Below are 105,782 nucleotides of genomic sequence, written 5' to 3'. Positions count from 1 at the left end.
TTGGACTCCCTCTGCTTTTATTTTACATGTGTGTTTCCAGGTACAATTTCCTTTCAAAAAAAAGATTTGCTACTAATCACACACATGCACACACAGTCTATAAAACACTGGGGTAGCTGAAAGTGTTGGAAACTCTGATTCTAGATCTGGCATGAAGCTGACCAGGTTTGGCCACAGTCTCCCCATCTAGAAATAGGAACATATGGAAATATCTTTCCAACCACAGATGATAAGCTGTCAAATTCTTCAAATCAGTGTTCTCCAACTCTCATGATTGCAACCCAGGGAGCAGACACTCTGGTAATTCTGACCCAGGTGGTCTATAGAGCATATCTTGACAAACACGGCTTTAAAAAAAATTCCTAAAAGAGCGGGGAGGGATAAATTAGAAGTTTGGGATCAACATATACACACTACTATATATAAAATAGATAACCAACAAGGACCTACTGTATAGCACAGGGAACTCTACCTAATATTTTGTAATAACCTATAAGGGAAAATAATCTGGGAAAAAAACCCATATATATGTATGTATAACTGAATCACTTTGCTGTACACCTGAAACTAACACAACATTGTAAATCAACTATACTTCAATAAAAATAAATGTTTAAAAAAAGATCAAGAAAAAGACAAAGAAAAATCAATTCATTTTTCCCCTTAAAGTTCCTTTAAATTTCCTTTCAAAGTGAATGTTTTCACTTTAATAATTAAAATCATCTATTTAAAATGTACCAGAGGACTTCCTGTCAGTCCAGTTAAGGCTATGTGCTTCCACGGCGGGTGGCATGGGTTCCATCCCTGGGTGGGGCAGAGGCTGCATGCTGAGAGGTGGGGCCAAAAAGAAAAAAAAAGTACCATAAAATAAAACAAACAATCCATCTCCCCCCCCTCAAAAAAAAATTCCTAAAAGAGAATATTTGATTTCTAGAAGGATACATAAGAAACTTATAAGAGTAGTTATCTCTGGGGAGGGGAACTCAAAGCTTGAGAGCAGTGGAGTGAGGAAGACTTACTTTTTACTATATTTTCTTTTGTACCTTTTGAATTCTTTACCACATACATGTGTATTTGAACCATATACATGTATGAATAAATGTAGATTTATTTGAAAAATAAATGTAAGTTATTTAGAGCATCGTTCAAGTACAAGGTAGAAAACCAAACATCCCAAATATGACCACTTGCTGTGTTTCCACTGCAGATTGAAGCTGAACCACAAGGAAAGACAGCAAACTTGTTCCCAAGGCTTTTTCTCCAAGTCACACAGGGTGACCTGGATGCCTCAAGAAAGGGGACAGGGAGTCACCCAACTGACCTCTCCCTTAGGTGTGGCACAGAAGGTGGGTGACGGGTAGCAGGTCCTGAACTGCTCATGTGTCCCTTAAGGGAGCTGCTCATGATGGCAGAGGTGTTAAAACAAAACAAACAAACAAAAACAAAACAACAAACCCAACACCCTGGTAGGGGAGGTGCTGCTTGCGTGCCCTGTGGGGCTGTGTACTTGGTGAAAACTGCCTTGAGGTGTTGTGCTCATCTGTGTTCTTGGCTGTCTTCTATCTCCAGCATCAGTTCTTCCAAGGCAAGGACTTGTCTTGCTCATCCTCTGGGTCGAGTGCCTATGCCCAGACCTGTTTATGGACCAGATGCAAATGCCTAAGAAAGCTTCTCATAGCCCCACGCCAGGCCACAGTGTTACTGCTACCACTGCAGGGTCCAGCAGCTAGCAGTTTACGGCTTAGAGACAGCCTTCCCTTCCAGTCCAGCTGAGCTTCCTTCAATCCTATAAAACAGGCACTATTATTATCTTCACTGAACAAATGAGGAGATGATCTTTTTTTATCTGCCATCTTGTATTTTGTGGTCTTGTGTTATGGTCTTGTATTATGCATCTTGTATTATGCTCTTGGCCAAGTCAATTCACTTCCTTGGTTTTGTCACCTGTAAAACGGAAGCCTTTGTTTCTGATATACCCACAGGCCAGGGAACACCTAAGACTCCAAGGGTTCAAAGAGGCTATGTGCCAGAGGCAGTAACGGAGGGGCAGAGATCAAATTCAAACCCAGCTTCTGAACTGAAATATTTCTGCTGCCCCACCAGCCTCAGGAGGTGGCTGTCAGCGCCTCCTCATGCGAGGTGATACAGGGATATTTGGAAAGAGTTGATAAACCCACTTATTTTTTTCTTTGGTCATCATTAGGAATTTGTTAGAAGAGGGGACAGGCAAAGATATACCTTTATGCTTATTTAATAGCCTTTTATTGAGAGCTACTATGTGCACAGGTGGTGGGGAGATAAGTATAATTATGATATGGAGAAAAGGAAGAAGAGTTAACTCCTTACAGCAGGTTATTGCCTGCAGAGAAAGTATCTGAATTAGAATCCTGGAATATTAGTGCTGGCAAATTTCTTCGGGGTTGAGTCCCTCCTATATAGATGGGAAAACTGAGGCCCACAATGGGGAAGGAGATTGCCCAAGTCCCACAAATGAGAACACTCAAGTAGTCTTTAATCAGATTTATTAATGAGAAAATAGGAGTGGTCCTTAGCCTCCGACCCTGATGGAGTGAAGCCAGGAAAAGTGGAGACAAGAGGGGGAAAGTGGAGCCATATGGTAAAAGGAAGCCAGGGAGCCCAAAACAGGGTCTAGGACCTAGGTCCTCCCTCCCTCCCGGCTTAGATCCTTGAAACCTGCCATTCCCTCACCAGGGGATGCAGGCAAAAAAAGAGGGAGACTGTCTTGCCCAATTCTGAGCCCTGCAACGGAGGGTTTTCCAGAGCATCACTCCGGGGACTGACGACGGAGGGATAGGAATTCCCTCGTTTCTGTTAGTTGTATCTCGTGATGCGCTTTTGGCCAAGTGGCTTCGCCCCTCAGTTTTGCCATCTGTAAAAGGGGGTTATTGTCCTTGCCAAGTCGCAAGGCCGGATGGCATGAGGATCGAAAGAGAGGAGGGCAGAGGCAAGATTATTTGTGCCCAGCTTTTCCTGAAAACAGATTCCACCCCCCTCCCCCAAGACCTGTCCCAAAGAGGCGTCTGGAAATTCAACAGAGCCAGCCAGTCTGGGAGTTAAACAATCAGCCGCCGACGAGGGGATCCGCCGAGACAGAACAGCTATTCAGACGGCGGGGGCGGTGAGCGGAGGCTGCGCAGCGACACGTGGAGCGAGCAGAGTTGCACACGCGTCCCCTTCCCGGCCCCCACCCGTTGCCATGGCCGCCCCGCTCCGCTCCCGGCTCTCCCCCGTCCCCCGCCCTGCCCTGCGCCCGCCGGGCGTCCCCGGCGCTTCCTGGTTCGCGGTCGCGGGAGCGCGGAGCGTGTCACGTCCAGGAAGGACTAGCTGGCCCGCGAAGGGGCCGGCGTCGACCTCGGGCGGGCAGCGGTCCCCTGGCCCCCGCCACGCCTCCGGCGGCGCCACGTTCCGGGACGGGTGCGGCCGCCGGGAGCATCGCTTCTCCGGCTGGGGAAGCCCGCGCCCTTCCCGGGCACACGTGGCGCTCCCCGGGCGAGGGGCGGCCGCTCGCGGTTGCAGGGCGCACGGCCCCTCGCTGGCCCCCTGGTCAGCTCAGGACACTTGCGCAACTTGAGTTGGCAACTTGGGGGCCGAAACCAGCGGGGAAGGGGCTCAAACAACTTCCACTGGGCCCCCGCCTGGGTTGCCTCGGGTCGAGTCCTAGAGCGGGAGCCGTTCCTCAGCGCTGGGGTAACACTCTCCCTTGCTCGGACAAGCCAATCGTAGAAATAACTGCAGGATGGCATCCCATGGTGGAGCGGGGTGGAGCGAGCCCAAGTCAGCCCTGTGCGTTTTACTCCCGGGGAAACAGAGGCCCAGAGAAGGGGGTTGATTTGTTCAAGGTCAAGTTTCCAAGGTAAGTTACTGCCCAGCCCAGGGCCCTTTCTCCAGCACTCTCCTACCTACATTAAATTAAATCAAATCCACCCTGAGCCTAAGGATAGTCAGACATTTTGCCAAGAGTGGTTTGGCTAAATTAGTGAAATGCCAGAAAAATGGAAGGTTTCTAATAAAAGCTGTCTCCAGGGGCCCAGAGTGTTATGAGGTCTCCCCCACTGACTCCACAAATCACCTGCACAACCTTGCTGGCCATTTGCAGTCTGGCAGCAGCAGGCCTTCCAACAACATCCCCGCCCCCCCCCCCCCCCGCTCCCCCCCCCTCCCCTCCCCCCCCCCCCGCAAACACACACACAATAGCATTTTCTTCTCTTACCTGGAAAGGACAGAGATGCCCAGAGACCTGATCTGACCTCTTACTGCCTGCTTTTTCTCTACCTTTAAAAAAATGCCCAGAACTGGGAAAGTGGGGATGGGAGGCGGATTTGATTTTTCTACTATCTTGCGCCTCTTGCTGGGGTTCTTCCATTCTACCCACAGGCAGTTGTCAAACTGTGTCCCAGAGTTATATTTAGACATCCCTTCATTCCCAGCCTTTATGGAGGGCGAATTTAGCCATCATCCAAACACACCATGGCAATGTTTCAAACCACGTCAAGGAGGACCCTCTGCATATACGTCCCACATCAAAAGCAGATCTTCCTAGATCGCTCCCCTGCCCCCAAACAGTTCAGAGAGGAAATAGCCAGCTGTGTCCACTGCGGTGCATTGCAAACTTTAGCCTGGTCAAGACTTTCTGGAAAACCCAGAGGGGAAACTGAGAATGTCAGCTGAGAATCTGGATCACCCCTCAACAAGTGTGTGGTTCAGCAAATCACTCAGCCCCTCTAGATATTTCTCTTTCCATTCCCATTCCCTTGGGGAGCCACTGCATCTTCTCACCCATTAAAGAAGCACCATCGCATCTCACACTGTGATGACAGACCGCAAAATGCTTTCAGATGACTGATCTATGCCCACAGAAAGGAGAGAGGCAGATCTAACCTTCAGCTCTTTGTCATGCCTGTGTAGATATGTATACATGTAACTTCTCAGACTAACTAGGTTGGACCACTTGGATGGAGCACACTTGGTCTGAGGGTTTCGGAATCCTACGTCTTTCATCTCTCTGTACCTCTCAGGCATTAGGGCCCTATCCTGGAAGTGAGATTGGGGTCATCACAGACTCTTAAATAAGGAAGCCATCTTTAAGATCACCCTCTCATTTTGGAGAAATTCCATAATTATTTATTTGTATACCGAGTACCTTGAAAGATGAGATGATGAAGACAGTTCTCTTCCCTCAGGAGCTCACAGTAGGACCATACACAGAGCAAGTGGTGCTTGAGCTGGGTTTTGAAGGGTGAACAGTTGGCCCAGAAAGGTGGATTTTTATAGAGGCTGGAGTTAGGGCTCGACCCCCGTTTTCTAGGCTGGTGCTCTTTACATACGTGGTCACTGTTTCTGTCATCTTGAGATGACTTGCTGAGGAAGCTGGAGACTTGAATTCCCAGCTGCCCGGAATGGGGCACTGATGCAGCAGTTTGGGAAGGGCCATTATTATGTTCAGCCTTGATCCAGCATCCATCGGCAAGACCAGCACTGCCTGGGCAGCTGAGGGATGAAATGAGAGACAGCCTCGCAGACAGACAGACCAAGTGAGGCAACAGCAGTGGAAATTTGAAGCTTTCAAAATCTTAGCATCTCCAGGATGGGCTGGGGGCGGGGTACGGACCAGGGTCTAGTTGTTCCATTTACCCTAGTCAAGGAGAGGAGAGGTAGTTTCCATTTCTCTCTCCGCACATAGGTACCGCAAGGATAGCCTGATGAATCTGAGCATTTGATTCTTATTATCTGAGTGTGGCTTATCCACTAGTGAAGAAACTGTTTCCTAGACTCTTTGGTCTCTGCCATATGGCATGGGGTGCTCAGAGGATGCAGATGTCTTAGCACAAGACAAACCCAACTCAGAGGCAATGTGCTGCAATAAACACGCTATTATAGAATGAATATCCAGGAAAAATGAAGTTGGAACCTACTGCTGTTTTTTGGATTGATCTCTATATTGCTTCCTCTCCTTTAAAATATAAATGAATTAGAATTTTTATATTATTTTGAAAGACTGAAATAAGAGAAATACCAATGTGCAAGTGGAAGGATGAGAAAGGAGTGCTACAGGGAGGTCCCGGGACTGACTTCCTGAGGGATGCAGCCTCGGCTCTGCCGTGAACTTGCAGTGTGAACTTGATTGGTCACTTCTCTCCAGGAGTCAGTTTCCTCATCTATAAAATGAGGGCTGAGACCCCAAGCACTGTGAAACGTGGAGTTTAGACCTAGAGAGCTCAGACTCTTGAACCTGAAGCCCACCTGCCTGACTTTATCCCCTGTCACGTGGAGAAGAGTGTCTCCTGGTGACTGTCCTGCAGATCAGTTCCACAGGAGCGAGGGTGGAGGAGGAGAGCCTGCGCCTGGGGCCCAGGCCTGGGTGAGCAGGTGGAGTGTAGGTTCAGGGCCAGGCAGAGGGGCCCTGTGGCGGTGAGAGGCTGGTCTGGAGGAAGGCAGAGGAGGCAGAGGGGCTGCAGACAGTCTGCTGGTTGCGGTCAGGCGGCCTTGCTGGGGCCTTGCTCTTCTGTCAGCCCCACAGCCTGTGATTCAACTGATGGGGCAGCTCTCGGGACTCACTAGAATGGGTCCCCGAGGACATTGGAGGTCTCAGATGCTCCACCATTGGTCTCCTGAGCTGAAGTCCCCAGCTCTCTCCTTGACCCTCCCGTAGAGCCTGGGAACTTGGATCACAAAGAGGTGGAAAAAACCAAATCCTTTGAAAAGGGCCCTGTTCTTTCACTCCAGACAGCGAGAGTGGGTCTTCATAGACACAACCCGAACGTGTCATCTCATCCCCAAATACATCCTTCTATTCATTCTCTTTGTGGTGCCGACCTGGGCAGAAAGATGTGGCTCCCTGAGGGTGAGGAAGGTAAATAAAAGAGTCTTAATTTGGTAACTAGCTAATGTTTGAAGTTCTAATTTTGTAGCTTTCCAGGGTGAGCACTATTTTGTGGTCTGAGATTGTGTGGGGTATTATTTGCTAACCCAAACCACCATCATTCACCTTGGCCTGCCTGCATTCTTGTTCTTTAAAAGTTCTGCGGCTCCAGGCCCGCACTGGGTTGGCATTTGCCTATGAGTTCCCTGATTTTACTCCTCCGCTGGGTTGGCCCACAGTCATGAATGTCCTCTTACCTGGGCCCAGCATGAGATGCAGCCAAACCCAGCTGCGAGATCAGTGCATCAGGCAAGGCAGCGCAGTGGCTTCCTAAATTGGTTATTACAAAGTCACAACCAGAAAGCAAGAAAAGTGATTTCCAACCACTGAATGCCAACTGTTCTCATTTTTCAGCTCAATATTTCTGACTCCAGGGGAGCCTCTCGCATTACTCTGACTGATCAACCTCTCATTCCTCCGCTTCTGGGCCCATTCAGGGCCTGATCTGGTCACTTCATGCATGAGGGACGGCAGGGGGCCGTGCTGCACTCATTCTGCAGGGACCCCTGACTTCACCCCAACATTAGCACCTGCCCATTTCCTCAAGGGGGGAGACTTTTCAATGAAAGTCTTCTTTGGATGAATCTGTGCCCACCCACTCAGGCTGGCCACGCTCTCTGGTTATCATTCCTATCATCCATGGATAACATTACAAGATGCGATGTGCTGCCATCTGTGATTATTAGCTTGGAGAGTTGGAAAGAAAAAAAGCCCTCGGATAGTACTGCTGGCACAGGCCCTATATCAGACAGGGCTCTACCAGGGGTGCAGAACCAGCAGGAGATGTATCTGTGTCTATCTATAGCTATCGAGACATTGCAAGGAACTGGCCTATACAATTGTGGGGTCTAGCTAGACATGTCCGAAATTTATGAGGCAGGCCAGCAGGCTGGAACTCTCAGGCAGGGGCCGAAGCTGCACCTCACAATGGAATTTCTTCCTCCTCAGGGAAACCCCACTGTTGATCTTAAGGCCTTTCAACTGATTAGATGAGACCCACCCAAATTATCAAGGGTAATCTTTACAGTCAACAGACTGTAGTTGTTAACTACCATCACAGCAAAACCTAGATTGAATTGGTGATTGATTGAATAGCCTAGTCAAGTTGACACAGAGAACTCTCACCGTCCCTGTGGCAGGAAAGGCAAACCCATACCAGTGTTGATTCCAGTCAAGATTTTTTTTTTAAATGTTTATTTATTTGGTTGTGCTGGGTCTCAGTTGCGGCAGGCAGGTTCCTTAATTGAGACATGCAGACCCCTTAGGTGTGGCGTGTGAACTCACACCTGCTGCATGCATGTGGGATCTAGTTCCCTGACCAGGGATTGAACCCCGGCCCCCTGCATTAGGAGTGTGGAGTTTTACCCACTGCACCACCAGGGAAGTCCTTCCAGTCAAGATTAATTTTTGCTTCATCCTGAGTGGAAGGGATCCAGTGTGGTCAACTTGTTATCAAGTGGCTACTTGATTTCCTTCTTTTCTTTTCTTTCTTTTTCTTTCTTTCTTTCTTTCTTTCTTTCTTTCTTTCTTTCTTTCTTTCTTTCTTTCTTTCTTTCTTTCTTTCTTCTTTCTTTCTTTTTTTTTTGTGGCTAATTGATTTCTTCAAGGAATGGTGGTGTCATATCCGGGCCATGGCATTGGACTGTTAGTGGCAGGTTGGTTGGCAGATGAATCTTCGTGAGTGGGAGTCCATGCTAGTTGGACCAGTTATAACTTTCATTCCCTACTCTCATGGGTCTCCATTCATGCACCCATTTGAGTGAGCACTGGGTTGACCAATGACAGAGACTGGCTAATGTCAACTGGCCCAGTGTCTTGGTCTACTTGGCGTGTGTAGGTGGATGTCTCAGATGGTCCTTAATGTGTATTGCAAAGATCTTCTCATTTCATGCCCATTCCCATAGGTCAATCCACGTATCTCTTTACCATGCTTCCTTGTCCCTGATCTTCCAAACTTTATTTCTCAAGCCCCTGGACAGCTAGTCAGACCATTTGCCCCTGTGCATGTCTCTGGTATGTTCTTACCTCAGGCTGCTTCTCTTGCTACATGCAGTGGATGTCTGGGTGTGCTGCCAAAGCTCTGTCCCTGGGAGGACTCTCCCTCCCTGCTATTCCTCAGGACCACCCAGGGAGGGCTGCAGTGCAGCACTCCTCTATTCCCAGTGTGTGTCCAGCACACCAACCCCTCTGTGGACCAAGCTCTCCTTTTCTTCCCTCTTCCTTCAGATGATCCTAAAGGATCTCCCCATCCCCCACTCCCATGTATCCACCATACATGGATAACTAGAGGAGAGGTACCTGTGTGGTGGGAGACACAGGGTCTGGGCCATGTACTTGTGTAGCTTACTTGTACACCTTACTTGTGCCCTCTGTCTTTGCTCAAGTTCAATCCTGGGTATATTCCATACATCTTAGAGTGCTCCTAGGCCCACCTGACCTTGTGAACTGATGAGTCTGACAGAATTGAACTCATGAAGGGAAGTTCTGGCTGCATGAACACTGATGGTCATGGTCAGGTGTTCTGTTTATACCAGGGTTCAGTGGCATTTCAGAAGCTGTTTTGCAAAAAGTTTATAATGAACTTATGCAAATAGAAAGGACCTGCTCCAGACCCCATGTGTCATAATTCTCCTATTTGGCCTTGCTATAAACTCCACATAATTTCTTCATGAATGCCTCTAATGCCACAGTTGTATGGCCCTTATCTAAGAAGTGGCAGGCCTGCTGGCAGGACCTGCTAAAGAACCCTTTTCAACTCTGGACCCCTTTCACAGTTTGCATCCCTTTGTGCCATCATTTACATGAGTTGAAGCAGCATTGCCAAGCATGGAAAGATGCCTCCAGGACCCACAGAGGCCCAGCAGGCACTGCACTTCTTTCTTTAAGTTGGAAGGTGCAGGATGAAATCATTTGTCCTTTATCATGGATGCTCTAGATCACTGGACCCCTAAACATTTCGCTGATGTGGAAGGCCCTGGAATCTTCTTAAGGATGATTTTCCATCCTCTAGAGTACATGTGTCTTAGCAAAGCCTCCAAAATACTTGCCACTTCTTGCCCCTCTGGTCTGATTAATAATGTCATCAATGTAGTGTATCAATGTGATACTCTTCAGGATGTTCAGTCAGTCAGGTCCCTTTGGACTATATTATATCAGAAAGCAGGAGAGATAACACAGGTGGAGGGTAGGGGGAATAAGGCCATAATATACACTTTTATCCAACTAAAGTGAATGTAAATTTTTTCTGCTTCTTGACTGGGATGGCCATTCACTAGATCAATGGCCATAAACCATGTACTTCAGGCTGTGTTAATAACTTTTAGCAAAGCTACCAAATCTGGCACAGCAGTTGCAATGGGGCTACCATTTGTTGAGTTTGCCGTGGTCCATTTTAATCCCCTAGGCCCTGTCTATTTTTTGCAAAGGCCAGACTGGTGCATTTAGCAAGGATATAATGGAGACTGTCACTCCTGCCATGTTCTGTTAATCAACTCCATAGTTCTCTGCAGATCTGCTACCCTCCCCCCCTGCCCAATCTGACACAGCCACTCACTATAATTGAATCCACCTTGCCTCTGAGGTTTAAGTGCTACCATCTGCCTCCATTATGTAAGGATCCTAGCATCCCCATTGCTATTAGGGAGTCTAGTTCTGTACCATCAGTGCTGGTCTGCAGAGGACAGAAACATGGAGCTTCTTAGTGATGATGGTCTCCCTCTCACCAGAGATTTCTAATCCCTCTGGTAAAATGGGTGTCCTCCAGGCCTTACCTGCGGAATATAGTTAGCTGGTCAATTTTCTAGCTCTTCATAGTATACCCACTCCAGCATGTCCGCTTCTCTGAGCCTTCCATAGCAATTTTAGCTTTTCTACTTCTCTTAGTGTGGGCCATTTTTTTCCCTCCCTATTTCCAACAGCCACCCTAGCAGCAGCATATTCGCACCATCTCCTGGGATCTTCACTAGGGTCCATTATCAGAATGCTCCCATATCAATAAACTATCACCTGTCCAACCTTACACCATCCTATATCCCTTGATCTAGTCCCATAATCCTGTCCTGGCTTCTGTTAGTACATGCTGGCTAGGTTCTACAACTTCAGAATATGGAGCCTGAATCAGTCAGAGTCCAATCAGGAGTCAGAAACCACACTGTAATTTGGACAGGAAAAATTTAATACGTAGAAGAGTAAAGTATGATAGGAAATTGGAGTAATAAAGATTGGCTATTAAAAAACAAAGAGAAGTTGAAACAGGAGGGAAGGGACAGGGCACAACTTTTAAAAGAATGACATAGCCTTAGGACATGACATAAACTGATTAGAACCAAACGGGTCCAAGATGGCAGACTTCCACTAGTCCTCAGTACACGCTCACTGTAACATACCAGCAAGCTAAATGACACACCCGCAGGCACCATGGCAGTCCCATAGGATCAAAAAGTGGGCAGTGGCCCAATTCCTGGAAACCCCTGCCCCTTCCTGAAATAGCTGGAATACTCCTCCCACTCATCAGCCTATGAAATTACCCACCCCTATAAAAACTGACAACTCCCATACCCTGGTGCCTCTCTCACCTTCTCAGATGGCCCAGTCTGTCTGTGGAGTGTGTTTCTCTCTGAATAAATCCACTTCTTACCTATCACTTTGTCTCTCACTGAATTCTTTCTGCGATGAGACATCAAGAGCCTGAGCTTCATTAAGTCCTGAAACCAGGTATGTGATCTCAGTTGGAAGACCCTGGATTTTGGCTGGGTACAGAGTCCCGGCCACATGGGTTCAAAGTCCCAATCTGAGGTGCACAGTTTCAAAATCAAAAGAGTACAGAAGTAGCAGATATAAGGAACAGCCACTGCCCCTAATGCTGGGATGGAGCAGCCAAGGAAGAGGCTGAGATCCTGATCTTGAGAGGATATAGTCATGGCTTGCAGGATGATAGAAAAGTCACTGTGGTGCTGAGCAGGTGGACTTGCTGGAAATTTGCTCTGCAAGCTCACCAAAACCTGCCCTCCAGGATGCCCGGGGAAGCCATGCATGAGGAGGTGTGTCATTGGAGACAGTCCACTATGAAACTTCCTGAGAGGAGTGCTGAGAAAGGCTGCTGGGTGCTGCTGACTGTCACGCACCAGAACTGCCTATGCTTGCAGAAGCCAGGAGCTGGGGAGCTGCAGGAGTCTGCTGAGAGCGACACACTAGGACTAGGAAGGAAACCCCCATTCTCCTGCAAACGTTCTCCATGGCCCTTCTAGTGATGAAGCCTAGCATCATGCAAACTGGCAAAGGAGAAATATTTATTTTTTTAATAAATCTATTTATTTATTTATTTATTTTTGGTTGTGTTGGGTCTTTGTTGCTGCACACAGGCTTTCTCTAGTTGCGGCGAGCGGGGGCTACTCTTCATTGTGGTGTGTGGGCTCATTGTGGTGGCTTCTCGTTGCACAGCACCGGGCTCTAGGTGCATGGGCTTCAGTAGTTGCAGCACATGGGCTCAATAGTTGTGGCTCATGGGCTCTAGAGCGCAGGCTCAATAATTGTGGCACACGGGCTTAGTTGCTCTGTGGCGTGATCTTCCTAAGGCAGGCATCGAACCTGTGTCCCCTGCATTGGTAGGCAGATTCTTAACCATTGCGCCACCTAGGAAGTCCAAAGAAGAAATATTTAAAGGGCTCAGATCTATTCTTACAGAACAGGCAACGAAGGGTATATCTGGAGCTTAGAGGCAAAAATTGACACCTGGCACAGCCCTTTCCTTCCTTTGGCAAGGCCAGCACTTCCCAGGTTAGGTTATGTTGTGACTTGACCCTAGTTTTTGGTCTAGTAGCCAGGAGGAGAGATGGGATAGACTCAGAGAGGTGTGTATTATTGCAAGGCAGAGGCCTCTGCATCCTCTTTAAGCAAGAGGGGGACATTAGTCTTTTCCAGGAAGAAGTGAACCACTTCTGCAGTACCAGAGGGTTCAGGGAGACCTGGGACTCCTTGGACCCAGAAGTCCGCATTACAAATCTCAGGTTCCCACCCCTTCCCAACCAGACCCCTGAACTTATCCTAGTAGACTTGCAGATGACGAGAATTCAACTTTATCCGGAGCTCTGCTACTCTTACATTTAAGGACTGGACCTGATCTTCAGCTTTTCTGCTTTCTGACTGCAGGAGATGAGAGTTTCTCCTTACATGTTGCCAAGGCAGTTAGTTTTCTATTGCTGCATAACAAATGACCACAAACAGCTGTTTTAAACAACATCCACTTAACATCATGCAATTCTGTAAGTTAGGAGTCTGGACAGGCTGGACTGGATTCTGCTCAGGGTGTCAGGTCAGCTGTGCCGTATCATATAACATAATCATAGGAGTAGAATCTCATCTAATAAACAGGTTCCAGGGATTAGGGCAGAGAATCTGGGGGGCCATTTTTAGAATTCTGCCTTCTACAGTCTACTCTGTGGCCCCCAAAGATTCACATCCCTCCTAAATGCAAAATACACTCACTCCCCTCTGATGTTCCCAAGAGTGTCATCCTATTACAACATAAACTCAAAATCCAAAATCTCATCTAAATATCATCAGCTCAAAAGTATAAAGTTTCATCATGTAAATCAGGTACAGATGAATGTGCTGAGTGTAACCTACTACGTACAGCTCCTGGGCACAATTCCTCTCCATCTATGGACCTGTGAAACTAAAGAAATAAGTTATATGCCCCCAATACACAATGGTGGGACAGGCTTAGGACAATGGTTGTAATCTGGTTCAAAAAGTGGGAAATATCACCAGTGCAAAGCAGTTGTTAAATCTAGTCCGGCAAACTCTATTGGGTTTCAAGGCCTGGGAACAACTCTTCATGGCTCTTAACTCTGCCCTCTGGGCTCTTGGATCCCCCTCTTCATTTTTCATGAAAGACAGCACATATTTGCAGCTGAGATCTTTTATCAACCTGCTTCCTGCCCATGAAATCTGGGGGGCCCAAAGCTTTCTTTCATTTTCTACTCTCTCTTTTCCGGTGGGTATAAATTTCTCAAGAACTTTGTGGGCTTTGCACTGATTGCACAGGGAATGATTCCATTAGACAAAAGTCTCTCCCACATGTCTTTCTGGAATAAGCCCTTTTCTATATTTGGCTTCTGCTGAGAAGGCTAAGGGGCCAAAACCCCTAAGCTTCCTAGAGGACCCCTGGTTTGATTGAGATCTCTGTCCAATACCTTGATATAGATTGAATTGTGTCCTCCCAAAATTCACACCTTGAAACCTAACCTCCAGTACCTCAGAATGTGATCTTATTTGGAAATAGGGTTGTTGTAGAGGCAACTAAGATGAGGTCAACCTGGAATAGGGTGGACCCTTAATCCAATATGACTGGTGTCCTTATAGCAAAGGGAAATACACACACACACACGCACACACAGACACACACACACGGAGATGCCTTGAGAAGATGGAGGTAGAGATTGGGGTGATGCTTCTACAAGCCACACAACTCCACAGATCACCAGCAACCCCCCAGAAGCTAGGAGAGAGGCATGGAACAGTGGGTCAGTCTTCAGAAGGAACCAAACCTGCTGACACCTTGATCTTGGTTCTGTAGCTGTAGGCAATGTCAGACAACACATTTTTGTTGTTTAAGCCACCAAGTTTGTAGTACTTCGTTGCGGCAGCCCTAGCAAACGAATACAATCCTTGCTGTCTTGTGACTGGCTTTTGGATCTTTCTGAAGTCTCAGAAAAAGGCTGTACAGCCACATACCAGGGCTTTTCTCTATGCCAGTTTTTGGCAGCCATTTCTGAATTTTAGTATCTTTGGCAATCTGGATAGACTGAGAATTTCTCAAATCAACAAGTCCCCGTTCCTTTTTAAAATTTATTTATTTATTTATTTATGGCTGCATTGGGTCTTCCTTGCTGGGTCTTCCTTGCTGCAGGCGGGCTTTCTCTAGTTGTGGTGAGCAGGGGCTATTCTTCGCTGTGGTGTGCGGGCTTCTTTTGTTTCGGAGCACAAGCTCTAGTCGCACAGGCTTCCGTAGTTGCAGCATGTGGGCTCAGCAGTTGTGGTTCGCAGCCGCTCAGTAGGTGTGGCACAGGGAATTCGTTGCTGCAAGTCACGTGGGATCTTCCCAGCCCAGGGATCGAACCTGCGTCCTCTGCATTGTCAGGCGGATTCTTAACCACTGCGCCACCGGGGAAGCCCAGTCCCTGTTGCTTTTAATAGTTCTTCCCTTAATTTCTTTCTCTCCTCTTGTATTTTACTATCAGCAGCAAAAAGAAACCAGGCTTTGCCTAGAAAATCTTGGCTTACAAGTTTTGTCTTCCACATAACTGCCAGACACAATTCTGCTAAGCTTTCTGCCACTACATAACAAGAATTACTCTCCCTTCCGTTCCAATAACATATTCCTCACTTCCGTCTGAGCCCTTATTGTCAGTGTCTTAAGTTCATGTTTCTATTAACGATCTGTTTATGGAGACTGAGGCTTTCCCTAAGGCAATTTAGTATCTCTAAATTTTCCTTACGTTCTTTTGAACTGCAGCGTCTTTAACGTACATATTTCTACTAGAAGTCAGTTCAAGGCAATCTAGCCTTTTCCTTTTTTTCCTTTTTGGACGAGCTGCATGGCTTGCAGGATCTTAGTTCCCAAACCAGGGATTGAACTCAGGCCCTCAGCAGCGAAAGCACGGAGTCCTAACCACTGGACCACCAGAATTCCCCTAGGCTTTTCCTATCATGGTCCTCAAATTCTTCCAGTCTCTACCCACTGCCCAATTCCAAAACCATTTCCACCTTTTTAGGTATTTGTGATGGCACCCTGCTTCCAGGTACCGACACAGGTCTTAGTTTTCTGTTGCTGCATAACAGATATTACCAATGAGGGGGACGTTAGACAACACCAGGCCCTCTGGCTTTCACACTTGTCTTCAGGTGGTGATTAAACGCCCTTGGCCATTCCTTATCCTTCCCTAATGTGTCAATGGCATTCCGCTGTCTTTAGAATTAGTACCTCCCCTGCCTCTCAAAAGCCTGTGACATCGCACCCCCACCTCCCACCCCCAGGGGCCTTCTCTTTTACAGGGTCACCCCTGGTGACCGTGTGAACGGTTGTCCCACCTATCACTAGTGATGGTGTCTTCATCACCCGCTGCCTACCATTTTTGCCTCCCATTTTTGACTCTGCTTCCCCTAGCCAATCCTGGTACCAACTGTATGAGGTCAGGTTCCCGAGAATTAAAACTTGGGAAGTCTTCAAAGAAGGACTGGACAGAGGTCAAGGTGGGAAGAGCTGAACTGAGATGAATGGACAATAAAGGCCTCGGCTGATCTCACGGGGGCTCAGGAGACGGCAGCTCTTTAAAACCTCCCCCCTTGAGGCAGCAGGTCCAGTCATTATACCTCTGCACCAACCAGTCACTGGATGTGGGCTGCCCTTGGGGAGGGGAGGGGCTGTGACTTTGGGGGAGGTGGCTGTCTTCAGCTGAGAGCAGTTCCCGGAGAGGGACTCAGCTGAGAGCTGCGGGCGCTAACGCTCTGGAGCAGCTGGGAGAATGAGTGCCTGAAGCGGGGAGAATCCGGGAAGCACGCCCCAGCACCCACTGCAGTTCTTGTTTTCTGTATCTGCTAATAGGCAACATCTGTACTTTGTATTAATTTTCTATCGCTGCACAAATTACCCCCAACTTAGCAGCTTAAAACAACAAACGTATTATTCCATAGTTTGTTGGTCAGGAATCTGAGCTCAGCTTAGACAGGTGTCTCTGGCTCAGGGTCACCAAGCTGGGGCTACAGTCACTTCTAGACGCTACTGTGCTGCAGAGCCCACTTCTGAGCTCACTCATGTAGCTGGTAGCAGGCCTCAGAAGATCACTGCCAAGTTCACTTACGTGGTTGCTGGCAGGCTTCTGTTCCTGGACACGTCTGCCATAGGTGTCTTCATGCCATGAAGCCTGGTGACTGGAGAGGGAGAGACCACGACCAAGCATCTTTTTGTAACTAATCTTGGAAGTGACACTGCATCACTTCTGTCACATTCAATTTCTTAGAAGCAAGTTGCTGAATCCAGCCCAACAAAAGGGGAGACGATTGCACAGGGTGTGAATACCAGGAGGTGGGGGCCACCCTAGACCTGCCTGTCACAAATACTACCTGGCAAATACCAAGCTGAGCATTTTACCTGCATGGCTTTATTTAATCCTCACAGTGACCTTAAGGGAGTTGCTACTAATATCCTCCTTTGCAGATGTGGGAACAGGAGCAGAGTGGTTAGATAACTTGCGCGCAGCCACACAAGTGACTGTTAGGAGAGAAAAGATTGAGCCCAGGTTTGTTGTGAACAAGCCTATGTGTTTTTAACTCTTATACTGTCTCCCTTAATAACATCTTGGGAAGGTCAAAGTTGTTGCAAAGATCGAAGCTACATAGGGGGCTACCATGCAGGGACTGGGGGTGAGGTGTACCGGTCAGAGGGCTCTAAACCCAGGCGATTCCTAACCCAGGAAGTTCAGGAATAAGGCTGGGAACCCAGAAGGGCACGCTGGAAGTCTGGATGGAGGGGAGTTCTGAAATGGTTGTGTTCTTGATGAAATCAGCTCTGGACCTGAGAAAACCCTCCTTCCTCTCCAAGTTCATAGTTGCTGAATAGGGATTGGAAATAGAAGTAGCAGGGTTACAAATGAGCTAAAACTATTACTCAGTTATGCCCCCCAAAGTTCTTGCATAATGGACTATGCGAAGTTATAAGCTCTTAGTAACTGTCAGACCTAAATCTGAGGGCTTTTCCAAGTTATCTTATTGCTGTGTAAGAAACCACCCAAATCTGAGTGGTTTCTAACAAAAATAATTTATTTCTAGTGATTCTTTGGGTTGGCTGGGCAGTTATTCTGCTGGTATCACCTGGGCTCTTAAGCGTGCATTTAGTTGGAGTGTCAGCTGAGCTGAAAGGTCTGCAATGTCCTCAACCACATGCCTGGAACCTTGACTGGGACAGCTGGGACCTCTCTCTCCATGCAGTTTCTCATCAGTCGGAGGTCTCACCTGAGCGTCCTCAGTCATGTTCCAAGAGAATTAACAGCAGAACTGCACTAGGCTCCAGAACCTGCAACATTACTTCCCCACATTCTATTGGTTAAAGAAATCATAAGACCTGCCCAGATTCAAGGGAGTTGAGAATGGCCACACCTCTTACTGGAAGTTTAATGGAAGGAGGGGCAAGGACAGACTACAAAAGGGTGTGGACACAAGGAGGCATGACTCACCGAGGATCATTAATATTACCATTTGCAATGGAGACCTTGAAATTGCAATAAAGTAGTTCTAGCTACCTTGGTACCGGCAGTGGGTTAGAGGCCCCATGAGATAGGACTGCAGTGTGTCCAAGATTTGATCTGTCTCCACTGCAGGGCACTGGAATGAGTGATGGCTAATCTGTGCAGGGACCTTCAGAGTTTGGACCCAGTCAGAAATAGAAACACATATGACTTAAGATGTTGGAAGATCCAGTTAAAACAACTTGATTCTATATGAAATTGAATTCAGGCTGCCGTTGGAATAAAATAATACACATATACACTGCTTTAGAAAAAGAGTCTTCAGGCAGGTAGGACTTAGTGGGTCTTAAAATTAATTTAGTAGTTCACGATCAGCATTTAAAAAATAGAATAGAAAATATCAAAGTGCAGCACCAATACATTCTTCTTGGATTTCTAATTCACTTGTGTTAAATAATCTCATAGATATGTATACTGGATAACCAAGTAATGAGAAAATACATTTCTTACTATGTGTCACAGCGAAAGCTTGAAAGCCACTGATTTAGTACTGGGGTAGGGAGAGTATCTACTTCTCCTTTATATTCATGGGAAAAGTGTGTTAACATCAGTATCTAGTTAAGAGTTACATGATGATAGAGAATAAGAATGGTTAACTCTATGACTTGGGCAGTTTTGTTCCACTCTAAGAGGTTTTAAACAAATGGAAACTTGAACAAGATTTCCTTTCTATATGCTTAACTCCCTCACTGGAATCCTGAGGCCGAATGAAACAGTGGCTCCTGAGCTGGAAAGGCTCAACATAAAATAGTTGATCCTCCAGTGGCGACAGTAACAGCTCTGACGGCAAGCCTCACGTGTGGAAGATCACATGTGGGAGATCATGTGTCACAGATCACGTGTCGGATAATTATATATTTGCTGTCAGGTTTCCTCCACTGGAACACGGGCTCCATGAGAGCTGGGACTGTGTCTTGTTCATGTGTGAACCCCCAGTGGCCAGATCAGTGCCCAATACACGTTAGACACTCCATAAACATTTGTGGAGTAAACAAATGAGTGCATGAATGAATGGGAATAGGGGTAGGAAGAGGAGCCTCATCCAAGTACCACATTTATTTATATATAATCACTGCTTTTCACTGAATGTACTTTGTAAGCACTTTCCTGGCTTCTTTTTCTTCAAACTGATTCAGAGCCCAATCATGATCCTTTTCTCCTAATACTGTTTCCTAGGATATGTTGAGATTATTGCTCAGCTAGACAGAGTAGTGTTACTGAAACCAATCAGCACTGAGCCAGCAGCACAGAAAAAAGAGAACTAATCACTCTAACTTTGGCCAGCAGCCTTGAAAACATGTTACCCTTCATAAAAAGGTCAGCAGGGTTTGTGGGCTGCGCAGCCTATTACAAGGACAGTCACCTGAGGATAAGGAAGAAGTGAAGTGAAGAAAGACACAATGGATATGGCTACTTTTTTTTTTTTTTTTTTTACTGTGAATATTAGCATTAGGTTGGTTACCGTACACATCCAAAGGCCCAGCATCTCAGAAATATCATGAAGTGGCACACCTTGTACCAGAGTCTCATAAGAATAAAATAGACAATGCTACATCAAGTGGTTAAAAATACACAAAAAAGTAGTTTTAACAGTCTATAAATTTCTTATACTTAAAATCATGATTGAGTTGAAATAAAAAAAGTGCATTTCAATTGCTAAAAAAATAATATTGGTATAGTTAACACAAGGGGGGAAAATCAGTACACTGAGGGATCTGACAGGATGCTGGAATACAGAGGACTCAGGGAAGCTGGGCAAGTTTGGAGATTCAGGAGGGAAGCTTGGTTCCCCCTCACTACGGTTCCCTGGGGCCAAGCAGCTCTCCTCTCCCCAGTATCTTTCCCATCTTACGAGATCCTGTCCTATTACCTGTCACCTCCCCAACTGAAATACTCCTCTAAACTTCTTTGCAGCATGAGAGGTACCTGCCTTACATGAGTCCAACTTGACCTTCAATTGTGTCCTCACAGAGGTAGGAGAGGGACACTGCCCTCTTCTGGACGTGACACAAGTACCCCAGCCACATGGCCTTAATCCTTATGACCTAGCAGGCAGAACAGGGACCGAGCAGCTTCTGTTTTGTCAAACTCCTTTGGACAAATAAATGTTCAACATTCAACAAGCTTTGTAAACCTAACGCTGAACAATTCCTGGCAAGCAAACTGGGTTTTTTCTTTAAGAAATGAGGAAAAGTGCAAGTGATCTCAGTACTGTTGGGGAAAACAAAAATAAAGACAAACAAGTTACACCTGGCCCCGTTACCTAACCCGATCACAGCTTCAGTTTTGTTTTTCGTCAAGTGTTGGAGTTACAAGTGGACGCCTATATCTACCTGTACTGCTCAGGGTCAAACTTGGCTGGGGAAAAAGGGCCAGGCAGATACCTGTTCGGAAGGCCATTCCAGGTGCAAATGGCTCCCAGCTCCACAGGCTAAATAGTTAGGGTCTCGTGTTTCCTCTTAGTTGATTACTGACCTGCTTCTTGTAAGGAAGATGCTGCTATGAGCACAGACAAAACTTGCGGTCAGAGATGAGGGTTAGGAGCCCTAAGACAAGTAACTGACACAGAGGGCACACAAACTGAATTCTAACTGGGAGGAGTGGCTGCTGCAGGGGACCTCCCCCGAGTCACGACGCAGGGCTGACCCCCGAGGACGTGGTCCCTGCTGTAACAGACATCCGCTTGGAGCAGAGAAGGTAAAAAGCATTTCCTCATTCATACTCCGGAGTTACCCCTGCCGCTCTTGTCCTTCTAACAGATGTAATAGCCCTGTGCTGGGGGTGGGATTTGGGAGAAGTGAGGAGGGTGGCCTTCCTGCTCTGCATTTAGCACACAACAGATCTCCCATGGGAAGGTTCTGGCTTTCAATCTTGGGCACCATTATGTAAAAAGGCCTGACCCACAAGGACCTCTGACCCACACATCGACCTTTGTTTCCATCATGAAGGCTGAGCACTTAGCAATAAGGGAAAATGTCTTAAAAACCAAGATCTATAAATAAATATTGAGCCACGAGAGAATATTCTATAAGAGACTTAAAAGCGGGATCTTTCTTTAGAGGGTGAGAATAAAGAAGCTAAAGTATTTTGTTGCTCCCTTGTGGACAAAGCCAGTACTGCTGGTGGGGCAGAACCATACTGTCCAGGTCAAGAAAAGAGGAAAGTGCATATTCAAACTCATGGAAGATTGAGAAGAATTCATCTGATTTTTAGAAGCTGCATATATATGGTTGGGAATACAACTTTAGCAGTAAACACCAAAACTATGCCACACAGTTTTTTGTTTTTTTGTTTTTTTTTACTTTTGGAAAAAGTCTAATGAGTTGAATAATCAAGCATAGAAAAGATATTTCTAGGACAGGTTAGAGAGTCTAAAAGAATAAAGTATTTCCCACCAAATTCTGAATGCAATTAAACGCAACCTCAAGTCCTATGCAGAATGTGAGTTGGGGTCTCTGGCCTTGTGATCACACGGTCCCTTTTCACCTGTAAGACAGGTAAGAAGGAAGCTGTGCTTGTTCAGAGGAGCTGGATATTTAGAAACAGCTTGCTTCTTTGGCACATCCGCTATAGAGACAGGCTCTTTGGTTGATCAAAACCAACAATATAAGTACCAGATTTCCTTCCAAAGGTAAGCAAAATTTAGCTCCTACCCCTTCTTGCCCCATCCCCCAAACCATTTTCAAGTAATTTGTAACGTCCCTGGCCTCACCAGGGAAGCTCAAATAGTGTGAAACTAGAAAGCGGAGGAGATACTTCTCAGGGGCAAAGGCCCTTTGATACTTGTGCCAAAGTCTCCATACGGAGACATGAAACAAGCCAACAGTCTGTCTCAGGGATGTGGCTCCTCAGGTCTGAGCCCTGCCCGTTGCTCCCACTGCCGTACTGCCTGAGAGTCCCAGGAGAAAAGCCACAGATTCAAAGTGGTTACTTTAGGTAGCCAGGTACTACCTAAAAGAGGCAACCTTCTAAGTCAATAATGGGGACTATCAAGGCATATTAAAGCAAAAAGATTTAAAACAAGAAGTTCTTGTTACTTATCTCTGTAGAAACCTACTTTCTGCATTTTGTGAGCGAGGGTTCCCATCCCGAACAGCCCGAGGAGCCTGCGGGAGTCTGAATTTCCTCACTGTCAAACACGCGCCTCACACTTACATGGCCCCGCCAGTAACCTGCTGTCGCCAGAGAAAGGAGCAAGAATCTATTAACAGCTGCCGTCCTAGACTCCCACTTCACGTGGTTATTAGCTAGTCTTGAAAACCTGAGTATCAGTATTATTAACTTTAAGGAAAGAGGCATGACATTTTAAGTCAGAAAGCAAAGATGTTGACTCAGGCCAAAATACTCAACTCAATAGCTTCCATTCACTTAAAAAAAAAAAAAAGCAATCTAACGTCCTCATTTTAAAGAGTTCTATTTGTTTTCAGTTTTGGAGAAGAACTGAAAGGGAGCAAGCGATCTGCACGCAGCACAAGCTGCAGTTTGACCGTGGAAGATGAGCCAATTGCTAAAATGTTTTATCAGTAAGGTGCTCATATCACATGGAGAACACACTGACACCTCCTTTTTATTACATCCTTCATATATTACGTATCAACAATATTTTAAAAATTAATTAGATGAGAACAAGCAGAAGAGAAAGTAACTGGAAGTTTTTGAGGGACATAAGGATGAGACAGGCAGATCAAAAATCAGTAAAGGACTTTTGATAAACCCAGAGAGCAATTTTAAGTTAATTTGACTAAAATAAAATTATGGGTACAACCTTGCAAAATGTTTCTGGAAGAGAGCATATAGGAATAAGGCCCAGCAAGAGCAGCATTCAAGATGCCTTAATCAGAAAGGGGAGGCATTCGGGAAGACTAAGATGAGAAATAGATGTTCAGAAGAGATACTCGGTGACCTTTAATTTGAAAGGACATCTAGTTTCTGGTGAAAGAAAAGAACATGAGGAGTAAGATAAGGATAAAAACTTTCATCATTAGAGATGTAATATGTGAAGAAATAAGATAAATAAAAGTTTAAAATGTAATCTAAAAGTGACATGGGGGAACAAAACAGAAATATAAAAGATTCACATCCAAGGTTTTAGCTAGTTTGTGGAGACAAATCAATTGGAATTAGGGTGAGTTCCAATACTCATGGAGGATAAAATACTCAGAGGTAGGATTTAGATCAGGAAAAGAATGTTCCAGGATGCTGGCTTTTTGAAGGCACTCAAGAACAGAGTGAGAGGGACTGAAGCTGCAGTGAGATACTAGACGATTAGAGAGATTACGACAGATTATGCTCACTAATCTGTCATAAGGAAATAAAAACAACTCCAGGAGCAATATGACAATACATATATTATCAAGTTAATACACAGAATCTAACAAGGTAGAAATCCACTTTGTAAGTAGTTTCTTACAACAATATAGCTTCCACTTCGGGAATAAGAAAGAGAAGTTTGTTTTCTGGATATGCAATTCTGCAAAATAGTTTAATGAAGAATTTGATAAATGGTAAATTACCCAGTTCTTTAAACAAATTTACTGAAGCTAAAGCTTCAAAGTTGGGACAACCAAGGAATTTGATTTTCCTTTGAATCTTGCAAAACCTATCCTCTAAGACAAAAAGATCTGATCACAAAGTCTATAAAAAGTCTAGAGAGTATAAAAGTACAGAACTATTAAAGTAGATATATTGATGGCAACTTTATGGCTTCCATAGAAAGTGTAGAGAGGATCTCTGGTTTGCTTTATCGAGGTAGTGTCCAGGGTTGGAAGGTCATTGTCATTTGTTATAAACGCTACAGATGACAGAAGCAGGTTAGCTAGGGTGTTTAAAAATGCCAGTATCCCTAATGGCTAATGACCTTTCATTCCTGAAAAAAGTGATCTTTTGGGAAATTTCCTATCTTGGTTTAGGCAAAGGAAAATTAAAACCCGATATTTACTTGCTCAATTTTATAGTCTTTAGAATTCCAAGTGAGTTGATTTTTGTAATGGGAGATAGCTGACAAAATCCTTAAGTGTGACTTATTCCTTGTTCATCAGATACTTCCATACGGTCTGGAACAGCACCAACATGCTCATCACGTGGCTCAGCAACGTAATAACAGCTGTCTCTTCTACACAGTAGCTCAAATAGGAGGGTTTCTCTAACTTTAGTTTTCTGTTCTTGCTCTCTCTTTTTTTAAACATTAAAACACCACCTACCATTCTGTGTTTCACTGAAATCTTCAAGATGTGGTGTGTGTGTGTGTGTGTATATATATATATGCACATCTGCAATGGATTTCTATTTCTGCTTGATTTTCTTAAAATTTAAAACTTCCAGTGAAATAAAAATTAAGCTAAACAAGCATATCCATTCAACAAATATAAAAACTGAAAAAAATTTCAAGAAGTAGGAAATTAAAAGTTTACAAACATCTCTTCAGAGTATTTTGCCTTCAGTTAGTATACAAGGGACAATCAAATTATAGGGAGAGTTCTAACCACAATGAAAAAGTACTTCCAACCAATGTAGTTTTAAAAAAGATGGTACAGGGGCTTCCTAGGTGGTGCAGTGGTTAAGAATCCGCCTGCCAATGCAGAGGTCACGGGTTCGATCCCAGCTCCAGGAAGATCCCATATGCTGCAGAGCAACTAAGCCCGCGTGCCAAAAAAAAAAAGATGGTACAACTATGGTAATGTCCACACTCAGTCATTAGTTTAGAACAGTTAATGTAAATGGTAGACTGTAAAAGTATATGTAACTGATTTGTAAAGGTTACTTTGAACTACTGTAGTAAAGTTTTATGCAGAGACTTTCCTGCTTGCTAAAAATAAGATTCAAATCACAAATATACATGGAAAGGAAGCCACATGCTTTTAAACTGTTCATCTTATTTTCTTCATTCAAATGTAAAAATTCTAACTCAGTATGTGCCTGCCCCACTCAATTTGAGAAAGCAACAAGCAGCCTTTCATTAAGGCTATGGAAGAGTTTATATTTGAATGATAAATCTATGAGAAAAGAATAGAAAAAAGCAAAAAAAATAAAAAATAAAAAGCAATATCAACTCAAGCTGGGAATTTTCAAGTAAGTCTTAACCCTAGCAAGGATACAAGCCTTTGAAGACAGTAAAATTAAGTCATGAGAAACAGCCTCAATTTGATATCTAAATAATGCTAAAATGTGGCCTTTGTTGTCTTTAAAATTTAAGTACAGATAAGGGCTGAGAACTCAAACTCCTCCATAGCTCTTTTTTTCATCAACAGATAACAAGTAGGTAATAAGTTCTGAAGAAGTCACAGGGTGCTGTACTATAGGTGGGAGGGAACACACCATATCATGCAACTTTTATCTTAGTAAAGGACCTTGATCAAATTTTTAACCCTGAGTTTGAGTCTTAAGCATGTTAAACCTGATGCACATATATGTTTAAGGCTTAATCCAGCAGTTCTTCTATTCAGAAGCATTAATGTTATGAATATTCTTAATGCATTTCTTCAGGCATATGTAATATGACACTGATTAGGAGTCATTGTATTCTGAGCAGTTTTCCGGAAGACCACAAACCCCGAATCCGGGAAAGTATACTTATTTAGGGAAAAAAAATTGGAACTTTCCAGACTGCTGCACAATATATTTCACTAAGAACTGTACTGTGTGCCAATGCTGATTTTTTTAACAGATGATCTTTTTTTGCTTCTGTTAAGGGTGGTGGTGATTATTTGCTTAATATTGGTTTTCCTATGTAGTAGATATTTTCTTATGGCTATATTCACTTGAATGAAAAATCAAATATGACTACCTGAATTATAGTACACCTCATAAAATGGTCAATTCAATGGTCTCAAGTCTAGAATTCAGAACTGCTGCCCAATACTGTAAATTTATTTAGAACAAAATAAGATATAACCAATTAACTAAGCTGCAATTTACATCTTAAAAATCATTTTAATATTACAAGCTTGGACATTAAATAATGGTATGTCCACACAAAGGTGTATACCCACAAACTTGTCATGGAATGCCAAGGAGATTGTGGAAGTCTTGGGAGGCAAGTCACTAAAGATATAACAGCCATAAATAAAGAATTAACTTTTCTTATTGGTTTGGGTACTTGAATATTCAAAGAATGTATACAAATATTTAAAACAACATTCCTTAGAAATTACATCCAAAAACAGGAAGAAAAGTATGTCTTGAGATACTTTTCTGCCTCATTCCCAAATTTTCCTATGCTCATTACAGAAGGCAAAGGCAATAATCAGAAGGAAAAAATCTGGAAGTATTAAGCCAAAAAGCTAACAGAGAATGTGATATTTTAAAAATAGGGACTTAACCTCAATGGAAAGAGTTCCAGTTTTTCCTACCACAAAGCTAATCAGCCGGAAAAGTGCTGTAAGTATATCTGCACACTTAATATTAAAAATAAAAAATAAATAAAAGTAAGGGTTCTGATTCAGGCAAAGATTTGAAAGCTTGAGGAAAGAAAAATGAAGAAATTTCAAGATTGAAAAACTGAGAGAGGGAGGGAGAGAAAAAGAAAGTAGACCTTGCTTTGAAATTCAGTTCACTGAGATGAAAAGTTAAAAAATTTTTAGCTATACTGAGTCCAGATAAATGTGACCAGTTAAATATAAGAAATGTATTAGCCCTTCTGTTCAGCCTTTCTTATAATGAGCTCCTGATTGATCATGCTCTTTAGAAGTTACCCAAACTCTTTCAAACCTGCCCTAAATTAGAGATGCGGCTCTCCTTATCACCAAGAAGGCTGCCACCACATAATTACTTGCAGAAGACAGGGCAGTAAAACGTTTTCTCTCTCTCACCACAATTTAAACTGTGTTAGAATAGCTCAAAGTTGTGACTGTATCCATTGATAGAAGAGATATTTTAAAAAGTCATAACCAATTTGTGTTCTTACCCAAATTTCTTAGCCACTATCAGCAACATCACGTTTGTGATTTTAGTGTACTGTTTTCTCTTTTCATGACAATCCTAGAAAAATAAAGCAACCTCAAAACGAGCAGTGTATTAGGAGACTTCAATTTGTCATCCCACAAAGGTTGAACCTGAACACGGTTCTGAGGGAAGTGAGACATGACTGAGATGAAACAGCCTCCCCCACTTCCTCCTCTTGATGGTGAACAGCTTTATGCAGATGTTCAAAACAGCCCAGCTTCAGGTGACTTCCCTGGAAAAGGCTCAGCCTTCTGCAAATCATTCCATTTAACACACTAACTGAACCAAATGAAATATGGAGGACAGAGCATGTCCATGAGCTTAACAGACCCCCGAGTTTAAGCAGAAATTAAGAAACTACCAAGAACTTACACCAAGTTCTGAAAGCAAAACCTCATTTTTGCAGTAACCTGGTCTGGAGACCCTCTCAGATACATCTAGTCTCTGAAGCACCTTTGAGTTGTACGGATGTAAGAATAACTTTGAACTATAGAAGTTATATGCATCTTTAAGAATCACATTTTGATGATTATAAAATTTTTTTTCTATTTTACAACATGGGTCCAGCTACACTGAAAAAATTACACCGCTTATTGAAATACATTTCATTTTAGAAACAGACTACTAAAGAAGTCTATACAAAAACTCTAAAATAATTTCTGTAGTAAAATAAAGAGTGCATTAGGAGAGCTACACAAAGAAGAAAATTTCTGTCTTTCTCTATAATGCTTGATATACTGTGAAACATGGCCAGCTCAACTCTGAAGCCAGCACCAAAAGCTGAAAAGAATTTGTTACGATACACAGTGATACAATTAATGCTCTGGATTAATCTCACAGCCTTCCCGATTAGTACAAAGGAAACCAGGCCTGTCCCCTCTTTGAGGAGAAGTCCAGGATATAAAAGCAAGCATACCTCATCAGCTGATATGAAATTATAAAATTCCACAAGTCTGAGTATCTGAAATTTATAAAAGTCACCAGAAAATGCAAGCAAATTGGGCTTTAGTTCGGTGGTTCCCTGGTTTAGATGACAGTTCCCTCCGTGAGCTCAGTCTTTCTTCTTGTTCACTCCCTCGGATGTGCTGATTCACCAAGACAATGACAGAGGTCTTGGTGGAGGCTGAGGAGAGTCTGACAGCTACAGAAACGCTCACCAACCCCCTCTCTGCAAACTCACACGGGGCACGTAACGCGTGGAGAACACACTTAAGGAGACGGCTGTTAGTGATGCTGTGCTGCACTGGTCTTCTCTGCCAGGTGCCGCAGAAAGGTGTCCTCCCCCTGGCCTCTGTTATTTAAAGGCTCGCTCTTAAAGAGAGCTGGAGGCGGGGGGAGGTGAGGGACTGGGGGGATAGGAAGGTGGTGTGGGTGGTGAGGGTGCGCGTGGATGTGCAGGTGTGAGAAGGGGTGGGGGATGGGCCGAGGGGGCAGGGTGCCGACAGGGTTCATACTGATGGGAGGGGCGGGGGTCGTGGGGGTGTTCACCACAGAAGGAACTGGGGTGGCTGGGGAGGTTGTGAGTGGGATCTGGACAGCAGGCGGCACGTTCACGGGGCTGGTCACCCGAAAGCACTTCTCCTTGTGGGCCTTAAGCATGTTGGAGAAGCGGAACCGCTGGCCGCACACATCACACGGATAGGGCTTCTCGCCTGTGTGAGTTCTGCGGTGCCTCTTCATGTTGGGGCGGCTGGTGAAGCTTTTGCCACAGATTTCACAGATAAAGGGTTTCTCTCCTGAGATGAACACAGACACAAAAACATGATTAACATACTAGGCGGTAAGTATGTGCTCCAGCTATTCCTCATATTAAAAAAGGAGGTTACCACTCCTCTCCCTTACGGCATATCATGTTCTAATAGTCCTAAAAGAGTCCCCCCAAGTTGGGACTTAACAAAAAAGAGCAGATACAACTAAAACTTACATACAACCTACCACCTAGACTTGGTTAAAAGAAAAAAAAAAGGCAACTACAGTAGTGATCTTCCACATCCTACAGGAAGAAGCATTCAAGGGAGCCAAGCCCACAGATGAATCTCTGCCTCTAAGCATCAGCGAGCTGATCTGTAAGCAATTTCTGACATTCCAACCCAAAGGAGGACTTTGCTGAAAATGTCCTGTGGAGTAAATAAGTCTCCTCATATCGACTCGAACGTAATCCCTAGAGTGTGGCTTACTTTTGGTATTTGGGGAAATACGGGACTGACTCACCCTACAGCACGAATGAATTTCGCACCGCAGTGTTTCTCTGCAGGCAGTTCTCCATTACGTGGGACTGTCTGCACATCTGAAGAGCACTTGGTGGTCCTGGCGCCAGACTGCTAAATGCCCCCAAGAAATTCTGATCATCAAGAATGTCCCCACACCATTTCCAAATGCCTGAGGGGGTGGGGAGGGCTGAGAGGCAGGCTACCGTTCTTGGTGGAGAACCACTGGAGCAATGAGCCAGAAAAGAAACAAAACCCTAGGCTCTAAGGGCGCCTAGAGAGGAAATTAGGTTTGGGTTCTAAGGGCTGAATTTTTAAGCTTCCTAACCTTCCTTTGGACTTTCTGCTTAGTTCTGTGCTATGTTTGCCTGTATCTCTCCCCAGGCGACAGGGGAGAAACAAAATGATGTTTGAACATACGTGTCCATGATCACTTCCTCTGGAATGCTGTAGTGTGGTGTGGAGTACCTGTGACCATGTGCTTCAGCAACCACGTGCTCACATTTATCAATTCCTTCACCAGTGTTCAGTATATGTAGCTTGTATCTTTACTGTAGCTCCTGCTACAAGAGTTTGTTCTCACTTCAATTATTATTCCCTTTCTTTCTAACAGGTGTCCTTATCCTGCTCTGTATAAACAACAGCTACTGTGTATGGAGTCTTATTGGAGTGCTTGGCACTGTTCTAATCACTTGACATCTTATTAACCTCTGGTGATCCTCACAGCCTTATGAAGTAGGTATGTTATTCCCTACCAATGAGGAGATTAAGAAACTTGCTGAAGTTTCTACAGCTAGTGGAGAGGCAGGATTTAAATCTCTGCAGTCTGGCTCCAGACACACAAACCACAGCACTTTACACCTCAGTGCTTTGTGCATTCCTGCACACACAAACGAATGTTTTTTCTCACTGTTTCCCTCCACTTTGGGACTTCTTCTAACACTATGAGCAAACACCTCTTTATCCATATTATAGCCCTTATTTCTTCTCTTTGCCTTTGGAAACTGACATCTCCTGTTGCCTCCTCCCATGGAAGCCAGAATTTTCCTCACTTCCCTGAGAGACTGAACTGAACCATCAGGAGGGATCAGTTTTCTCCATAGTTACCAGTACTATTTGCTGACTATAATATGTCTTTTATCTTCCTACCTTTCATTACTCAATCTCTGCCACTGCTAGGCTCTTCACTTTAATTCATATTCATCTTTCTAGATAATTTCTGTGCCCGCTTGTTTTCCTTCTTTTAAATCCATTTCCTCCAATTAAAAACTTCAAATTCTATGTCCAATGGAATTGAATAAATCAACTGTGGTATATCCATCTAATGGAGAGTGCCATTAAAAACAATATTATGAAAGTATAGAAATGTAATTATCAACGTGAAAATCTATATTATTTATAGTCTATTAAGTAAAACAGGCAAGTTATAAAAATGTATGCATGGTATTATCCATTTTTAATGAAAAATACATATAGGAAAATATGGAAAGAAATACCCAAATGTTACCAGTGATCATCTCTAGGTAATGGGATTATAAGTGATGTTTTACTTTATTTTTTATGCCTATATGTACTTCCTCTTTTCTAAATTAAACACGATTTACTTGTATAATAAAATTTAAAAGCACACCTGTTTGATAACCTATCAATCCCCCTGACCCCTTCCTCCTTGACTCTCCAGAGTTAATATTCTTTATTCCTAACAGCCATATAGAACCAGAGCCAAAGGACCTAATCTTTGAATTATTAGTCTAATACAAGCAAACATTCTCCACCCAGGTTACTAATCAATTTTAGGTTCACGAGACACTTTACTCACTGGAAGTTTGCTGAATGTATGGACATGTAACTTTCTGTTATGTGTACAAACCTGGGTCCAGTTCTGGATCTCTCTCATCATCTCCCTCTCATCTGTAGTCTTCCAGGCCGTAAGGATTTGCCACAGAAAGACCAAAAACTATTAGAACTGGCCTACCACAAATCTATATATTCAAATTTAAATGGGTTCTTTTAACTACCTAATAATCTTTTATCTATTTCTTGATGTCCTACCAAGTTTTCTACATGTGTTGTTCTAGACATAAACCCACAATCCCACCCAATACGAACTTTCATTATTCATTAGGCCCCATCTCCTCACTGTGCTAATGACTGATGATAAGGTTTCCCTGAAACCTCAAGGTAAGATTACAATGAGGCCAAAACAAGGGAAAATCAAAATGTAACATCTGAAATCAACCACCTGTACCGTCCCACTTCAAGGAAGTGTTAGTAAATGGGTGGCTGGAGGAGGTACTAACACCTAAGTCCATCAAGGTAACTAGAAAGCACATATATCAACACATCTTATGACGTGACCTAACTGCTACATACAGATAAAGCTAACCTAATTGTAAGAAATAGTATTGTAATGAATTTGAAGAATGCATGTTATAAATGATGACAAAATTTGCAGGGAAGATAGAAAAGAGCAAGAATTTGGCTAGTTAGCTGTCTTTTGCACTGTTCAAAGGAACAAGTGATCTGGCCAGTAGACACAAGCTTTTTAGTCTGCTTATAAATATCCTTGAACAGCATCAGAAATCTGTATTATCTATACATCTGGCCTACCATAACATTACAGTTGTTCACCTGGATTACTGCAGTATCCATCTGACTGGTTTCATCATCTCTATTCTTGCTCCCCACCCTCCAATCCACTCTCCACACTGTAGCCAGAGCGAACTTTCAGATAGTTGTGTCACACTCTGCTTAAAACCACTTAAGAACTTCACACTGTCCTTAGAATAAAGCTCAAGCTTTTCTACACGGCTTATTTAGTGACTCGGTACTTGCTTACTGCTCTCCAGTACCATGTCTTATCACACTCCCTGCCTCTCCTTCTCCCCCGATCCATCACACTCTAGCCAACTACACTTAGTTGTACTTACTCTCGTCACCAAACCACTGCTATGCTTTGCCTGTCTATCACCCCCACCTGACTATAAGCTCTGTGAATCTAGGGACTATTGCAGTCTTGTTTGCTACAGCAGTCCCATTTACTGGATTCTTAACTAATATTCATAAAAAATATCAGTTAATTCTAAGACATGCATTTCCCCCCAAATATTAACATCTGTGAAACTGACATATACCCTAACAATTAATGGCATGTCATTCTTTAATTTGCAGCTTTTTCTTAGTGATATGTAAACGAAGTTTGTCTTAAAACTGATGGCTTCTTGGATTCAATGAAGGATGGTACTCACCATTAAGATCATTCAATTACCTTACTTTGCTGTATTTTCCTGTTCCTGACAATCTTGTGATTATAATTTAGCTTCTAATATACATTTTTTAGGCAAAGAATATTCTGACCAAGAACATAAGAGTTCTGAACCACTTGTCACTCAGTCTTTTCACTGTAAATTAGCAATTTTGTTTATATATCATTATGACTATTTAGCACAGATCAATCCCTCTGACCCTCATCTGCTTGGGGACACTGACAAAGTCTGGAAGCTGAGAAACAGACTCTGGGATGGTGCTTTTGCCCTCATGATGTCCTGTGTATCCCACCATTTTATTACTTGCTTCGTTAAATTTGTATCAGAATAACTAAGTATGTGTTTCTGGAGTCAGACTGCCTTGGACAAGTTATTTACTCTTTGAGCCTCATCTGAAAAATGAAGACAATAATAATAATGTTACTGTGATTAGTTAAAAATTCGAGGAAAGTGCTGAGAACAGTATTGGGTGCGTGCCAGACATTCAGTGCATCTCAGTGCTGCTGTCCTCATTATCACTACTGCTGGGCTGTAAGCTCCTCGAGGGCAAAAACCAGGTCTTAATTCATCCTGTATCCCTAGGCCCTTAGCACTGTGCCTGGTACAAAGAGAATCAGCAATTATTCTATGTTGAATTCACCCTGTGTCCACACCATCCCAGGAAACCCTGCCTGAGGGCTGGTCAGCTTCCTTAGATAAGATCTGCCTCATTTCTCTTTAATTGCAAAGGAACGGCCCAATCAATGTCAGTTCCTGCAATGGCCTTAATCCCCACCAAAACATTCGCTAAATGTGGTTTCATCCAGCCTTAAAAAGAGCTATCCCTTTTCTTCTTTAAAAGCTAACCCTTTTTGGATCCTTTCAGGTACTATCGTCATCCTTATTTAATACCAAGGAACCAGAGGCCCATAGAGGTTGCATAATTCACCTAAGGTCACACTGCAAGTGAGTGGCAGAGCCAGGTTTGTCCAACTCCACCACCCAGCGCTTTCCCAGTGTGAGCATTACAAACAGTATTAAAAGGCAGATGACAAACCAGGGGAAAGTATTTTAATATTGGTGTTAAACAAGGTCCAGTATATATAAATATACACAAAGAGCTATTATATAAAGAGCTATCATAAACAATAAGAAAAAGCCAAACCCTGCAATGGAAAGATGAATACAGAAAAGGCACAAGCAATTCAGGAAAGAAAACATATCGATACTCAACAAGCATGCGAAAAAAGATGTCCAATCTTACTTAGCAATTAAGTGCAACTTAACACAATAAGAAACCATTTTTCACCTATTAATTCAACAATGATTTTATTTAGCATTGGACAGGGTTGTGAAAATGGGTATTTTCATCCACAGCTGGTAAGAGTGTATGTGGATGGCTATTTTGCAATACATACCACCAAGTCTTAAAAATACACACATCCCTTTACCCTAATAATCCCATTTCTAGGAATTTATCCTAAGAAAATAATCATGGATGTGCCAGCCACATGAAAGTTGTTTCTCACAGTATTATTTGTAACAGTAGAAAAATTGGAAATAGAAATAATCTGAATGTCCAATAGGGAACTGGCTAAATAAAATGGAGATAATATCCTTAACAGGACTGTTGTAAAGGTTATATTGATTAAATGAGATAATGTATATAAAGTACTTAAGATAGTACCTGGCATATATGTGCATAATAAATGATGGCTATTATTACAGCAAATTTATAAGAAGGACTATTACACAACCATTAAAATGATATTACTATTAATGACATAATACAGTAAAATAAAAAGCAGGTTATAATAGAGTGTAAAGACCCAATTTTTGTTTTATTTCTATATACATGAATGTATAAACACTTATGCATAGTACCTATATGTGTATTAAGAAACTACAGAATTAAAAAAATATTCTAAAATGTTAACAGTAGTGAGCTCTCACTGATAAGATTATAGATCATTTCAATTTTCATATTTCCTAATGTACTTTAATAAGTATGTACTACTTTTAAAGAGAAGAATAAACATGTAAGTGAATTTAGGTGGCTGTATTCCTTTAGAAGAAACAGGAAACGTTCAGTTTGCCTATTTGGTCAAAGAAGAATACTTAACATAAAGTTTTATTCAACATATATGTTAATTACGAAATGTACACTTCTGTTTCATACTATGGACATTTAAGGGCCTGAAGAGGGAAAGAAGGACAAAGGGGAAAGACGAAAGAGTAAGAAACACAGAAGGAGAAGGAGAGAGGGAGGACCTGGGAGGAAGAAGTGCAGGGAGACAGGCAGAGAAGAGGAGGTGAGTGCAGAGGCAGAGGCTTAAACAGTAGAGGTTCCTTCCAATCTTGCGACAAACATTTACTGGGCAGCTACTATGTGCCAAGCATTGTGTGTGAATCTGACACAGCTTCTGCCTTCAAAAAACTTATTTTCTGTCTAGTTCCATAGTTTTCTGCTGAATTAACAAAAAATTGCACCTTGAAAGTGACTCAGAACTAAGGGCCTATCCAAGAGCTACCAGATTTGAAGAGGAGAATTTGTTAAATACTTTGATATACCCTGCCATCCACTTAGGCTTCAATGTTATCACTATCTTTTGAGATGTAATTTACTTAAAACTCCTCTAGTGACTCTTCCTCTAGCTTATTCCTTAAAATCTGAAGCACTCTTCCCTGAATCGGAAAGAAGCCCCACCAGGCACATATTTTTCTTTGGACTTAATAGAGAAATGGGAACTAAAGAGGCCCAGCCATGGGCAGAATTTCTGCACCACTAGTTACACAGGCTAAGCAAGATAATCTCTTGTGGTTCTTTCTAGCTCTGCTACCCTGTAGACTAACAAAACCTAGAATCCTGTGATTCAATTTTATTTAGGAACTTGAAAAATGTTTCATATTATTCAGTTTGTGTAAAGACAATTCCAGGGTCAAGATGAAACGGAGATACAATGCCCCAGTGTGTACAGGGGGCTATTATTCTAACCAGCTCCCTGGACGCTGTGTGATCAAATGCTTACAGGACTCAAATCTACGCTATGAAGCATATACCCCTGAAAACACAACATAATTAAAATATTACTTAACCTCATTTGATGGATGTGTTCGTGAAAAGTAGTGAAGTTTGGTGAATAAAATTCAAACTTCAAGAATATTGAGAGGGTATTCTATTAAAAACAATGTCCTGCATTTTTTAAAGACTCAGAACCCTTTCCTTAGGAAAATAACATATACACATACACAAAACAAGTTTCATACAATTTCAGGAGATACTGTGCCCCAAATAAAGAGTCCATCATCTTGAAAGAACCCATAGTTAAAAGGCACTAACAATCTCTTTTTAAATAAATTACAAAAGCCTAATTTTTAAGTATTATAAATTTGTATTTTTATATATCAGGTTTATTTAAAGCGGAATTTGCACTTAGAATGCACACTTGTGGTTTAGAATTTTAAGTAAACAGACTCACGGGTGATCATTAACAAGTGCTTGAGACATATCTATACCTCTCCCAAGAAATTCTTACCAGTGTGTGTTTTCATGTGTTCGTCGAAGTACTGCTTCATGTTGAAATCCTTGCCACACCACTGGCACATGAACTGTTTGTGCCCAATGTGGATGCTCATGTGGGAGCGTAGCTGGTACTTGTACTGAAACCTTTCGTCACAGTTCTGCATTGGACACAGTGGAGATTTTTGAATGCCAAGCATAGTAGCTTTACTTGCGCCCACCCTACATAGCCTGAGATTAGATTTATTTTTCATACTCAAAATAGAACCTGCTTGTGTCAACTATTTGGCTCTGCTATATTTCTGCAGCTGAGTTATTAATAAAAGGGACATTTTCTCAAATAATTATCACTGAAGTATATCCAACTTCTCTGAATTACTGAGAAAAGTAAAATGACTCATCATATGTTATTCCCAAATTTAACCTAATCTAAAAGGGTTAACACTGTGTTAAAAATGACTGCTCTCTACCCAGCAGTGAGATAACACGCGTCGCTCAGAGCACAGGTCTGACGGTCCTCTGGAAATGCAGCCTTGTTCCTTGCACGAGGCACACCTCTCCCACTGCTCACCACGTGTACACAAGCCAGCCCCCATGCCTGGGCCTGGTGGGTAGCGTGTGCCTTACCTCGCATCTGAAGGGCTTCTCTCCAGAGTGCTGCAAGGAGTGTACCTTGAGTGACATACTGCGTTTGAATGACTTTCCACAGGTTTCACAGGTAAATGGCATGTCTTTCGTGTGTGCTGCAACACAGAATGCACTTATACTCAAAATCAGTCCACCAAAAGGCTCAAAGAGATATGTCCTACTTTAAGGTGGTCATGCCATCTTAATTTACTATGCTCTAATCTGTGAGGCTTTCATGGCAAAGTTCTGAAGGAAAAAATAACAATGCTGAAAAGAAACCTGGGTATGGAAGACTCTACCATCCAATCTGGTGATGCTTACTGAAGACATGTTGTATTTAGTTTCAACAAGTCAAAACTGATTAAAGTAAGGTAGTTCCTCACATCCTGCCCAATCCTTAGCATAAAACACACCAAAGAACAAGGGAAAATTATAGGTGTGAGAGAAAAGCAGCAGAGAAAACTTACCAACCATGTGTTTCCGTACATGAGCCATGGTATAGAATTTCTTCTCACAGATTTCACAGGAAAATTTCTTTTCTGCATATCCGTGGACAATCTTGATATGTTCATGAAGGGACCAGAGTTTCTTGAATGATTTATTACAGGAAACACACTGAGCAGGATAAATAGAAATAATCTTTATATATAGGGGCTTCCAGAAAGCCACACCTGCTGACTGGCAGCTGAAATGAGTGTGCTTTATTATTTATTTATTTTTTTGGCCAAGCTCCACAGCTTGCAGGATCTTAGCTCCCCCCGCCAGGGACTGAACCTGGGACACAGCAGTGAAAGCACGGAGTCCTAAGCACTGGACCCCCTGAGAAGTCCCATGAAATGGGTGTGCTTTAGATTCGTGGCACAGGCCAGAACCCAAACAAATCCATGCGGTCCAGATTCCAACACCAACATCCTTATGTTCTGTTTTCCAAGATAAATTTTTTTAGAGACACTCTGGGAGTATGAAAACAATGGCAAAAAGTAAGGCAAAAAGAAAGTTCCATTAATATCAAAGAACTGATTGCTTTTATCGAATTAGTGTTGTACCTTTGAAAAGAACCTTGAAGTTTGTTTTTAATATATGAGTTACCAAGAACAGCTGTTTCCTACACATGGGTTACTTACGCAGTTAATATGTGTTTACCAGAGAATACAAACTAATTTTAGATTAACATAAATAAAAACAAGATAAAACAAAACATACATTAATGGTTATAGATCTACAGAAGTATAACTGTTTTTGTAGCTTAGAGAATGCATGTGGAGCCTTCATTAACACCAGTTATTGAGATTTTATTATATTTTCCCAAACCTAATTTTCTCTAGTAAACATTTCCCTCTGGCAGAATTTAATATAACCCCTCAGCTGTGGGTCTTCTCCTCCCTGTTCCGGGGGAGCATGGCTCCAGATCTCTCACACAGGCATCTGTAGGAGACACAGGCAGTCCTGCCTAGTTCCCTGTGCTATGGATCATTGCTTGTCTAGGATATCAGAGCATGTATCAAAATAAAATACTTCTGGTTTAAAGCAATATTAGGAAGTTCCAGGTAACCATCAGACTCTGGGATACTTGAGGGAATAAGTTGTTATTCACTGTAAATAAAGATCTCAACACAGTCACTTCAGGAAATAAGGACTCTGAGAAGAGTTACAAAGTAACCTGTGGTTGGATACTGCTCCAGGAAAAGACAGACAACTCCTATAAGCCATTTTGTAGGGCAGTTTCAATTTTTACTTGTTACTAGGTCATCAGAATGAGAAATGCAAAAAGCATTCATTTAGCAGAATCCACAAAACCTAAATATGAGTTTAAGTGAAATTATGGTGAGATATAGTGAAGAAAGCCACACACAAAAAGTATTTATTAAATGTTTCTTTTCTGTACTTAATGAAGCCAATTTAAGTTAAACAAACAACTATATAAACATCAAGATCAAGATATACCTTTGCAGCAATGAATCATTACAGAACTAAATTTGACCCCTAGGGTGCAGCACAGCATCGCACTCCCTTTGGCCTGAACTGTTGCAACCAATTCAGAACCAGGCCCCAGGCACCTGGAGGGTAGGCGCCATGATTCAATCTTCTTTTATTTACCAAGTGTGTTAGAGAGCAAATCACAACTAACGAATCAAAAGCAGTGAATTTTTAGCAAATATAATTTATATTTTTAAAAAACCTCAAAGTAAAGCAATGATCTCGGTTGTTGATTAAAAGCAAGAAAGAAAAGTGAAAAATAAGGAGCACTCCAGATAAAGGAGTATTCCAAGGAACACACTGAAACAAAATAATTTCATCTTCTAAAAGAAGTTTAGCTTAAATACGGTACAAGAAATTTCTATTTTACGTATCTTTTGGAGATACTGACTTACCTTTTATAAATATTCATTAATATGCATTCACATGTGCAAACCAACACAGCTCAACATAAGTCACTCAACATGATATGATTAGCACACCTCTCAACCTATCACAATATAGTCCTTTTAAGACACCAGCCTGGTTTGAATACCATGTTGTGTTACCTTAACAATACTGCACAGTAGCATTACATAACCCTACTGCCAGGTGGGCAACATTTTCAACCAACTCAGCCTTGTTTAAAGTTTGCATATTCCCATGGGCTCAGCCTCTTGACAAATTTAGTGTTGTCATCTCTCCACTGGTAAAAGCAAACTCACTCCTGGAGATCTTCCATTTCCACCAGTCTGAGTCATTATGGTTTCTGTCCCCAACAGCTGCACTAGAATCTGGCATCCTTTTAAACCTTAGAAAAGGCCCTCTCTCTACTCCTGACCTTTACCTGGTATCTCCCACCTTGACAGAGAAGATGCCAGAATGAATTACATGTCTTACAAGAGTAAATCTCAGTGCAAAGTCGGTGTTGACTCTACCTCCTTGTCAATCACCTACAAAAGATCCCCCTTCCAATGTACCTGGGTTCCCACTAGTCCAGCGTCAGTTAAATTTAACGCATTTGAAAGAAAATGTTAAGCCTGGTTTTGAAAAGACCAAAGCAGGGGCTTTTAAAAAGATAAACTGGTGAAAACTGTCCCTTCAGCCTCTACTGCATTTATTCTCTTGGGCAGATACCAGGTGAGTCTGAACAGCCAGGTTCTATCCTGGAAAGTTTGCCCTCTTGGTGATGAAACCTACCTGAATATTTTTTTCACAGTCTGTTTGCTGGTGAAGGGACAGCTCACTTTCCAGGACAAACTTCTTGCCACACTTATCACAAATCTGCATGCGCCTATGAGTAACGTTCATGTGCTTCTCCAGGTACCAGCGAGTATTAAACACCCTGGGGCACTTCTCACAGGTCAGAGTCTCTTTCTCTTCACACTTAGCTTTCTGGACTGGCGCTTTGGGCTCCTTTGCGGCCCGCTTCTTACGCTTAGGTGGCTCTACACTCTTCCTACGACCTCTCGTAGCTCTGGGAGTAGGGCAAGTGGCAGCTGCGGCAACAGAGGCAGCTCTCCTCGTTCTCCTTTGTGTAACGCTGACTTTCTCCGCTATCTTCTCCTTTTTCTTCTGCCTTTCGTTCTCTCCATAGTCATTACTGTCATCCGTGGCCTCTTCCTCACTCTCTTCCTCTTCCTCCTCACTGCTTGTCTTAAGAACAGGAGTCTCTTTGGACTGAGAAGAGACACCCTTTTCCCCTTTAGATACATTTAATGTTTGATTATTAAGGTTTACCTCTACTATGATCTGCTCCCTTTTGTAGGAGACTTCCTCCTCCTCCTCCTCTTCTGTATCATCAGAATTCTCCCGGTCTTCTTTAACAGCATGCACGTCAGACACTGCTCTTGTCTCCCTGAAATACGGCTGCTCCTCTGTTTCATGGAGATGCGGTTTGCTCATCTTGGTGTCCACTAACACAGAATAAGGACTTCCTGATTCCCTTTTGTACACTTTGGTGGACAGGTCAAGTTCTTGGTTGGCACCATGATAAAAGGTAGATGGCACTTGACCACGACGGCTATCTTCTTGTGCCATCCCTGCTACATGCACAGCACAGTTTTCAACCAGCTCCTGACAAGAACTGGCTGTGTGGCTCATTGGTAAGTGGCCTAATTTATTAAGCAGTTCAGACTATAGAGAAATAGCTTTAAAACAGGGTAATTATTAAGACTCAGATCTTTTTCCATCCACAAAGAATCACTCAAATGAAAAAAAATGGTATTCTTGGAACCTGTGTGCAATTCTTCCAGTGTTGCAGCACCAAAGCATAAGTCAAAAGGTTTGGTATTATGGCAAGAGCAGAGCACTAGTGATTTTCCTTTTGAAGAGAGCTGCAAATGATTTGGAACATGTTATCTGCAAAGAAAAGCAAAGAGAAAAAAGATCAGATATCTCATTTCCTTCTTATAGCTTGCACTGACAGCATACAACAAACATATCTTAAAATGATTAAACTCTTTATATATACAATTCTTTATCCTGCTTAAATGGTTCAGTGTAGGCCATCATTTTACTGGGTTACATTAATTCAACAAACATTTTGTTAGAATGTAAATTCTAAAACAGCAGGAGTCATTATCTGTCCAGTTCACTGAGGTATCCTTAGCGCTTAGCACAAAGTGACTACTGGCACTTAGTAGGTGCTCAGTACATATTTGATGACTAACTGAATATCTGCTTTTGCATAGCATTCAACATCCTGGACGTGCTGACATGGCAGAATATATGGTCTGTATCCACAAGGAGTTTACAGTCCAGTTACACAATATGTGTTGTCCATGAAACATGCAAGAACCTTATGCTGGCTGGCTTTTTTTTCAACGTAAGTCACTACCATCTACCATAGTGAGGGCTCACAGGACAAAGGCGGTAGTGGGCTAGACACTGTGGACCAGGAAAATAAAGCAGCTAAGTGACAACTACAGAAGAGAGAAATGTTACTGGCCTTAAATAATTTATAATCTAGGTACAGATGTCATTGTTTTCAGGTTTATTAGAGTAATTTCAAAGTTTCCAAGTATTTTTAAATTTGTTCTATGCATAGCAGCTCTCTAGATCCACTCAATAACCAAGTGATTTTTCATGTGTCAGTTGCACAAAAGTCTAAATTCTAAGAAACAGTAACCATAAGGTTGATACGGTTCCAAGAAAAATAAAACCATCCATTAAAAAAAAGATGAGAAGGGCAAATACTTTGCTTTGTGACATACCTCACATTGCTGCTTAGCCAACCACCTAACCTCTGAGTCAGATGAATATTATTGCAAGCACATACCCCACCTCACTGACAAGAGGAAGGAAACTAGTATTTACTGAATACCTGCTATGTGCACAAGCATTGTGAAGATGCTCATTATTATTTCTATTTAACATTCACTACAAAACTTTGGGGTTGATTTTTAAACATTTTTAATTTTTTATCAAAGTAATCATTGAAAAAAAATCATACATAGTTTTACAAGTCAAATATCCTGCAAGGTTTATAACAAAAGCAGCCATCCTCTGCCTGCTCCATCCCATCTGAGTCCCACACCTGAGACAAAAGTGTTCCTTTTATCTGCTCCTCGTCCCCTTTCCCCTGTATTTTTACTTTCATATTTCTGAACAATGTGATTATATTTCTTTTTTCTTTTGGCTGCCCTACATGGCATATGGGATCTCAGTTCCCTGACCAGGGACTGAACCTGGGCCCTTGGCAGCGAAAGCACGGAGTCTTAACCACTGGACCACCATGGAAGTCCCTGTGATTTTTATTTATATACATATTTATTTATTTATAGCTGTGTTGGGTCTTAGTTGCTGTGCAGGGGCTTACACTAGTTGTGGTGAGCGGGCTTCTCATCGCGGTGGCTTCTCTTGTTGCTGAGCACGGGCTCTAGGCATATGGGCCAACCTGTGTCCCCTGCATTGGCAGGCAGATTCTTAACCACCGCACCACCTAGGAAGTCCCTATGTTTCTATTTCTTGACTTTTCAATTTTAGATAGTACCACTTGTCTCCCACTTTAGTTTTCTTATTGCTTCCAACTCTCCCTTCATTGTCCCCATATAGTTGTATCACTGTTGTGTTGTCAGTATTTATTGCTTACACTATTATAATAGGTAATTCACAACTATTTCTATCATTCGTCTGCTATTGTCTCTCTTCCATTTTCTCTCCTTACAGATTTATTCTTTTAAAAAAATTATTTTGGGGAATTCCCTGGCGGTCCGAGGGCTGGGACTCTGCTTTCACTGCCGAGGGCCCAGGTTCAATCCCCTTGTCAGTGAACTAAGATCACACAAACCATGTGGCACAGCCAAATCAATCAATTAATTAATTTAAAAAATTATTTTCTTTCATTTTAGTAGAATTTGAGAAAGGAGCAGTGATAGATGCCACCATGTTTTACTTGACAACTGAACAGATATATTTACACTTTTTTGTATTTATGAAAGAGGAAGTTATGCCTTTGAGAGGTTAAATAATTTGTTTAAGATCACATATCTATTAAATGACAGAAGCAATGTTTGACCCCAGGCCAGCGTGACTCCAAAGCTCATGGTCTATTTCTACTATGACAAATGACATTCCAAAATAATTTAAACTCAATTATTCCTGAAACCACATACTTTTTTGCATCAGTTTTATACCCTGTATTTTAAGTAGGAAAATCATAGTAGCTTTATTTTGTATTGCTCAAACTTCTGACCAATGGGAATAGTGTAAACTACTACAAGTATCAATAAATAAACTTACCCACATTAATTATCTCAAATTAAGCAAGGGAGGAGAGACTGTAAAATTCAATTAACCAGCAAAAGATAGGAATAAAACAAAATCATGAAAACAGAGAAAAATAAGTGAAAGGATACCCTCTGTGGTAAGTCATCAATGCGTTCTTCCCAAATACCCGTGGCCCTCGGCCTTCTGGACACATGACAGACCTGCACTTTCCGACCCTGTCCCTTCCCCTGTAGTTGGGTGGGGTTGTGTGACTACTTCCAGCCAGTACAGCTGAGTAGAAGCGACACGTGGAAGAGCAATATGAGACCCTCCAGGCCTCTTTCCCTCTGCAATAGGGACCAGCAATCCTTAAAGTGACTGATGACTGCTATGGCTGCAATCAAACTGGGACACTGAGTAACAAAATGACCCATAGGATAATGCACAATGCTGTGGATCTTTAAAACTTTTTGTTTTTTATTTAAATTGAAGGAGGCATGTTTTCAAAGCCACTGAGATCTTGTGTTGTTTACTACTGCATACAGGTGGAATCCAGAGTGTGGTGCTGCCTCACCGAAGAACCTAAAGTATACGGTAAAGGCTCAGGAGCTGGGTAGAAGGAGGCAAGGAAAAAGCTGTCAGAGGCTGAAAGGATAGCAGCTCATATTGTACAGTGGTGAAGAGAGTGAATATGCCACAAGAACTTATAGCTCTAGTGTAAAGATGGACTGTCATGGGAGTGTGTTGGCTACTGTTGGCTGTATTTGACCAATTATTACATGAAAAGGATGAATTCAGAAAAGAACGGATCAGTTTCCAGCCACAAATGAAAGGAGCCCAGCAGGTCGGCGATTTGTAGGGGTAGAAGAAGCAAGTGCTTAACACACAACTGAGAAGGTCTCTGAGCTACAAATGCTGATCAGAATTCAGTTTTGAGGCAAGGATCAAGTCAAAGATTTGGCCTTCACAACCACTGATAAAACCTCCCAACTGATTAAGGTAGTGCTGAATAAAACAGCTTTTCTAAAAAGAGACTAAAAGGAGGTTCTCTTACCAAAGCAGTCTCTCAGTCTGTTCTGCTACAAAACACGTTTCTTTGATGTGAATTAGTCCAAATGCTATTAGTAAACAGGGATATGATGTCAGTATAAAACAGAAGTCATATTGGTTTACACGAAATTTTCCCGTTTGAAGTGATCAGGAGAAAGCTTTCCCAAATTAAAAAGAGAGCCTTAGCAATATATGAAAACACTAAGAAAAAAGCTAAACATCCCACTTCTGTACCTTCCTTTAATGCAAGTTGTGGCTGGTTCAGCTGCTTCATGAACCACTGCACTTTCCACTTTATATCTGGTGAAGTTGAGGGTATATGTTTCTCCTCCTGTGTTTAAAAAGAAAGTTTTTGATTGCTGAAACATACAGCACACCACGGATCAAATTTTTATTGTAATGAAATCAGTCTCTATTATAAGTGAATGTCTTCAAGACCCCAAAATCTCAGAGGAGGAAACAACCACATAGGGGACTGAGTTTGTAAAGCTTCAACTGACTGATGCTGAGTGCATACGCCAGTGGAGGTTTAATATGCTACTGTTTTTATTTTAATTAATTTTGTTTTTATTAGTGCACTGGTTACAGCGTCCCACAGACTCTGAGTGGTCTGCCCAATCCTGTTTTCCCCACAAGGCTTGTTTATTTTAGTGTATAATTTTGGAGAATTCAGGAAAGCATATATGTCATTATGGCAGAAATACCTGTACTCAAAATTAAGTCAAGGAAGAAGTACGAGACCAGTAAGGCAGAGTTACACAGCAAATAAGTATGGTTAAAAAAGAATTGTGGATGTGGCTAAGGCACACGGAGCTGACTGGAAACAAATAAGTAAAAAGCCAACTAAGTTTTTGAGAGTTATACTGCCAAAAGGACCAGCAGCCTGGGTTAGAGAGGCAGTGACTATTCAAGACTTCTTAAAATGATCTTTGGGGTCCTAAGCATCTGTGGCAGGAAGTGGACTAAGAAAGCTGTTCATCCCCTTAAAGGGGCATATTCCTCATCGTCCATTTGAGATACAGCCAAAGAACATACGAGGAAAAAAAGGAGGAGGAGGAGTTCCAAGATGATAAAGCTAGGGAGAAAAAAAAGAACAGAAAATTGAGCCAAGGAGCAAAGTCAAAGTCTCTTCCGGGACAACCCCTATCCCTGGGGGCTCCTCTCAATGACTGCTCAGAGGGAGTGCAGAATCTGCTACAGTCCACCGAGACCGCCGTGTGTCTCCTGTTCCTCCCCCTTTCAAGCAGGAGTGCTTATTTTTATCATCCTGTCACTAGCCACCATCCTACATTGTATGTGAGGGCAGCCAATCATCAGTCAATTTCTTTCATAAGTCTATGGATCAAAAAGAGCAACATTTGGGCCCAATATAGAGACTACTATGCATCATCTTCTCACGAATAGACCACCTGAGTCATCACATCCTTGTATCACTCAGAGATCCTGGACTTCAAGCTTGATGTCGTGATGGGATAGGACCTTGGTGTTCCCTACTTGGGGAGGAAGTGCGTGCATTTTGCCTGTGAGAGAGAGCAGATCAACTACCTGGTGACCAAAAGAATGGTGCTGCTTATCAGATATTTTCAGCTGTCTCCCTGGCTCAGGCAGTGTTGTGCTTCCTGGCCCTGCCTAGTTACACAGGACTACATGACTAGACCTGGCCATCATGTTGTAAAATAAGCAATATGAGTCACTTCTGAGCTAATGAGAGACCCTCCAGACTTCATGTCCCTCTGAGCACGGTGACCAGTAGTGTGTAAGGTTGTTCCATCAGCCTGGATCACTGAGTGACATGAGCAGAGCTCCTGTGCTGATCTATCCTGGCCATGTAGTGAGAAAAAAATCCTTCACTGTTTAAGCCATCTAGATTGGGAGGTGGGTACTGCAGCATAACCTAGCTAATGCAGTTCTCTATGAATATGTATATATATTATATATATCAATGGTCTCAATTTTAAGCTAGATAGCAGAGACAGAATTGCTAGGTGAAAAGTTAAAAAATCAGAAAGATGAAGAGATCAATTCACAGGGGTATTCTCTATTTAATAAGTTAGAAAATAAAGATTTTCCCTTCTTTAAAAAATTAGAATTAAAGTGCTTTAGTCTATTTTTTTGTAGGGGGGTGCTTGCCACGCAGCTTGTGGGATCTTAGTTCCCCGACCAGGGACTGAACCAGGGTCCTGGCAGTGAAAGCACCAAATCCTAACCACTGGACCACCAGGGAATCTTCCCCCCCACCATTTTTGGCTTAATTCTATTTTAAATGATATACACATATATGGATTCCCACATGAACCTGCAATGGAAGAGCAGAGTCTTAACCACTGGACCACCAGGGAAGTTCCCCCATATGAACCTGAAAGTGATATTACAAATCATCTTAATTTAGTTTTTTAGAAGACTCTCTATAGTGAATATACTAAGCTCTAAGAACTTGAAGGTAGACAGAAAAGGAAAATAAGAAATAACCCTGGGGCGGGGAGGGTGGGGGGGGGACTCGAGGGAGGGAGTCAAGGAAGGGAGGGAATACGGGGATATGTGTATAAAAACAGATGATTGAACCTGGTGTACCCCCAAAAAAATTAAAAAAAAGAAATAACCCTCACTGATATTTAAAGCTGCTTAAATTAATCTCTCTATGGTATTAAAACAACACAAGTTCATCTGTTCGTAAAGATAATTTTCTAAAGTGTCATAAAATAAATTCCAAAATACAATGGGTCATTCCTTAGTGTATTGCTATAATTAACGTACACGACTTGGCGGAAAACATGGTGTGTACGTCAGGGGTACACAAGCTGAGACTCAGTCAGCCCTGGTACTCTAAAAGCTGGACCAGCTACTGGGAAGAAAATACAATTTTTTAAAACAGAAAATATAACAACATATATATAGATAGTAAAGTACAGCTTCCAGAATGTGCTTCTTTTCAATGACATTTTTTCCCAAGTGGACCACAAAATAAGTTTATGCAGTCTTCAAGAATGTTTATTTAGTTTTAAAAGGAAAACAATTTTGTTCCCTGAGAAGTTTTAATAGTTAATTTCAACAAATTTAACTTTTTTTTCTATTAAAATATGTACCTATGCATCCTCCTTGTATGTTAAAAAGATTCTATTTGGGACAAGTCTTTTCAAGTTGAAAAGGCAACCTTGTAAGGTATATCAATCTGGTACCTCTGCCTACTTCACTTCTTTCAGAGCCATGGCTTGTTTCCAAAGCTCAAACCACCCATGTACTACCAGACCCTGGTTCTGCTGAATGGAGAGGTTTCTAAAGCGTACAACTACCTATGAGGATCAGGCCCAAACTAAAACCACTAAGAAACAGAGAGGAACAAGGAGAGAAAGATAAATGTCTATCAGCAAAAGTTATTTAAAAAAAAAAAAAATCATCCACTAGGAAGAATGGACAGGAAGACATTTGGGTCTGTGATAGCAATGGTCTGATACTTTAGTCAAAGCTTTCCTGCTTTTGCCAAAGGCTACTCTTTTTTTTTTTTTCTCATTAGGAAAGTATGTTAGTGACACATTTGTCAAATAACAACTGATCTCAAAGTCTCTGGATGGTCAAGTAATTATTTAACAACTGCTAACTATATGCTTACTTACTTTTTAAAAAAAGGTAGAAATCTGAAAGTTTGGAAGAGAAATTGCATTCAGGTGGGAAAATCAGGAAAAGTTTTGTGAAGGATAAAACATTTCAGGAAAACTTGAAGGGCAGGCAGGTTTTAGACCGGCAGAAATGACGGCAGAAAAAGTCATTTCTAGTAAATGGAAATTAGAATGGGGTAATAGTGAGGTATATTCCTGAAAAAGAGACAGTGTAAGTTGCTTAGTTTTGCTAGAATACAGGGTTTGAGGAAGGGAGAGATGGCAAGATAGGTGAGTCACTGCCATATTGTGGCCAATGGTGAAGGTTGGGCTGAAGAGTTTGTAGTTAGTATGAATGACAAGATAGAGCATCAAAGGCCTTTTTTTGTTTTTTAATTTAAAAAAAATGTATGTATGTATGTATTTAGGCTGTGTTGGGTCTCAGTTGTGGCACGCGGGATCTTTAGCTGCAGCATGCGTTGCAGCATGCGGACTTCTTCTTAGTTGTGGTACGCGTGCAGGATCTAGTTCCCTGACCAGGGATTGAACCTGGGCCCCCTGCATTAGGAGCATGGAGTCTTATGCACTGGACCACCAGGGAAGTCCCAAGCATCAAAGGTTTTCAAGGAAGGAACTAATATAATTAGAGTTGGGTTTTAGGGGTCAAATTACATGACAGCAAATAACTGTAGACCTGTATTTAAATATATCTTTGAAACATACTAGCGTGAGTCAAAAAATTACCTGCACTCTGGTTATATTAAAACTTCTGTTGGCTGCACTGTCTTACCAGTGCTTTTCGTTCAAGGCTACTGTCTCCCCTGTCACTGCTGTGCGCGTGTGCATGTGTTACATCAGTTCATTTGTAACTGTGGTGTGAGCAAAAATGGATGCCCCACTTGTGATTTGCATGAAAAAAGAGGAGGGTGCAGTGATTCGTTTTTTGTGGTCTGACAGTGTACCTGGTATGGTTATTTATCGAAGACTTTGTGCACAGTATGGAGAAAGCGTTTTGTCACACAAAAGTGTGTATAAGTGGATAGAGAAGTTGGACTTTCACCTGTTTGGTCCCCTGAAGGCAGCCCTACGAGGACAAAGATTCACTTCTGATGAAGAAGTGAAGACAGCGGTGCCTTCATGGTTTACAGCTCAGCCTTAAACATTTTTAAATGAGGGAATACGAAAGCTTGTTGACAGATGGGCAAAGTGTATTGAAAAGCAAAGAGATTATGTTGAAAAATGATGTATTTGTCTTTTCTAAAAGTTAATTAAAATAAATTCTGCAGCCAGAGTACGGATAATTTTTGACTCACCCTTGTATATGTGATAAAACATACAATTAAGTGAAATAGAATAAACTTAAAAATAAGTAAAGAAATTGAAGTAGAAAAAAGCAGAAGTAGGAAAATAAGATATACAGGAATTAGGATAAAAACAAAAGGAAAGCACAAATGATTTTATACTAAATCCTATATTAGAACTGACTAAAATAAAATTTTAAATATCCAAATTGTAATTTCACAAAGTTCTCTACAAGAATGCATTCCTTATGAAATAATTAATTTTCCTTCCTAGTAATTAAACTGAGTTTAAGACTCATGTCCACACTAAAACCTTTAATTTTTATAATACAGTAGATTCTACTTTCAGTAGGCCTAAAATAAATGAAATCTCACCATGTCCTATCTTTTCCTTAATCCTTAATAATCCTTTCCTTTTCCTTAATAATCTGTAAGAGTAGCCACTATGGAAAACAATATGGTGATTCCTCAAATAATTAAAAATAGAACTACCATTTGATCCAGCAATTTCACTCCTGGGTATTTATCTGAAGAAAACTCCTCTGTTCAATGTAGCATTATTAACAACAGACAAGAAATGTAAGCAACCTAAGTGCCCATCAACAGATCAATGGAGGGACTTCCCTAGAGGTCCAGTGGTCAAATGACATATATCATGCTTCCACTGTGGAGGGTGCGGGTTCAGTTTCTGGCTGGGGAACTAAGATCCCACATGCCGTGTGGCTTGGCCACAAAAAAAAAAAAAGATAAACTGATAAAGAAGATACGGTGTGTATGCATATATATATTTACACACACACACACACACACACACACACACACACACACACACACACACACGAATATTACTCAGCCATGAAAAAGAATGAGATCTTGCCATTTGTGACAATATGGATGGATCTAGGGGGTATTATACTAAGTAAAATAAGTCAGATACTGTATGATTTCACTTATATGTGGAATCTAAACAACAAAACAAGTGAACAAACATAACAAAACAGAAAGAGAGTCACAGATACAGAGAACAAACAGGTGGTTGCCAGAGGGGTGGGGAGTGGGGGGAGTAGAGAAACAGGTGAGGAAGATTAAGATCTTGTTCTTTCATATAAAACAAGCCATATTTTTTTTTTGGCACACGGGCTTAGTTGCTCCTTGGCATGTGGGATCTTCCTGGAGCTGGGATCGAACCCGTGACCTCTGCATTGGCAGGCGGATTCTTAACCACTGCGCCACCTAGGAAGCCCCAAAACAAGCCATATTATTACGGTAAAGAATGTGTGACCAAACAGGCTTCATGATGGGACCAATAATTAGGGTTCCTTTTTTTTTTTTTTTTTACTTAGGGTTCATTTTTAACCTAAATTTTGCTACTGTCAACCCTTAAATTTTACCAATCTGTGTCTTAGTCTGCCAATCTGAAAAGTGCAAGCCAAGAAAATAAACTGCAAAACTGAAAAGCTTGGTAAATTCTACTCTCTGATCTGCAAAGCATATTGTAGTGGTGATAATTATATGCATTTATATGATATTTTATAGATTAAATAAAGCACATTTATTATACACTTGTTAAACATTTATCAAATGCCTACTTTCTAAAGGTACTCACAAAATTGACCTAGGGTGCACTAGAAAAGCTACCAACACCAACATGTAAAAGTCAACTTTACAACAAACAAAACCTCAAATGACATATATCTCTGGACCATATTTTAGATAAACATCATAAAGTGTTCTCAGATACCTATATTTTATACAGTTGAAAAATATAACTAGTTTTAATGCAATCTCATTAACAAAATTTAATGTCAAATAATTTATTTTTTACGCAGTCCAATTAATCCATTATCTGTAAGAAATGAAATTGAGAAATGCCTGTCACTTCCAACTTTAGAAAAACCTTTTGTAAAAATAAAATTTCACTGTAGTTTTTTACATATGCATTTAAATGAGACTGCTACTGTGTTTCCTCAGCAATACGCAAGTGAAGCTAGTAGAAGAGGACAAAGGAGAGGTACTCCTCCTGGGTACTACCTAATTACTTTCAAGCATCACCAGTCTGTCTCCACATTTCCATATAAGACAATAAAAACTAATGTGCATTACTCACCTCAAAGTGGCTTAAGCAACCTTAACTTTCACCAGTACCCCCTAGGGCCAAAGAAGAAATCAAATACTAAGTAGGCTACACTGCAGGACCTGGAAGATCACAACATATTTTCACATCTTTCCATTATTCAATTCAGTTCACAAACGTCATCTACAGACAGGAGGATATAATTTAAACAAAGGAGTTATTTTTAAAAGAAGAGTAAGAGTTTTTATATTACTGTTATCTTTCCCAATAAAATCTGACAAAGTCCTGGATACCTGAACACTTTCAGTGCCCTTAAAAACCATCAGAAGAAAATGTCGACAAGATACATAATCTTAGAAAGTCTCAGTCTAGCTTTGATCAAATGTTTCCTGGAGCACAGCTATCATATTTAATGTGCTAGTCCATTTTCAAGATGGCTATCCGTGTGAGCACCTTGATCATCAGTAGTTGATATCCTATGAGCTTTATTAAGAAAAATCAGAGACTTAAAAGGCCTTGTGAATCTTACTTTTCTTAAACTCCCAAAGGTAACACCTTAAGTTAGAACTGAGACCTATTTAGGAGGTTCAGATATTCACATTGTGGCTACCTATAATGTAAGCCATCATGAGAGGCCCATGTATATACATCAAGTTGACCCGATCATTGTGAACTTGCATTAAAAACTCATTTAGAAAATGAAAATAACTGAGAAATGTCCTCACTACATTCATAAATTATATTTTACGTGTGAACAACATCAGGAAATGTTGGAATTTAATTTATATATTTGACCTACCTAAAGACAAAGGACTGTTACTGTTTTCTCATTAACAAAAAAATGTTGACACTTCAAAAATTAACACTTGGAAAAAAGTTTAACTGAATTAATCTTAAACCAGGTATAAACAAATAAACAAAAAATATCGGAAACCCTTTGGTTTAACCCAAATCATGACATACCTAAAACATGTCCAAAGGAAAAAGATGAATTGCTACTATACAACTTGCTTTTTCCTTCCCAAAAGTCTGTCTTCCTCTCCTTGGCTGCAATTCTAAAACTTTTAAGAATCTTTGGAAAACTACAAATCTTCTCTCCCCCCAAAAATGAACACACAAAAATTTACATGCAATTTCAAGGAGTCTACCCATTTCTAGAAACCCATTCATGGAGCCCCTAGGGATCCACAAACCCCAGTCTAAGAACTCCTGCTGTACAGCAGCTTTTACTTTTCTATATGTGTAATATACATTTAGATTAGGTCTGTATATTAAAATTTCCTCTACCTCTTTTGCTTTTCTTTCCTACGTCTTTTTCTCTGAATCTCTCCAGGATATCTATGGTCATAAAAGAATGAACAGTTGAATGAAAGAACAATGTTGAATACTATCATTAAATACAGAATAAAAGATCTTAGTATAAACCCCAATATGCTACTTAACCAGATGTATAACCTCAGACAAGCCAATTAATCTCACTTGATTTCAGTGTGTTCCCCTGTACAACTAGAATGGTACCCACACCTATTTAATCTGATAACACAGGCAAAGTTCCTAGCACACAGAGGGCTTTCAGTACTGGCTCCTTTCTCCCTTCTATTCGAGAAGATCATTCCTAAAAACGTCATAGATTATGGATGGCAGAGCAGAGATTTATGTAATTTTAGAGTTTGTTACATGCATTTTTCCACAGTGAACATGATGTAGTGGAGATGAAAGAAGAGATGGGGAAGGGGACTTCTCTGGTGGTCCAGTGGCTAAGACTCCACACTCCCATAACAGGGGGCCCAGGCTTGATCCCTGATCAGGGAACTAGGTCCCACATGCTGCAACTAACAGCTCACCTGCCGCAACTAAAAGATCCAAAAGATCCCTCATGCCGCAAATGAAGATCTCATGTGCTGCAACTAAGACCCAGCAAAGCCAAATAAATAAATATTAAAAAAAGAAAAGAAAAGAAAAAAGAGGGGGAAAGGAAAGTTTAAAAATTGAAGTAGGCCACAAGCAACCAAAGAAAGAATATAAACTGAACTTTATCAAAATAAAAACCTTTTGGGTGTCAAAGGTCACTATCAGAAAGTAAAGAGAAAACCCAGAGAATGGGAAAAAATATTTGCAAATCATAGATCTGATAAGGGTCTAGTATCCAGAATATATAAAGAACTCTTACAACCCAACAATAAAAAGATAACCCAGTTTTTAAATGGGCAAAACACTTGAACAGACATTTCTCCAAAGAAGATATACAAATGGCCAATAGACACAGGGAAAGATGCTCAATATCTTTAGTCATTAAAAAAATGCAAATCAAAACCACAATTAGATACCACTTCACACCTCCTAGGATGCTATAATAAAAAACTGGAAAGAAGCAAGTGCTGGGTTAGGATGTGGAGAAATTGGAAGCTTCATACATTACTGATGGGAATATAAACTGGTAGAGCCACTTTTGGAAACAGTTTGGCAGTTCCTCAAAATGTCAAACATTAGAGTTATTACCACATGACCCATTATCATTCCACTCCTAGGTATGTACTCAAGAGAACTAAAAATATATGTTCATACAAAAATTTGTACATAAATGTTCATAGCAGCATTGTTCATAATAGCCCCAAAGTGGAAACAATCCAATTATACACTGATGATGAATGCATACATTAAACATATATCCACACAATGGAATACTATCAGTCACAAAAAGGAATGACGTACTGAGATGCTGTACAGCATGGATGAATCCTGACAACATTACACTAAGCGAAGAAGCCAGACACAAAAGATGACGCACTGTATGATTCCATTTATGTGAAATGGTCAGAATAAGCAAATCCATGAAGACAGAATAAATTAGTGGAGTGGAGCTGGGGTTAGGGAGGAGCAGGGAGTGACCTGGAAACAGACATTGGTGATAGCTGCAGAGTCTTCTGAATATACTAAAAAACACTGAATTGTATACTTTAAAATGGTGCATTATATGGTACATAAATCATATCTTAAATAAATAAATGAAATAAGATGAAATAGGCTATCTGGACACTAGCAGTCTAAAGATGGTCTGAAATAAAAGATTATCTGAAAATTATGTATTTTATATAAAAATGACATTACTAATTTACTGGATAGGTCATAAGTGATGAATTGAGCTCTAATAGCAGTGATGCAATGAGACTGAGTGGAAACTTTAAAACCACCCACAGTGCTGAGTGTCAGAGGATTTGGACTGACTCTGTTTGGGGCGCTTCCATACTGCTGGGCAGGTTACTTTACCTTCCGAACCCTCAGTTTTCTCAACTACAAACTTAAGGGATTCCCTTCCACCAATGACACTTACTGTTTGTGCTCATTATTTCTTTCCATTCTCTTACCTAGCTGAGAATGGTCATCTGGTCACCTACTGTCACACAGTATTCCCAACCTTTTCAACACTAAGGGCTATCATATACTCCTCTCGCCATTCTCCCTATGCCCCTCCCATGTTCCCACAGAGCATTGTTTTTAAAAGTTGTGTCTAAGAGGGACCTCCCTGGTGCTCCAGTGGTTAAGACTCTGTGCTTCCAATGCAGGGGGCACGGGTTTGATCCCTGATGGGGGAACTAGGATCTCCACATACTGTGTGGCATGGCCAAAGGAAAAAAAAAAGTTGTGTCTAAGAATTTGCATTTTGGTCATACTTTTTAATTTTTTACCAAATATAAAAAAAATAGCCTATCGTAACTTTTTGGTTAGACTCTCCAACTTTTACCATAATTTCCATTTGACTTTCTGAACACTAAAATTAGTTTATTAATCTCAGGATGGGGATCACTGAGTTAAGGGAATATACGATCTACAGTACTGAAATAAGTATGACACTAAATGGGACCGGCCCATAGCCTTAACCATGGTATAAGTAACTTTTTCCAAAAAACAACACTAGGTCCACCACACTTTCTCAGAGTAGAGAGAGATATGACCATGTTTAACACCATTCCTTGGATGATTCTATTCAATCCTCTGCCTTGATTAGAAGGCATTTAAGACAACATGTCCAATGGGATGTAGAAGAAATCTATGAAGCCTCAGATACCTGCCACATCCATTGCTATGTTGCTTTTAATGGTCCCCTCCACACCTTTTTTAAAAAATAAGGCCGAGTGAAACAAAACCAGGTAGCAATGCCACAACTGTGTCAAAATTAAAGGCAAAAGTGTCCAATCACTCTGTAGGTGGTATATAGCACAACTCTACCCAACAGAGGTGTTCTGCGCTGGATGGTGGCAAACTGATGGATTCTCCCTCCCCTTTGGGAAGTACAGCTGAACATAGAGAAGAGGTTGATAGTGGGGTCTGGGTTGTAACCCTAACCACACTGAGTTATGGTTAATGAATCCTCACGAGACATCCAGTGTGTCACAGTCTTGGAAGTGATGGGACTCTTTACTAAAACTGCTGCTACTCAAACATGGGGTTTATCTGTGAATGCCCAGATCTCCTTTTTCCCTCTAAAGAGAGCTATAGCGTTTAACTTTTTTTTTTTCTGACTATAAAAGCAAAATTTATAGGTCAAATGGGTTTATAAACTGTGTTTTCTGTCCAATTACTGCACTCTACTTTTCATTCACAAGCTTTGACTATCATCTACACGCAAAGTACCAAGAGTCTAATACAAGGAGAAGATATTTATTTATTTATTTCTTCAAATAATCACTGTATTGACCCCAACCTTCACAAGCTTAAATTTGTTTGGGGACCAAGAACTATAACTAACAAAAAGTAAGTCACAAATGCCAAATAAAAAAAATAATATTTTTTAAAGGTGCCATGTAACTATTTAAAAGGGCAAGAAAGATGTAGAATGGACAGGCTACGGAAGGCCCTGTGAAGAGCATGAGATCTAAGCTAGGTCCTGAAGGGTGGAGGGATCCGAAGAGGCAGAGAGGAAATGAGAGGACAGGCTGAGAAGAGCAAGGCTGCCATCGTGAAGATGCATAGTCTACCCAGGCCCAGCCAAAGGGACCTTACCAGGGGTTAGTGGGTGATAAGGTTATAAACGTAGTGCGTGTAGGGACAGAAGATGGAAAGGGGCTGACGACAGGGCTGAGAGCTATGGGCAACACTAGCAGTGGCAGAGAGAGTCAAAAAAGAGAAAATCAACAGTTTTCGCATTAGGTGTAAAGGATAAAGAAAGAAAAGTATCAAAGATGACTTAGACAATTTGAATTTCCATACCCACATATAATAGGAAAATACAGGTGGGAGAGCACATATTTCTTATTACTGTTAAGACAATCGGCTTCAATTCAGAGATCTAGTTCTATCTTTTGCACAGTGACTAGATAAGTTTTTTTGCCAAATATTCTTAAAATTTCTTTACAATGACAACCATTACCAAAAAAGTAAGTCCAAACCTCCTTCAAGATTAGACCCCTCACTTTACCTTTCTAACCTCATTTCCCTCCACATCCCTCCACAAACTCTATTAAGGTCTGTCTACTCAATGTTCTCTGAGCATGCCACATAACTTCTCATGCCAGTCACTTGTGAATCCTGCCCCGTCAGCCAAGAATGCCCTTATGTCTCTCCCTATCAAATGAATCTCACTAATCTCTCAATATTCCGTTCAAACACCACTTACTCTTTCTTTCTAAAAATCCCCAGCCCCGGGACTTCCCTGGTGGCGCAGAGGTTAAGAATCCACCTGCCAATGCAGGGCACATGGGTTTGAGCCCTGGTCCAGGAAGATCCCACATGCCGCAGAGCAACTAAAGCCTGTGCACCACAACTACTGAGCCTGCGCCCTAGAGCCCATGCGTCACAATTACTGGGCCCACATGCCTAGAGTCTGTGCTCCACAACAAAAGAAGCCACCACAATGAGAAGACCATGCACCACAATGAAGAGTAGCCCCCCCTCGCCACAACTAGAGAAAGCCCATGTGTAGCAATGAAGACCCAGCGCAACCATACATAAATAAAATAAATAAAAGTAAAAATCTCCAGCCCCTATCACTTTCCCTGTGTGTATTTCCACTCTACTATTCCTGGCTTTATTATACTTATTTCATCCCATATTGTATAAAATTTGTTTATATGTCCACATTCCCACTGCCAGTGATTGATTCAGAGGTGGGCCTATGATTGTTTTGGACAGTGAGATTTAAGTGAAATCAGCTGGAAGGCTTCTGAGAAAGATCTCCAAACTCTTAAAAAGCATAAGGAAGCACTAACCACCACCTTCTGCTGGATGTCGTCTTGTCTGGATATGATGCTTGGAACTGTGGTAACCATCTTATATCCATAATGAGAATTGGCTAAAGGACAAAGAAGACAAGTCCAAGATGGCAGAGCAGAAAGGTGGAAAGACTGTGGGTCCTTGATGACGTCACTAAACCACAGATTTAAGCCAATCCTAGACTGAGGCATCTTGTTACTTGTTATGATAAATTTTCCTTACTTTCAAATTATTTTGAATTAGACTTTCTATCATTTGAAGCCCAAGACACTTTAATTTATACAGTCATGTTTGCAAGGCAAATTAGGTATCTCAGCAGAGATGTCAACTATCAAGTAGTCAATTAGAGAGAAGATCAGGGGATAAGTCAGGACAGAAGCTGTGTATTTGGGAGACAGCAGCATACACAAAGAATTTAAATTTGAGGGCTGGGAAGACAGGATAGACAGAGGAAAGAAAGCTTTAGGGAGCCCTATGGGCAGAGGAGAAAAAGCCAACAAGAGAAGAGATTAACACTGAGGTAAAATGAAAACACTAAACTGCAATGCACAGAAGCCGAGAGTAAAAGAAAAAAAAAATTTTTTTTTCAAAAGAAAGGAGAACCAGTCAGCTGTATCAAATGCTGCTAAAACACTGAGTAAGACAGAGGAAAGTGACCACTGAATTTCGTGGCTGAATAATTCCTTAACATGAAGGCCCCCTTATCCTTGCACAGCCTCCTTCTCCCTGGAAAAACAGCCATATTGAGTTAATTAGTATAATGGTTAAGGGCTCAGACTTGGGCTGACTTCTGGAGCTACCACTCCTGGCTGTGGGGCCTACTCAACCAATCAGCCTATCCTATGAGGAGGAGCGAATGGCAGCTAAGAAATGGAAGCTGGAACCAGACTCCAAATAGACAAAAAATTTGAGTTCAGTTTTTAAAGACTGGAGAGACTTGAGTGTGTTCAAATGCTGATGAGAAGGAACAACCTTTACCACAAGGAACCCATTACAAGAAAACATTTTGTAATTTATTATAGGAGGTTAGTTTATTAAGCTTTAAAAATTATATATAGAAGAAAATCTTAATCTCCACCTCATTTCAGAATGTCAACCAAAAAAAAAAAAAGATACTTATCTATCACAATAAGTAGTAATAGTAAATATTAAATGAAAAGTGCCTCATCATCTCTTGATTATACTAAAAAGATGATTCCAATATTAATACACAAAGTACTCAATCATAAAAGCTCAGACATTTTAAAAGCTAAGGAAATCTATAACATAGCTACCTAAAATCATTTGAAATACCATCCTAAAACACTTTCAGTCTTTAATACATTCTCAAATCTGAAGTATTTTTCCCTTTGGTCTTACTGAGGAAATATGCTGTCTGGAGATAAGCTTTCTATAAACTTGTGTACAACAACCACATAAGAAAATATTAAAACATTTTAATGTTCACTTCAGGAAGTTCTAAAATTTAAAACCACTCCAAATTAAAATATGACCACTTCAAAGGAAAGGGGATAATTTCAAAGACAAGACCAAAACAGCTTTTGATACAAACCACTGTATGTTGCAGAAGCAGTAACCTAGTTTCATTTTGAGTGTAGTGTTTGTTGCCCTCAAGGGATCTGCAACTTTCGAGCAAGATTTTTTCATTAAATGCCATATAACAGGTAAAGCAAAGGAAGAAAAAAAAGTCAATACATCTTCATGCTACAACACACCTCAACAGTTCAGTTTAAAGGAAGAAAAGCACAGTCCTTACAAACACATACAAATACAAACACGCACACGTACGCATGTATCATATTGATAAGCTTCTGTTAGTTATTGGTGACATAACACTAAAATGTTAACTCAACGCTAACCTAAAGAACATGTGGCAATTTAACAATCTGCTTGTGAGCAGCAAAAATCCTTCAGTATCACGCAAAAGTATTCTTGACTATGTGCTCCCTGGTTCAATAATTGGTCAGTAACAACCTGAGCAGAGAAAGCTGGTGGCAGATGTTCAAATACACAAAGGGTTTTCCACATAGAAATTTTAATTACTTCTTCCCAAAACATGGTTCTCTATACTGAGCTGTGAATACTGTGCATATTTCAGTAAGACGAAAATCCCAAATATCCACATTTCTGAGTGAACAACCTGTTTCAAGACACTACCTCCCTATAAGCCCCAGAGAAGTTACTTTGAGGGTGTAAAATAAATTTGTAACAATACACACTTCACACATTTATATTTTAACTGCACTGGAATGTCTAAGAAATGAGTGCAGAGGCACTGAGCCCAAGAGGAAGTGAACAGACTCCTGGCTTGCAGACAAATGAGTGGGTGGAGGAAACATTTATGTGGGGAGGATGATTTTTATATGACGCTTTTCTTAATCTAAAGAAAACCACAGCTCTTCACAATATATGTGCTATAAATAGATGTAATCAGTCAAAAACCTGAATATTTGTTTGCCTACTTGTTTTGTTCTTAAATAACTTTTATCATGACCCAAATCCAATGAGTGATTGAGATAATCAAGTCAATGTGACTAAGCAGGTTACCCAGTTAAAGGCCTGGGGACGCATGACCAAGACTAATTCACCTCCACCTGTTTATGTTGAAGAAAATATTTTAATCAGTAATGTGGGTTTTTATTGTAATAATCTTTAAATATACTTCCCTTACCAAAATCAAAGAGTTTTCACACTGGTTCATACCAATGCAAAATTTCTACCAACTGCTTTTGGTGATACCTTTAAGAAATGTGGCTAGAGCAACCAGAGTTTTGATCACAGAACCACTGTTCAAGTAATTTCTCCCTCCTTCCCCAGCTCCTCCCACCAAACCCCCACATCTATCTAAGAATCACAAAGTTCATGTCAAATAAGTATTAGTCTCTTTTATAAATAGAGGAAAGTAAGGCCTGCTGGCTAAAAGGTGAGTGAGAGGGACTCTGACAGAGTAAGAACTAGTTGACTATATAACTAGTATGACCTCTCTGCTCCCTTAAAATAAAATCCAAAAAGAGGAGAGGTAACTTTTTTTTTTTTTTTTGAAATGGAGATGAGGGTTGCTGGTAAAGATGTAATCTAGATTTTCTAATATTTTTACAACGGACATGTATTATTTCTATAATAAACAAAACAACTGATTCTAAACTTAAAAACTAAGTGAATTCATCAAATCTATTCAGATTCAATGTATAAGATTATTTAGATGCAAGTGTTGATGAAAGAAAGTTGGAAAAAAAAGTGCAAACATAATTTAACTAAGCATAAAAAACACTTAAAACTACACCAAACCTCAAAATACCAGCAGACTTTCAGTAACACTCAACAAATACTTATTGAGCACCTACCAAGTGTGAGGTACCACAGATACAACTACAAACAAGATTATATGATCCCTGATTTTAGGAAGCTTACAATGTTGCCAATTAGTTTATAAACAGGCTGGCCTTATATCCTACTTTGCTGAGTAAAGTCCTGGTTTATACCTGTTTCCCCCAGATTAATTGTTAATAATGCTATTCTCACACATCTCCCAATTTGGACAATAAATTATATGGTTACCCATTTATGCAAAAAACAAATACACTACTGTTCCTACATGAAAATAGGTTTGTAAAATGTATATCATTTCCAGGGTTTATCTTTTTAAATTCATTTTATTCATTTTTATTACACATTCAATTTTCTTAAATTATAAAAAGTAACTTATTTTAGACCTTCATCTCATTCTGATATATACCTGTCATACACTAAAATCAAAGATTTGCTTTAATCAAATAAGGGAAAATCAAAATCTGATTTTACCACATCAAAATGTATACAGGGCGTCCCTGGTGGCGCAGTGGTTGAGAGTCTGCCTGCCAGTGCAGGGGACATGGGTTTGATCCCTGCACTGGGAAGATCCCACATGCCACGGAGCAACCAAGCCCATGTGCCACAACTACTGAGCCTGTGCTCTAGAGCCTGCGAGCCACAACTACTGAGCCCATGTGCCACACCTACTGAAGCCCTTGTGCCTAGAGCCTGTGCTCTGCAACAAGAGAAGCCACTGCAATGAGAAGCCCGTGCACCACAATGAAGTGCAAATAGAGAATGCCTGTGCACAGCAACAAAGACCCAACACAGCCAAAAATAAATAAATAATAAAACAAACCTTTAATAAAAAAATGTATACAAAGTAAATAAATCAAATGAATAAAAATAAATGAATACTTTAAAGACTATAAGCCCCTTAAAGACAGGTAGTTCTTTCTAAAATACTACTTCAACATTCTGGCCTGCGTCTAGCTCAGTACCAAGAACATATTGAGGTCCAGATTGAAGTCCACTAAAAGGAAACAGGACAGGAAACATATAAGTCTGGAACATCTTGTCATAATGGAAAGCAAGGACGCTATTAAAAGACTACTAAGGTTGTGTCAAAAAGACTCAGGAGCCGGCCCGATAATCTCCTAATGGACAAAACCAGGACAATCTAGTATCAACAAAGATGAACAACAGTAATGCACTGAAACACATCAAATATGCTTAAATACATTGGTCACCTTTAGAGGCTGCTAAGAGAACCAACTTATTCTTCTGAAAACTGGGAAGTGAAAGGCAAGAATCAAGCATTTAGTCTGCCATTCCTATCAGATTTGTACCTCAAGGAAACTAAGCATTTGTTGAGGGGAAATTTCTTTTTATAGAAGTATTCCAGCTAATAACTGAAAAAGAAATTATAGTGTTTGGTATCATTTTGCAACCCATAGTGAATGAACAGATACAGGCAAAGATCATCAGTAGTTGGTAACAGTATCAAAGAAACAACCAGCACTGTAAGTCTCCTGGTAGAATTATCTGCCACCACCTAACAGTCTTGCCCCACACCCACAAGAAAAACTGAACCTTAATCTGATCAAGCCTGTAGATCTAAAAGCCAATTTACAGGAAATAAAAGGGGCCAAGGAACATGTTAAATGATATCACATGGACACACACAATCCAGACTATGGGAGACTATACGACAAATTATATGGATTCTTCAACAAAAATTCCAAGGAAAAAGTAAAAAAGAGAAAGAGAAGAAAGGAGACCCTATAGATTTAAAGAGACATAACAGACGTATTAACCCATCACTCTTCTTTGGACCTTAATTCAACTTTCTAGCCTGTGTCTAAATGCTGAAAACACAAACTGAAAAAAACAATTATGAGTCGATTGGGAAGTATACACACTGACTGAATACTTAATAATGGTCAGGAAGTTTTTTAGTATAATGATGGTATTTAGTTGTCTTTAAAAAAAAGAATTTTCATATAAAGAATAATATATGACATTTAGAATTGCTTCAAAGTAATTGGAGGGGGGGAATTACAGTGAGGTGGATATATATGAAGATTAGCCATGTGCTAATAATTGTTGAAGCTGGGAGATGGGTATATTAGGTCCATTACATTTTCCCTTTTTCTGTATTTGACAATTTCTGTAATACAAAAAGGGTTTGAAAGACCAAAAATAATATCATAATTTAGAAACATATAGGACACTATAACCTGCCAACAGTGGAGAAAAAACATTTTACAACAACTACAATTAACTCTAAATTAACCTTTTAATATGACTAAGGAATTACAGAAGTAAAATATAGTTTGAAAATCCTTCTGTATTATGACTATATTTAATTTTCTTTTATATTACTTAAATTTCATACCTCTAAAAACTATGATGTAAGCAATATGGTATATTTCTGATTTAATAAAACTTTAATCCCAAATATGCTAACACAGAATGATCAAAAGTATAAAAGAAAAACTAATATGTTAGAAGTAAAACAATTTGCCTAGTAAGGTCATCACTCAGTCAAGATCAGAATCCAGCCTTTAGACAATAGACACTACTGTATCCCAGATACTAAACTAGCTTTTAATTGTTCAATGACAGGACAATGAAACTGAACCACAAACTTCTGTCTTCATGTGGAACTTACTATGTAGATCTGGCTACAGGTAAGGTTTTAGATCTATACTGCTTAAGTGCATAGCTAATATTTTAGTAAGAACTGGCATTAAAGCTGCTTTATATGTGTTCTCCAGCTGATATACTACACAACACATTCTGCCACCTTCATATTTATGGGTCCAACTAAGAAACCATTATCCAAACAAAGTACATGTATGTTTATAGAGAGAGACTGATGATGGGTGAGCAGAAGACCATTTTAGATGATTTTCTAAATCTGCTGTACTATGAAGTGACCAGGATTCTCTTCTTATTCAGCCAGTGTTGTGGTGTTACTATCACCATAAATACAATGGCCTAAAGCATTTCAACGTATAAAAATCAGATAAGTTCTTACCATTAAATGAAAAACTACCTTCTTCCTCCTCTGGTTTGCTCCCTCCATCCTGAGTCAGCAAATATCATGTATTCTCAGTTCTAAGCTCCATTTTATTGTTTCTAAAACAAGGATGCTACATACTTTGCCTCAGCTCTAGGATGTGATTGATTTTAAGTTCTTATTTTATGGTCAAGTTTGTGGAAGATCCAAATGAAGTAGTTATAGTCTGACTGAGGATCCAAACCTCATATTCATTTTGGGCTGTTCCCTCTACCTTACCCCAATATCTAATGAACCAACAAGTCCTATTTTAAAAAACTGCCCTGTCCTCCCTGATTCAATTGCTAACATAACCTCTGAGTTCAGGCCCTAATCACCTCATACACAGATTACAACAGTCTTTCTGCCTCCCACTTTCAAACCACCTTATACAGAAATTTTCTAAACTACATTTTCCTTAAGAATTTAGATCTACGAAATCTTTACTCGTTTCTAGAGCCTTGGAATAAAGTTCAATTTCTTAGCAAAGCATTCAAAAACCCTCTACCATCTGTGCCCAACTGACTCTTTCAGTCTTGGCTCCCAAAGTCCTCCACTCCCACCTAACATCCTCATGCTGTTTCTCAAATCACCTTGACTCTTCCCACTTCTAAACCTTTGATTTTGTCATTCTTTCCTTCTACCTAGAACATCATCCCCCCATATGACTATAAAATCCTAGCCATCTTTCAAGACCTAGCTCAAAAGTACCTTCTTCATGAAGCTTTTCTTGACCACCATTTTTGCTTCCTAGAATGCTTAGGAGGATTTTTATTTTCTTTTAAGCTGACGGAAGGAATACTCAACAGTTCCGTTTGAGCTGGGAGGAAAGTGATTTTTTAAAAATCCATATCCATGTGATGTTGCCAGTTTCTTCCTCCTCTTCCATAAACTAAACTGTTTCAAGGAATGATTTAAATATAGTGAGTTTGGATGCCATGGTTTACCTCAGGAGGGATTCTCTGCATTAGTAAATGCAAGGTGAAAGATACCCAAGCAGCACCTCATGTATAACGGTATTCTGCCTCAAGACCAGCACCTTTTTCTCCTTCAAGAACCACTTAATACTTATATTCTCCCAGAGCAAGACACTGCAGACAGTATAACCATCTGGCACAGGTTAATTTCCTAGTAAACAAAAGGCAGCTATTTTCCATGTGCTCCTGGAGACAGGGACTTCTAACTGGATTGAAAAGAGTATCACTCTGCAAGAGTTACACTCATCCATGTTATAAATCATTTTTCTGCATGGACACAAGAAAGGTGGGGGAAAAGACCTTTAAACCTATCCTGAAATGGCCTTGGGGAGAACGACTGTGAACAGCAAAAGATAACTTTCAAAGATAATAATGTCAAAGATAACTTAAACTGCCTAAACAAATATAGAGATCCAGATACATATGTACACTGTATGACTAAAATTAATCTATGAACAGATATTCAAGTTTATTTAAGTATACGAGTTTAAAAGCTTGATTTAGGATGTTTCCAAACAGAAAAAGGATGTTAATTGAAAAAGAAGTGAAATCTGAATTAAATTTGGAGTTAAGTTGATAATAATGTACCAGTGTTGGTTTCTTAGTGTAGGACTTTAACAATAACAGAATTAGAAGAGGGGAACTATACTCAATAGTTTGTAATAACCTATAAATAAGGGAAAAGAATCTGAAAAAGAAAAAAAATATGTATCTGAATCACTGCTGTACACCTGAAACTAACACAACATTGTAAATCAACTATACTTCAATAAAAATTAAATTTAAAAATTTTTAAAAAGAATAATATATGTGAAAAATATCTCAAAATCCTATACAAATGTTATTCTTATGCTTTGTGTTTATATTATTTTCTACTTTATTCATAGGATATAACCATCCGGAATGTTTTCATATTTCCACCTTTATTATAACTAAACAATAACAAAATGTCAACACAGTAATTTTCAAATGTTAATCTTCATAGTTTGCCAAAAATACAATAAAAATGTTCCAACTTGAATGTTCCTACCATTTTATTTTACCTCTTCTAACAACTGTAAGAGAACAATGAATTTAGCTAAGAATGATTTCAGATTAACTTCTCTAATATAAAGGCTTTATATTCAACTTTTATAATATATGTGGAGCAAGTAATAAGCATGGAAATATGTAATTGCTTTTAAAGAAATATTTGTTTTCAATTTAGGTCTCAGAGTAATGTGCAAGACTAAATTATTTTAAATGGCTGTTAGCCACGTAAAACTCTAAGAATCAGTAATAGGTTAGGAAATGGAAGCATAGTCATAGAAAAAAGGAAAATAGACTTTTAAAAGCATTGGACCTTAAACTCTACCATTATTCCATAAACCACAAAAAGACCACACAGTTATTGAAGATTATCAATCACACTTTATAATATTTCTATACACAGTTAGTTGTACTCTGTTGTTATAGCATTTTTAAGTGTAGATTTTAATCCAAGGTTTTCTTTTTATAACCAAGAAATAAATGCATGTGTGGTCATTTTGAGGGAAAAAAAAAAGAACTGGATGAGATGGTATACAGGTACTCCCTTTGCAACTTTTCTGTAAATTTAAAATTATTCCAAAATTTAAAATTTTTTTATTTTAAAAAAGAGAACTTACTGGGATAACACAAATTGACTTATAATCACATTAATTAAAAGATTTTCTTTGAATTAAAAAACGCAAGTTGGTTTACTGGTTTTTCTCAAAAGTGAGTTTTTTTTTAAAAAACTTTTTTTTTTTGGCCTTGCTGTGCAGCTTGCAGGATCTCAGTTCCCCAACCAGGGACTGAATCTGGGCCTTCAGCAGTGAGAGTGCAGAGTCCTAACCACTGGACCACCAGGGAATTACCTAAAAAACTGTTTTTTAAACTTTGATATTTTTAAACTTTTTCAAGTTTACTTGGTAAAGACTAACAATTTCCAAATGGGCTGGGTTTTTTCAGCAGGATCCACCTACAAACATGTATAGATATGTTTTACGGCTTAAATCCCAAACTGGCTAATGCCAAGATAACCTGACTGACCTCTGACATCAGCTGCTATGGCCAACTATAGCTTAGAATGCTACAGGGCAGCTCGGCACTATTTTCCTAAGTGTGAAGTGTGCATATTTTTGGACCCAGCCACCGAGAATTCCTCACTAGTTGATAATACCACAGGTATAAAAAGCTGTGTACACAAGGGCATCCATTACAGCACTATTTAACAAAAACTTGAAACATAAATAATGATACACAGAGACACTGGCATACTACATAACCATCCAAATAATGACACAGATTTACATTAACTGACACAGAAATATGTCCACATGGAAAAAAAAAGACTAAAGAACATGTGGGAATGGAATCATGCAAGCACACACAACTATGCATATTGAGAGAGACCTCAGGATAAGGGTAAAGATGGGGAAGGAGATATTTTACTTTTTCTTTATATTTTACTGTAATCCTTAAATACTTTTGGATAAGCCTGTATAATTTTTTTTAGAGAAATAATAAAGCTATTCTTCATACTCCTATAGAAGCAATTTGTTTCACATCCAAATAAGTACCTAAATATGTATTTTTAAAAAAGTGATTCCCTGTTCCTGACTGAAAATGGCAAAATATTTGTTATTAAGCTTACTGTAAACTATAACCCTAGAAAGCTGAGAAATAGTTCTATTATAAAAAAATCAGACATTAGCCAAAGTCTCTAGGTTGTCAATGTTAACTGCAACATTAGCTATATAATTTTAGCTTATAGACACAATATGTCACAGTACTATTATGCTTAGCTAGAGCTAAACTATAGTTATAGATATCAATTTATTTCACATAGATTCTATTTATAAATATGTATACCGCTTATAGTGTTTGTACCTTAGCTGAGATTAGTCAATAGATTTTTCTGTACAAGCAACACAAATCTGTCCTCTTGCCAAAGATTTATCTTTCCATACCAATGAAATGGGGAGCTGCAAGAGAACTTATAACACATTCAGTATTCTCTATTATATGAGAGACAAGGAAAGATGAGGCTTTAAAATGTTAAATGGTTCCTGTAAGGTCAGCACTAGCTGATAGCAGAGCTGGGCCTATCACCCAAATTCTGGTTATAAGGCTCAAGATGAATTATTCCCACATACCGATTAGGATGGCTAAAATTTAAAACACTGACAATTTCAAGTGTCAGCAAAGATGCAGAACAAGTGGGACTTTCATATGTTACTGGTGGAGATGCAAAAGGGTACACTCTCTCTGGAAAATAGTTTGGCAATTTCTTATAAAGTTAAACATACACACCTTATTATCAAGCAATCCCACCCCTAGGTATTTACTCTAGAGAAATGAGAACTTATATTCACCCAAAACTGGAAACAATCCAAATGTCCTTCAACTGGTGAATGAATAAACAACCTGTGGTACAGCCACACAGTGGAATATTACTTGGCAATAAAAAGGAACAAACCATTGATATGCACAAAAACTTGGATGAATTTCACAGGCATTATGCTGAGTGAAAGAAGCCAATCTCAAAAGGTTACATACTAAAAGACCCCACTTACATAGCATTCTCCAAAAGACAAAACTATAGAGATGGACAACAGATCAATGGTTGCCAGAGTGGAGGATGTGGGAGAGTATGAATGAAAAGGGATTACAGGAAGGAGTCTTTGGGTAATGGACTTGTTCTGTATCCTGACTGTGGTGGTGGTTACATGAATCTATACAGGTATTGATACTCAAAGAACTGTACATGCCAAAATGTCAATTTTACTGTACACTACTTTAAAAATTAAAATAGGGACTTCCATGGTAGTCCAGTGGTTAGGACTCTGCGCTTCCACTGCAGGGGGCACAGGTTCGATCCCTGGTTGGGGAACTAGGATCCCGTACACTGTGTGGCATGGCCAAAAAAAGTCAAATTTAAAATTTAAAAATTAAAACAAATTACTTACTCTCTGGCTTTTAAAAGCCAGAAATATTTATGGATTTTAAAATTCAATTTTAAAATTAATTTTTCTATTAGCAAAATAAAATGACTTGATGGGTCTTTTCCTACAAAATCTTAATGCCAAGAAAAGAGTACATTCAACTTGGCAAGTTATATAACCTCAGTCTTAATTTTCCTGTTGGCAAAAAGGGGATAACAGGGACTTCCTAGATGGTGCAGTGGTTAAGAATCCACCTGCCAATGCAGGGGACAGAGGTTCGATCCCTGCTCCAGGAAGATCCCACATGCCGTGGAGCAACTAAGCCCATGAGCCCCAACTATTGAGCCCATGTGCTGCAACTACTGAAGCCCACACGCCTAGAGCCCATGCTCCACAACAAGAGAAGCCACCGCAATGAGGAGCCCGTGCACCACAATGAAGAGTAGCCCCTGCTCGCCACAACTAGAGAAACCCCATGTGCAGCAACAAAGAACCAACATAGCCAATAAATAAATAAATAAATAAATATTTTAAAATCTGGGGATAATAATACTTACCTCAAAGAGTTATATGAGGATTAAATGGTAGATAAATAAGTAAATAAAATATAGACATAGTCACAGTATACATAACTTTGGGTATGGAAATGGAAGATAACTTCAACCAAGTAACTTTTAAGCTTTGTCCTTCTGGAGAATGAGGTTCTGATGACTGCTTTTCTGATAGAGCTGTCTCTGAAATATAGTCCAAGCCCAGAGTCTGATTTCACACAAAAGTAAAAATTCACCACTGAGTCCTTGATGTATTTTTATTCTATAACGATGCTACACAAATTGTTGTTTAAACCAGACTCTGTGTTAAAGGAGATTATGCTGTATATATTTGTATATATTTGTTTGTATATATTTCTTAGTCCTCTCAATTCTACATAACTTAATGAATAAACAGGAAGCCAGGGGCTATGTATGTGTTTGTGTGTGCATTAAGCAATAGTAGGTGTCCTACCTCTTAGAAGAACACAATTTAAATGCCAGGTAAAATGAGAATCCAACCTTAACCTTTCTAGAGTTTCAGGTCTTTAAGAATTACCCCTCTATAAGCAGTAAGTAAGGTCATAAATATGATGATCTTCTTCATGCCACATTTCTTAGCTTTCGACTTCAAGCTCATACCTTATAGCACAGCTTTTCATTTTATCACTCCCCCACCCCCAGTTAATCCAGTAAGTATTTGCTTAGCATCTACTTCAAGAAAATACTTTTTGTTAAGCTCTATTTAGGGTAGTGATTTTCAACCTGCCTGTCCCAACCCAATTTTTACAAATGAAATAGAGTAAAATAACAGCCTGTCCCACAGATGGTAACAAGGGTAAGTACTGTTTCACGAAGCTTTTGTTTCTGTTGTAGGTGGGGATATGCATGTGAGTGAATACACATGGGCACGCATATACTGCTTCTTACTGTGGGTCACGGTCCAAAAGTTTGAGCAATAGTTGTTACAGGGAATTAAATAAACACCAGCTCTAGATTTAGAACTGTACGACCCTGCAACAGTTGGCTTCTGTGGACATATCTTTTAGTGCTCACTGCACCACCTGACCTTAGAGACACAAGACATCTTTAAAGAAAAAAATCTAACTTTCCATTTGAGGTGATAAGAAGGTTGAGGAGATACTGAAAAGCAGAACAAGCTATCTTTTGGATATTGTTATAATTCCTGACGAGTTGGAATGGATGCAGAAGTATATACTTTCTTTAACACAAGTTGACAGGAGGCAACTAGCCATCTGAAATGAGATAATTTTTAAATTAAAAAAAAATTATGTAGTATACACATGCACAGACCCAAAATTTTAAATATAGAAGAGAATACAGTGAATAGCACAGCATTAGTCATGACAGCTACACCAGAAACAATCCAAATATCCATTAATGGTAGAATGGAGAACCAAATTACCATATATGCATACGATGGAACATTATATGAGAATAAACTAATTATTGTTACATATAATGATATGGGTGAATCTTACAAACCATACTCAAATGAGTACATACTGTATTACACTTACATATGGCTTAGAGATTTTCCATAGTGATACATATTTTCTTTACCCTTTTTTGTAGCCATATAAAATTTACTCAGTTGCATGAATATATGCTAATTTATTTAACTAATTCTTACTGATGGGCATTTAGGTTTTTTCCAAACTTATGCTGAGTTAATTTAAATGACTTTGTATGCTTGGTATACTAAAAAGAAAACTGAAGGGAGCTCAGGATCTTTCAGACAAGGTAATTTCAAACTCTAGTTCCTAGTATATTAATACAGGAAAAGTCCCTGGGCATCTGGGTCACAGTTTTAAGAGGAACTGGGAAAAAAATACAGATTTATCCACAAAACTGAGATCATAAACACTCTCCTCACCACCCCCTCAAAAAACAACACTTTGCCATGTATGTCAATGTTTATAGGCCACTGATATTACTCTAGATCTATTAAAATGATACATCCAGAGGTGAAAACAATTCATAAGGGCCTAGTTATAAATCTACCTTTATAGCTTACACAGTGTAATTAAGAAGTTATATTCTATTGAATCCCTCAAACTGAATAAAAATCCCAAAACTGAAAAGTATAAATGTGTAAAAGACTACATTCTACACTAGCATTAAAGACAAAAGGAATCACCCATCATTGCATATCCTGGTGAAATCCAGGTAGTCACAACCCTCTGATGCCACACACATAGTAAAGACCAAAAAAATCAAGCTAAGGAGCCATTCTTGGCATCATTTCCATTCTTATTCTCTTCCAACAATTCCTTCTCACCACACACTGATTGGTCTATCAAGAAACTGACAGAAGCAACTAGCTTTCTGCTAAGCCATTTGACTCTAGTAAACTAGAAAAAAAAATAATTAAAAAAAAAATAGCACCTCTTTCCAAGAAAAAGTTTACTTGGCAAAATGTATTATAGCTGAGAAAAAAATATGTAACAATTATATAAATTTTGTTTATTCAGTCTGGGCTCACATAGCATTAATGCTGGTGTTATTAATATTAAACATTCTGGCTGAGATTAAGTTTTTTCAAGTGTTCTGCAAAGTCTAAGGCAAGTCTAAGACCATTATTTGCCAATCCCTCTTTATCAGCAATCCAATATTAGTAACTGATTCCACTGATGGGCAAGCCCCTAGGTGGCTCAATAATAAAAGAAAATAAGGTTTAGTAGATTCCCTTGAGGTAAGTCCTAATGCATTACTGATGTGTCTACCTTATCTGAAAAGTCTCTAGCTAACTCTTGTGGGTTCATGGACTTATCACAGTGATATTCTGCAAAAATGACAGGATAATTTAATCCTATAGAACCCAAGAAATCCTATTTTAAAAGCTCTATGCACTGAATAAAACTATATACATGCCCTTGAATCTACTTTTCAAAGCAACCAGTCTCTTAAACTACGTTTAAAAAAGGAAAAAGATAATGTCATATTTTACCATAAAACTACCTTTCTGACTAAAAACCTCAGAAGAGCAATGGGAATTCTTTAAGAAAAAATGTTCATAAGCGTTTTCAAAAATCAAATGTAACTGCTATATAAACAAACAGATTAAGTAAAATAAGCGTCTGATGTCTTCACTGATTCTACCAAGCACTTTATGGCTTGCATTAACCATGAACATTTACACAAGGCTTTGCACGTGATTCAACTCTGGACACAGAACTTATTGAGCTACATTAATGTCCTAAAACACCCCTTTCACTGCATAAGCTCTGAAAAGGCTTAAAACAAGCACAGCCTGTGGGTAATACTGTAGAATTTGGAGCTAAGTTATATTGTCTCCACCAAGTTCAGCCAGCCATACAGCAACAAATCAAAGTTCCAATAAGCACAGTGCACCTGCAAGACTTAGGTACGCTCCAAGTCAAATATTTGCAATTTTTTCATCCCAAATTGGCACAAATGAAAGTATGCAGATCGCAGCACCAGACTTCTAAATCCTGTAAGCCAAAATGATCTGTAGTTTCACTCCCACATCACTAGTGTCCTACCATTTATTGTCTTTAATGTGTATATGTGCCAGGAACTGTTCTCCAAGTTTGTATATATTATCTCTAATACCCATAACAAATCCCTTTCTGCTGATGAGGAAACTGAGGCTAGAGAGGTCAAGGTGACTTGTCAAATGCCATAAAGCCAGTGGAGCTTTATTCAAACCTAGTTCTGCCTGGCACCAAAGAACCATCTCCCTGGTCCTCCCTCAGATAAAGTCACTGACTCCAACACCAGCTCACCTTTATCAATGTAAATTCAAGTGCTAACTGTCTGAAATGATGACAATAAAAGAGAAAAATATCATACCTAAAACTGTGGCACAAGACCCAGGAATTCCCAGCGAGGAAATGCAGTCACCTCCTTTAGAATAACTAGTTCCAAAGGCTATGATTCAAAACACAAGAGAATCCACAGTTGAGCTTTTTTTTTGTTTGTTTTTGGCTGTCTCTCAACTGACTTTTTAAAACAAGGGAAATGAAACTCAAGAGTATATTCACATTTTTGGTGAAATTTTCTAAAACTCTTGAGAAAAGGATGGGTTTTTTAAAAAAAACAATTCACTTTTACAATTTAGTTCTTTGATATGCTTCAGACATTCAAAAACAAAATCACATCAGCAGCATTACTAATCAACTTTTTTCTACAGGCTTGAAAAGTATTTTCTTACCACACTACAAGATTACTTCCCACACTTAGAGCAGAAATGGAAACAGCTCTGGGTGTCACGAATCAGTTCTTGAGGCCACAGTTGCAGAAAGTAGGTGCTGTTTCCCTCGAGTAGGAGCTGCTGATCTGAAACCTCCCAAGGGAAGGGTGTCTGAAGAAGAGTGTTGAAAAAAGTAAAGCAAGCTGTTTGTATTAATGAGAGTGAGCTCCCGGCACCACTACTCCGTAAGTGTTTCACTGCTATGCAATTGTTTTCCAGCTTCTAAGCTCTGAATCTGGCAGAGAGAATGCTGTTCTCACAGTCATACCAGTTATATGATCAGTTGTTTTGTGGTGTGTGGGTGTTTAGGTAAGTGACTGGTTAGAAGAGGTTCTGCAATATTAAATCAAGGAAGCACACTGTCCCCTGAGATTTTAATGATTTGTCACTATACTACGCTGACAAAGAAAAGTAACATATTTGCATCTTTGAAATACTTTGGATTTAGGACAGGCAAATAATCTGACAGTAAAACTTTAGGCATGACATGAAAAGAAAATATAACCTGTAACATAAGCTGCTTCAATCATGTTTATTAGATAATAAAAATGCAATATTTGCAATCTCAGCATGCTTTCAAACTTCATAGGGTACACTGCATAATTATTAGAATAAATGCTATCTTCAGGTGAATGAAACAGCTTCTATGCAAGATTCCAAGGCTCCCTTGCCTTCTAAAAAGCTGTTAATACCATAAATTCCTTACTTCTCAGAAACTCCAAAATACAAAAATTATGAAGGTCCAAAAGGATTTTGTAAGTGAAAAATATTATCAGAATTACAAGCTCCTGGAGAGCTGGGGACCTGCTTCTTTTATCTCACTACTCATCACAACGCTATCACACTTTGCCTTTTGACTGAGATGTGGTCAAAACTCAAAGGCTGGGTGCAGAGTGATTTAAACAAGAAGAGCTAATATTTATTCCCTGCTTATTGAAGAATGGTGAAACATTCACACCTAGTAGTAGACTTTAAACACGGAGGCTGAATTTCCTAACTATAATTTAAATTCTTCCATTAAAACAACATTTAAAAATGGATGATGCTGACAGTAACATCACCATGAAAAAAGATATGAAATCATATTTAATAAAGTTTAAAAATCTTCACAGAGCAGGTGCTCCACCACGGGAATGATAAGGCCTTCTTTTAAGAGATCAGATCAACCTCAAACAACACAAAACAATTCCAGATAGGCATCAGAAAACAGACCACTGACTTCGCTGCTGATATTTAACACATTTAGAAGATACAGCAAGGAACATTATCAATTGGTCCAATTTAGACAAGTTATTTTGCCTTCCGTTTTAACTGTTTTTGAAACTCTCACATATATCTCTTTATAGGAAGATAGGGAAATGATACCTTAAAAATACCTAACTCACGGTAATCAAAGAACCAAACACAAGGATACATATTTAATCTACTTTGTTGCTCATTTCTCAGGATCAAAGTAATACCACTCCTCAAGAGAGAAACAAAACAAAGCAAAACACAAAACTCAAATTCCTTCCACTTTTGCAACATATAGATCTTAACCTGAGGTCCCAGAACCAGGTTCAAGATGACTGTAATTGCATACAAAATTATGTGTGTCTATTTCACCACAAAGAAGGTCGTAAAGGTTTCCATGACTCCAAAGAAAGGTTAAGAACCAATGAAGTAGACATTTCCATAATCCCTAAAGCTCAGCAGTGAACATTTTAAACAAAATGATACTAAAGGTAGTATCTATCTGAATACATGTGCACAGTCCTGACAGGAACATCCAAGATGCCTTCCAGCCCTATCACAGTACAGCTCACCACTCTCAAATCAGCCCTACATGGGAACATCACCTGCATTCAGCGCACACACTCTCACATGCCAGCCACAGGAGCTCGTCATTCCTTACGCATACACATGTTGTCAACAAAGCATGTGCTAGTTGCCATTCCCAGAACAATACGGACCTGGCCATCTCTGGGAAAAAAATATACATTCTTCCCAAAATATTACCCTATATATTTACTATGCCTTGACCATAGATGCTAAATATCACAACAAAAATAAATGAAATTTAACAAAATGAAATTCCCACACACCATATGTATGTAATTAACTGGGAAAAAAGCATCACTTAGGTACTACTGAGGGTCCACGGGAAATGCATATAGGGGCAACACTGTAATAATGATGCTTGAACACGGGGACAATCTGGGGACAATCAAAGACAGACTCATGCAGCAACATCCTGAGAACATGGTTGTGGAAAGCACCCTTCCCCAAACGCAAAGGCACATTCCTTTGACTGGCACAAGCCATTCCTGACAATGGATCCACGCTGACAGGGACTGTTCAGCAATCAGGAAGTGTGTGTGTGTGTGTGCGTGTGTGTGTGTGTGTGTGTGTGTGTGGTGGGGAAGAGATGTGCTAGATGTGATCAAAGACTGGCCCTCTTCAAGAAGAGCATATGGGATCTTAAATTGTGAAGACAGTCTTCGAGGGTGAGGCAGGGGCATTTATCATTTCCACAGGAGACATTCCTCGACAATGAACATGTTCTGTGCAGATGTAACGCAGTGTCACTACCTTTAGTGGCTCCCATCTAAGAATCTTAAGCAGAGCCTGATTGGAGGGGAGAAGGTGGTGGGGGTGGAGAAAGGTCTGCATTACCCTCTGGGTGAGTGTTGGGCTGGTGTACACTAGATGCATTTTATCTCAGGCGGCACAATACTCCCGGGGGTTGGTGGTGTGGGCGCAGCCGCAGGGCAGGGGAGGCAGTGGGTGCAAGCCACCAGCTGCAGGGCAGGAGAATGCTCTAAGGAGGACCAGTGCAAACCTCCCCTCGGCCCGCTATCAGTGCAACCCCAGCCTCCCCCCGGGCCTCGGTGCGAGCGGACTCTGCAAAACTGGAGCCCAGCCCGGGTCCGGGAAGGAGGAGGTGAAGGGGCAGAAGCGGGCACCCCCGGCCCAGGCTCGGGGCCAGAAGAGCGCAGCGCCCCGGGCCTCCCCGCCGGATGGGGGCTGCTCCGGCCTAGTGCACGCAGCTGCCTCGGCGAAGGGTTAACCCAGCGCCCAGAGCCCCGGTCGGCTCAGCGGGCGGCGGAGAGGAAGGGCTGCTGCCAGGGACGCAGCCGCGACTGTGGCGTGTGCGTGGGGGGCAGGGGCACCTACTCACCCGGGCCGGCCGCCTCCGCCTCCGCCGCCCCGACCGCCGCCTCGGCGGTCCATCCCTGCGGCGGGGGGCCTGTAGCCGCGGCGCTCGAGTAACAACCGCCGGCCGGGCCGGCCCCTCCCCCCTGCCCAACGTCTGTCCTCAGGGCCGCTCCGCAGACCCGGCCTCGGCCGCCGCCGCCACCGCCGCCGCCGCCGCCGCCGCCGCCGCAGCGCTACGTGGCCGCCGCTCCGACGTCTCGCGACTCCCTTCCGAGCGCGCGAGGGCGAGCGGGGCCGGCGGGGCGGGCGGCGCGCGGGGAGGGAGGCAGGGGAGGGGGTGTGCGTGTGTGGTTGTGTGTGCGGAGAGGGGGGCAGGGAGGGAGGGAGGGCGAGCGGCAACGAGAGCGCGCGCGCGCCCGCGGCCCCTTCCCTCGCCGGCCCCCCCGCCCAACAGGGAGCCCGACACCTCCCTCCGCCCGCCCCCCTGGCATCCCGGCCGCTGGGCGCGGCGGCGCGCATGCGCAGCCCTCGGGGCCGGCTCCGGCGCACCTTTTCTCCCTTCTGCCACATGGTGAGCGCTCCGCCGCCCACAGAACCGCCGGCTCCCGCTCCACCCCCGCCTCCCCCACTCCGCCCACTCCCGATCGCCCAGGTAAAGGCGTGGAGCGCGCGTGCGCACCGCTCTCCTTGGGTCTGGGGGCGTGGTTGCTGAAAGGAAGCCAAAACGTAGAATGGGAGGGAGCTTTGGGCTGGGGGGTGGGTTTCCACGATGTAGGGGGCGGGTTAAGATTAGGGAAAGGTGAAGTGAAGAAAAGTAGGCCCCAGTGAGATTTAGAAATAATAGAGCTTTTTTGGTTTATGAAATAAGGTGAAACAAACAAAAACGTGTCTCTGACCTCCTTGTTACTGAAGGTCAGTGTGAGTGACAGAAGACAGACATAAAAGAGGTAAAATATAAGCAGTAGTGGTCATTCCCAGATTAATGGGACAGCTAATAAAAACGAGAAATTTAGAGATCGCCCAGAGTGATAAGAAAAACAAATTTAGAGCCGCGCTTGTTCTGTGGCCAGAAATAGGGAAGGGGATGTGTGTGTGTGTGTGTGTGTGTGTACGCGCGGGCGCGGGTGCGCTTGAGACAGGGAGATGCCGAAAGAAAGGAAGCCTCCATTTAAGTATTACAGCATTATGACTAATTAGCTATTAATCATTAATATAATTAATGGTATTATTAGCTAACAAGGTAGCATTTATCCAAGTTCACAGCCAAGAGAAGTTGTCCATAATTGAAAGTGCTTGGCGTACAGAGAGGGGAAATGAACCAGGCAAGGTAAAGGCCTCCGGTGGAGCAGAACCAAGGCATGACCTTTCCCACCGTATATCAAACTTCCCTGATGTTTTCCAAATGTTATTGTAATTGGCACTCCTTATTATCCTTCCATTATTGAAAGCACACTTAACAAATGTTCTTGCACTAAGGCTGAGCTCTCAACATTTTGAATACAGATGCAGCTACTTCTCCCCAAAATAGCACCCCAAAAAAATTCCTGTGGGGAGTAAGATGACCTGAGTCTGGGAAAAGGTTAGGGAAGAGATTGAAACTTTATAAATAAAGGCATTTGAGAGCTAACTCTATCCTTGGCTACTTCCAAAAACAGATAATTGGTTTTTATTACCCTTGGACTCCAGACTCTAGGGATCGCAGTATAGCAAATTTGGGCCATGTTCTTCAATAGTGAGTGTTTTCAGTGGATAAACGCTAAAAATGATATCATATTTCAACAGGTAGAGAGAAAAATCTTCTGGCAGAACAGGAGGAAACAAGCATAAGTAGTAAAAGAAAAGACTTAGATTCAATGTAAGAAAGAACTTGGCATCCGTGGAGGCTGGTGAGCCTAGGACATCTGACTGAAATGTCCAGCTTTGCCTTCTTGGACATCTGACTCATCCCCCAACCTCTGCCTGTCAGGGCTATCCTGCTTGGAAGAGGGGTATGCAAAGTGATGGCTAAAGAACCAAGTCTCTAGGAGTTTCTACCCATAGGCCAAACGTCTGAAGGGCTCCTAGTCATTGGAATAGTAGTGTTATCACCTTCCACTTGAAGAGTGCTTTATGGTTTTTGCAGAGAGGTTATGTCCATTATCAGATTTTGCAACAACCCCATGAAGCAGACAAGACAGGTATTATTACCAATGAAGGAAATTCAGGCCAAGTTATGTTGCTGGCTCAGCCCCAGTCACCCAGCCCGGTCAACAGTGGAGGCAGAGCAGGACTCCCAAGGTGGTGTCTTCTCAAAGGGTTTAGCAGACCTTCTCGGAAAAAACTGCTGCATATTCCTATGGAGTGAAAACCGGTAGCCTTGCCATATAATAATTCTGATAATTCAGTTCTATGTCTGCATTTCCCTTATTTCATGGGTTTTTTGTTTTTTGTTTTTTTGTCCTTGCTCTCTCCGGGCCCCTGGGACTTGCCCTGTGTATCTGAAGCCTTGGTGACTGGTACTTTGGAAGGCCTTGGCCCTAGCAAGGCAGTCCCAGTTCCTCTGCTCCCCTTAACTCGTACCCCTTTACAATCTACCAGAGGAAGGGCTGTCATCATTTTGCTAGTTCCAGTGCCTCCCTCCTTCAGCTTGGCAGTGGTTACTGGCAACATTTAGCACCCATATCTGGCCTTATTGGAAGACAAGGCTTCTGTCATCCTGATTTCCTGGCCCTGGATAATTCTTCACTAACTTTCTCGTTAATATCGTGGGCGGAAACCAACAGAACCCACTTCTTTGTTTGTTTTTTTAGCCACGCCACGTGGCTTGCAGGATCTCATTTCCCCGACCATGGCAGTGAAAGCCCGGAATCCTAACCACTAGGCCCACCTTGTTTTCTTTTCATTTAAAAATTTTAGTGATAAATTCTGTATATTTTGGCAGCTCTGAAAACCTTCACAAATTTAATTTAAACAGCAGCATATCTATCTGGTTCCTATAAGGTGAGCTGTACAGCCTGGTACAAGCTCCCTATTCACTACATTTCTTTGCTTCCCAAGTTTCCAGGGGTGTACCCCAGTCAATAACAGTTCTTTCTGCCTGTACTTATAAAGGGGCAGTGGCTGTGGCTCCCTGCCCACCCATTAACTAATGTAACCCCATCCTACTGCACCGGACTTAGGGCCAGAGCCCTGGTTGTGGTCTCCTAGGCTCTCACACTTGTAGTGCTGTGACCTTTGTTCAATTACTCCACCTTTGAGGCTTTGTAAAAAGAGAGGATTATATGGCTCTTAGAGCCTTCCAGATCTGATACCTAGGATTCCACTTGAGAAAGTTGACTGTGTTCACTAATACCTTGTAATTCCATCCCTTTCCTAAGAGTTACTATCCAGTTCTCATCTCTAAGCCCTTCCTATAGGAACTTGCCCCTTTTACAGAACGGATAAAGCTGTCCTGGACTCCCCTTTTGTATTCACTTTTCTTCTCAGATCTCTAAGTGATAATGTTTAGAGACAGCCCAGAAACCTGGACTTTTGACTTGTCTACCATGGGGCTTGTATGTGTACTTGCACTTGTGCACATGTGTATATGTGGTCCATGTGCACTTTCATTCTGTGCCCCCTCAGCTCCCACCACCCCCGCTAAAATTCCAGTGAAAAGTTAAAACAAATGCAAGAATGCGCTAAAAGGCCAGGTATGTATATGGAGCTGTTTTGCTTTGGGGATAGAGATGAGGGAGCCTATTGGGATAGACAGTGTCACCTCAATCCCAGCTGATTTTAGCTATAGCATGGCCTGGGACCATCATTTGGTCCATAGCTCCCTACAGCTGTGGTCTCTATACATCAGCTTCTCCATCTGAAACATCTCAGAGTTTGGATCATGGTTACTCTGGTGTCCTTATCATCAAAATGTATTTTATAATTTTTTAAAAAACACACATATGGGACAACGTCTACAAATCTTTCTTTTACGATATTTTGTTTAATCCTTCCCCCAACCTGGGGAGGTAGGAAGGGCAGAAAATGTTTCCGCTGTTTTTTACTTTTAACAGCAAATTAAAAACAAGGTACGGATTTTAAGGGTAACAAGGCCAGAATGAAACCCTGGGTCTCCAGGGTCCAAGTCCAGGACTTGTCTGTGACACGGTACTGCAGCCCTTGGCTGGACGGCATACAAAGCAAATGGAACAGCCCCTTGCTGGAACACCATACAAAGCATTTGCTCTCTGGAAGTTTGAACTCAAATGGCCAGCCACGAGTCACAAATATAAAAGAACAAGGTGATTCACAGTCGACTCACATACGCCAATGAAGAAATGAGTTAAATAGATAAGGAAAGCCATGTTAACCTGGCCTACTAATGTTTTTGTTTTTGTTTCAAATTCCAGCTGGGTAGAAAGGACACTGTTAATGAGGCTGAGGTTTTAGGCTAGTCCCATCTGCCTACTTGCTCTCCACATGGAAAACTATTTGTAGCTGCACTGCATGCTCTTTCCCCTTCTTGTCTTCAACATTCTAGCAACCTTCCTGAAATAGCTACCAAGTCCTGCAAGGTGGGAATCAAGGACCATTAAGAAATCATCTCTACCCTCGAGCAACATCTCTAACCATTTTCCTGATTCAAACCACTGTGAAAGCATTAGTTAACCCTGCAGCTACCATCTCTACAGTTGGAAGGACAGATTTACTTAGTTCTCGTCCTTTTTGTGAGGGCCTGAGATTCAACTTCATCCATGCAAGATGGCCAGTTAGGACAGTAGAGAGGTGGGCTTTGGAATCTGAGGGACGTTGGTACTACGCCAGAGAAACCAGGCTACCATACCACCTGCAATAGTTTAGCTTCCTGGATATGTAAGCAAAGGCCAAGAGGAGCCCTGGGGTTAAGGGAGGGTGGGCAGTCCAGGGCAGGGACCCACAACAGGAGAACATCTCCCACCTCTAAGTGGACTGTTGCGGCCGAATTCCTCCCCTGGGGGATTCTGCCTCAAGGTCCATCTACAGCAGAGTGATCTAAGGCAGGTAGGCCCGAATTGTGTTTGAGTCTTTAAAGAGGCTCTCAGATTCTTTTAGGCAGCATGCTTAATTGTTGTCTGTAATTGATGTGCCCCAGAGGCACACACTAAGGTCCAGTTGAGGAGATGATTTTCTAAAATTTGGAATTAGTTAAAGAAGGCGGCTGCATGGGGCTGTGAATTAGTGCCAAACTCCATAACCCTAAACCAGCCGACCCACCCAACCAGCCTCGCCACCTGAGGAACAATCCTGAGGTTCTCACGGAGGTGGGATGGGAGACCTGGGATGCAGTGCAGGACGTGGGGGCTGCAAGGGGGAAGGACAGGGCTCAGGGAACCCCCTCGTAGCTTTCATGACCCTCAAAAGGCTCGGCTCTGGAGAACAGTTCGGAAGCCAAAAGAAATGTGTTGGGGGGGCTAGAAAACTGCAGAAAAAGGAAGGCATGGTCAGAGGAGGTGTGTGAGATTACGGGGCAGATGTGGCCAAGGGGATGAGGGTGTCTGAAACTGGGGGCTGCAGCGGGAGCTGGAGTTGTTAGCAGGACGGAGGAATGATGGAGCCCCTTAGCTAGGGCCTGGGAAGACCTGGGGGTAGAAAGGACTCTGAGGGCGGAGCTCAGAGGAGGTGGAGCCTGGATGGGAACACAGTGCCTGGGGCCTCTGGCATTTGGGAGAGGTGTTCATTACATCCCTGACCTGAGGTCGTTAACAAAGCTGTGGCAACTTTTCACAGGAGTTGGGTTAAGAACAACAATAACAATAATAACAACAATTAATGATAATGAGACCTCATCTGCAGCAAGTGGTTCCTAGAGCTTTGTAGGCATTAAGTCATTAATTCCCCTGGCCCCTCAGGGCCACCTTTTTCTAGAAGTAAGGGAGGTGCTAGAGGACACGATTAATCCTGTTCCCCTCAGCCTCCTGCCATTGGCTGGGAGGGTTTGTTCACCACCAGAAGGGTAAAATCCAGGGTTCCTTTCCCGTTTCATAAACTGTTATAATCTTTTGTATTTACTTAGAGTCTCTGAAATGATGCTTAAGCGGAGTGAGTACAGAAATATCGAAATCAGCCGTCACAACATGTCTAAACAACTTTGATGTGAAAACTCAAATCCCACCTGACAGCACCAGGCTGAACAAGCTGCAGTGGAGAGTGGCCTGCAGATGACCAGGGGGTGACCTGGAAGTGACCTTCTGCTTGAAGCCTTAGCTGGTGGCAAGCCTGAGCCTCGGCCTGCAAACAATGTAAATTGGAGGATTTCAGGTGATTACCCCCCACAGACCAAGGACGGAAGTTTAGAGTGAGGGCTAGAGGTGAGTAAAAAGAGGAGAATCATTCTAGATTAGGGAGTCACATGGGATGGAGCCTGGGAGCCAAACCTTGAGCAAAGCTAATGCCAACAGTGATTAGCCTTGCAGATTCCAACCATTCTTTCATTTACGTGTTTCACGTAACTGACTGCAAATTATGCACACTCCATCCAGGGACAGACTTTCACTTACATCCTCTAGACAGTGAGAGTCGTCATCATTACGCTGGTCAAGATCAAAGACAGAAATACAGACAAAAAAAATCTCAATATACTTAAACAGAATGGCTCTCCTGGTCGTCCTTAGGTCATGGAGCAGCAGTGATGATGGTCCCCGTTAATGAAGAGGGCAGGTGAGATACAGAGCAGGAGCTGAGCGTCTGTGAATCTGAGCTGGGCAGAAGAAGAAAGAGTGTCACAGCTGAAGCGCCATCGCCATTCATATCAGGGAAATAAGAGAGACCAGGCCTCATTATCCCATTATCCTGACCCTTGCCGTCCCTCTAGAAGTGTAGCCTTCCCTTCCTTCCCTGTGTGAGTACAGAGAAAGTCACCTGTGAGAAGGTATTAGAATTTTCAAGGCTTGAATACCAATCTCCCTTGCAGATTACATCAAAGAACATACAGTAAAATGTTATGTGGTGAACTTAGGGAACGGAGTATTCTGGTCAATCAAATAATCTGGTTTTAAAGTAGTACTAAACAGGGACTTCCTAGGTGGCTCAGTGGTTAAGAATCCGCCTGCCAATGCAGGAGATATGGGTTCAATCCCTGCTCCAGGAAGATCCCACGTGACACGGAGCAACTGAGGCCGTGAGCCACAACTATTGAGCCCATGTGTCACAACTTCTGAACCCCGTGCGCCTAGAGCCTGTACTCCACAGGAGAAGCCACAACAATGAGGAGCCCACACACCACAGTGAAGAGTAGCCCCCGTTCTCTGCAACTAGAGAAAGCCCATGTGCAACAACGAAGACCCAACACAGCCAATAAATAAATCTATGGGGAAAAAAAGTAGTATTAAACATATAGTAACATTTGGGACACCTTGAAATTATTCATTGTTTATCTGAAAATTCAGATTTAACTGGGTGTCCTGTGTTTTATCCACCTGCGGGTAAACTTCCAGGAGATCCATTGCCACTCCTTTGGAGTTCCTTAAAGAAAAAAGCAACAGGAAAGAGAGAGATTCTTTGGTAGTTTCAGGTTCATTGGTACCAGAAAAGGGGACGGAGAAAATAGGGAAGCAAGAGGCCCCAAACCAGGTGCCCATCAACTCAGAAGCACACTTTTCATCACACTGGGTGTGATGCGCATGATGTCACCAGGTCTCTAACTGGCCTGGTGTCAAGCCAAACAGTTGTTTCATAGATCTCAGGGAAGAGCTTAAGACAAAACATCATCTAATATATTATCCAACACAGACGGAACCCCACCTAAGAATGGGAACAGACATGGGCAACTTCCATCCCTCATTTCATTTTGCCAACAGAGAGGAAGAAGGTGAGAGCTCCACTGAGCAGTGTGGTGCTGTTCAGAGGGGCCGTCCTCTGTGCCAGAGAATCCCCTGGTGTTTGGAGCCCTCCTTCTGATCGTGTTGATGGTCCTGTGGAAACGGGCCCCCTAGGAAGCTAGGTTCTGCTCCGCGTGGCGCTGACTGTGCATGTCTTTTTCCTGACCAGGTTGCTGTTCTCAGCACATACTAAGCACCTAGATGCCCCCAACTTATTGAGTGCTTTCCACTGTCCTAAGTGTTGCACCTCTGTTATCCCATAGAATCCTTCCAACTACCTTTTTAAAGATTTTTTAAAAAAATTATTTATTTATTGCCTGCATTGGGTCTTCATTGCTGCCTGCAGACTTTCTCTAGTTGCAGAGAGCAGGGGCCACTCTTCATTGCGGTGTGCAGGCTTATTGCGGTGGCTTCTCTTGTTGCAGAGCATAGGCTCTAGGTGTGCGGGCTTCAGTAGTTATGGCTCATGGGCTCTAGAGGGTAGGCTCAGTAGTTGTGGGACACAGGCTTAGTTGCTCCATGGCATGTGGGATCTTCCCATACCAAGGCTCGAACCAGTGTCTCCTGCGATGGCAGGAGGATAACCACCAGGGAAGTCCCCCAACTATCTTTTGAGGTGGATATACCCATTTCACACATGAGGAAACCAAGGCAGAGAGAAATGAAGTAGGAACTGACTTAAGGTCACATAAGCCTTACATGACAGACTCAGGATTGAACCCAGGTAGTCAGGCTTCTAAACCAGCTCTTTGAACCACAGTGCTATACTGCCCAACACTCCAATTCAGTCACACCACTCTCCTGCCCAGAATTCTTGAATGGCTCCTCTGATAAGCAGAATAATGGCTCCCTAAAGATGTCCACATCCTAAACCCTGGAACCTGTGAATACCTTACCTTACATTGGTGAAATGGACTGTGCAGATGGGATTAAGTTAAGGATCTTGAAATGCAAACCTTAGCCTGGATTATCCAGTGGGTCCAATCTGATCACAGAAGTCCTTAGAAGAGAGAGGCAAGAACATTAGAATCAGAGAAGCAGAGGTCAGAGTGGTGTGATTACTGGCTTTGAAGATGGGAGAGGGACAAGCATCATGGAATGTGGGCAGCTTCCAGAAACTGGAGTAGGCAAAGAGCTGGCTCTCCCCTAAAGCCTCCAGAAGGAATGCAGCCCTCTGACACCTTGATTTTGACCAAGTAAAAATTCTGACCTCCACAACTGTCGGATAATAAATCTGTGTTGTTTTATGCTACTCAGTTTGTGGTGACTTGTTACAGCAGCAGTAGGCAGCTAATACAGCCTGCATTGCGTAAAGGGAAATCTGAACTGCTTTGCAAGGCGCTCAAGGGCCTCGTGTTATCTTCCCCTGTCTAACTGCCTGGCTAGCTCATGCCCACCCCCCACCGCCACCACACTTTACATATTGAACTCCTTCAGGATCCTCAACAGTCGTGCCCTTTCTTATGTCAATGCCTTCACCTGGAACACTCCCCTCACTTGTTTGTCTGGCAAACTCCTCATCCTTTATGTCTCAGCTGGAACAATACCTCCTCTGTGAGGCTTTTCCTACTTCCCCCAAAGGAACGTAGGACTCCTTTCTTGCCTTCTATGCATCTGCTGCTTTTCATATGCACTCCTGTTAAAGCAGACTTTAAGGACCTGTCACTTCCCTTCCTGGGTTAAAAGCTATTTGAGGGCACAGGACCTCTCTTCTCACCTTTGGTCTCCCTTAGCACCTAGCGTGGTCCCCAGCACATCAAATAAAGGTCCCCAGAGAATAGAGCTCTTATCCTGACCTGTGCCCTGGACCTGTGATGCAGCCCCTCCAGGCCCACTTCTCCATCGATAACAAGCGTTAGGGGGAAACCACCCCTTCCCTTCCCTGGTGAGAGATAACAACAAAGAAATCAGACATGGAAGTGTTTCAAGTTAAAAAAAGAGTTAAAGTTTTGTGATATTCCAGCTGTACCCACAGCAGACAGTGCTTCATCTTCAAGTCTCGGTTTTTTTCAGCTGGGAAATGGGTCTAGAGACGAGCTGCACAGAGACAGGAGCCTATTTTATCCTCTGCATCTACACTGCTCTTCATTCTCAGGTGAATCCTCTGATGTTGGCTGGTGAAGATCTTGAGGGAGATTTTTCCACCTTCTTCAGATTCATGGTTTCTTTCTCATGTGCACACTGATGTTGGGTCTCATCTTGAGCGAAGTTTTCCCCGCATCACATTCTATGTAACTGAGTTCCAGGACACTGAGTCAGATGTGCCTTCCAAGCCTCCAGACTCACCAGAGTGCTGTCCCACGGATACATCAAATACAGGTTTCCTTCCAGGAGGAATTCTCTGATGTTGTATAAGGCAGTTGGTGACTCTACCCAAATGAAGGCTTATTCACATTTATTACACTTATGAATTATTTTCCTGTATGAATTCTCTGATCTTTAATGAGAAGTAAAAGGCAAGTGGAGGTCTCAATAAAGGCCTATTACATACCCAGCCCTGGGCTGAGGGACTCCAAAATGTAAGGAATGGCCTCTGCCCTCTACACATTTACAACCTGGTTGGAGAGACAAGACTCGTGTACAAAAAACAGCTGGGGAACACGAGACACTGTGTAGTCATACCAAGCCCCAGAGTTTAATAGAATTCAATGGGAATTCAGAGAAAGGAGCAGACAACCAGAGATTGACTATATGGGAAAGGTAATGAAAGAGGTTAGCATTTAGCTTGACCTGAAAGGATGGCAGAATTGAGGCTAGAAGAGAGGAGAAAGGTGTTTCCATTGAAAGAGAGAAAAGAAAGGATGTAAGAAAAGAAGAGAGGGTTGGGGGGGGGGGGAGGAAGGAGGGAAAGAAACTCTAATGTAAGGATTTGCCCGTTAATTTAGGAAACTCCTGCAAACTTAGGGCAGCAGCCTTTGAAAAAGTTATTTCTCTAATTTTTGTTGTTGTTGTTGTTTTAGAGCTGAAGCTACTTTCACTTTTACCAGGCACACCTGAAAAGGAACCCTCTACTGCTGCATTGCATGTGCCAGCCCTGACCCGCCCGCCACCCCTACAGCATTCTTGGGGCCCATTCCAGTTCCACAACCAGGTGACAGGGGCACCAAATGGAGAGACACCCCCACCAGGAGAGGGCTCCAGGAAAGCACCCAGGAGGATTATTATGTTCAACAATGTGGGAGCTCTCTGTCCCCGACCCCCAGCCCCCACCCCACCATCACTTCCTCCAAAAAAATTTCCATATGGGATGCTGACACTTAGAGAGAATGAGGGTCATCAGATCTGAAGCCCTTTTACTTATTGTCAGTTTTACATTAGGAGCAGGGAATATTTTATATAACTTTGTCTTATTTTCTCCATTCCACAGAGGGCGGGGGAGAAGCAAGAGGGTAGAATTTGCAGTGTCTCGTCTTGATTAGATAGTTGGAGGACTTTTCTGCCAATTATAGTGGTTAAACACTGACTCAACATCCAACAACTACATGAGAGTTTAGAGCCTTCATTCCTGCACAAGTTTCAAAATGAAACACAGAGCCACCAGCTCTCATGGGCGATGTAGTCAGAGAACAGAGGAGAATGGATTTCACCCTCAACAAGGTGGCTGCTTTCTGGAGAAGTGGTGGGACCTGGTATTTCCCAGCACGGTGAAATTGGGAAGTGCCTTTTGCAGCCCTTCTCAGTTTCATGGCCCGGATGGTTTGTTTGGATGTGGAATTCTTAAACTCTTAATTCTCTCCCTGCTTCCTGTGTCATTTCCCTAGGAGACTGAATTCAAGAAAGGTGGGACCTCACCCCTGGGGGGAAGAACAGAATGGGGGCTGATGCCCTTGGGGTCTTACCATGTGGACATCCTGTTGGAACATTCTCCATTCCTCCCCAGCAAGGCACACTCTGCTCTGTGAAGAATTCAGGCAGGAAGTAAAAGAGATCTATGCGACCACAGTGGAAATGCCCAGATTCTCAGGAACCCCAGATGGTCATCCAGCCTGACCACACATCCCATTCTGTTTTCATTATTAGTTTCTGTCCTGCCTGCTAGTTCATGGGCTCCCCCAGGACAGGAGGCATGTCTGCCCTAGTCACCATCAGAGCCATCTCATACGTGCCACAGGGCCTGGTACAGAGCGGCTGTTAGTAAATATTTGTTGAATAAATCAGCTATAAACGTGGACGTATTTCCCTCAAGGAGCTCTTTGCCCTTACTCAGATGGTGAGTTACATTACAAGATGGGTGTGCTGGGGGTAAGAAGGGACACCACTGGGTAATAATAAAAGGAGCTAGAAATGCATGGGAGGGCTCTGGAAAATAGTCCCAAAGTTCCAGTTGTATCTGCTGAGCAACAGGGAACCCCTGCTTCTTCGGGTCACCAAGAGGAGAAGGCAAGCAGGCCGGGGTTTTACCGGCTATATTTAATCTGGAAGAGGGTAGGATTACCTGAAGAACAGTGCATCTTCTTGGAGCAGCGTAATCACAGCGGCAAGCTCCAGAGACAACCTTGTGGCTAAAGGGTGAATGTTTCAGCCGGGTGAGTGTCAAGAGTGAAGTAAGAACTCTAGTGAGGCTTGCTCCTGTGTGGCGGTGGGAGCAGAAGCAGGGACCAGTGCAGTCATAGCCAAAAATGGCCAAGGAGGAAGACCGTTGGGGACCCAGCCCAGGATCCTGCATTGCACTGTGTGGAGCGGGGGCAAAACTAAATAGGAAGATTTATCTTTCTCCTGAGGGCAGAGGCCATGTCTTAAGCATCTACACCCACAGCTCCAAGCAGAGTGCCTTGCACCTAGTAGCTGCTTAATAAATGCTTGATGAATGATGGTTGGCCGGCTCTGGGAGGCATTGAGGATGTGAGAGCTTGTGGAGGCCCCCAAAGCCCTGTTTACTGTCCTCTCTCCTCCAGCCTCTCAGCCTACTCTTCTGTGTTGTCCTACCTCTGCTTTAAGCCAGAAGACATTCCCAAAGATTGAGGCTCTCTAGGTGGACAGCGAAGAGCAGGGAAGGTGACTGTAGCGCCTGCCGGCTGAGGCTCAGCCACAGCTGGTTGGGCCACTCCCTCCCTTCTCTTTGGGGTTCCCACTGCCGATAGGAGATAGGATCCTACTGAGCCCCCCACCCAGTCATCAGGTTGTTGTTCACGTTCCCTCCTAGTCTTTCTCTCTTTGATCTCATCTGGGCAGGCAGGGACATGTCACTGCTGGAAGCCTGGCATTAGCAAACATGCACGTGTGAGCGCACACACTCCTCTTTCTCTGTCTCGGAGCCATCCTCTGGCGCTCTGCCCGTGGCCTGGCCCATCTTTATGACACCTGGGCTCTTCCTCTCTGGGTGCTGAATGTAGTAGCATCTGCTGCGAGAGAGCTGGGCATTTTGCACATCCGTGTCTGCATTGTTGGTCTCCCTCAGGGGCTTGGGGAAGATCCACCCATAAGGAAGGACCTTCCAGAGAGACGCGAAACCAGGAGCCTGACCTCATGATGCCTGCAGCACCTGGCAAGGAGGGTACCAGTTCTGCTGTCCTGGCCCAGACCCAGTTCTCTCTTCTAGCGTCCACACCTTCCCTGGCTCCCCTCCAGGTCAACAAGATCTGCCCCAGTTGGGGAAGGATAAGTGTGGTCTAGTGAGTAGGGGCAGGAGAGGGAAGCCCCCCAGGATCTCGGTCAAACCATTCCCTGGCTTGGTGCCTCAGCTTCCCCCTTGAGAAAGTCCGTCCCTGCTTCCAGGGTTAGGAAGTTCCCTGGTCTCACTGGGGAAGGAACCCACACTCGTGTTGTGTTCCCTTGCAGCCAGCAGCCCGCCCGCCCTGCCCCGCCCCGCCCCACCCCACCCCAGGAGGCCTTGCTAGCTGGTGACGCCTGGCCAGCAAGGCAGGGTCCTGCAGGATGAAAGCACAGAGAAGCCAGAGCAGGAATAATAATGATGATCATCAACTGTGGCGTCTCAGCCATCCGGGAATGCAAGGCCCACACCCTGCACTCCCCACACCCCAGGACACTCCGAGGGCTCCTCTCCCTTCATTTTATTGCAGCGATCCCACACTTAGCCATTCCCAGCCCAACCCATTTGGGTTCCCAAGGACTGCAGTCCAGCTACCGGCTCATCCAGCACCCAGGTTCCGTGGGAAGAGTGAGCTGGACAAGACCCACACGTTGAGGGTAGGACGCCGGCTCCTTGGAGACTCGGGCCCCTGGGTTTCCCAGAGAAGCAGTCTGGCCATCCCTGGCCTGGGGCGCTTTCCCACAGACGCATTTTTCCTGGTCAGTGTGAGGTCCAGGAGCTTTGCCTGTGTCAAGACAAATTGGAATTCAAGCCCTGACTGGGCCACAAATTAACTCACCAGGGGACCCTGGGCAAGTTTTGTTGTGTTTTTAACTTCTTTGGGTTGACTGTCTCACTTGCCCAAGGCTCTCCCTTGCTCACTGAAGATAAACTCTGAATCTCGTATCTAGCATGTGGCTGTTGAAGATCTGGTTCTTTTTTTCTTTTTTTTTTCCGGCATGCCATGCAGCATGCAGGATCTTAATTCCCTGACCAGGGATCGAACCCGTGCCCCCTGCAATGGAAGCACAGAGTCTTAACTGCTGGACCACCAGGGAAGTCCTGAAGATCTTGTTCTAATTCACCTTTCCAACCCCACTCTTCTTCACCCTCCAGATGCCAGCTGAAAGTGACACTGTTGGTCACGTATATCCCATGCTTTCCCATTCTGGGGCTTCTGTCCTCCTTTGGGAATGTCATTTTCTTCATTTCTACCTGACCAGACCTTCCTAGCCTTTGAGGTCCGGGCCAGAGATCATTGCCTCCGTGACTATGCCTGATTCTCTTTGCACCGTGAAGCACTGGTTCCTCTTTTTCTGAACCTCAAGCCCCTGGGTCCACCCTGTGCTGTGGTTATGTGCATGTCTCAACTTGCCCACTGGATCATCAGTGTGCTGAGGTCTCCATCTCCGTGTCTGGTACAGATGTGTGGAACTGAGAAATCAAGAAAGCGGTTCATGCCCCGGGACCCGAAACCTATGACTTAAGAACTTTCCCCCAAATCAAATCCTGTGTGAGAGGACAATTCTCATATTAAGTTACATCTCCTCAGTTATAAAATTTGAGCATGTGCCCTTCATATAAGTTCAATTACTTACAAATTGTACACATAGCCTACTACCATTATATCTCAAGACACAATATATACTTGGTTGAGGTTTGTTTTTAACAATGGTGGGAAGTGTAATATCAAACAGTGACCATGATAATTACAAATTACAAAAAAATTTTGTGGCCATCATCATGCTAGACCTGATCAGATTGTCCCTGCGCTAACCACCTGATGGGGGCTGACAAAGAGCTCATGTGAGAAGTGCCAGTGGTGCCAGTGCTTGCTGAGTTAGGGTGGTCTTTAACCTGCAGTTCCTTTGCAGGAATCTTTTTAACCCCTGTGTCCATTTTGTGAAGATTAATTTAGTTCAATTTAGGTAATATAATCCGTAATGTCATTTAACCAGGCAATGGCAACTGTGATACTTTGAAGTTTTCTAGCCATGAGCTAGGGAGTAGGGGAGCCCTGTCAGCTTCTGTGTTTCCCCCCAGCAGACCCCATGTGTCACACATGGCCCATGGCTCTGTGTCCAAGCTTCCTTGATTCAGTCTGAAGGGAGTCTTCTGCAACCGCACTTCATTTCCATCACTGCACTGCCATTTCCTCTGTCTCCAAGCCCCTCCTGGCTATCTCAGCCACCTCAAGCTCACTCTTTCTTTTCCTTCCTTCCTTCCTTTCTTTCTTCCTTCCTTCCTTTCTTTCTTTTTCTCCTCTTTCCTTCCTTCCTTCCTTCCTTCCTTCCTTCCTTCCTTCCTTCCTTCCTTCCCTTTCCACTGTGCTGTGCAACTTGCGAGGATCTTACTTCCACGACCAGGTATTGAACCCAGGCCCTCATCAGTGAAAGCATAGACTCCTAACCACTGGACCACCAGGGGATTCCCTCAAGCTCACCCTTTCTAAATCTTCTTTGTCAAGCCCACTCTGCTCCCTTTCTTCCCTACCTCCAATAAGCACACCGCTAAACACTCAGTCGCCCAGACCAGAAACCACAGGGTCAGTTTCCCCTCCTTCCTCCTTGCCATCCTTCCAAATTAGTCCACTTTCTTTCTTTTTTTTCTCTTGAGCAGTATTTTTATTTTAGTTTATTTTTTAATTGAAGTATACTTGCTGTACAATATTATGTTATAGGTGTACAATAAAGTGATTCACGATTTTTAAATGTTATCCTCCATTTATGGTTGTTATAAAATATTGGCTGTATTCCCCATGTTGTACTATATAGGCTTGTAGCTTATTTTTAAATTTAGTTTTTATTTTACATTGGAGTATAGCTAATTTACAATGTTGCGTTAGTTTCAGGTGTACAGCAAAGTGATTCAGTTATACATATACATATATCCATTCTTTTTCACATTCTTTTCCCATATAGGTTATTGCAGAATATTGGGTAGAGTTCTCTGCGCTATACAGCAGGTCCTTGTTGATTTTCTGTTTTGTACATAGTAGTGTGCATATGTAAATCCCAAGCTCCTAATTTATGCATCCCCCTCATTAGTCCACTTTCTAAGGGTCCCTCCCTTTGGTGTCTTTGGTCCTAACTATTGCTGGGTTACTTAAGCAGTTGCACTCCCTGCCACTGTTCTCATCCCCTCTCCTTTCTCCTCCACACTTCTGCCAAGGAATTCTTTCAAATGCAAGAGCCTGATTTGGGTCTCCCCACTTCCTAGCCTCTCCACTTGCTTCAAACCTACAGGATAAAGTTCGAACTCTTGGCCAAGAATTGCCTGACCGGGCCCTGCCGACCCTTCCAAACTGGTCCCTCCCGGCCACACTCCCTGCTCCCGACCTGCAGGCAGGAGCCCAGGAGCCCCACTGTGAATACCATCTTCCCTTCTCTGCCTGCTGACTTATGTTACTTAACCTCTAAGATTAACATGCCTGGTACCTTCCACACACGGAAGGCAGGGAAAGTTACTCCATCTTCACGTGCTCCAGCACTTGTATGAAATGCTCTTGTATTATGCTGAAATGTGATTGGTTAGCTGTCTGTATCCTCCATAAGCCATTGGTTTCTGGCCACATCTCTATCCCCTCCTTCCCTCCACTCCTTCCTAACCTGGTGTGGTGCAGGCTCTCTGTGAAGCGCTGTCCCACGGACATGAGATGTTGGGAACTTCTTCCCACCCATCACCTGCACCGCCCCCACTCCACCCCCCAATGGCTAACACTTAAAAAGCAATACTAGGTGCCAGGTACTGTTCTAGAAGCCTTGGGCATATTAGCTCACTTAGTCCTCACCACGATACCATGAGGTTGCCACTCCTGGCATCTCCATTTCCTCCAGATGAGGAAACTGAAGCACAGAGAAGTTATGCATCCGTCCCAGGTCATGTGGCTAGTAAGTGGCTGAGTCAGAAGTCAAGCTCAGCATTCTGGATCCGGAGCCCTGATTGTAACTTCGGTGGCATAGAGTCAGTGCCATGCCACTTCACGCAGCCCTCTCACTCTTCTCCCTTCCCTCCACGGGAGCGACTGTTGTTCCAAGGCCAGCTGAACACGCTTGCACCCTGCCCAGGGGTGACGCTGAGGGTCTGGTGGCTCAGGTGGTGGCTCTCTCCCCGCCAGGGGGAAGGACAGGCAAGACAGTCTCCCTCTGGTCACCCCTGCCCCACTCTCCTTGGGGGGTGGCCCTGTGCCCAGCCACTCCATTCCTGGCCAAGGCTCTTTGAGGGGGATCTGAATCCTGGTCGCAGCGGCTCCAGATCATTTCTCTGGGAGGGTCTGCCTGAACCTTGCTCACAATCCCATCCCCTGCCCACCAGCTCCTTGGGTACCTGGAGGGCTTTCCCCACCTGTTCTACCTGATCAACTTCCGGCCATTAATAACATCTCATTCTCCTTCTCTGGGACTTTTTGTGTATTCTACGTTGCCTGCCCACACTTCCTTCCTGTTCTTTTTCTTTACAACAAGACTGGGTATTTTTAACCTGAGGTTTCCACTCACCTCTTACTGTCCGGTTGGGACGAGGCAGGGCTGCGGGCGTGGTTTGCCAGCCTCAGAGACTACAGTTTGTGGCCTCACTGCTGGGCCCAGCCTTGGTCCTCAGCCTTAGCCATCTCTGTTAAGCTCTCCCTTCTTCACTTACAGGGGAAACACCCTAAACTGGCCGTTGGTTGAAGTGTTGGAAACTGCAGGACACGTAGGGAGCTGACCCCCTCCCGCGATGCTGTGAGACTGTATGTGGAGCTAGATGAGGGTCACACCAGGCCTCCAGGGTCACCTCTTGGTCCACCTGTGTGACCTGCATTAGGAGGTGTTGGGGGGCTGCTGGTCCATGGCCTGCACCATCTTCGAAGCTTTGGACATGCAGCTCGGGGAGCTCCGTCTCCCTCTCTGCCCTCCTGCAATGTCCAAGGTCTCTGCCTCCAGGCATTCCTTCCTGCTTCACCTTCTGCCTCAGCCCCAGCCTGGCCCCCGCCATGGCTCAGTCCTCACTGATGGCCTCCCACCCCCATGGGTTTCTCTGCACCACAGGTGCTTAACAGAGAAACTTGTTTGAAGCCCAAACAACTATAAAGGGAAGATAATTGGGCTTTTAGGGTTTCCGAGTTATTGTTTGTTTTTAAGTTTGGTTTCTGTGCTCAGCTTTCTTAAAAAAAAGAACAGTGACAACGAAACGAGTTGATAGACGAGATTTTTTTTTAAGCAACTGACAGTGTGACTCACTGTAGGCTGCTGGGCCCACGGCTAATGTTCTCTAAAGTAATTGATAGGCGTAAGACCTGCTCCAAGCACCGAGGTATCCTACTGCGCCCTCTGAGTCACCACAAAGGATTAAAAGTATATTCAGCATTGCTTCTATGTTGACTGTGTTTTATAAATGTGAATTCCTTAAAAAATGAGCACTGCACCCCGACTCCCCACCCCACCCCCGGGTATAACGTATATAGTAACTAACTGATTACTGAGTGGAAACCAGGGAACTGATGTTCCCTGCGGTCTAGCGGGCCTTTGGGACTAGACAGGGTTTCTGCAGCCCTCTTCCCTAGCCCTGGCCCCAGCCACACCTCTGCTTCACACTCTCTTAACTGTCCTCACCACTCCCCTCAGTCAGTTCCCCTATGGTCTGGTCCAAAGCAGCGATGCCTTCTGGCCCCACTTGAGCCAGGACGACATCCCTGGTCCGTCTCCCTTGTTCCCTGGCACCCCTTTTGGAGTTGGTCATTCATTCAAATCTACAAACATTTATTGGGCATCCCCATGAGCAGAGTGCTGTGTTGTGTGGGTACTGGGAAAAGGCCGAAGAAAATGTTGGTGCTGCCTTCAGGAGAAAACACTCTCCCACCACGAACACGCAGAGAGCTGCTTACTACAAGTTCAAAAGAACTCCATCTCAGAATCAAAGGGGTAAGGGGAAGCCAAACAGGGTGGGCTTTATCAGAAAAGTCTTCTTGAAAGGGAGAGATCGGAGCCTAACTTGGATTCTCAGTACGGCTGTCCCAGCTGGACAAATAGGTGCACCGGGCTGGGGCGCTCCTCCCGGCAGGGGAACCCAGAATTCCCCCGCCACCTCTGCCAGGAAGCTGCCTTGCGAATCCTGGGCTACCCCTTCCTCTCTGGCCAACTGGGTGATGAGGACGGGGGACGAGCCCCAGCAGGGAGGAAGTGGCCTGGCTTCCTGTTTGTTTGTGAATCTCAGAGCAGCACCGTGCAGCCACGAACCCCAGCTAAGCAGAACAACCCCAGCCTGAGCAGAGAGCTCCAGGGAGCCTACCAAGCCACCCAGCAAGCCCTCAACCAGCTACGACTCCAGAACAGGGATCCATCCCAGGGCAGCCACGTTTGGATGGCTAGCCTGGTGGCAGCCATGCCCAGCTTGGCAGGGACAGGAGGTGGAGTAACAACTTCCCCAAAGAAGTCAGTGCCACACATTCATAATATGAAGCCTCTGGGCAGCTCCAGGGGCTCAAGCAATGCCATCCCCCCACCCCAAAGATTATTTTCTAGGACTGCAAGCACAACCCTTTTGCCTTGTAAGGAAACCTTGTGCAGAGATTGGACCCTTTGAAAAATGGGGCTGCATGCATTGTGGTTTTGTTTGCAACAGCAAAATACATGAAAAACCACTACGAAGTCATCCAAAAGCCGATTGGTGACAACAAAACATGATAGATCCATACCGGGGGAAATGCTGTAACCATTAAAAAGAATGGGGTGGATTTGTTTTTGCTACTGTGGCGAGATGTCCAAGATATTTCAGTAAATGAAAGCAGCAAGATATAGAACAATGTGATCCCTTTTCTGTAAATAATCAGAACAGCGGAGGACATGTTCATTTAGGCTTAGAGATGTATGTGCTCCAAAATGCATGACTTTTTTTTTTCCTGAAAAGTAACATAACAGCCATTATTTTGGGGGGAGGAATTGTGGGAGAAAAGTGATGGGAAGGCATTCAGTGTTCCTTATTTATCCTCCTGTACTAATTGCATTTTAAAGTGATATATATGATATTGAGATAGATATACATACTTGAAAACATTACCTGTGGGCAACGCGATTATGGTCCATTCTGTTTAATTCTTTATACTTCTCTGTATCATTTAAAATAAAAAATATCAAGGCAATAAGTATTATTTTTAAGCCAATTTAAAGAATCAGGCAGTGTGCATTTGCAAGATGAAACAGGTCAGAGCTAGGATCATACTTTTTTCCAGGAAAATTGATGGAAGGAGATGGGGAAAGTGCTTTGCTTTAAGACGTACACATCTGCAACAGTGGAGCCAATTTGACATTCTAATTTGTGGATTTCTTATAGTAAATGTTTGAGCTGTCTCTGGTTTCCTTTTAACAACTCTCTTTCCCTGTTTTTGCTCCTGTTTCATGGTCTCATCATTTAACTTTTGACCTGAACCAAACAATAAGAAACAGAAATCTGAAGGGAGAAGAAGATATACAATACGACTTCAATACACACGACCTGATCACCTGTCATTTAGATTAAGTTGTATTCATGTCTTTATAAAGGACCTGTATCTGATTCATCTTCTAAACCCCTGAAGCATCTAGCCCAGGACTGCACACAGTAGGTACTCAATAAGCGTTGTTGGATGAATAAATGGACCAACTTGTGTACGTGACACGTACCCTTTTCGGGTCTGTTCATTCATAGAGCAGCCACAAGGTGGAAGGTCAAACCACCCCTGCGCCTATCAGATTTGATTTTGCTCTCCCTCAAGAGTGTTTGGGGAAGTTGGAAGGAAACTCTTGGGGTCTCTGAAGGAGAATGTGATGTCCCCCTCTGTGTCTCACTAATTCATTAACAACTGGTGAGCTCCCCAAACTGACCTGCCAAAGCCTCAGTATCCAGCACCCTAAGAGCCTCCCTGGTTTTAAAAAGAGTTACAGCTGAGCTGGTGGCGATCTCCCCATCTGGCAAAGAGAGGGGTAGCACCAGTTTGGCTGGCGGTTGGGGCAGGACACTTCGTATATTTACAGCCACAGATGCCCAAGGGTTTCTATATCAGGAAGTCATCTGCGGAGGGTCACTTCGATCTCTTTACTCGCCCTCAGAGCTGGCCCTAACGTTCTCCTTGTCCTTTCCCTGCGATCTTTTTCTAAACATCTTGTACTTAACACAGCCTGGCACCTGCAGCAGCAGGCAGGTTGCTGCCACCTGGTGGAGAAGAGAGGCCACAGCTTTGCCGGGCTGGGCCTGAAACACACTTGAGAGACGGAAGGGACCTTTGAGAACAGCTTCCAGGACAGTGAATTTCAAATTTTTGTAGCTGTGGAGCCCTTCCTCTAAATGACAGCAGTAACTAAGACCTTCCTATAAGACTGCTAAACTCAGCACAGCTCTAGCTGTAGCAGGGAAGGAGGGACTCAGAGCCCCTCGGGACCCGTTTCACACTCCCCCAAGCCCAGTTGGCAGACAGCTGAGAAGCGGTTTACCCCCTCTTTGTAAGGATGGGGAAATGGAGACCTGGAGATATAAAGGGGCTTGTGCAAATTCTTTGTACAAAACACACTGGAATTTGTGCAGCCAACCTGTACCCCTGACCTCAAATAAGGAAGGCCTGAACACAGCTTCCTGAGTGCTAGATCAAGCCACCTACCCCACGACATCCGGGCTCCTCCCACATCTTGTTTGAATCAAACCAGGGTTAGACCCACAAGGGTCCCTGTGCCCCCTTCTCAATAGCTGGTGTGGAATCAGGGGCACGTAGATGCCCGTTGCTGCCTCAGAATTTCAAACTAATCTCTGACGTTAGGAAGAGGCAGGCAGCCCCTTGGAACATGAATAGGGACGGGAACGAATAGATTCTGAGCATCTCTTGTGGGCTGAGCCCTGTGCTGAGCATTTTCACTCTGGCATTTCATTTATCCCTCAGCAACACTGCAATGTGGATATTCGTATCCTTAGTTTTATTTTATTTTTTTACATAAATCTGTTTACTTATTGGATTTTTTTTTTATTGTCTGTGTCGGACCTTGGTTGCTGCACATGGGCTTTCTCTAGCTGCAGAGAGCGGGGGCTGCTCTTCACTGTGGTGGCTTCTCTTGTTGCAGAGCACAGGCTCTAGGCATGTGGGCTTCAGTAGGTGTGGCACATGGGCTCAGTAGTTGTGGCTCGCAGGCTCTAGAGCACAGGCTCAGTAGTTGTGGCACATGGGCGTATCGCTCCACAGCATGTGGTGTCTTCCCAGGGCAGGGCTCGAACCCATGTCCCCCGCATTGGCAGGCAGATTCTTAACCACTGCACCACCTAGGAAGTCCCCTCGTATCCTTAGTTTTGATAAGAAACAAAAGGATGTTTGAAGTAGTTAAATAATTTACCCAAGGTCTCCCAAGCTAGTAAGTGGCAGAGCCAGAATCCAAACACAAATCTTTCTAATTCTAGATCCCAGGTTCTTTCTACAAACTTAGTTGCCTTCTGGGGTGCGAAATCTGGGATGTCCAGGCCAGCTCAGAGTCTCACAGTGTCAGCAAGGATGGCTGCAGTGCCCTGGAGTGAAGGGCTTTACGAAGGAAAGGCATTGTCTCTGCCTGCTATGGTCTAGCTGGGGATGGACATGTGCTCACGAAGGGAAAGAAGACCCCTCATGCACAAGCCCACCTGTGAGTGCAAAGGATTTACAGGACAAGGGGCCCCGGAAATAGAATCCTGGACGCTGAGAGATGAGATGGAAACAGTACTAGAGAGAGTGTGGACACCTGGATTCCACCCTTGCCCCCCGCATCTCCCATGGGACTTTGGGCAAGTCTTCTCCCCCTCCTCCCTCAAATGAAAGGGTTGTTCCTGAGGATCTGAAAGTCTTCTGCTCAGTTCTGTGCTGTTGTGACTCCCGTGTGGGGTGGAGTTAGACAGGAAGGGATCCCTGGAGGAAGTGAGTGAGGCGGGAGGGTTATGGACACGGAAGAGGGAAGTAGCATGTCACACTGGGAGGCTGGCGAAGGCATGCAAGGAAAAGAAGCCATCGCCAGCCAGAGACGGCGAGCTCCTCTGTCCTTGAATGCTTGGTGATTAGGGTTGGCACGATCTACAATGAGGAGCATCTGTGGGTTCTTTTGGGGCTCTGATTGTCCAGGATAGACACAGCCTTAACCAAGAGACTCCTCCACCCCAGAGGCTGAAGGTCGCAGAGGCCCCATCTCTGGGAGTCATTGCTGCACTGGGCTCCCTTCCTTGGCTGTGGCCTCCCCTGGCTTGGGAAGGACAGTCCAGCAGCAAATCCTTCCTGGAGGGCAGAGGAATGGAAAAGAAGTGGTTTTACTCCAGGCCGGGAGATCCTCAGACCTCTGGGGGACCATTGGGTTCGTCCTTCCTAATTCCCATCTGTTTGCTACTCCTATTCCCACTCTCTGCCTAGTTCGAAACCATGTGCAGCCACGGAGACAGACAGTGTTATAAGTCTGTGTGCCAGGGCCTCAATGTGACTTTGCTTCCCAGTTCACTGTAGCCTTGGACACCGTCAGACACTCAGATGACAATTACATCATATCGACTTAAAGCCCTCAGCCTCTCCGTGGTAACTGAGACTTCCATATTCCAGGGTTCATCCCTTCCCCAAGGCTATCTAATCCCCTTAAGTCAGAGGTCAGCAAGCATTTCCTATAAAGGGACAGAAAGTAAATACTTTAGGCTTTGCAGGCCATGTAATCTCCATCGCAAGTATTCAAGTCTGCTGCTGTAGTGCAAATGTGCACAGCTATGTTCCAACAAAACTCTACTTACGGGACTTCCTAGGTGGCGCAATGGGTAAGAATTCGCCTGCCAATGCAGGGGACACAGGTTCCATCCCTGCCCCAGGAAGATCCCACATGCCGCGGAGCAACTAAGCCGTGTGCAGCAACTATTGAGCCTGAGCTCTAGAGCCTGTGAGCCACAACTATTGAGCCCATGTGCTGCAACTACTGAAGCCCACGCGCCTGGAGCCCATGCTCCGCAACAGGAAAGGCCACCGCAATGAGAAGCCCATGCACCACAAGGAAGCGTAGCCCCCGCTCGCCGCAACTAGAGAAAGCCAGTGTGCAGCAACGAAGACCCAACACAGCCAATAAAATAAATAAATAAATAAATAAATTAATTAATAAAAAAAAAAAAAACTCTACTTATGAGTACTGAAGGTTGAATTTCATATCATTTTCAGGTCACAAAATAGTATTCTTTTGAATTTTTCTAACCATTAAAAGTGTGAAAATCACTGTTAGTTCATGAGCTATACAAAAACAATCAGTGGGCCGCACGCAGACTGCATGCCATGGTTTGCCAGCCTCTGACCCGAGAGTCTGCAGTTTGTTCAGCCAGATTTAGATGGTCCAAGTCTGTCACTGAGGAAAGGCTTTTCTGGCTAATCCAGATGGTTTGTCCTATCTTCCCTGGTTGACAACAGCTTTAAGTTCCTTCAAAGTAGCCTTGCCCTTTCAGCTTCACTCTCTTTTCTAAAGTAGCTTGAGGGAGGGTGCTGGAAATACAGGCTCCTCTCTCTCTACCCAGCATCCTGGGCAAAGTCGTTCTCTTTCAACTGTAAACTGGTTTCCTCAGGCCAGTACATTTCCATTCTCTTTTCCAGCCATGTGCATCTGGGCCTTGCCAAAGCACCCCAGCCTCTACTGGCTGGGGCAGGCTTCTTCACTCTTTTTTTTGTTCAGTTCTCAACCCCAATGCTGCCAGAGTTCCAGAGCTAAGGTCTTTTGAATAAAGGGAGGCCTTATATGTAAAGAAAGGTGGGAAGAGGTCAGCCACAGGCAAATTCCTGGAGAAAAAGGATTTTTAGTTGGGCTTGAGACAGAGAGGGACCAGGATTGAAAGAGGGAGGTGAGAGAGGAGAGGTGTTCCAGACAGAAGCAGGAGAGGGTGAGCTGTGGGCAGCGGACAGCGAGAGGAGAGCCAGCGCGTGGAGGCCACAGGAAGCGAGGGGTGGTGAGGCTGGGAAATCAATCTGGGTGGGACCTTTGTGGCTGGGCCGCTCTGCTAGACCCTGAGGCACCCCGCTCCAGAGCAGCTCGAGGCTACTTAATGTAATGGCGGGGGGAGGAGAATCAGGGGCCTCGACCTCCAGCCCTTACCTTACTTCTAACCTCAGTCCTGTGTGCCTATTCCTTCATCTCCTCATCTGACAAACATTCTGTAACTCCCAGCAAGAGCCAGGCATGTCTGACTTGGGGAGAAGATCTGGGGGTGGTTGGGGGAAAGAAGAGGAAGGGGGAACATTGAATCATATAAGGATCCTGCCCTCTGTAAATGTAGGGCTGGAGGGAGAGCACGTGTACACACACACACACACACACACACACACACACACACACACACACACACACACACACACACACACACACACACACCTGCAACCCAGATGAGTGCTAAATGCCTCATGGGACTGTGGATCAGCGGAAGTTTTATGTTAGAGAAAGAATCTGAGCTAGCATTCAGAGGATGGGGGACATCTGGACCTGTGAAATGTGGGGGAAGGGCTGTCTGGGGTGAAGTGTCACTGTGAGCAAGAGGGAGTGCAGTGAACGTGGGGGGCTATGCAGACAAGAGCAAGGAACTCAGTTCAGTGAGTGTTTTCAATGGGGGGGGTATTATTGGTGTTACGTTTGGGACAGTTATGTCATTGTATGAGTCTGTCCCATACAAAGTAGGTCTCATAGCATCCCCACCACCTCCCCTCCCCATCACCTAATGCCAGTAGCTGCTGCCCCTTTCCACCTGCATTTTCAAACATCTCCTCATCCCACGGGAGCCACTAGGTAGGTATGTGAAGGCAAGCAGTAAAGTATAAAGCTGGACTAGAAGGGGAGCGAGCAGAGGGCCTCGGCTGCCAGGACAAGGCATCTGCACTTTGTTCACCGAGGGAGGGACTCCCCTGATGGCGCAGTGGTTAACAATCTGCCTGCCAAAGGAGACACGGCTTTGAGCCCTGCTCTAGGGAGATCCCACATGCCGAGGAGCTACTAAGCCCGTGTGCTACAACTACTGAGCTTACCCTCTAGAGCCTGTGAGCTGCAACTACTGAGCCCACGGGCCACAACTACTGAAGCCCATGCGCCTAGAGCCCGTGCTCCGCAACAAGAGAAGCCACCGCAATGAGAAGCCTGCGCACCACAACGAAGAGTAGTCCCTGCTCTCCACAACTAGAGAAAGCCCAAGCACAGCAACAAAGACCCAACGCAGCCAAAAATAAATAAGTAAATAAGATTAAATTAAAAACCCCCCAAAAAACCAAGGGTGGAGTGGCTGCTGAAGATTTTCCAGGAGGAAGAGGATGAGACCTGCTTTAGGAAAAATGAAGTTTGGAGCCGTGTGCAGGATGAACAAGAGGCCTAGGAAAGGTGGGGACATCAATTTCAGCCTCCTGTGACCGGCTCCCCCCGGTCATTTTCAGTCAGGGTGGACTGCTTTGCCCACAGTATTGGCAGATGGCAGAGGTCAGGGGAGGGCCTAACCACTCTTTCCCTGCTGATTGCTGGACCCCCGGCCGATTAGAATAGCATTTGCGACATCAGACTTTGACAATATTCCATTGTCTTTCGCTGTCTTTCAAATCAACCCACCTGGGAATGACACAGCCCCTCCCCCTTCAGTCCACACTGGCAGAACTTGTGTAAAACACAGCAGTAAAGAAAATGGCAAGTCTTTGAGGGCTCCCCACCAGCCGCAAATCCCGCCCACCCCCCGCCGCCAGCAACTCCCACCCCCACAACCTCCCCCCCCCAATCCCACCATCCAGGGCCCTGAGATACCTTCCTAGTCAGCTACCCTCGGAGCCCAAGACAAGGGAACTATTCAGCCTGACCAAAGGAGAGAGGGATGAAGACACTCCCTGCTTGGCCCCCTCCCTGGCCAGGACAGGACACGGCTTTTGATCCAGGGCCCAGAGAATCCCGAGCTGATAAAAGCCCATTGTGGCAGCTTCTGGAGAAACCCGGAGGCCATCAGGGGGCTCTGGGGCTAAGCAGCCAGTTAACAGCCCTTGAACATTTGTGAAAAGAATTACTTGGCGGAAGTCAAGGCAGAATGAGGCCCCTGGGCTGCCACTGGCACCGTCTGTGGCAGGGAGGCTACAGGCAAAACCAGCAGGAACCGGCCTGCCTGCTGCAGAAGGGCTGACCTGGAGGCAGAAGGAACCCAGAAGCTGGGGAGGGCGCCCCTCACACACCTGGGTGGGGAACCCAATCTCCTGCCAAGTGCAAGAAACAGACGGCTTTTTAAAAAAGGGCCTGGGGAAGAGGGGAGCCTCCTGCCCCGTCCCCCAAGGGTGTCCAGAGCAATCAACAGCAGGAAAGGAGGAAGGCCGCTGCGTGGAAGCCGGTCTGGAACCTATTCAGCAGTCATGCTCTTTCTACTCCAGTCTTTCATGCATTTTGTGAGTTCAGGCACTTCACCACTCGCAGGCCTCGCGACTCTTGCAGCAAAAAAACACAAGTGGGAAGAGCTATCCTGAGATAACTGATGCCGGGATCCCAGTGCTGAGGAGATGGGCTAGATGAGGCTCGCCCGGCCTCAAACAGAACGAAGCTTTGGTGGGAGGTTCAGCTGAGGGTCAGGAGCCCACGGCACACCTGTGTGCTCACAGGGGCGGGAAGGGACGAGACCCCTGCGGAGAGGCCCTGGGAGGGGAGCAAAGTGCAGCGCTGGGAGGACTCAGTCCCCAGCCCACCCCAAATCTGCGCATCTGTCCCCAAGTTTCCCAGCTGACAGCTGGCCCTATCACTCTGGGAGAGGAAATGCAGAATCCAGGTCAGAGACCAGCCTGCAGAGTCCTCTTAAGAGACTGCTCTCCTTGGCCAGGTGGCGAGCTGGGGATTAAGCTGAGAGCAGAGGTTAAAGCAGTCAATGTGAGTGCTCACCGTACATTATTTCCGTTTTGTTCCTAAAAGGATGAGGTGGGTGCATGGCAAGGCTCATTTCTCAATTGTAGGTCTGCTTTCCCTCCCCACCACTCAAAGTGCACAAACCTGGTCCCCCTTCAAAAGCCAAGGCCTTTCCTCAACAAAGCAAAGCAGAATCAGCAATACAGGTCCATGGCAGGCAGGGGACCTGAAGGCATCTAATGTATGTAGAAGTCTAACCAGAGTGCATTGAGGGCTTGGCACACGTGTATTTTATGTCAACCCCTCATGTGGGGGGTGGGCCTACAACTTCCCAGTTGGTCCCAAAAGCCACAGGCAGAGTTAATGAACCTCCACCCATTCTCACTTCCCAAGAACCCACATCACAGCCCTCACTTGACACCACCGATTCATCTCAGGCTGTGATGGATCTGGAACACAGCACAAAGTGTTTCCTGAAACCACAGCATTTTCTGCTCTGCTGGAGATTGTGTCCTATCTGGTGATACAAACATGCACAGATACCGCTAGAATGCTCTGTTTCGATCCCATGGTTCCCACAAACAAACAAACAAACAAAAACAAACCCATAAGACTGAGCTGGAAGGTCTGGGTGCCATTTATTGATAGCAATTTAAACACATTTGTTTTCCTCCTGTGGTTGTTTCCTTCAAAGCACAGGCACAGAGCCCTCTAGGGCAGTCTCTGAACAAGGGAGCCAGGAATGCAGGATGCATGGCTTTGGCAGGC

At 43.0% G+C, this 105,782-nt stretch overlaps 1 protein-coding gene across 4 annotated transcripts; it reads right to left on the bottom strand.

The window, feature by feature from the left end:
• Positions 1-19,665: 19,665 nt before the first annotated feature.
• Positions 19,666-77,284, bottom strand: ZNF652 (zinc finger protein 652). Of its 4 annotated transcripts, XM_057714639.1 has the most exons (8): positions 76,883-77,284; positions 44,733-44,829; positions 44,503-44,566; positions 39,939-41,099; positions 37,250-37,397; positions 36,783-36,898; positions 36,172-36,316; positions 19,666-28,919 (listed from the first exon to the last, which is right to left on the bottom strand). In XM_057714639.1, the coding sequence occupies exons 4-8, from the start codon at positions 40,839-40,841 to the stop codon at positions 28,408-28,410; spliced, it is 1,824 nt and encodes a 607-aa protein (XP_057570622.1). In that variant the 5' UTR covers positions 40,842-41,099; positions 44,503-44,566; positions 44,733-44,829; positions 76,883-77,284; the 3' UTR covers positions 19,666-28,407. The 4 variants fall into 4 exon arrangements, with proteins under 4 accessions (XP_057570622.1, XP_057570624.1, XP_057570621.1 ...); XM_057714641.1 differs by lacking the exon at positions 44,503-44,566; XM_057714638.1 differs by lacking the exons at positions 44,503-44,566; positions 44,733-44,829.
• Between the last annotated feature and the right edge of the window lie 28,498 nt (positions 77,285-105,782).

The sequence above is a fragment of the Hippopotamus amphibius genome, chromosome 17 (assembly GCF_030028045.1).
Source record: "Hippopotamus amphibius kiboko isolate mHipAmp2 chromosome 17, mHipAmp2.hap2, whole genome shotgun sequence".
NCBI classification, from domain to species: Eukaryota; Metazoa; Chordata; class Mammalia; order Artiodactyla; family Hippopotamidae; genus Hippopotamus; species Hippopotamus amphibius.
The sequence above is the reverse complement of the archived record's forward strand: the minus strand, read 5'-3'. Positions and strand labels throughout refer to the sequence as shown.

What these genes read in the sequence shown, in the direction of transcription:
- ZNF652 (XM_057714639.1), bottom strand. Translation starts at nt 40,841, where the DNA reads ATGAGCCACACAGCCAGTTCTTGTCAGGAGCTGGTTGAAAACTGTGCT. An exon ending in AGAAGCCCTTCAGATGCGAG is followed by an intron (nt 36,317 to 36,782) that starts GTAAGGCACACG and finishes TGTCCAATGCAG; the next exon opens with AACTGTGACGAAAGGTTTCA. An exon ending in ACACATGAAAACACACACTG is followed by an intron (nt 28,920 to 36,171) that starts GTAAGAATTTCT and finishes TGTTCATCTCAG; the next exon opens with GAGAGAAACCCTTTATCTGT.